General features: G+C 38.6%; 7 protein-coding genes across 12 annotated transcripts; 2 read left to right on the top strand and 5 right to left on the bottom strand.

Annotated features, from left to right (window-relative positions):
* Positions 1–31,288: 31,288 nt before the first annotated feature.
* Positions 31,289–42,687, bottom strand: rtn4a (reticulon 4a). 3 transcript variants are annotated; one of them, XM_056750391.1, is made up of 7 exons: positions 42,134–42,687; positions 37,707–37,914; positions 37,224–37,362; positions 33,496–33,565; positions 33,043–33,089; positions 32,811–32,869; positions 31,289–32,259 (listed from the first exon to the last, which is right to left on the bottom strand). In XM_056750391.1, exons 1-7 carry the CDS (start codon positions 42,510–42,512, stop codon positions 32,217–32,219), a joined length of 945 nt encoding a protein of 314 aa, XP_056606369.1. In that variant the 5' UTR covers positions 42,513–42,687; the 3' UTR covers positions 31,289–32,216. The 3 variants fall into 3 exon arrangements, with proteins under 3 accessions (XP_056606369.1, XP_056606370.1, XP_056606373.1); XM_056750392.1 differs by lacking the exon at positions 42,134–42,687 and adding an exon at positions 40,562–40,720; XM_056750395.1 differs by lacking the exon at positions 42,134–42,687 and adding an exon at positions 39,270–39,420.
* Positions 42,688–49,063: 6,376 nt separating this feature from the next.
* On the top strand, positions 49,064–50,906 carry rps27a (ribosomal protein S27a). Its single transcript, XM_056751125.1, has 6 exons — positions 49,064–49,131; positions 49,235–49,299; positions 50,071–50,125; positions 50,204–50,289; positions 50,443–50,574; positions 50,663–50,906. Exons 2-6 carry the CDS (start codon positions 49,252–49,254, stop codon positions 50,810–50,812), a joined length of 471 nt encoding a protein of 156 aa, XP_056607103.1. The 5' UTR covers positions 49,064–49,131; positions 49,235–49,251; the 3' UTR covers positions 50,813–50,906.
* A 754-nt stretch (positions 50,907–51,660) lies between these two features.
* mtif2 (mitochondrial translational initiation factor 2) lies at positions 51,661–56,832 on the bottom strand. Its single transcript, XM_056751124.1, has 14 exons — positions 56,675–56,832; positions 56,163–56,313; positions 55,936–56,065; positions 55,584–55,755; positions 55,160–55,320; positions 54,898–55,074; positions 54,606–54,745; positions 54,045–54,169; positions 53,520–53,724; positions 53,117–53,369; positions 52,886–53,026; positions 52,513–52,677; positions 52,149–52,289; positions 51,661–52,002 (listed from the first exon to the last, which is right to left on the bottom strand). Exons 2-14 carry the CDS (start codon positions 56,301–56,303, stop codon positions 51,830–51,832), a joined length of 2,124 nt encoding a protein of 707 aa, XP_056607102.1. The 5' UTR covers positions 56,304–56,313; positions 56,675–56,832; the 3' UTR covers positions 51,661–51,829.
* A 567-nt stretch (positions 56,833–57,399) lies between these two features.
* Positions 57,400–77,450, bottom strand: ccdc88aa (coiled-coil domain containing 88Aa). Of its 3 annotated transcripts, XM_056749644.1 has the most exons (28): positions 77,116–77,450; positions 76,312–76,412; positions 75,125–75,230; positions 71,732–71,801; positions 71,031–71,089; positions 70,230–70,313; positions 69,960–70,100; positions 69,701–69,867; positions 68,157–68,238; positions 67,496–67,654; positions 67,264–67,410; positions 67,040–67,190; positions 66,248–66,544; positions 65,829–66,154; positions 65,633–65,757; positions 65,412–65,553; positions 64,973–65,122; positions 64,719–64,880; positions 63,422–63,699; positions 63,201–63,344; positions 62,938–63,124; positions 62,500–62,645; positions 61,627–61,719; positions 61,300–61,523; positions 60,768–60,860; positions 60,359–60,523; positions 59,330–59,392; positions 57,400–59,150 (listed from the first exon to the last, which is right to left on the bottom strand). In XM_056749644.1, the coding sequence occupies exons 1-28, from the start codon at positions 77,173–77,175 to the stop codon at positions 58,477–58,479; spliced, it is 4,596 nt and encodes a 1,531-aa protein (XP_056605622.1). In that variant the 5' UTR covers positions 77,176–77,450; the 3' UTR covers positions 57,400–58,476. The 3 variants fall into 3 exon arrangements, with proteins under 3 accessions (XP_056605622.1, XP_056605619.1, XP_056605620.1); XM_056749641.1 differs by having other exon boundaries at positions 65,829–66,544; XM_056749642.1 differs by lacking the exon at positions 60,768–60,860 and having other exon boundaries at positions 65,829–66,544.
* Positions 77,451–78,636: 1,186 nt separating this feature from the next.
* Positions 78,637–104,393, bottom strand: pld5 (phospholipase D family, member 5). 2 transcript variants are annotated; one of them, XM_056749820.1, is made up of 11 exons: positions 104,254–104,393; positions 98,512–98,795; positions 85,645–85,781; positions 85,322–85,505; positions 84,802–84,910; positions 84,413–84,540; positions 82,700–82,897; positions 81,278–81,429; positions 80,585–80,750; positions 80,389–80,467; positions 78,637–79,891 (listed from the first exon to the last, which is right to left on the bottom strand). In XM_056749820.1, the coding sequence occupies exons 2-11, from the start codon at positions 98,677–98,679 to the stop codon at positions 79,638–79,640; spliced, it is 1,575 nt and encodes a 524-aa protein (XP_056605798.1). In that variant the 5' UTR covers positions 98,680–98,795; positions 104,254–104,393; the 3' UTR covers positions 78,637–79,637. The 2 variants fall into 2 exon arrangements, with proteins under 2 accessions (XP_056605798.1, XP_056605799.1); XM_056749821.1 differs by lacking the exons at positions 98,512–98,795; positions 104,254–104,393 and adding an exon at positions 89,897–90,112.
* On the bottom strand, positions 104,320–119,675 carry cep170ab (centrosomal protein 170Ab). Its single transcript, XM_056749818.1, has 18 exons — positions 118,365–119,675; positions 115,470–115,619; positions 114,528–114,617; positions 114,348–114,426; positions 114,097–114,155; positions 113,857–114,004; positions 113,647–113,784; positions 112,851–113,321; positions 112,282–112,667; positions 112,047–112,175; positions 110,398–111,916; positions 110,009–110,252; positions 108,987–109,092; positions 108,396–108,533; positions 106,274–106,362; positions 105,977–106,070; positions 104,696–104,747; positions 104,320–104,534 (listed from the first exon to the last, which is right to left on the bottom strand). Exons 2-18 carry the CDS (start codon positions 115,572–115,574, stop codon positions 104,320–104,322), a joined length of 4,062 nt encoding a protein of 1,353 aa, XP_056605796.1. The 5' UTR covers positions 115,575–115,619; positions 118,365–119,675.
* An 81-nt stretch (positions 119,676–119,756) lies between these two features.
* On the top strand, positions 119,757–139,849 carry bcl11ab (BCL11 transcription factor A b). The gene is made up of 3 exons (XM_056749819.1): positions 119,757–119,889; positions 121,780–122,103; positions 137,398–139,849. Exons 1-3 carry the CDS (start codon positions 119,835–119,837, stop codon positions 139,317–139,319), a joined length of 2,301 nt encoding a protein of 766 aa, XP_056605797.1. The 5' UTR covers positions 119,757–119,834; the 3' UTR covers positions 139,320–139,849.
* Positions 139,850–144,179: the final 4,330 nt, after the last annotated feature.

Here is a 144,179-nt window from a genome sequence, read left to right as displayed (position 1 = left end):
TGCATCACCACACACGCTCAATTCCAATTATGCTGAATGGTCAAAGTAACAAACTCGAATCAGCACTTTAACGAAGACAGACACGACTGCAATCTTTATGAGAAGTTTTCTTTTTCAAAGTAGAGTTCTAGTACAAAAAGTCAGTGTCAGTATGTGAGTTAATTGTGCCTTGTATGGATTTTCAAGCCAAGAAATGGCAGATTTTAAAAGCATGAGAAGTCATTCTTTTAAAAATTCAATTTCCCCTTGCAGTCAAGTCGTGACGTACGTGTTTTACGCACAAAGCAAACAGCCGCGTAATGTAACAGACGTTTCTCGAAGAAAAGATGATCGCTAACGGCCTTCGTCTCCAAGGTCACGGAGACCTTATGCAATTTAGAAAGAAACTCGCACATGATCATGATTATTTTTCCCCGCTCTCATTCTCTCTGAAGAAATTGTGCTGTTTTTGTCCGGCAATGAGGAAGGCTTCAACCTCACCCTGTTTCTCAAAGCGCACGGAGGTGATTGGAAAATGGACGATGTCGTCGACGCCACCCTTGTGCAATGAAAATCTTTCAGCTTCTCGCACAAAAATGGATTCTGGGCTTCACCGGGAAAGATACTGCCAAACATGTTACATCAATTTATGTACTCTCACAAAAAAAAGATTTTATTTAGGTCAATTGCATGCAGCAATTAAAAATATTTTTTACGTTAAATAATACATATTATTGACAAGTATTACAGGAACATTTATTAACATGATTTAATAAAGGTTGCATAAAAAGTAAGGTCAGTATTATATTATTTATTGGAGATTTGTATCGAGGTTCATGTTTGAATTTACTGTACGTTTCGAGCAATGTAAAATCTGTTGCTTTTCTGGGGAGACAAGACACAAACTGTTGAAAATAATAATTACATTTATACATTTACAGCCTGTGTTTCACATATATTAGAATTTGTTTACTATATTTACATGAAAATAACATTAAGGGACCAGCATATCAGAAAAAATAAAACAGATATTTAAATGCAATATTTGACTTGCTGGTCCGAGAAGCGTAGATTCTGAATGTCAAGGCACGGGGGTCACGGTTTCACCATGAGGTCAGATGGAAATGTATGGCTAGCATGAAATATTCATTTTAAAACGTGACCGAGACCGCCGTACGTTTCTGACCAAGGGTTTCTGTCGGTGTTAAATATGTTGCTTTTTTCAAACATGCCATATTCTCCACACACCTCCAAGCCACTTGCATTCTCCACAGCCATCTCTTTCTCATCTTCCTCTGGCCCTTCACCTTCATCCTATCCATTTGTAAAACCGCCTCAGGCCTTGCGAAAGACAGAACCTGCTAATGATTTTTCGCACGCTGTAGCGGCCCTAAGAGCATCTTTAGCAATTTCCTGGCTTTGATCAAATTCCCATTTCAAACATAAGTGAAGTGTTTGCACGAACTCATTTCACCTCTGGAAGCCTTAACTGACCGTGCGGCAGTATAGAAGGAGCCAAGGCAGGAGATAAACCAAGTTCCGGAAGCTCTAACGCTCAGAAAGATCAATTTTAGGAAAGGCAAAGCAAAACGGACCGCTTCATTCACCAAACGGCACACAAGGAAAGAGACTGAAAATGTAAAATCCTGGTGCTCTCTTTAGCAAGTCTATCCCAGCTCGAGGCTAAAAAGATCCTCCTTCAAGCCTAAAATGTCTAATCACATTCATACTTCAAATACAATGCAAAAGAAACTCACTTATTTAAATACAAAACAACAACGCTGGATTTCTGTAATGTAACAATATGTACTCACAGAAGGTCAGGAGCTCTCCTGAGGCCTTATTACAGAACAGCCTATTTCAGAATTCTGTCTTATCTGCTTGGAAACCAGCACTCATTTTAGTCACGATCTCATTTCAAACCTGATACATAAACTCGAGATGTGAAGGTTCTATATAAAATAACCACATATATTAATGCAGATCTTTGTTTTTTGGTATAACCGAAAAACAGATTATGGTCCTGCGAGGCCCTGAGCACCAGACTGATTGGAGGCCCACTTCTGTCGCTGTTGAATTTTGAAAAGAAAAGATTTCTAGATAATAAAAATATAAGATACAATATAATTACAGATAATAAAATATAACTTAAAGAAATAAAAATAGCATGAAACAAAGTTATCTTTATCTCGGAAGTAAACATCAAAAGGCTTTCTGTAGTCTCTAAGTGGCTTATGATTTCGTACAAAAGTTTGCTAGTCATTAAAACAAATATTTGTAAAAAAATATATATTTTCTAAGACACTGATTATTTTTAACACCTGGAGAAAAACAAAGATTATGTCTGTAAAAGAAAAGAAATCCAACCCTGTTGGCATCTCTTTCCATGGGCAGGGCTTTAGAGGGTTAACAGAGAGAGAGAGAGATGGATGGATGGATGGAACTCTTTGGAGGTTTGTTGGTTTGTGTTTCCCCACCACTCCACCAAAACACATGAATCTTTCATCAGTCAATTCTCTCTGCATCGAGATTAAACTCAACATCTCTGCAACTCCAGCAGGCTCATTTGAAAGGAAAAATTCACAGCCACTGTATAGAGTAATGAAGAGAGTCCAGGAAACGATATGTACACGCATGCTTCTATGTTTTCGCTATACACAAGGCTGGTGGAAACAAATTCCAGAGGGTCAGTTAGACATACACAATTCAACTGTACACCCCAATCTTTGTAAATCCACTACGCTCTACACTGTTAAAAACTATTTATTAGCAGTTTATTTTTTTCTTGTAAATTTGCATTCTTTCATTTTTGGTAAATTTTTACTTTTTCTTAAAGATATTTGACAAACCTGTTAAAAACCTGTTTGGTTTTGGACAGATACTTAGCAAGAGGTAAACTCTTGCAAACGTTTTTGCAAATATTGCAAAATACAGTTCTGTTCTTGGTCAATTAAATTCATTATGTCACCGCTTAGTTGTGGTTTGAAAAGCAGTTGGAACAGCATTGCACATCCCCCCAAAAACATATCAGAACACACTTTGTCATTGTTAACAGACATCTGTGCTTCTATAGTCTTGAAACGCACCATCTGCGACAGATCGGGTGTTACCAAATTATTAAAACTTCCATGCAGTCATCCATGTTTTTCTTAACATTGTAGTCTGACGATTGAATTTTCTCATTGCCAACAAAAACCGTGATGACAAAACAGCAGATTATATTGAACCTTGTGATGATCTTCAAGGTCAAGGACACGCACCAACAACATTTGCATTTATCCGTAAATGTCCGATTCCACTTGTACGTGCTTGTCAAATGGTATCCGAGGTTTAAGTCGGTGGAGTTTAATGCACGCTATTAATTATAAGCTCAGGGTGGGGTGACATTTAAAGACTGAGGAGGAGGCCGCCCCATTCATTCAGGCGTTACAGTAAGCTTATTAAAGATTTAACAGCGTTGTCGCCCGGCACGAGCCATTCCCTCCGAAAACCTCTGATAAACGATCGTCTTTCTTTCACAACATCAAAGAACAAAGATAACAGATGGAAACGGAATACTACATAGATACGTAAAGTTTTATTTCCCACCCGGAGTTATGATGATGAATATGGCTTAACGGCATCTGTTGGAAAGTGCATCGGATCGAGCGTTCCAAGCAACGTCACGATGAAGACGTACACATCTATGGAACTTTTTGAACACTTCTGGCAACTCCTCAGCACAATGTTGGGAAGGGATCTCTCTCTTATCTGTGGCACTGCAGAGAATTCTTTGGGCTTTTGACAGGTTCATTGTTGTGTTGTGTGAAAACGGCTCTTGATTAATGTTTGAAGTGAGCTGCGGCAAAGCTGCGGCCCTCTCAAAATGAGTCAAAGACTCTTCTGTCATTTCTAAATCTTTCTGTATCTTTTTTGCCCCGTCTTCCAATTATTGTCACGGCTGTGTCAGAGAAAAAGCTTTTTTCTGCTCACGCCATTTAGCTCTCGTTCTCTCTCTCTCTGCCTCTCTCCTCTTATCTGTCTCATTTTTGTCTCGCTGGCCGTCTGTTTTTCTGATTTACAGCTAATCTGTTCATCAGACCGTCCCTGTCGTGCCTTCCGAAGTAACCAGATAGTTTCTGTCCACGGGTCGTTTCTCTGGAGTGCTGATGTGAAGAGATATGAAACATGTTGTCTAAGTAAACACAGGCGTAGCGACCAATAAATCCGCTTTGAGACATTTTAAATCCACCTGTTCACCTTCAATGTCGACATTTACACAGCCTGTCGCTCCAAACACGTATGACTTTCTTTCTTCTGAGAAACACAAAAGGAGACAATTTAATGAATATACGGTTGGGTGAATGTGATACAATGGCAGTACGTTATGAGTCACTTTAACGCTTAATAAAGCACCCGAGAGAGTCGGCAAAAACGGCTCACTGATCATTCACTAAATACTCAGATACAAACCAATATTGAGCTATTTTTACAGGAAATCTGTGACAGCCGCAATGACGCATCTAATATTAGATTGTTATTTCATGCATTTAAAATGATTGGTGAGTCACGTTTCATATTTTATAAAGCATTCAAGTGATTCACATGAGGGTGAGTAAATGGTGACAGAAATGTCATTTGTAGGGGAACTGCTTCTTTCACGATTAGCGGTTACAACATGACAAGCGATATGCAACACCAGAACATGTGACCCAGTCTGTGAAAAGTCTTTTTTTTGGTTTGCTACACTATCATCCAACATAGTTTAATGAACATTCAGTGAAAATAGAACCTTGATGTGTTTAATATTGACTGAGTAACGCCGTGTCAGTGATTGAAATCTACTTTAGAAATTTTGCAAATTGCAAAACAAACGTCAATAAAATCATTCATTTCCGTATTAATAATATTATAAATGAAAACTTGACTACTCCATCTTTATTGTATAATATTATAATTTTTTCAGTTACAGCATAAAACTCACATTACCTATTTTTATAGAAAAAAAGACCGTAAATGATCGGAGCCCCATAGCTACAATAAACTTTATAACCAGTGAGTTGATGAAAATGTAATGTGATTCCCTGGAATATTATAAAACGCCTAATGTGCCTTAATGTACTGCGGCAAAAAAAGTGTTTTCTACGGAGGAAAATGCTTAATGTGAACACACCGCATTCGTATTCTGGGCTTATCTGCCTGCCTGTACATGGCATTCTTTATTGTTAAGATCTACTGAATTTTGCCTTTTCATTTTCCTGTCTTAAAGGTCCAGTGTATGTTAGTTGCATCTAGCGGTGAGTTTGCGAATTCCTCCCTTTTGAAGCACTACGGTGGCTGACACAGGACAAAGATGTCCTCAGGTTTCTGCTTCTTTTCCGAAGGACATAACGAATACAAGAAACGTGCTCTGTAGACCAGTTTGTTTAAAACCATGGCGTGTCATTAGGTCCTTATACACCTCTAAAGATATGGTTATGTATATTATATTGCATCTCGTCAACAGAACACTTTTTTGATGCACTTACTTGCTTCAGATGCAGCTGTTCTAATGATGAAAATGTCCAACTTGTGTACATGTCCAACACGCGCTGATCATTACCAAACCCATTTTAGTTGGCAAAATGATATAATTAAATGACACATGCAAATTTCTGACTGTTAAGCAAGTCACAACGTCTTTTACAACCTGCGTTTTTCCATTTACTGAAAGGTTGCGGTTTTGGAGATTAGAGGTTTCTTTCCGACATGTTTAATATGCAGCTATGTGGAGCTGGATTTCGAACCATGGGATTTCACACTGGGCGGGACCCTCCAAAGCACCACAGAAATAGAAGCATCAGTAAAATGCACTGATATTTGTCAAGGTTATGGCTGAGTTGGAATAAAAAAACGTGAAAAGTTTTTCAACCTGATCCGAACCTTAAATTTGTTGTTATTGTATTCAGGCCCATTCATTCTTATTAAATAACAATTCAATACCTTTACATATTAAATATAATAAATACAATCTATTTTTACTCGGATGTAACAACATTTTCTAGCCTACTGACCAGAATGTTTTACGCAATTCAAACCTTCACTTCACTTTAAATGGCTCATAAATCCTTACAGTGATGCTGTAATGAATACTCCTCAAACTAAAGAGTTGTGTTCTAACTGTAATAATGAAGCAGTCTGGGATTCCTGGACATTAAATAATTGCCCGTTTTTAATCTTCTCGGCCTTTGTGACAGGGTGTGAATTCATACTACTATAAGGCAGTCATTGAGTACCGCACTTATGTCTTTGACGCTTGCTTAAGAGAGCGAGGAATTGAGAGACAACAGCGAGTAAGATGAGAAAATGAATTACTTTCTCCACCTCCCTTTGTGAGCCTTATACAGGGGCACGGGACGCACTTTAACCCCACACGAAAAACTTTGCCGGTGATAATATGCAACAATTCTGGATCACATTAAAAGCATCTTTAATAGTCTGTAATTTACTAGTTTTAGCTCTTGACCTGAATTCAAACAGGTAAATGGCTTTTTACCTCAGACTATCAGACACATCTCTGTGTTTTATGCTGTTTATACACAAACTCATGTACTCTAACCTTTAAAATGGATAATTCACCAATAACAAAAATTCTGTCATCAATTTTTTTGTCATTCAAAACCTGCGAATGACTTGTCTGTGGAAAAATATATTTTGGGAAATGGTTTTGTTCAAGCAAAGTCAACGGGGTCCAATGTTGTTTGTTCTTCAAAATGTCATTCAGATTTAATTTTTTGGTGAACTTTATTTATAAATAATTAATGTACATACTAACCTAAATGATATTACCTTTAAACGAAATGGTACCTCCAGTCTGAAAGACGGCACAGACATTGCTTGGAGTACCACACTGTTTTGGCATTTTCCAAAACAATTCCTCTGCGCCTACCCCATACTTCATATCTACATGTGCTCTGAAAACTTTAATTGGCTTATAACCATTTAGCAGCATTAATATTCATTAAATTGGCATTTTGAACTAAATGCTAATTACAGTCAGATGGACAGATTTTTGGCAGATCATTTCGATTTTTGCTGTTGTTTTTATTTTTTTATCATTGGAAACACTTTTACCGCATAAAAAATCGGAGGCGGAAAGAAGAGAAACAAGTTTTTAGAGGTTGTGAGAGCAGAGATGGGTTTAGCATTATTGCGGCCCCGGGGAAAGTTTGGATTTGAGATTAGACTGTACACTGACAAGGGATTTTATGATTTTTTGTTCTGATTAGATAGCTGGATGTAATCCGTCAGAAATAATAATAAGGTTTACACTCAAACACTTGTGGCTGTAAGGGGGGAATAATACGATATCTGAGGCGTGCTTTTAAGTTATAAGGAGAAAAATGATCAGTGTGTAACAACTTAAATGTCAATCATTCCCAAACACAAGTATTCAATGCTTGAGTTGTTTAAATCTAGATTTTTACATCATATCTCAGACCAAAGAAACCCAAAGTGTCTCCAACCAGCCTATTACAGCATTTGATGATTCCATCAAAACCATCTCATTTTTCCTTTATGTTAAACAAACTCAGACAGTAACTGTGTAAAACACTATAATTTATTGGTTTGCTGTTTTGAAATATTATTATTTTATTTATCTATCATTACAAAAGCCTGTTTGTCTCATGAAACTGTATTTTTGTAAAGCAAATGACTAATTACTGTCATAAAACACATTCAAATTATTAGGTTGTCATGTATTTTTTGCACTGTATTGTTTGTGATTGCTAAAACGGATTTACAGTATTTCTAATAATCGTAGTACTGAGAATCTCTAATGAGAATAGCTTTTACATTTACATTTAGTCATTTGGCAGACGCTTTTATCCAAAGCGACTTACAGTGCACTTATTACAGGGACAATCCCCCTGGAGCAACATGGAGTAAAGTGTCTTGCTCAAGGACACACTGGTGGTGGCTTTTGAGAATCATTTTAACAGAATTTCAACAGTACGACATCTTTCTCATTATAGTAATAAGAATTTGGAGGGGGGCGTCTTCATAGGGTTCACTTGTGTGTCCCATTGTTTTCCTTTGTTGATTAATTGAGGGACAATCTAATGTTTACATATTCTGCATAACACACACACACAGACACGCACGCACGCACATATATATATATATATATATGTACTGTATATGCGTGCAGAATATTTCATTTGCCGATATGTTTTATTTTAAGCACAGAGTTTTAATAATTCCCAAGGGAGGAAATACGTTTTTTAGCAAAATTGCTTATAAAGAGCACTATCAACATTGTAAATTGTCTTTCTCCTCTTCAGCCAAAGGAACGCAGTCCTGAATTTCCCATTTCTGCTCTAATCTCCTCCTTTGCTTAAGAGGGTGTCATCAAGCTGCAATTGTGCACTTCCACTCGCTCATCAGCCTGTCATTTCAAGGGCCGTGTGACTAAATTATCCTCTGCGCACCCCAGTTCACTATTACAACAGTTACCGATGATTCACCTCCGCTTTCTATCACGGTAAATATCTGCCTTCGCACACGCTCCCCGCTGACTGCGGCCCGGCACCTCTGGAGGACAAATACCCATATCAGACAGACGAGATGCAGTCAGTCGCGACAATGCCACTGATGATAGCATCACGGCAAAAAACACTTCTTTATCTACAGCGTGATCACGGTGTGTACGAGCATCTCGTTGAAGATGTGACTCAAGATGTGACCTTGAGTTTGCATGGCGAGTGAGGGCAGATGAACTCGCTCAGAGTTGATGAAGTCAGACCGGAGACTGATGTGTCAATTTATTTACTCAGTCACATTTTGATATTTTTCTCCATCTGCTCTCTAAAGGTTCTCTTTGGTACCATGGCAAGATAAACACTTCAAGGTAAATATCATAATGCTTAATGTCAAGTGCTTAACCACATATTCAGCGACAGAGAGACCAAATGTAATAATATAAGTTGATTTCTATCTATAAAAGGTTTTCTATCTGTTTCTTCTTATTTTCTGCAGAAGACATTGAATTGATTGTAACATTCAATTCAAGTCTACCACAAGCCATCTGTAGAATAATGTCTGCCAGACTTACAAAGGACAATTAGGGGGAATCTGATATCGAATGCATCCATTTAAGGAAAGCCCAAAAATGTATGTGCTCCTGGGCTTCAGTGCATCAAACAAAACTCAGATTTATCTTTCAAGTTCTTCCTAGCAGGCATTTATCGTAGCATCTTTGGAACAAAAAATCAGGCTGGACCATGCTGTAACATATTCACTCTCTTTACAGTCGGCGCGGCTAACATATAGTCGCTTATAGATTCCATGGCTGGAACCATGAGGTCTCTTGAGATGGATTAGAGACAGATATACTTGAATGGGCAGTATGAAAGACAATACATCAACAGGGAGCCTCTATAGATGGTACCCCCTAGAGGATAAGGGCAAAATACAGCGAAAATGAATTGTTTCAATGTGTATTGCAAATAAAACAAGATCTTTTTGTACATTTTCTAAAGATTCTGTGAATGCGTGATCATTGCAAAACTCATCATGTGAGCCTGGAGCGATTGCCAAGGTGATGCTATGTGGTTGCAAACAGGTTTCTTAGTTGCTAAGAATACGACCTGGTTTTTATGATATTCTGGTGGCTTTGGGTTTGACTCCCTCCTGTTTTATCATCTGCATGACAAAAAGAAGCACAACTTTCTCCAGGGGCGGTCCGGGAGGCAAATTCAACCCTGGACTTTTCAGCCCGCATCATCCCCACATCATCGTTACTCCAATTTTTTCCGCCCCTGACTTTCTCCGTGATTAGCAAAAGGGTGGTTCGCATCCCCAACACATTAGTACCAAGCAGACAGTGTTGAGAATCAGAAAAGATACATTCTTACACATCCTTAACTTCCTTTATAAAGACCAACAATTTGTCTTTAGGCAGGCGATATAACAGTAGATGTTGATTTGTTTCCGCTGTTGTCTGTTGACAAAGTTAAAAGGGTCACAAATGTGGATAAGTAGAAGTTACAGAATGAGAATAGAACCAATTCAGGGACTTAATGTAATTTTAAGTTAAATAAATGAAAGGGATGGTTAAAAATTCTGTCATCATTTACTTAACCTCAAGTTGTTTCAAACCTGTATACATTTCTTTGTATGGCTGAACACAAAGAAATATATTTGGAAGAATGTTAGCAACTGACATTTCTGGGACATCATTGGTAGGAAAAAAATGATTGTATTAAACACAAATTGAGATATTTTGAAGAATTTAGGAAAACAAACCTTTGACTTACATTTTAATATGGCAGTCAATGGTGCATCAGAAAATCTTAGTTACTAACATTTTTCCTAATATCTTCGTGTTTAACAAAACAAACAAATGTATACAAGTGTGGTACAACTTGAGTTTAAGTAATTCATGACAGAATTTCATTTTTGGGTGAAGTATCCCTGTAAAGTAAAACCAAAAACACAGCACTAAATATAAGCACTATATGTTTGGATTCATTGAACAGTGTTTTCATTTTGTTAAACCATTTAAATTCATTTAATTCCTCTCCCTAAACCGCACACCTGATAAATGAGCCAAGGATATGTGATTACATTTACAATTCAATATATTAAATATTTTACAGTAGCTTTATGATTTACATGATTTGAGAAAAGTAATACATTCTATACTTCAGCCTAATTTAATTAAGTCGGTAATGATACAGACAGCAGCTGTACGATGATTCTTCCGCTCTCAAAAGGCATAATTTCATTTCCTACATTATTGACACAATCCTCTGCATACAGTGAATACACACATTCAGAGATCAGGGTTATAACGTGGGAGAGTTGAGTATTTAAGGCAACGGACCACACAAAGAGCGCATGGATGACCAGAGCGTGTTTGAAGATGTGTGGGTGGGCCGCACGAGGGTGATGGAGAAACACACTCCAGAGGAGAATAAGCGGTAATTTGACTGGAGAAGATCGGCGCAGTTGTGTACAGTTCAGAGTTAGGTCAGCGCGGTGAGGAGGTGAGGCGGAGTTTTGATGAGCGGTGAAAGGCGGGTGGTATTTTGGGCCGAGGTGGCATCTCTCTGTGGGGGCGTTTGGATGTGGCAGCTGGGAGTAAACACAACATGGAAATGAGACAAATTCACAAAACACTCAGAGGGGGGTCACTACTGCCAGCTCCACCCTGTAAAGCAAACGCCTGTGTTTAATGCCGTGAAGAGATGGTAACAACAGAATGAGAGAGAGAGAGAGCTAAAGTTAATTTCACTAAAACTTTCTTTACGATCTTTATATAAGCGTGCACACATAAGACAAGCACCTTCACACCTGCCAAACTCTTTTACCCCACAGACGTGCTTCACCAGACCACCACAAGCCATCCATAGCTCTCAATCTCTCTACCCCTGTCTGGCAGACCCTGTCGGCGGCGGGTAATAACCCAAGTCCCAGTCTTCGCCTTTCTCCATAAATCCTTCCCCTGTCTGACGGGTTGATTCTAACAGAAGTATTCTCAGGTCTGTTTTATTGCCCTATCCAGCACTGACCTTTGGTGCTACGTCTGGCTCTAGGTGCACCCCAGAGAGATGTTTGAAAAGGAATTGTTAAGAAGCGAGCAGAAGACCATCAACAGAGAAAGGATGGAAAATGTGTAAAAGTAGTTTAATTTTTTGAGGATGCGCCCCGTGTGAAGTGCTGAGGGGGGAAGACAGGGCACTGAGAGAGAGGGAGATAGAGCTTGGTTTGCTCCATTGAGGTGGAAATGTGTGGATGGACATCTCTATTTGGAGACGTGATGATGGTCATCCAGTTAGCACATGGTTACCATGGAGACTTGGGAATCCATGGCGATCTCAGTAGCATGATGGGATCTCATTTCAAGACAGGTGTATACAAAGCACATCTTTCAAAGCCTCAGCTGAATCTCTAGAGATTCAGATTTTATTACAATGAAAGTAAAGCATGTGCATTTTCACAAACCTTTTCATCTTATTGCAGTATTTATACCCATCACAATGTGATGAACTGGTCCTGTGTTTGAAAAATAACATTGACATTTCACTTTTTGACAGACAATTTCTTCTCAACGTAACTAAAAAATGTAAAAGTTCTATATAAAACTTATGATTTCAAGACTACCACTACTTTGGACAAATTACATAAAATAATACGAGTTATAGTTTTCACCTCCAACAGCGATCCGTAAACCCCCGGTGGCATTATTTTGTTGACATTTTGATATCCATTGTCTGATTAAATAATGTTGTCTGTTAGACTCAAATGTTTGAATCTACAGTAAGTGATACGAAATGTTTCATTCATGCTATCTATAATTAAAAAAGACAAAGTGTTCAAAGTGTTTTTAAAAAGTCTGCCCTTCACTGTAAATATACATTTTGTGGTACATGTGTATGTATTGATGTTGCTCTGACAGGAGTGTGTGTGTGTATACTGATGTTGTTCTGACCCTTACCCACTATATCCGCAAGAATATTGATATGAAACGAAATTTGACATCATTTGTACTCTATGTTGCACGCAGTCTATAAGCTAATAGGGGGGTCACGGGACCATAAACATGTCTTACATTACGATACTATACTAGCTGAAGTTTCTCGATACAAAGTAGTATTACCATGCTGCGCCATGTTCACAATTCCACTCTATACAAAGAACACACATTTAGATTAAACATTTTGTATTTACTATAGTAAACTGTTTGATACTTTCACTAGAATATGTTGTTGTAATTGGATAAATTGTAGTAAATATTTACTATGGTAAAACTCAAGAATGCTAGTGTCTATGAGTTTTAGTAGTTTACTGTAGTAAATAGGCCTACTAAAGTACACTAGATCATTTCATGTGAAAACTTATTCAAATGTGGGACAAATTTCATTGATACAGCAGTCTTTATAAAGGAAAATATTAGGCTTACTTTAAATGCAGAAGACGGCCAATAGGTGGCAGATAGTGAATCATTTAAGCAACTTGTTCAAAGCGCTAATTTGAATCATTATCTCGTCCCAGTCATTCAAAAAACACATTAATTTAGGAAAGAAACACAGCAAAAAGGCAGATTTAAGAGTTCAAATGAATATTAATTTGCACATGCAACATTAACTACGGTACTACGATGCTATCATTTCAAAAATAGAGAGGAATCAGGGGTATTTTGAAGCTTAAGCATCGAGATACTACCGTAGCACCGGTACAACGTGCATCCCTTTCAAGCTAGTGCTATTACAATGCTAATAAAAATTCCGATGCATGGTACTTGGGTGAAAAGTTAACCTAAAATTCAAATAAAATAAATTGCTGCTGTAGAATACGGTGCATTTCATGTTTGCATGTCGATATCACCCCTCAAAATATTCAGAAAAGTGGATGGTTTAAGACCCTGAACTTGGTTGAAAGCAGCACCTGGCCTGCACTACAAACATCAATCCATCGCTTTGCACGGACTCGATACGAGTATCTAACATCATGGCATACAGGACTATGTAAAGAGGTTTTTGAAGATGAATTTTTACTTCATTTTTATTGTGGTTTGAGCTTTACCCCTCTCATGGCCCGGAGGCTTTTGGAGAATCTTTTTTTGAGTATGTGATGAGATTTACAGGAAGCAAGAAACGCCTGGAGGAAGCTGAGGGGGAAAACCACTCACACATACCCATACACACACATCTAACATGGGGGCTCCTTTGCCAGCAGAGGAAATATCAGGTTGTCATTATCAAATTCTAATTCCCGTGCTGTCAGTTTCCATTACGGCAGCCGAACTCCGAGTCCTAAAGGTTATTGATTTAAGTCCTAATCTACAAACAAATATTTTACCTGCCCTTTTTTCTTGGCCGGCAGCAATGTTAAGCGAAGGGCAAAATCTAGTGTTGATGGATTTTGCTTTGGTTGGCACGGAGCGTGCGTGCGAGTGTAGGAGTGGGCATGCTTTGCCGTTATGAATTATTGCCATTTTCCAAAAAATACTGGACACCAGCAATGTTCACTGTCTACCCCAGGTGACCAAATCAAATATTGTAAGCCGTTTTATCCTCTATTCGTTGCAACAGGAGGTCAATTAATTCTGCAACCCTGCACCAACCTACAGGCAACGTTCAAATGGTCAGTGAACATCTCGATACTGGTTTTGATTCTTTCATTCGCCGGTACAGCTTTCCAAAACTTGAATACTGTCAGAATGAATAAGTTAAGCCAACCCATGTTCTTTTCTCGCTATAGCTGTGATTGAATAACACCTGGCTGTTACTATAGTGACAGTGACTAAAGGTCAAAGATGTCGCCATCATTATACTGGAAAGCTTATTCACAATTGACATGAACTTTATTTAATAAACCGTTTTAACTGAAGCAAGAGTTGTCTGTCAAATCTTAATGACTTGACAGCGGCTTTCAATGCATTCTGTAGACGCGATGTCTTAAAAGCGAGCTGCTTTTTATCCTGTTGATTTAATGTTACATTATTTCCATACAGAAGAAAAACATGAATTACACGTTTTTGCACGTCTTGCATTAGATTCATGTAAATATGTTTCAAAGCCATTTTTCACATGTGTAAATCTCACATGGCTTTACTATGTTCCCTGATAACACACATACATCTTGGAGATGTCTATTTAATGTCTGCATTTGCATCTGTAAGACGTCTCTTATACGTCTGCTACCAGATGTCAAATAGACATCTAGAAGATCTATGTAAGATTTTTATGAGTTACAATGTATGTAAAACTGACCATTCTTGGAGGTTTAGCAGATGCTGTTTTTACCCAGCAGATCTCCAAATCTTATGCTGCCATCTTACAAATTAACCTGTGCTATCAGTGTTGGTTTTCAACTTCTTATAACATCAAATGTACGCCTTTGCATAAAAAGCTACCCCATGCACCTGTAATAACTTTATAAACAAAACACACATCGCCTCAAAATCAAATCGTTCCTTATGACTGAATAGTTGCCCATAGATTAGATCGCAGACTGATTCGTGCAGTGCTGTTGGAGACGAGGTCATCGCAGACTTATGCATTCATGGCATCACGCAGCATCAATGTGTCACAGAGTAACGAAAGGAGATGAAAAGTGAACGAGAGGCTGCCTGATGAGGAAAGAGAGAGAACGGCAGTGGTTTGTTGCCACCGGTCAATTACAGCTCTGCTATAGAGCCATCTGTTAATCTTCCTCCTCTCCCTCTCTCTCTCTCTTTCCTGCTAACAGCCTTCACGCTGTCAAACCCTGGGCATATCTGAAAGATTGTGGAGAATGATCGCTGTCCGACACACGCCGCCTTTATCTTAAAGTAGTACAATAGAAGGGATCCAGAGTAGATAAGAGACAACTAGTGATAATACAGCATCACGGTCGGCTGGTGTAACTTTCAAAGTGTTTTTAAAGAGAGCAGTGCCACCCTGCGGTGATGGAGGGTACTGCAGAAGAAAAAAGCAAGACATGAGCTCCCAAGAGAACTTGTACTCTAATGCTCAGAGCTTGCTCTTTCAAAGCACAAGAGACAGAGAGAGTCTGTTTTTTTTCTCGTATCTTATAAAATAAAAATAAAAACAAATGGAGAACTTAGAGAACTCCAGTAGTTTGATCTATTAAAGTATGGAAGTATCCTTAGATCATGCAGGTTTGATTCCCAGGATACACTGTCTAGAGATAAAAGCACCATCAAGTTGGACAAGTGACTGTCAAATGAATAACTGTATATGAAGTGCATAGAGGCATAATATTTTGATTTTGATAGCGCATTTCAATTTTTTTATCACGAACTCTTAAGGGGACACATAAGACAACTTAAAACAGAAAGAAAATCTATGAAGCAAGGGACTTAAAGGAGACGTGCGTAATTTTTGCTCCACTAACATCACCAAACGTATACTCAACACACTCCCCATCTGTCATTGCTCAGACCAACAGATAGCCCCGCAACCAAACTCACACCAGAGCCAATGTTGCCATGTCAGTGATGCTACACATAACAAATAATATGGGGCTGGAATAAGCATTGCCAAAATAATCACCTCTCAGCAAAAGTCTCCATTTGTTCTCAGTTTGATACAGAATATTTAATAATTCATGTGTTTCCTTGGGTTGTACCTGCTTACGTACGCAAATGCGCACATGGGTACTTTCACCAGGCAGTCAAACCCACACATGTCCAAGCATGCACTGCTGACATCTAAACACACGCTCGCCCACGTGTGTTTCCGAAAGCCGCCTCGTAGAGGTACGTATAGACTGATATAATTTCTGTTTTGCACCCAAGCAATCGTGACTTCCAGCTGTGCGTTTCCCGTCTCAATAAATCAGCACTGACAGGTTGTTAAAGCAATACCCAAGGCCCACTGCAGCCCAGAGTGTATAACATACACTTCAGTGACTTCCAACAAAATGTGTATGTGTGGCACGGCCTCCCTGTTTGTGTGTGTGGTCCAGAGTGGTAGAAATCCAAGTGTGACCCTTTCTGGAGCCGCATCAGTGCCTCGTAAGTGAGACAGATTATGAGTGTTTAACACGCGCTATTACATCCCAGACCGAAATGACGATAGTACGCATTCAACACGCAGCCGTGCAGAGTGAGAGAGAGCGGGGAGTTTGCGATACGCGAGGGACTTGATGTGAATTAATATACGCAAAAATAAAAGACAGATATAATTGGACAGGTGGTTTCAGCAGCTGGAGAGATAGAAGCGAGTGTGACGGATAGATAGAGATAAAGGATACAGAAGGAGAGAGCGTAAATTAGCAAAGGCCAGAATTTTGTTGGGAATCAACAAAGCGGACAATTGCAAAACATGAGCACAAACAGTCGCATTCAACAGAAGACTGACGGAAAACAGAATATAGACTCGGAGAGTGCATGGCCAATTTTGTTGCTTTTCTGCAAAACATCATCTTCTCTAGTCAAGTCACAAAAGAAAATAAAGTGTTAACCTCAGACCGACTTAGCATTCAAGAGCTGAGCAGTGCGTTTAGACATTGACCTACAAAATCCCAGGACTAACAGTGTCAATAGTAATGAAGTTATCAAATTATTTCACCTCTTGAATAAGTCAGACTATTCTAGAAAAACTACATTTAGATTAAACAAAGCCACACTGCTATTGTACTTTGTATTGTATTGTACTCTACTACCCACCTATTGCTCTCTAGATCAATATACCGCATAGACAATCAAAACAAAATCTTGTCAACATTATATTTGTTTATAACGTAATATTCAATAAGTACTGCTTATTTAAACAAGTGGATGTGACTGACAGGTCCGCGGTTACTTCGGTGCCCATCAAACCCCAAAGGACAAAACTCAGCGGTCATTGCTCCACACAAACACACACAGTCAATATAAATGAGGTCTGGTGTTATAGCTCACGTGTCCATTTATGACTGCACTGCATTCAGTTCATTTGTATTGATTATATAAAGACAGAAAACAACAGATCACCAACCAGGTGAATGCTAAGGGCACGAGAGAAAGAGCTGTGTGCGACACGCCTTCCGCCGAGCGGCCGCGACCTTCCGAAGGTCAACGGCGATAGAGAAAAAGCACACGGGCTCGGTGACAGGCGTGCCGCGTACCCAGGGGACTGAAATGGCCCACTTGTCAGGTTCTGCTTGAGACGGACACACACATATATGGCCACACACGCAGACGCGCACACACTCGGCTGCTCTGTGGGTGTAACGGTGGTGATGGGTGATAAAGACAGCCAAGAGAAGCGAGGGGAGGAGATGGCTTTAGAGCTCATAACTCTTCCCATGGTTCCGCAGTTGATACATCAGGCTTTGCACACAGACACTAATGATTCTTACCTGTGAAAGACTGAGTTTGGGCACTCGCTCACACACACATACACACACACACACACACTCATTAGGAGCCATGGAGAGGCACTCAAAGGATGACAAAGTGTTTGTGGAGTGGATAAACCAATGCTATACAACAAAAATATGTACCATCATCCTACTAAGGGTATGTTGACATGACAACAAAGTACAAAAACTGGTGATGCATGATGTATTGTGGATTTTTCAGGGTTGCTCTGGAAGAACATCTACAATTTTTTTATAAAATAAAAAAATGTAACTAGTGTAAAATAGCCTTGTTAAAATTATTTTTTTGGTGGACATTACCTTGTTTTAAAATAAAAGCAGTTGTCCACTTTTTGCCTATTGTTTCAGGCTCAGAAAAAATTACATGAATATTTCAATACTATATATTGGCCTAAATATTGTTATCAACCAAAATATACATATCAGCAGTGTTGTCAACTTGCCGATTTTGTCCCTATGTTTAGAGACTTTTCAGACCCCTTTATCAACTTATTTTTCAAAAAGCGACTAGCGACAAATCCAGCTACATACTGAATAAGCCTTGGGACTATACGAAACATTCTGCATCACTTCTACTGCCCCGCCAGAGCGAGTTTTTGCCTTCCCAGAGCAGCACAGCCTCTCTGTCTACTCTGTACGGTGTGAGTGCCCACCGGAGAGAAGCAGCTGAAGACCGCACTGACGCGTGAATGAGATTTGCAGTTTGCATGTACAAACAGTGTTTCCAAGAACAAATGACTTGTTGACCTTGTTCTACCATTTCTGATTACGAAACGTGATGAAACGGCATGACTATGAATGTGTAAACACAAACACAGACGGATTTTAGCTGTTCAATGAAAAGTACTGCTGGTGTGTAGTTTAAAGGGGTCGAGTTCACTCACTATTACATAGTTTTTGTTATCTGCCAACAGAAACACAAAAATGATTTAGTATTAAAAAAATTATAGAACTTAAGTAGTTATGTATTTTGCATTTGGCTGTCTTAACATAATACTTTATATGACAGCTCAAAGATTAGAGATAAAGCAGACCTGAAGCTCTTGATGCTACGTGATGATGCCGCTGATATGCAAATTAGCGCGTGACGTCATCTGCAAACATTTAGCAGCTTTCGGGCAGGCTTTAGCTACATTCCATCGAAAAGAGTTGGCAACATTGCATATCGGTGCAATCCTTACAGTACCTGAAACAGTAGGTCTACCTCTTAACAATGATATGTGAAAATAAAAAATGCTGTAACATTTTCTTTGAAGCATTTAAGTATAATGCATTATAAAAGTAGTTTTAAAGCATTGTAATGCACCTTTTAATGCATTGGAATGTCTTATAAATAATTGTTATTACAGTTAATACATTATAACACTTTTTTTTTGTAGTGCAATTAACTGCTGCACTACACATAAAACTGGTTAAAATTCTTTACGACTAAATATAATGCATTACAACACACATTATGAAGAATTATAATGCATTTTACCCTTTAATAACTCTTTATAATGCATTATACATACATGCTTCAAGGAAAGTGTTACCAAAAATGCTCTATTATAATTCAGGCCAGTAGATGGTAATTTAAGAAAGAAAGAAATTCTACAAGCCTGCACACATAAGCATTCTTCTTTAGAAAGGTAAATACAAACAGTCAAGATAATGAAAATCTACACTCTGCTAGAGAAGCGCTACAGCACAAACAAAAGTCTCCACATCCGTCATTGTTGTTTGGGTTGTCAAGTAACTAGAAAGAAAGTGAACACATAAATACATATGAACATGAAGTCACCATTATGGCAAATTTGGGTTTTTGTACTCTATACTAAGACTTAATGTTATCTTTTTTTATTCAAACGTTTGTTTTTGTTGAACCAAAGCAAAGGAACACAATGGCCACAACGAAACACAAAAAAATATTTCATTTTTAGTTGAGAAGTTTGTCGTCCAAAAACTAGAATGCTCCTTGGACAACAAAGTTACATAATAACGTTCAAACCGTTTATGCTGCATTCAGTTTTGCATGCTTCTTTATTGAAAAATACTATGCGGTGCTTTGCAATAAGTAGTATGCTAATACTCTATTCAGCCTGCATGTAATTTTGGGGAAGTGTTCCTCAAAATATCACAATATAAGACAGATGTTATATTAATGGGTCCTCTCTTGACAGAGTATGTAACGCTGAAATGCCACAAGGCTAAATAAAGGCATCACTTCAGATGAAAGCAAACATGAAGCCAATACGAAAGGCCTCAAGCATTTTTCTCAGAAGTTGCAAGATTCATCGTATTTGAAGCTATGAAAGGGGGTTACAAGATATTTTGGGCAAGGTACTGAGGCTCAAGGCTATTCTCTTGTGCACTTCATGCAGAAATCCTTCAATGAAACGAGGCTTCTTATGACTTTAGTTGTCTGCTGTATAATACACAAACGCAGTAAATCATCTCTCTGGTGCTAAAGCAAAGGGGAGAAAGAGAGAGAGAGAGAGAGAGAGAGAGGCCAGGTCATTAGAGGAGGCTGCAGAGATGCAGGATGCATCTTAACGTGACACACACACACTGCTTGGTATGCTGCCCGCATGAGGGGACAGTGTTTTTTATTTCACACAAGCACACACACACACTTTCAGTGAGGGTCTGTGGTAATTTGATCAAAAGCGACCTTCAGCAGGCAATCCCAAAAGGTTAGGCCTCACACCAAATAAAGTCATATGATAATCACGCTCGGTGTATCTGTGTAAATCAAGCTCAGTTAATCTTCTGTGAAGCCATTTTCAAAGGTCATAAAATAAAGGCATCATTTCCCAGTGTATTATATATCTGAAAAGAAGTAGTTTTAGGTGTGATGCAGTAAATGGAAAGGGAATGACAGTTGCAAAAAATGGGACGATGGAAAGACAAGTAGAGACGAAGAAAATTCAGAGATGAGAAATTTGTTGAAACAAAACAAAGGGATGTTAGACGACAAAGAAGAGAGGATATGAGACAAAGAAGCGATGAGATATCAAAGAGGAAAAAAAGAGAAAAATGAATGAGCAGATTAAAAAGGAGAGAGGAGAGGAATAAAAGACGTAAAAATGTTAAAAAGAGAAAAAAGAAATTAGCAAAACTAAAAAGTTACAACACAAAGAAAAAGGAGAAGATATGAGTAAAAAGAGGAGACTTTGTAAAAGAGGTTTCGTATTCACACCGAGTTTCACACCATCAGCAGCAAACGAACCAAATCATCAAATCACGTCTTTCACCTGCAACAAAAGCTTGTTCAAACATACGGACACTCTATGACTTCCTACTCATTTCAGAAATTTGATTCATCATGTCTTTTTCACCTACTTGTGGGAAAAGCATATAAATCACCACTAAACGCGGCGGGAGGAGTTGGAAAAGACGTTCAAAAGAATTATGGAGAGAAAAGAAAGAGACAGAGCCTTGAATGGGTTAGTCTATTTGACAAAAGACGAGCAATGACCTTGTTTTGAGTCGCTGCGTTTTAATTTCAAGGTTTTAGAAGTATGGATTTTGTTTTATGCCTTTTTATTGAAAGCCTCGCCTCCTATTTTGGACGGTCGTGTTGACCTTTCTCCATCCTTCGTTCCCGTCCTCTATGATCTTCCTCCGGCACCCCCTCCCCTGACTTTGCTCTGTAATTTCAGATGGAGTTTGTGGAGGCAATAAATGTAATTAGTATCGTATTTCAAATGGACTGAACACAGTGAGGGAGGGAGTGAAAGATATTATGGGACGCTCCCTTTCTCAGTAGTCTCTCTCTCTCCATTGTTGTACCAGTGTCCTCTCTGTCCTATCCCCTTAGTGGTGTCACTGTAGTGGCTGGCTTGATTCTGTCTGTGTTCATTTATCTGCTCTCATCCACTCGCTCCGGACTGGATGGACTTAGAAAAGGTCATACAGACGAGAGTTGCTTATTTACCAGAGAGAGCCAAGACGGTCACTCCCCGGACTGCACGAGAGGCGAGCAGATACGCAGGGGCACATGACAGCATCGCTGTGAAAAAAACGTGTCTTACACAAACCCAGTCAGACACTGAGAGGCGCTGTGATAAGAATGCACGGAGACGCCATAAACGCACATACAGTATATGGAGTGTGTAGCCGCAGTTAAAGCATTAATAGGCCGCACTAAAAAAAGACATGTGTACAATAAATGGGCTTGTCAAATAAATATCCTTGCACATAAGGTTAAAGACGCACAGTATAGTTTAGCTCTCTCACTCACATCACAAAATATATATATATATATATATGTGTGTGACCAAAATGAAATGAGCTTTGGCATTGGTAATAATGTATAAGCAATATAGATGCACCGATATACCGCCGATAATAGATATCGGTAAATAAAAGCAATTTTTCACACGATCAGCTATCGGTTGACAGTTTAAAAACATAGAAATAATAATGTAAAACCAATAGAGATGCACAGATATATCGGCCAATAATCGGTGTCTGTCGATAAAAGCTATTTTTCACAATATCAGAAATCGATTGACAGTTTAGAAACATAGAAATATGTTATACAGAAAATGTTAAGAATTAACATTAAGTAAGTTAAAGAGTAAGTAACATTGGATTTTTAAGGTCCGACTTTGGTTTATGGAGTGTCCAATAACAAGTTTATGTACATAGAATGTGTAAAATCACTATTTTGTCGTAATAATAGGGAGTTATTCTTATCTTACTTCTTGACTGACTCTCAAATGATTCGTTCCACGATTCATCTGTCTAATCTCCTCCTATCCGCTAGCCTAGTGTCATGTGATTGGTCAAACCAATTCAGCATGTGCAGCAAACGGAACGCCTATCATCATTATGGGATTCTGCTCTGATTGGTCAAACACGTTCATCAGGTGTCGCAAATGGAAGGCCTACCATCATTTCTGGATTACGGTTTACAGGTGGTTGGATATTATACAAAGTGTATAGATAGAGATGGCGGGGATTTTACCTTACCAGTTTGAGCCCGAGTCTGATGAAGAAACATCCGAAGATGATAGTAGATAATAGATAGACAATATCAGATTGAACACTCAAATTAGCCGAGTTCATAGCTAGATAAACGAACTGTAATAGCCCAGAAATAACGGTACATGTTAACATTAGTGTTAAATGCATTAGCTAAACACAGACATAAGATACACAAATATTTCTTGAAGTTCAGACAAAAATACATAGTCACACTTACAGATTGTGATTCGGTGGAGCTAGAGGTCCAAATAACATTGGTATTGCCCCCTCTTTCAAGTCCTTTAACATATTCTGCAGTGAACGCGCCAAGATTATTGAAGCAGTCTTCTGTGAAATGACGCGCGTGCAGTAAAACCCTGTGGCTATAGTCCTTTGATGTCGTTTGAAAATGTATTGTAACCATTGTTTCCTCAGAAGTTTTTCCTTTGGTAGTTCAAGTAATACGGACTTAGTTTCACAACGTAGAACACAGGTTCTAGACATGATGCACACGCATCACGAACGAGCGACAGTGTTTGGGGGCGGAGAGTGAAGTTTTTGCGGCAGTCCCAGCAAAACGTAGGCAGGGACTATTTCTTGTGACGTAGATACGCGGCGGTTAGAGACTAGGACTAGGTCACGCCCCTTTTTTGTGATACAGAGTCGACAAAATTTTTACAAGCCACTGTAGTAGAGTAGGCGGGGCGAGACCGTGGTTCGAGTCCGGTGAGTAATTGTGAATTGGCGCCAGCTGTGCGCACACCGGGCTCGAATCACGTAGGAGATGGGAGCATAAAAGGAACGAGCGACCGGACCGTCGGAGAGAGAGGACCGGGCCCGAACTTATGTTATGTTTGTATTTATATTATGTTTTGTTCGCCGGCGGTCGTCCGTGAGGGGCCGCCGGCTGTTATATTACTTTATTAAATGTTTAAATGTTTGCCGGTTCCCGCCTCCTTCCTTCCATTTTATGGAGATGTGTTACATTGGTGCCGAAACCCGGGAGGAAGGAGAGACATGCTGTCGGAGAGTCCTCGCCGCCGAGTGGCCTCGCGGTGCCGGAGAGTTCGGGCAGCGCGGACGAAGGGCGTCCGCCAGTGGCTGCCCGAAGCGGTGGCTCTGGGGAAACGGAAGTGCACGGTGCGGCCACCGTCAAAACTTCGGTGGAACGGCGACCTTTGCTGCCGCGCCCCTGGGTCGAGGTGGGGTGGCTTTCGTCCAAGTGGGAGCGGGGGGGTTGCCGCCGTCCGCCAGAGGCCGGAGCCTGTGTCCGTCCCCCGAGGGGGAGGAGCAGGGGGCGGAAGTGCGGGTGAGCCACCGCCTGCCAGAGGCCGGAGCCTGCGTCCGTCCGCCCAAGGGGGAGGAACAGGGGACGGGGAACCCGCCCCGACTCCCGGATAAAGGAGGAGCCACCGCCGGCCGCCAGGGGGCGGACGGTCGAGCCGTCCACCGAAGCCCCAGGGCCACCGCAAGGCACCGCGAAGGAGAGTACTCCGGCTGGCTGAGGAACGAGCGGCAGCATGTCGGGGAACCGGATTTTTTTTTTTCCTCTCTCCCCTCTCTCTTTCCGGTCGCTCCGAGGGCTCCCGTCTCCGTTGTCTCGTCTCGTCGCTGCATACCCCCCCACCCCACCCCCCCCGAGGGAGGGGGAGGGAGCTTGCACAGTCGCGGGGGTACCCCCCGGCCTGTGAGGGGTGATGGGGGTATGTAGTAGAGTAGGCGGGGCGAGACCGTGGTTCGAGTCCGGTGAGTAATTGTGAATTGGCGCCAGCTGTGCGCACACCGGGCTCGAATCACGTAGGAGATGGGAGCATAAAAGGAACGAGCGACCGGACCGTCGGAGAGAGAGGACCGGGCCCGAACTTATGTTATGTTTGTATTTATATTATGTTTTGTTCGCCGGCGGTCGTCCGTGAGGGGCCGCCGGCTGTTATATTACTTTATTAAATGTTTAAATGTTTGCCGGTTCCCGCCTCCTTCCTTCCATTTTATGGAGATGTGTTACAGCCACCAACTTTGTTATTCATTCACCTTCGGACTTACTTGGCAGACTGCTTACTTTCAAACACAACAACACAGTGCATGAAATGTAATTTTCATGATCTAATGTTACTTGCTCTTTAAGAAATATCAATGTAATCTTCTGAATCGGTAGTGGTATCAGCTGAGATCACTCTGAATTAGCAGTTATCGTAAAGATGGAGAACGGTAGAGAAGTTTAGTATCGGCGCATCTCTAAAAAGCCAGAAACAAAAATAAGCAAAAACTATACATATAAAGTTACTTCAAAAAGTCAAGAAAAGATCATTCAGATGCAAAATTATTATATTCTGATCCAATTATAATATTTATATAATATAAAAGTGCACAGTGTGTTTGACCCTGTCTGTGAAAACCCAGCTTAAATATTGTTTTGTGATTTACTGTTTTCTAAATAAAATCATACAGAACGTAAAGAACATTGTGTAAAAATATAACCTAGATATCGTCGCTGTCCTTCTAAAATGTCCAAATTCACCATTTCACATGAAATGGACAAAAACACTGAACTATTTAAATGATTGCATACTGTGTTGTCCAATTTTTGTTGGTTGGATATTTGTACAACCCACTGACAAACATAGAGGTGACTGATAATAATGATTTAAAGCAAAAATCATGAAAAATGGAGAAACAAGGTTTCAGAAGGACAGCAGTGACATGTTAATATTGACTGAGTAAGGCCATTTCAAACCTTTTAGCCTGGTTTTCATTGACTGGGTCACACATATTAATGTTATTCATTAAACTTAAAGGCAATCTTGATTTCATGTGGACTTTGACTTTCAACTTGTCTGTACAAATCTCTATTGACTTCAGGGGCGCCATTCTTGCCTTTTAGCCCATTCGCTCTCTCTGTTTTCAGCAATCTCTACAACAGATCTTGACATAAATTGCCATCTGCCATCTTAATATCCTCTTTAGCAAAATCAAACATCCTCTAGTTAATTGGAGGCTATTTACAAGCATTATGAAATGCTCTTCAAGAGTACATTTAACCCCGTGCCACCCCTGAGATAGGCAAGGACTATCTCTCCTGATTAGAATCTGTGAAAGCGAGAGAGAAAGAGAGAATGCAAATGAATTTCCTTCTTGTTATTGCATTGCAGGATGGTATTAGTAACTTTACCCCAGAGGTGGTCTCCTAATGAACTCCTGCCAAGTGACACCTCCCCTAGATTGCACAGCCCACCTTTGATCCACATTTTCATTTCCCATGAAAGGAGAGGCTAACAAAAAACTGACTGGAGGGGGAAAACAACATGTCTGTTTTTAATAAATGAGAATGACTATGGCACTATGGGGATTAGCTATTTAGATGCAAATAAACATAAGGCAGGTTGGAAAATTAATGTTTAAAGAGTTTTTTTTTTAAAATGTCAACACAATATGGAGGTATTATCAAAGCCAGCACGTGAGGAAAATCCCCATAGATATCATAAAACCGTTGCCAGAAAGAGCACAAATTTATACATTTTCATTCTGTTGTGTACATTTTGTTTTGATAGCACTTTTGATTCGCAACCCTTAACCTTTGGTGCCAAGTCATTCACGGCAGATGTTGAGCTAAAGCAGTGGTTGTCAGATGGGGTACTGCAGGGGTACTGCAGGGGGTACGTGAGAGAATCTGACATCTAGGAATAAATAATGAAAATCAATAAATTATGATAATAGTATTTTTATATAAAAATTAAGACTACACTAAGATGCATAAAAAATAAATTAATAAGTTTAGATATAATAACGGTTTGACTCTCATTTCACTGTATTTTAAAGTAAAATGTTGTTGTCTGGTAAAGGGGTATTTGGCTTGAAAAATTCATAAAAAGGGGTACTTAAGCCAAAAAGTTTGAGAATCACTGAGCTAATGAATATGCGACAGGCAAATGATTTGAACCATTCACCTGTTTTTTTGAGTGGACTGTAAGTAAACAACGTATAGACGTTTTTAATATTCATCTAGTTACCTGTGTTGTAAAGCATACTGTTTATATTTCAGTAAAACCAATATTAAACGATTCTGTTTGTAAACTGTATGAACGATACACGTCTGAATAACGAACCGATTCGCTTCAAGCATCCGTTCATTCGATCGATTAATTTTAACCGACTCAAAAGAGTGACTCTTCCGAATCGGTTGTCGCTTTGCTCGGATTCTGCAGAAAATACGTTATACAAAAAATTGTTTCCTAAATATTATTTGCATTTCCTAAATCTGTATACGCTCAGCTTTCTCGTCAGCCGAAGATTTATTTAATTACATAAATTACCTGAGGCTTGTGCCACAGGACAAAGTGTTGACTCTCTGATGTTCATTTCGCAGAGAAGAAAGTAAGTATTTTACTTTTACTTTTACTTTTATTTAAAATCAAATAATTATTTCAGAATAAACTGTAAATATACCACACATTCGTATTTAACGAGGACCACTAAAGCCGTTCTCTTTATAATATTCTAGCACTGCGTATGTGGAGCAGCGTTTTATCACCCACGGTTAAAAACGTAATAATTCTTAGTTTAAATAGAAGTTAAATGCTACACAAAAAAACGGTACAAATGTAACACTCATCCTTCAGTGTACCCGGCTGTGTCTTCTCACGCATGCACCAATATGAAATGACAGAATGGACCAGAGCGATGAAGCAGCTTCCTTCTGTTGAGGTGCTCTCACCTGAGGTCCGGTCCTTGGAAGAATCAGACAGCCTACAGCACCACCCGCTGGATAGACATCTTTATCATTCCCAGATATATAAAAACATATAGGTTATGTACACACAAGAGTTAACACAAGATGCATGTTCTCAGCCAGAGATTATCCACCGGTGCATTTTGTTCCTACTCACACATTGAAGTAAAACGTGAATAAACGTCTTTCTTTCTTTGGTAAAGCACATCATTTGCTGAACCCTTAGCACAGTAATCTATGTTTAGTGTTGAGAAAAGGCTCTGCTGTCTGTCAGTGCAGGTGTTTTGAATTGCAGGATAGACAACACCAGGGCTGAGGTGGATACAAGTGTAAGTGAGAATGACATTACACCCCTGGGTCTAAAGACAGACACACACTAACAATCAGTCACATAGGCCATGTTCAGAAAGCAACACTGTGTAGTAAATAGCTTTCTAAAATAGTAAGTGAAAAAAAAAATTATGCAATGTTTAAAACGCTGCAGACACGTGACCTTATCACGCTGCAAAATGTATAATCAACGGAGTCGTTTAATTGTAATATAGCTAAATACCAGTGAGTGTTACGCTTTGTTTACAATATTTTATGCAAACGTACCGTGCTTACATAGTACACTATAGTCTATTATACAAGTATGCTTATAGTTCTTAGTTTACATTCTATATTTAATGCACGCTGTACTAAGTTTACGTACTATATTTTATACTGTACTTAGATTACATGCTATATTTTATTAATAATGTGCTTAGTTTACATACTATATTTTATGCAACTATTGCTACAATACTTTTTGCAACTATACTGTGCTTAGTTTACATACTGTTATGCAACTATGGATATAGTACTAAGTTTACATACTTTACTTTGAGATGTACTTATCTACATTATGCATACTGTTCTTGGTTTACATACTATATTTTAGCCAACCCTGCATACTGTGCTTAGTTTACATACTATATTTTAGCCAATCCTGCATACTGTGCTTAGTTTACATACTATCACATTTTAGCCAACTATGCATACTGTGCTTTGTTTACATGCTGTAACATTTTATGAATCTATTCATACTGTACGTAGTTTACATAACATAATATTTTATGCAACTATGGATAATCTGCTTAGATTACATACTATGTTTTATGCAACCATGCATACGGTGTTAAATTTTCAAACTATATTTTATTAAATTGTGAATACTACGGTTATTTTACATACTTTATTTTATATAACTATGAATACTGCACTTATTTGACATAGGCTACTATATTTTATGCAACCATACATACTGTTCTTAGTTTACACACTATATTCAGCTCAATTGTGAATATTGCGGTTATGTTACTATATTTTATCCAACAATGCACTGCAAGTATTCAAGAATACTAAGTATGCCATTCCAAGTGTATCCGTTCTGACACACACTATAGGGAGTTTAGGAGAAACCTGCCTCTCAAGTGTGGCATTACCATTTCCTGCAAGGGGAAATTCAATACAACACACCGTGTGTATGTGCGAGTCTATTACTTTAGCATCATTTTCAATTATCTGTCAGCATTGTCGCAGGGAAATTAAAAGAACCCAATTTCCGCTCCAAACACGCAGCCTTAATCTACTGCGCTCTATCTCTCCTGCACCCATCTGAAGCCAACGCATCCAGACAGCAGTAATGCAATGTTATAGCGCTCTATTTTCTCTCCTAGTACATGAAGGAACTTGATTTTGCAAGTGTGAGTCAAGGCTAAAAGAAAGTGTTAAAATCCAGGGTCCCAATTTCTGAAGGTTGTGACACAAATTCATTTAATTTATGGCTTCATGTTACAAGGTTTGGAAACACTTCAACAGACGGATTCTTATTACAAGAATTAACACTTAGTGGTGTGACACTAGCTTGAAGTCCTCTGCGACTGTGAAAACGACTTAAGTACTCAATGTGAGTGTGTTTGTGGGTTTTTAAGGGGGTGTGCGGTGGGATGGCTGCTGTCTGTATTCGTTTAGTCATATTTGTATGATGCTAACCACCTCTGACAGGGGCACGTACGAAGGGTCTGTGAGGTCAAAGCACTACGGGAAAATCATTCACCATCATTTTGACAATTCCCCTTCAAAATCACATTTGACAGCACATCACTTGTGTCCCCCTTTCAGCTTTCTTCTGGTTTATTTTAACGTTATTTTTTCTTGTTAATATTTTTCTACCCCAGGTCACATAAAAAACATCCCGGAATGCAAGATTTGGTCCCGTTTTTATGGAAAGTGCCACGTATACGTTCTCCTTCAGCCCCCCCTGTTATTTTTCAATTGATGTAACTTTCTAATTCATCCCTGAGTAAATAGCAATCGTAATGCGAAGGGAATAAAGAGCAGGTATGAGGCGTGTGCCAGGGATAGGAAAGCGACCCTCCATGCAGCAAATTATCTTCCCAGCACGGACGCATCTGTGCTCAGCTGAGACGAGGGGAAAACAAGGCCCACCTCGCTCCTAAAAAAGCCAATCAATAGAAAGTTCATTTCGGAAAACGTGCTCTGGTAATCTGTTTGGCTGCACACGCACCTGTCTCTAATGATCTTTCCAGCACATCAGGATGACCTAATATTCATTCAAATGAATCTCATAGCAACATGGGCGAGACTTCATTACTCACACAAACACAGGCGCACACACATTTGTAACAGTGAAGATCAGCAAAAGCAGATTTGAAGATCATTGTCCGTTCTTTGAGCTTTCTTAGAAAATTCTTTAAAACGGCATATAAAATACTTTCTAAGGGCAGCTGTCACAGGGCAGGGCTGTGGATAGGAAGGCACCTCAATACCTGTAGGATCAGACAATCATTCCCAAATTTCACTCCAATAGTGACTTAATTTATGGGCATGGGCCTTATGTCTTAAACTTTGCATGGATTTCTTCCTGTAAAGTGTGCATACTCAATCAAGAGCTTCTGTGATCAGTGCCTCATTAAGGCTACAAGGTGGTTTTGTATCCCTCCTGGCTAGACATTTGACCTTATGACATTGGACATCACCTGCTTCCTCCATCCACTCATTGTGGATTAAAGGGATATTTCACCCAAAAAATGAAAATCTGTGTTTGCCGAACACGAAAGATCATTTTCAAGTACGCTGGTAACCTAACATTCCTTTCTATTGCATGGACACAAAACCAATGCAAGTGAATGAGCACCGGCTAACAACATTCTTAAAAATATCTTCTATTGTGTTCTGCAGAAGTCAGTACGGGTTTGAGTAAATGACAGAATTGTCATTTTTGGGTGAACTGCCACTTTAAAGAAGTTTTTCTTTATAACAAATTGGAGAAATTAGACATTTGGGGGCTTTACCAAGAACGTTATTAAAATCTGCGACTACTTCCTAAAATATATGGAAAACCATTTTCGGATGATTTGGTGGTAAGAGTGGTCTTCAATGAACCGAAGAGAGCACACGTCAATCCTCTTCTTTAAGTTACAGTGGCTCCCTATACCTTTTGACATTCCATGCATAGTTCAGCATGCAACAAACCAATGGATGTTAAACTAGGCATTTATCCCCTGGCAAATATGAAATGCTGGCTTTAAATACTCAATACAACGAGTACTTTATTTTAATTCACAGAAATGAATATAATTTATTTTTCATTGTATTTTGTAGACCATATTTGATCATTATATTAAATTGTAGTTACTTTAATAATTTAAAAGTAATAAAAAACAACATGGATGTCATATCTGTATACTACCACTGGATGGCGTCAAATGCTTTTGACAGTTAAACCAGAAAAACACACAAAATCAAGCGCCTTATCTACAAGCTTTATTATTTTATTGGCTTATTTATTTCACAATGCATTCCACAGACAGCCCTCAGCATATTTTCATCAAAACTGAATTATTATTATCATTTACAATGACCTGCATGAAAAACAGCGCCTGAAGTTGGTGAGTTTTAAGAGCGTTTGCCGTTTCAGGTGCTCGGTCGATGATGGAAACGGCGAATTCTGCAAACGTGTCGACATGACAGGAAGGTGATGAGGCGATAGGCCAACTGAGCACACATCATTCTTTTTTTATCTATACTAAACTGCTAAAACTGTCAAAGAATTTACAGGTGCAATACGACGTGACGTCCCTTTGAAGTGCGAAATAAAAATGCTTTTCAACTCCGCTGCAAAACTCTAGAAGCCTCTTCACCTCGAACACGATTTCATTTAGTCAATTTCAACAGTAACACCACAACACCGCTGTGTTCTATCACGCCAAGTACAAACAAAAAAAGAAAAACAAAGCTAAAAACAAAGACTTGTTGTGAAGGAACTTCGGAACCCAAAGAATTCACTCCCTTTATCGTACAGAAATGTTTCAACACGTCCTTCAAACGGGTGAGCGAATCACTGACCGAACAAGTAAACGAAAAAAAAACTCAAATTCCAGCCTTCACCGACATCAGTTCCTCAGACAACATTCTGTAGTGATATTACGTAGCTGTTTAAACATAGCTCTACTTTGAAAGACAGTGACGATTCTGCTTGTAAGAGCAACTGATAAGAGGCTTAAAAGGTTTCGGGTTCTCTGTTATGCTAAGATTTCAAACACTGGGGTAAAGAAACAAAGTTTACATTGCATCGTCTAAGGCCTTGTTCTCAAAACAAACACGATTCTGTCCGTCATCTCTCGTTTCACCATTAATCCGATCTCACACATGGAAAACACACACAGTCCAACTTTCTTCACTCGGCCTTTGGTTTCGATCCGGGAATCTTGGCCTGGACCCTGTGGATTACAGATAAACCGAATAGAAAATATTTTAGAGAACAGTCCATTTTCAAGTTTATGCTAATTCTGTATGTTGCTACATTATCAAAATTTGTCTTTAAATAGTTTGAAGTTTATTTCACAAACCAAGAAACAACATAAAATGCCCTCTATATATCTTCTGCAAATAGAAAGAAACTAATTATAAAACACAAATGAACATGCCCTTAAGAAGCATGAAAATCTTTTAAAAAATTGCTCTTTTAGGAAAATGGAACAACGTATTAATGCATGCATATGCATCTACCTTCAAAATGACACAGTCACATGAATGGCTTCAAACATTGGCTAAAAGCCACGAAAAACACCATTTCCTTTTCATCCCAAAACAAAATAACACTTTCCCATTAAAAAAAAAAACTCCGCTCTACATTTGTTGTAAACAGCCTTTTTCTGTGTGCATAAGTCATAAGTATTGCATTCACCTTATTCACCATGAAACATTGATATTATGGACAATTTATTGAGAAAGGCACCAGTCGCGCATTTCAGAATGCAATTTGACTTACTTCGCCACAATATCTTTGATTTGCTTGTTCACCAGTCCGTAGTAATGGTCGATTTGTGCCTGTATTAGGAGTGATAAAGAAAGATTATGGCATTCAGGTAAACATTATAGATTTATTATGGTGTTTATTGTTAACGAGGTGCCCTATAAATACTTTATCAAGCGTGACAGCTGCAGGTGCCAGACGTTGTTGTTGCCTGTGCATAACAAATAGAAACGCACTGTAGACGTACCTGATGTTTTTCATAGATGATCGGCCAGCTGAACACACTTATGAGTCCTACAGAAAAAATAAATAACTGTAATATTTATATTCTTGCATTTAGATCAGGGGTTTTCAAACTAGGTTCTGGGGATCCCCAGGGGGTCTTCAGAATATTCTTAGGGGTCCCCATAAAATTTCGGAGAAAAAAAAAAGATGGCAAAAGTTGTCAAATTTCACCAAGGATCATTAGTGTTTCAATTTCAAAAGGAATATGTCATCTTTGTTAGATAAATATCATGTTTGATGCTATAGATTAAATGTTTCTTTATACCCAAAAAAGGGTCCCTTACAAAGGCTACATCAAATTCGGGGGTCCTTGACATAAAAAGTTTGTAAACACCTGATTTAGATATTTGAAGAATTGTGCAAAAAAGTGCATCAGTTTGATCCAAAGACTTTGTTTTATATAAATACAACATACCCAAAATAATGATGGTCAGACCATTGAAACAGGCACCCACATAGGTCAGGATCCACATGAGAACTGCAAACTGTAAAGAAAAACCAAGTCACGTAAACATACAATTTGACACATAAATGCACAACACTGTTCATGGTGTTGGTTCCTCTTGCTGACACATGAAAAATGTATTTGTTAAAAATGTTTGTTATATAATTTCTGACAATATGTAAAAGAAAAAAACCTCTTTCTTATAACTTAAAATTGTGCATAGTCAAAGTTTGAAGAAGCTAAGTTGAAGTATGAAAATAATTAAATTATTGCTAAACATTTACCAATAATATGCACATCTATGAAATGTAATTTTTTTATATATTTTTCAGTCTTATGAGAAATTCAAAGAGGGGGTATATATATACCCCCTCTTTGAATTTCTCATGGACATCTGCCAACGCATTATAAACATTTATTTCAGTAATCCAGACTGCGACCAAATCACATTTTCCGATAAGTCATCAAGACAGCGTGAGCATTTTTACGAGTACTCGTGCATATACAAGCTGAAAATTTCTCCCAGCTGCCTTGTCGTGTGGAAAGACGAGAAGACCATGAGCCCGCCAGTGTAGGCTGTGTCGGTTTAGTCAACTACACTGGTCACGCGGCACTAATGTTTCTCACTGCCATCACTGAAGCGCACAGTGCAGGTCATCATTGACAATCTTACACACTGGCACAACATGAGTGCATTAATACAATTCACGGTTTGCCTTCACTTTCTATGTCGGTCTCGTGCGCACATGCGTCGCGCAACTTTCAAATCATACTCAACCACGGGTTAGGCGCGAATGGACGAGCGGGACATGCTCAAAATGTCATACTGTGGTCTCGGCTGTCAACATTTTTCTTGGGAATGTGCTGTACCCGTACGCAGAAGACCCTCCTGGCTACGAAAATTGCATCATCGTCTATCGGCCCAACCCTAATACAATAACAAATTCCATTCCATGTTCACACCTTGCTGCTGGTTTTACCGGTTTACACAGTGCAGAAATTGTAGACTGCGCCTTTAAAAATTTTAAGAGCCACACCAAACTGCAATGAACCCTTTTTAAACAGGTTTCCACAAACATGTATTCCCACAAACCAAGCCTACCGGATTAACTAATGTTCTCATGCCTTGCTCCTAATACAGAGCAATGATCTGAAAGCACCACAGACTTCATTCTGTGTTTACACTTTACAGTTGTCTTCACACATGAACACACCAGAACGGCCCAGAATCTCTGTCTCGTAAAAATTCACAGAATACGATAACTTTGCAGCCAAAAACAACAAGCGGCCCTCTGGGAAAACTAAAATAAATATGACCCCTTTGAGGATCAAGAAACCGTTTCACTGGAATAATTTTCAATGCAAAACACATAATCTGCCCATTTTCATAAATTTACATTGCAAACGTCAAACACATTCCATGTCTACCCAAAATAGAAAGGCAGCCACAACACCGAGTGGACTCACAAATGGCACGACCTGTTCAAAAGCCACCGGGACTGTCGCTCGTAATTGGACACATTACTCAATATAGCCACCTTACGGCACATAGAGTGAATGCTGGGATGGAATCTATCCGTCCAGCTGTGGAAAACCTCCAGAGCTCCGAAAGGGCAGTGGGCTGCGGCTGTAACTTTATCTAAACCCCCATAACCAACCCCCCCCTCGCGGGACAGTAAATCTCCTTACACGGATGGTTCTGTACACCGGGACCCTGTCGCGCCCAGAAAAGCCACAAGGTGATGATTTACCATTAATGTTAGTGGTGCTTTTCCATTACAACATCAACTCCGATTAAAAGAGGGCGACTTGCAAAGCGTTGCATTTTGATAACTATCAAAGGAATAGTTTACAATAAAATAAAAATTATTTAAATAGTTACTTACCTTCATGTCATTCTAAATCTGTATGACTTTCACAACACAAATGATCTTTTAAAGAATGTTGGTAACCAAACAACTTTGGCCTCCATTGACTTCCATTTTATGGAAACTAAAACCACATTCTTTAAAATATCTTGTGTGTTACAGCGAATATATACGTTTTAATTGACAAGAAGGTATTAATGACACATAAATAATTAACATTTTCAATGCAACTTTTGCATTTGAAGTGTACCAGCCTGACAAAACCAAACACAGATCTTTGTGAATGGGCCGCTCATCCAAACAGAAACGTATTCTGCATGGCAACAAACTGGCCGAGTGAAAAGTGCCGTCCAACTATTCATACACGTACATTTATCACTACAGCGAGCTCAGTCACGTGACGAGAATCTAAAACTGTGCATCACATGACTTAAGTCCGGCATTCCGTAACGATATAGACAGCTGACAATGTAACCCCCGTCACCCCGGTAAAACCACCATTTAAACAGTTTATGGATCTGAAGAGAGAGGCCGTCTTTGGCAGCATTTCTATCCTGCAGACTCGGGCCAAATCCCTTTAGCATGATCAACAAAGACTGCCTTGTGGAGTTAGGTCGTAGCTGAACGTGACCGAACCCCCAAACTGGACCGCAAATCCTTCCTACCGAAAATAAATAGGTGGCCCCCAGAGAAATACAATTCTCATAGTACACAATGGAAGAGGACAAAATGAACAGTACAATATATGCATGTGCACAATGTTTGTTTTTACATATTAAACTCCAATATGTAACCCAAAACAGTGCAGCACACATTTAGTCAATTCTGTCATTATTTACTCACCCGCAAGTTATTCCAAAGCTTTATAAATGTCTTCGTTCTACTGGACACGAAAGAAGATATTTGGAAAAATGGCAGTAACCTAACAGATCTTATCCTCCATTTAGTACCATAGTATTTATTTTCTATATTATAGTAGTAAATGGGGGATGAGATCTGCTTGATTACTGCCATTCTTCCAAATATCTTCCTTTGGGTCTAGCAGAACAAAGAAATGTATACAGGTTTGGAATAACTTGAGGGTGATTAAATAATGACAAAATTTTCATTTTTGGTGAACTATCCCTTCAACATGTCAAGTCATATTATCGCGGATATCAAATTGACAAAAGTAAACCTGTAATGTCGGACTAACAGATGCAAATTCGTTATAGTAAAAAATGCCCTTTAGAAACACACTAGACTGTATTCCCACAAACCGCACAAAATCCCACTAAGAAATGATTGGATATGAATATTTCGTGAATTGGGATTACATGATTTTAAGACAGGGCTTAATAAGGGGTTAATGGTTTGAGATAGCATCTTACTAAACCCTAAAATCAAATATGGCAGGTAACACTGGATATCATTGGTTCTTGTGCGTCTCGCGACTAGTTTCATATTAACTCAAGAAACAATCACATTAGGCTGTCAATGTGTGTCCACATTCGAATTTGCGGCGCAAGTGTGAATGCTTTAGTATCAGTTGCAATAAATAAGCAAAACCTATCTATCGCATTTATTCCTTCAATGGAGGCATTTGGATTATTTTAATGATGTATGTTTTTTAAACCATTATAAGTTCAAGTGATGACATTTTAACTAAAGTGAGAATTATACATTTGGGATACCATGCGCCTTAATAAATTATTCCTTTAACATCTACCAGTGTTGGAAAACAAATCTTCACCCTAAGAGCAGCTCCCCTAAGCCCTTAATCAAATGAAACGATGAACTGAAGCAGCACAGTCAGGATTTAATTTCCTCTTCACTCCTATAAACACAAACCTTTAGCGAGTCCACCAGATCCTCCACCAGGAAAAGCCGTCTCAGCTCCTTGATGACAGTGTTGACGCGCATCAGACCCATATCACTGTACTTCTGGATCATCTCCGTAGGGATCGCGATATCCTTATCCAGGTACATCCTGCATGAAAAGAAAGGTTTACTGGGCTGTGTTCTAACAAACTACTGAACTTCCTACGCTTACAACCCAAAAGGCCGTTCCAAAACACAGCAACCATAGGAACAGCCCCAAGATGCTTTAGAACTTTAGCTTCAAATTCTGCTGCACCAAGTGTATTTTATAGCAGTGGCTTAAAATGTTGGCAGGGAGTATAAACTAACAGGGTTCAAGCATAAGCACCTCATGCAAGTCTAGAAGCTAAGCTCTAAAGATCTGCCTAACATGTGGAACACATACTGATCAAAGCAGGATTATCCTAACCCTTGAGCCAACGCAAAGTGAACAAAGCAAGTGTGTGTTCTCACTTGAAGGGGTGTCCATCCTCAGATTTCTGAACGGCTTGTAAAACGCCCTTGTATATTCTGAAGGAGATGGTGACGGACAGCAGGGCCAGGGCCACGTAGGACGCCACGCTGATAACACTGCATGCGCTGAGAGACAAGAGGAGGAGCAAACTGGCACCGAACACCACCCCCGTCCTCTGCACGTCTCGCCAATACAGCAGGTCCTCCACTGTCAGAGCAAAAAGTTGAACGATCAGCGATAAAACATTTACATCAGATAACAGATCAGATACTGATTTGCATTTATTGCACTTTGTAAATGAAAACGATTTAGTGTTTGAGAACGCCGCAGGGCCTAATTTGCAAAATGACTTGCAAAATGCTGGCAAACACAAAATACCCAATATAGCAAATATTGAAATAATTCAACTGAAAACAGAAAATGCTGAATTTACCCTTCCTTTATTCAACAGAATGAAAGCAATACCAAGATACTGATTTTGCATTAAATGAACAGTTTTCATGAGACCACCCTAAAAATGTGTCATTCATTCAGGTTTGGAATGACATCACTATCCTTAACTTTCATGGTTGTTTCTTTTGTCATAGTTCAATGAATCACAGTGAAAACATGACGGATGTAATATTTAAGGCATGTATGTATACCGCACCCACACATACCGTACAGATTATACTTAAAAAATTAAGTAGTTTTTACTTTATTCAGCGAGTACACAGTATATCGTTTTAAACGCAGGGTGACCGCTTCAACAAGTTCTCCACATATCCCCATCTCGTGTCATGTCAGCCCACAAGTGCAGATAAAATGTGCACCATCCAGACCAGGAAATCCCTAAAAAAAATCCTGATCTGGGTGGTGTCGTTTCAGATTACGTGAGGGATAAAATATTTAAATATTCAAACGACATCTGACCATAAGCATTCAAATCCCCTTGAAGGGATGAGGAAAAAATATAAGTGAATGCATTAAAACACAACGTTACTACCCATTGGGCGAACGTGTTTAATGGTGACAGTACAGCAAAATTGGTCTGTTAATACTTGAGGGAGGATAAAAATAGGACAGCAGCCTTGGTTATGGACCCTATGTAGAGATCAAATAATTAAACTTTAATGTATGTCAGCACCTGAACCGAGATCGAGGCGAACCATCATATGATGCTCAAGTTTAACACAGTCAAGACAAAAATAAATGAATTAATAAAAGAACTTGGGTCTGCTTCTCTTGTCCTCTTGCCAACAGACAGTTGCATAAGCTTATCAAACTAACCAGCTCACACATACTAGGGATGCGTCACATTTTTTCAAGATTAATGAGTGAAAGTTAGGTCATAAATATTCCATACCATAGTAGTAGAAGTGTTAACGTTAACTGCAACAGTGCACGAGTCAAGACGAGGTCGCGCGACCTCGTTATCAAGAACCTTGTTGTGATAAGATGACATTTCTCTACATGGCTTAAAATATTGGGCAAAAAGACAGTTTGCTATATACCTGTACGTAAGTTTACGGTGATCCATGAAGGAAGGACGCGATTAAAGAAGGCTTGAATGACTGACTAACCTTGTTTGGAATCCATGTCGCTCATCTCATCTAAGATCAGTTACTCTGAGCCAAGAGCACACGCGAAGCACGAAGGGCCAATGACATATTCTGCTTCCTGTCAAGTCGCGCGATTTCAGAATAAAAGTCTCACCGTAACGAGCTGAACGTAAGGGCCAGTCTACAATCACTACACTACAAATATCTCCCGATGTAACACAATGAAACGACACAACCTGGACACATGACTCACAAGGCATGTCCGTAGATACAGAAAACGCCTCGATTCTAAAACAAAAGTCTCTTTGAAACCCACATCGTTATGATAGGAGCGCATGGTTTGGCTTGGCACATAACGTTACACAACTATAAGAGCACATAGGAACACTTTAATTTTATTTTTTACCAAAAAAATTTAGATAAACGTCTGCACAATATGATCCTACGCAAAATATTCAAACATAATCAAGTCAGTAGTTTTAAAAGTCATCACTTCACATCTCGGATACAAAACATGTTCAAAAGATATCTTTCCAGTAACAATTTCTAGTAAAAATGACAGGGTTTAGACACAAATATTAATACAATTAAAACAAGTACTAATTCACTGAATTATAAGAAACTTGCACTAGGTTGAATTAAAAATCTCTTCGTATCAAAACCTGTATCGCGATCAAATGAGTCACCTTATTACACAAGCTCTAATGTACGGACGTCCGTCCAGGAAATGCATTTGTGAGCCAATGTTAGGGTTCACAAAAGTTTAGGACATGCAATATCGGTTTACGAGATGTCCAATCTTGATTTCAGTGGCACAATCTGTGCTCATACAAACATGGCCCTCAAGATCTTCCTGAATATCAGAAAACACATGCAAGACAAAGAAAGTCCCTTGCAGGTCATTAAAAGACTAAGAAAAAAGTTGCTCAAACTTTTGTTGAAATGAACTGATTAACTATGAGATGGTAAGATACTGCATATTTTTCACCAAAATATGTTGAAAATCTTCGGAGCATGCAGCCAGTACAACATTTTGCGCCACAGGCAGGCAGTCTGCCAAGATCGGTCTCTGGCAAGGAGTAAAATGCTTGCCGTTGCAATATGCTTTGTAATCAAGACACCTCGTACTATTTACCGAGCTAAACTAGAACCTTCTCTCCCCCCAAACACGTATCCAAGCAAGACCAGAAAAAGAAGCAAAGCTCACTAACAGGTTAATATAACACAAACGTTTAAAGGTAACTGGCAAGGCAAGTGACCGAACAGCTTTTCAGTCCATTTTCAGGCAAATTTAGGTTAAAGCAAGAATGTACCCCGTTCTTTCCAATATTTAATCTCCATCCCTGAGGTTGTCGTGTTATCTGAATTGGCGTACATCACTTTTACATTCCAGTCGAGGGTCTGCAGCAGAGGTGGTCGGGGGTGAGGAAGGAGGTACGAGTCTCTGGCTGGGACCGGACAGGACTGAAGGGGAGAGACTCTACAGATCTGCTAGCAGAGATCTGTCTGATCACGTTCTGCAGAGGCCAGCATTGCTGAGGTCAGCTGACCACATTCAAAGGTGTTGAACGCCGTGTACCGATGAGGCAGTAATATGAGGTTTTAGCACAACATAAACTGCAATTCAAGTACGAAGCAGGAGTTCATGAAAGCATTTACGGACTATAATACAAAGAAAGGCAGATTTGGTTAAATAAATGAACAGGCCATGAATTATGACTTCAGCAAATGTACTTTAGGAAGTTAAGAAATATATTTTGTTTGTTTTGCTCCATACAAAAGGGCTTAACAGGTTTATTTAATGAAAGAAAGAAAGAAAGAAAATGACCTTTTTGTCAGATATGGTGACCAATATCCGAAATGTGACCTCTGCATTTAACCCATCCAGTGTGTAGTGGGCAGGTTAAAGTGTTCCAACATAGTCAGAGTTCAGGGTCCAACATTGATCAGGGCTTTGTGTAAACGAGTCACACATTTTTGATATTTTATATTTGTTAGATAGGGGCCAGACTTTTATTTCTGGCAATAACTTACTGCACATTTCTTTAGAGTGGATTGTTTTCTAATCAAAAGCATTAAATATTACTTGTTAAAGCAACGGTCTACATCACTCATTAAATTCTTGATGTGCAAGGGCTGGTTCATAAAGGCACTTTATTCTATGGGTCATTGTGCTCTCCTGAAAACCGCAGTGAGCTTAGTCACTTTACTAAGCCTGACTGCTGCCCTTTGTCCTAGTGTTTTATTTGCAAAGTAAAGATAATCATTAAACGTCTGCAGCTCAGTTGCAAGAAGCATGCTGACTTGACCTTATGAAGGAGAAAAATCAACATGATGTAATTATTGGTCAACAGATAGCAGCATTGTGTCATTGACTCCCTTAACTTTATCACACGATGGGCTGCAACTACACAGACACTCCACGAGGTGGCGGTAAAGACAAAGACACCCGAATGACGTAACACTTTTGACAATTTCTTTAGTTTCAGGTTATAAATGCAATTCTCGAATTCAATAACTTTTAACTTTACCATACCACTACTATTCAGTATTTTTTTCTAAAAGTTTAACTTTCACCCAATTAATTCCTACTCGACTTCAGGTAACGTTATCGCAGCAAACTAAAACTGTACATGCACTTGATGCCAGCAGATCATTATTCATCAAAATGAAACAAACAAAATAAACATTAAAACAGCTCCAATAACCTAAAGAGACAAAGGCACTCGTGGTTAATAGATGTAAAAGTGAATTATTTAAGCGGATCTGACGTCATGTTAATTATTCATGGTTTGTGTTGTTCAGAACTTCTAAAAGCAGTTTATTTTTGAAAAGTTAAAACACTTTGAATGGTTTCGTTGCAAATCACACCATTTTATACTCACGTGAAGATTTCGTTTTGGCTGGTGTGACTGTTGTTTTCTCCTCTTTTTCCTCTGCTTTCGTCGGTTTTGTTGCGCCTCCGATCGGTGCTGGTTTGACAGCTTCAGGCTCTGGAAGATCAAAGGTTGACGATGGTTCTGGTTCTTGCTTAAAGTCCGGTCGTGGCTCCTCTTCGCGTGGCAGTGTCGATCTGTGCCTCTCGATCGCATCTTTCGCACCCCCGGCCAGATCCAAAATATCATCATCTGGTACATGAGCCACAGCCTCTCTGCTGAGAAAATCCGCTGCTTCATCCGTTTGTGAGTTCACGTGCTCTGCTCCATCTTCATCATGAATCCTGTATGAAGGTGTCGTGGAGCTGATTTCCATCTGGTCATCCATGGTTTACAAATAACTTCGCTATATAAAACTAACTCAAAACGTGTAAAAAAGTTAATTTGAGGGTTTGAATCAAGAAAATATCTTTTCAGAGCTCTGCATCAGCGCATCAAGTTCAACAAGGCCTAAAAGGCAGCAGGGAGCGAATGTTTGACTAGGCTCTTCGTTGAGGGAAGTGTATGTAAATTCGGGCAACTTTTTATTGGCCGAGCCGTTCATAAGGGCGGTATAACCACGCCCATAGACGTCTTTGACGTACCATGCCAAGAAAACGGGTTAAAACGTTTGCTAATATTTTATTGGTCGAGAGATAAAGAAAGGGCGGGATTACAACGTTTACGCTCCAAAGTCCCGGGGGGTAAAGTGTAGGGTGGAGTAGTTTATGTAGGTTTTTTGGAGATCGGGGATGATGCAGATTTATGGATCTCAACCTTGTTGACTTCTAGTGTGTGTTTTGTTATGTTTAACAATCTCAAAGGGATCATTCTCCTAAAGTAAAAGTATTTGATCATTTACTGACCCTCCTGTCATTCCACATCCAAACCTGCAAGACTTTCTTCCGAGAAACACAAAAGGAGATATTTTGAAAAATGCGGGTCACCAAAAAACGCTAAACCCCATTTACTGCTGGCTTCAATCATACTAGTTGTCAGAAGGGATAGTTCACCCAAAAAATGAAAATGACGTCATCATTTTCTTTCTTTTGCAGAACACAAAGGAAGATATTTTGAAGAATGTTGTTAAGTGAACCACAGTGGTACCCATTGCTTGCACTGGTTTTGTGTCCAGACAATAGAAGTCAATGTGTACCGCTGTGCTTCGGTTACCGACAACATATTTTGCTGAAGAAAGTCAGATTTGAAACAAGAAGTTGAGTACACTTAATTTTCATTTTTGGGTGTACTTTCTAAAAACAAATGGCAATACAATCTGCATATTATAAAATACACGTTATGTTCAGTTCAGTAAAATGTAAAATACTACAATACATTGTACCAGTGGGAAGGCCTATTTACCTGTCTAAAGGAACATGTTAGTGAATTTTCTACACAGTCAAGTCAATAATTATACTCTGTCATTTCATAAGTTTTTATACATTTACAAGCTATATAAATTGTGCATTCATTTGAATTAATGATACAAAGGATTTTTAATTTAAAACTCAATAGATTTAAATAGAGCACTTCATTAAAAATGTATAATGCATTAAGGTTAAATAACAAACCATTGACTGAGGCAATGAACAATATAGTGACATGCATGTTGAGTGTGAGTCTATATTCATATTTACCTGGTGTATGCCTTAGGTAATGTGTAATGAAGCACATGACTATATCTAATATGTAAATATCTGTTTCTTAACCTTGACAACAGCCTTATAAAATACAATAATAGCGATACTTGTTTTAAGAAAAGTTTATTTGAAAGAATTACTCATATGAAAATGTCTACAATAAATTGTAAGCTATAAATTCATCATCAGCAGATAAAAGCAACTTGTAAACTCTCGTCTATCTTCTTCTGGCAAGCTGGTGAATATCATTGTCCACACGTCTTTGTTGTGAATGAGACAAAGGCAGATGTGAGGGATAGTTTGTCTTTCCCAGATACTGCGGTCTCCATTGTCACACATACGCATTAGGAAAACAAAGTCCCAAAACCGGTTCTGTGCAGTCTTTGTGCTGCTCTGGACTCACGCCAGCGTGCGCAGACTGATAACCTCATCTTTGTTTTTCTGATCGATAATAGATGTGTTTTGGTGTGATAAAAATTAGATGAGGCTATAACCTTTTTAGCATTTAAAAAACTCTTTCTAAACTTAAAAATATTTTTTTTCTCACTCACTTCATTGATCTTGTCATAAGGATGGCGATTATCTTAAAATTCATTATGTTGATGAGTCAATTTTGTGCAATAGTGTTGTAACAGTCCTACTTCTGAGAACACAGACGTCTTCCGTCTTAGTCATGCTTGGTAAAGCGGAGTGTCCTAGACCTTTATCTAACATTTATAATCATCAACATAATCACGGATTATTAATCATTTGTCATAATTTTTAAAGGGATACTTCACCCAAAAATGAAAATTCTGTCATTGTTTACTCACTTTCGAGTTGTTCTGAATCTGTATAAAAAAATTTGTTCCGATGAACACAGAGATAGATATTTGGAAGAATGCTTACAACCAGACAGATTGTCTACCATAGTAGGAAAAAATACAATAGTCATAAGTGTCTCAGAGCTGTTAGCTGTCCTACATTCTTCAAAATGTCTTCTTTTCTCTTCAACAGATCGAAGTAAAGTTTTTCTTCCTATATGGGAGTTGAGATCTGTTTGGTTATAAGCATTCTTCAAAATATCTTTCTCTGTGTTCATCAGAACAATGAATTTTCAATTTTGGTTTAAGTATCCCTTTAAGGTCTCGTTTCATTGTTTATCAATAAGGTGGAAGAGGCTGTGCTAAATTCTTAATACAGTGAGAAAATTCACAATAAAATTTTTTTGCGCATCATTAGATCTAAGATCAGCATGATTGCATAACATAGATCAGTGAAAAATATAATCAATGTTGTCAAACCATCAGTTGTAAGTCTTGTCGGTTGGCTAGGAACTGCTGAGTCAACTGACTAGCCCTAAAAGGACTTTGACTGAATTTATCAGATGGCCTTTCTGGCTTCTGCAGTGATGTCATAGTTTTCTTTCAATGCTATCATTAAATTGTGTAGATAACAGAAAATAGAATTAAACAGACATGTACAATAACAGTCACAAGAGGTTATTCCTTGTGATGTTGTGTTTAATAGGTGTTAGGCAGAACTTTGAGTAGCTTGTTTATTTAAAAGGGTGGCATAAAAAATCAAATTAATACATCAATTAATCTTTATTTAAAAATGGGAGTTAGAATCAACATTATTCGTTGCCAAGTCAAATAGTTAATTAAAAAACGGTGTTAACAAGGATTCCATTCTCATGGATCTTCTCCTTCTTGAGCAGAAATGAGAGGTTCTTTAACAGTGAATGTTTGAGATCTTTAAACTCCCGGTGTCTGTCTGTCACAAACAGGGGAGTGGCTTCACTTGGCAATGAAATGCCATTTTAACACACCATACATTACTTCAGTATAAAATATATACTATAGTATAAGTGAAATTCCTAGATATCATTCTTTTAAAATATTCTACTTTTTAAAGACATACTGTAGTTTTATAGTCACCCATGTGACTTAATTTTTTTCCTATTTACTTATTTTCCGTATCATGACATATATCCGAGTGAAATAGAAAAAAAAGTAGGGCTGGGCTTTATTTTGCCCTTCCCTTTTTGATTGGTTTGTTTGTTCAGTGACTGACACTTGGCCGGAAGGGGACAGAGCCATTGAGAGAGAGAGAGTTCTGCCAACGGAAGTTCAAAACGTCACGTGGAAGTTATGTTTTCTCTTTAAATTGTTTATTTCTTTCATTTGTTTATTCATTAAATTGCTTCATTGGACAGTCAGTATAGTCCTACCCCTTTTTTTGTTGCTTACGTCATGAGGTGAAGGGTTGGGGGGTATTCCAGAAAGCAGGGTTAACTTGCCGTCAGCTAACGTTAACCCTTGAACTCTGGGTTGATTAACCCAAACATGCTTACTCTGGGTATGTCGGTTGTAGAACACGTTTGAAGAGTGAGTTTAATCCACCTCACGAAAGATACCCAGAGTTAACACGCGCTCATAGAAACATCTTGAAGACGTTGTCAATTGATCACAGAATTCACAAGTCACCATGCAAATGGACGCAAAGCTTAAAGTTTTTGACTGTGTATATAGAGTTTTTTTCCACAGAAGACTTAAATCTGCATCAGTGTATAATCGCTATAAATTAATTATTTTATTCAATATTTTAAATATATGCACTATTTTCATACTATAGTATTTAAAATATATACTCATCATGGCTATCTTTATTACATAAAGTGTAGATTTGTCGAGATGTTTATAACTAATATTTTAACGTGTCTACCATGGTATTTTACCAATATTGTATTGTGTAAATGTATTTGATCACATTGCTAATTTTGAAGGCAGTATTAAACCTCTTTTTTGTTCCTTCTCTGTATGTTCCTTAAAAATGTATCTTTAATTGGTTTTCTGAAAACTGACTTTGCATTGTATCAGCTTTTTTTGCAACAGTTGGTGCTGTAGTCATATTTATGGAGACTCTTTTAATTCTAGAAACTACTACATTGGGTATTATTTGGGAAAAAATTGTGTAATGCATTTTAGTACAGTAGACTATGAATGATTATGATTTGAGGCAAGGGATGAAGGTCTGCTGACAGAGGTAACGGTTTAAAATGTTAGGCCCAGTCACTTGTCCAATATGTCATGTAGCAAACATATACCCCTTTAAAATACACATAGATTTTGTTTTTTTGTTTTGACTTTGTTTGCTTAAAGTCCATGGCTTTCCAATTGTTAAAAGAGGTGGAAATGGCCTATTCTGGGAGGCTAATTGTAATTTGGAGAAAGGCCATTCAATACTAAACTGAAAGAGGAGCCTGAGGATCAGAAAGACATTTTTATGGAATACAGTCAGTATGAAAATTCATAAATCCAGGTTATTTTCGGAGAGTAAGTTGCTTTGGTTAGTTGCATTCCCTGAAAGTTATCTCCGTTTTTGGAACCGAAGATTGGTGTTAATCTAAGAAACCCTTAAATTTACCTTGGTATGTCACATAACCAGCTTTCTGGAATACCCCCTTGTTGTAGAGAGGGGAAAGGGATCTTAATGTTTTTGACTGCCATACAGTTTAAAACACTTCAAATTTTCCTCTTTCATTTCATGGTGAGTTTAAGTATACTAAAGAGTTTACCTATTACTATCACAATGCCATGTTTATGACTAGGTTAATTAATTCATAAAGGAATGGGATTTCTAATTTGTTTTTTGATTACAATTATAACATTAAAAACATTTTTTTACAGATGTTGCCAAGACATCACTGAATGTTCATCCTTTATTTCAATGTGTCGGCAATGTAAATACACAAACCATTCACCCTAAAATAAACTTGAATGATAAAAATGTGATTATTTACTTTCATGTTTTTTTTAAATATAAAGGTTTAATGCAATAGGCCTACAGGATGTCACCTGAAATAGTGTTCCCATCTAAATTAAGATTTTTCAGTTCTCTTTTTCTGTTTTAAAGTAAAAAACAGGATGGGCCTACTTTGTTAGAATGACATGAGCAGGAGAAATGAACGATTCCTTTTAAGGACTTACATTCTCAAATGAGAGTGAAGTTTTGTTATGTGATGATCTGGCTAAGAAACCTCATCAAACCATCTGACCCCATAAATGTGCATCAATTCTGCTTGATTGTTTGATTTGAATATTCCATCCACCCCAACTAAAAAGTATGAACACCATCTGGTACATTTTACCATTATCTTACATTTTCAGTTTGCTGAGGGTAATAACTCAACCAGACATCTGATCGCAGGAATGTTGTCATACTGCCAGACCTCTGCTCACTTTGATCTGATCTCTCTCTCTCTTTAAAGTGACTCCAGTTTAACACACTGACTCCACCCTTGCATAGCAACTGTGGTCTGTGTGTCTACTAAATACTTCTCGTGAACATTTATCACAGGCCGAGACAGCACTGTTTTTGGAACGCAACGTGCCCTGACACATAACCTTTAGGCTTCTGCTTCCCTTTTTAAGGAGAGAGTCTACGTCATCACGTAACATGAACAGTAGTAATGTGTCTTTATAGTTCATGAAAAGTAATGCATGTTAATGGAATTATCAACATGTGCATTTCTTAAACATTGTTATGAGTGTGGATGAATGTGGCTGATGTCTGTAGAGGAACATAGTTTCAATGTGTTTCCTCTTTCATAATCTATTTCTCCAGATCCACATTTGCCCATTGCTTTAATGGTATCCGGAGATGAAATAAGTGCAATGTTATGCTAAGTATTCAGTGTGTTGCTCTGTTACCCAGAGTCACAAGACCAAGATTACACAATATTCACACAAGAACTGACAGAACCGGGTAAAATGTCCAAAGACCAAGAGGACTGGAATTATGTAATACAACAAAGAGGAAGAAAAACTTTCACATGCTTGTCAGACCTGAAATAAAATGACTTCGTTTGCATGTGAAGGATTTTTGGGGAAACTTAATTTCTTCTCATCTCAAAATGTGTACCAGACAATTGTTATAGCGCCCCCTGCTGGTGTACATAACATCCCTCATAGGGATTCTAATGTGAACAAAATTTTATTTATGTTGATAAATAAAACAAAATAGGTAATAAAATAATTTGAATATTTTACAACCATTCAAGACATTTTTAAGGACAATACAAATTATAATAAATAAACATTATCTTCCTTACGGACGAATGTGTGTTTAGTCAGGACAGCACATAACAAAATACTTTATCTACACCGAAAAATTATCAAAAGCATTTAAGATATCAAATGAGAAATTTAATTAACCTTGTTTGAAAATCCGAGATAAAATTGCGCATTTTATTTCAGGCAGTACGTAGGGCAACTTTTGGGCGCTGAAGAGCACGTTGCGCCTACAGTAGGACCCTTTTCGGTTTCCGCCATCTAAGCGCTGGTGGTGAGTTACTGATACGAACAAATAATAACGAAATAAATCGATTGTTTGCACAAATACTCGTCTTAAATTCTCCCAGAAACGCTCACATTTCTTTTATACACAGGTGGATTGGACATCAAGATGCAGATCTTCGTGAAAACCCTTACGGGTAAAACCATCACCCTTGAGGTGAGACTGAAAGGATCGCGGCATGGCTCGATCTTACACAGAGATTGAGTTTATGTTAATATTTACTTATGTTGGAACAGATATTTTACAATATAAGTGTTTATAAATGCACTAAATTGAGTAGTTTGCGTTATTATGTGAACTAATGTGCTTAAATAAATCGCTGAATTATTCTGATGGCATGTCATGTGGTTAGCCAACAATTATGTAGCTTGAGAGATGGGAACAATTTAACCTTTCTTTAATAATATATATACAAATCGCCTTTTTTATTGACATTTAATGCATGTGTCAATACAAAGGTTGATTTTCATAGTAATTATGTAGTATTGCATCGTGGTAGCAATTTGTATTGACAAATTGCTACAATCTTTATTTTTGAAGTTGCATATACGTTTTCTCCTTTATGAACCTCAAAAGTAAGAACAATAATGTACATTTATATTAAGATCACAGGATGCGTTAATATCAATTAAATACTTAAACCAGATGAATTAAGAAGTCTTAAGCTAGATACTTTGAAAGTTAATCACATATAATAGATTCATATGTTTTACTTTACCCTAGACATTACAGACATAGATCTATGATTACTGTGAAATTTTAAACCAACACCATAAACGAGAGATGCAGCCTGTAAAATGTCCAAACTATTTCCTTTATTGTTCCCTAAATCATAATTATATAATAATAGGCCTTAGTAAAATAGTATGTCGATATGGATTAGAAGACATTGTGTTCATCTAAACTACATTCCATCTGATATTGTAGGTTGAGCCCTCTGATACTATTGAAAATGTCAAGGCCAAGATCCAGGACAAAGAAGGTGAGTTGCTAGGCTTTTGATAAGGATATTATAGGTCTGTCAAGAAAAAAAATTAACCGTTTAATGTTCTCATTGCAGGCATCCCTCCTGACCAACAGAGGTTGATCTTTGCTGGAAAACAGCTGGAAGATGGACGCACCCTGTCTGATTACAACATTCAGAAGGTCAGTCAAAAGAAACGATGATATCTGTCTTCTTAATGGACCATGTTTTACAAGCCCTTCAAATAACGGACGTTTATCATGTTTGTCCAATGTAGAGCGTCTTTTTTGGTCTCATCCCTTTCCGATCTCATCCCTTTCCATTTGTTCACCCAGGAATCCACTTTACATCTCGTGCTGAGACTGCGCGGTGGTGCTAAGAAGAGGAAGAAGAAGTCCTACACCACTCCCAAGAAGAACAAGCACAAGAGAAAGAAGGTCAAGCTCGCTGTGCTCAAATACTACAAGGTAAGTCACTCATAAATGATTTGTCTGTTACTGTTGGACTCTCGGCTGTCATTTGACATTTACATGGATTTGTCATTCTTAACTTAAGGTGGATGAGAACGGTAAGATCCACCGTCTGCGGCGCGAGTGTCCAGCAGATGAGTGTGGTGCCGGCGTGTTCATGGCCAGCCATTTCGATCGCCATTACTGCGGGAAGTGCTGCCTAACTTACTGCTTCAACAAACCAGAGGACAAGTGAAGTACATCCCTGACAGAATGTTCTGTTTAACTCAGCAGTTTGCTTCTGGAGTTTGTACTTTGTAAATAAACGTGCTCGGTCACATTCAAAAGTGTCTGTTTTTTTGTTTGTTTCTTGACTGCTTGGGAGTCTTGCAGTAAAAGTTATCAGATATATCTAATGGCTGGAATACACAGGACTTTTAAAACCTGAACATAATTTTTTTAACTAGACATACACTTGCAGACTTCTGAAAGTTTCAGATAGAAACACACTTACTGCTCAAATCTGCAGACCTGCACAGACTTTCTGTTACAAGTCAAGACCGAAAATCTGGGCAAAAGTCTTGTTTATTTTAGCCTCAACAAAGACTTGTCAAATTGTTCAATTATAAAAAAAAAGTCAAGCAACTGGAAACTAAATTACAACATTCATAACAGTAGAATAGAGAGACATAAGTTCAAATCCAAATAAGTTCATTCATCCAGAGAGTAGGGTGCAGAACTGAGAAAGTTTTTCTGCAATGTGTATTCTTTTCTCAAATCTAAATCTTGTATTCCTGTGCAGTTGTGTTTGAGCTCATTTGTGAAATGTTATGTTTGGAGATTTAGGCCCAGTTTCACAGACAAGGTTTAGCTAAACCAGGACTATGCTTCAGGAAAATAAACATTCTTTAAGTCGCTTTTAAATGCCTTTGATTAAAACATTACTGGTTTGCATCTTGAAACAAAACAATGAAATGTTTTATATATTTGGTTAATTTATTTTCAGTTAAGACTGCTCAAACATTTTAGTTTCAGCCTAATCTAGTAAATAAAGCTGGATTTTTTTATAAACCCCCAATAAATTAAATCCGGTTAATTCCAAGATCACCTTTTGTAATTCCACAATGAGCAATTTTCTCATTTATTTTAATTATACATATACATTTCTATAGACAGTCAGGTTGTGATGTCAAGTCAAAATAAAGACATTAATGTTAATTTATAAGTTGGTAGCAGCGATTGTGGGTTAAAGTACACTAGTGCTTCAAGTCCCTTAAAATCCTGGATCCCAAAATATATTTTGTTTTGTCTCAGATTCACTGTAACAAACAATTTCATCGCCGGGTCTGAATTCAAAGTCCTCATCATCAATACTGAGACCACATTCCATGCCTGTCTTCACTATCGGTACATCATCCTTCAGGTGTTTCATTGTGGTGACACAACCTGAGGAAACGGGAAAGTGGGTTAGAACTGGTACATGAAAAGCCAGTAAAATATTCAGAAATCCATACAAAAAAGTTAAAAGTATTACATCAAACACTGAGAAAAAAGGTTAATTAGTATTCTACAATGTCCTACGGCTGGCTTACCTTCCCAGAGAACATCTCTTCCTCGAACAAGCCTGAACTTCATCTTTTTGTCCAGCTGTCCCTTCTGAACTCTACAACCAGCCACTGGAACTTTCTTCTTTCCCACAGTCACATCGAACATGACCAGAACAGAAGCCTCACCTAAAGAACGACAAAACGCAATATTCAAGACTTTAATCTTTCAGTCAACCGTGACTCCTGATGGGTGCAGTTCAGCCACAGATGTACGTATTTACAGATGAGGCTTGGTCATTCTGAACAAACATTACCTACACAAATTCAATATGTGTGTGGCACTTTTGATTCCAAATATAAATGTATACAATTTTATCTGGATTAACTGATATTGTTGCAATATACTCACCGATGATATTTTCCTCCGTGACTGGGGTAAGCTTGCCGCTCAGCTCTTCTTTCAGTTCATCGATGAGTTTGTAGATGACTCGGTGTAATCGCAGGGGAATGCCCTTCTTAGCAGCCATCTGCTGAACCGCTTTATTTGCAGCTACGTTGAACCCGTATATAGTACCTGGAGATAAATTAATACTGGATCTCAGCCAAGACTACATTGTCAAGGTAAAGAAAATGCAGGTTTTAATAAAATCCAGGTTGGACGAGACAAATGTGTCCTTGTATGTGTGAAAATGTATTAAAAGTTATCTTAGTCAAAGTATCGCAAACACATAAATGTGACCTAGAAACAACGCCACAATCGTGCTGCCATCTATCTTTCCTACCTGAGAACGTCTCTGCCAGGTTTATGTCACTCTCTGAGATGTCGCCCACACCGAAATGCACCACGTCTAGCTGACATTGGTCATCGGCATCGTAACTTTCCAGAATGTTCAAAATGGCCTCCACTGAGCCGTCGACATCCCCTGCAAAATCGCACAAGCACAGGATATCAAAGTCTTTATCCATAATGACTTGAAGATGAATAAATACAGATGAACGATCCGGCGTTTCACCTTTGATGATGACGGGCAGCATGAGTTCCTCTGTCTCAGTCTTCTCGCTGACCCTGTGGGCAAGTTTGTGTTTGTTGGCCCGGTACATGGCAGCTCTTCTCTGTTTCCAGGTGAGATGGGCCGTGCTCTCTCTGTCCTTCTTATAGACGTCTTGGTGCTGCTTCTGCTTGGCTTCGATGGCCTGCTGGTCTTCTTTCAGCTTGCCCTGTTCCTCCACGTAGGTGCGCCATTCCACCACCTCACGAGCCCTTTGCTGGAAACACGAAAAGAGATTTTCTATATCAGATTCTCCAGGTCGATAGAGGATGGAGATGGTTATGTAAAGTTCGATTCAACTGGATTTGGTTTAAGAAAGATCATGTGCCTTTATATTTGGAGTTCAGGAAACTTGTTAAGTAGATACCTCCGATTCAACCTCCAGGATCTCCTCACCAGCAGAGGGAAGATCTTTCCATCCCACGATCTCAACAGGGATGCTGGGTCCGGCCTCAGTCAAGGACTGATTATATTCATCAAACATAAAGCGTACTTTAGCCCAACACGTCCCGGCAACTAGCGTACAGCCCTTCCTGAGAGTGCCACGCTGGATGATCGCCGTGGTAACGGGCCTGTCAAGGAGCAATTGGTGATGGGAAAGAGTAACAATACACTTAGTTCACGATTCGGTAAAGTACACAATACAACAGAATCATGGTATGTTAAACAAATTGTGAAAAATTTACGTGAAAGTAAAATATTTATAAACCTTATTTAAGTAGGAAAAGTAAAACTTGCTGAGAGCAAAAAAAATTGTCAACACATTATATATACAAATGTATGATTTTCATTTTGTACAGAGCCACAGATCCTCAGTAATCCTTGAAACCGCTAAGTAAAATCTAATTTCGACTAAGCCACAACGCAAGTCTCGTATTATAAGGATAGTCACCCTTTGCCTTTGTCGGTTCGGCTCTCAATGACCGTCCCCTCCACCAGACCTGTGGGGTCTCCCTTCAGCTCCAGGACCTCCGCTAGAGTCACTGTGGCTTCAGCCAGCTCCAATAAATGATCTCCCTGCAGAGAAAATCATTGAAATTGTAAAGTCCTATTTACTGTTAAAATTCATCTCTGAGTCGGAGCCGATGGTCGAGTGGCTTGTGCTCCGACGTGTGGTGCTGGTGCATCCCGAGTTTGAGTCCCGGCTCGTGGACTTTTGCCCGACCCCACCCCCTCTCTCTCATCCACTTCGCTTCCTGTCTTCACAAAAGTAACTGTCTGTCCAATAAAGGACAGAAACATCAAAAAAATATTTAAAAAAAAAATCTTTGATTGTCAAAACAACATATTTATGACAGTAAAAATGATTTATTCATGCCCAAACTGAACTACCTGATTCGCTCAGAAGAAAATATTTGTTTTGTCTTATTAGAAATACCACTTCTGAGTATATGACCTTATACCCATTACATTTTTGTATTTGCATTGTCCAAACACATTTGGGTCGCTGTACCTTTAACGCAGATACATGGATGGCCTGGATTTCCCCACCGAACTCCTCACAGACCACATCATGCGCCAACAGCTCCTCCTTCGCATGATGGGGGTCGGCCTTAGGTTTATCACATTTATTTACAGCCACGATGATGGGCACTGCAGGTAAAATCCCATTCACAGAGAATCAACACCATGGACACACAACTGTGAATCCAGCTGGATTACATCAGTCCGTTATGAATAAACATATAACCTGATGACATCATATTTTACTGTCATTTCATTATCATTTTTTAAACGAGTGATACCTTTGGCTTTTTTGGCATGCTGAATGGATTCGATCGTCTGATTCATCACTCCGTCGTCAGCGGCAACGACTAGGATGACTATATCCGTAACCATGGCTCCGCGTGCCCGCATGGCAGAAAACGCAGCGTGACCGGGAGTGTCGAGAAAGGTGATCTTCTCGCCTGAGGGAAGCTGAACTGAAGAAAGATGCAGACTTATGAATTGCCACAAAAGTAGTTTTGAATGTGGGTTCATTTGTAGATTTGTTGGGAGTTCCGTTACCCCGAAAAGCCCCGATGTGTTGCGTGATGCCCCCTGCCTCCTGAGCAGCGATCTGGCTCTTCCTCAGACTGTCCAACAGGGTGGTCTTACCGTGGTCAACGTGACCCATGATGGTTACCACCGGAGGTCGGTCAACCAAGTGAGCAGGATCAGGGGGGTGTCTGAAAACAGCAATTCAAATAAAGTTTATAGGCCAGAGGAATGGACGAAACTCAGAATGCATTATAGTATAAAATAAGACCACAAGCAAAAATGCCTACATTTTGTATTCTTTTAAAAACTAATTCCAAGTTGTCTAGAGAATGTCACATTTTCTTACATTTGAAATTGTGCAGATATTTCTGATTTTACCTTCACATTATTCTAAAATACTTAAATGTTTCGTTCCAATTTTGAAAAAAAATATAATTATAGTCCTCCTTACCGTCTCTGGACGTCTTTGTTTTCTCTGACTTTGGTTTCCACTAGTTTGGCCCACTTGTATTTCATTCCAGATCTCTTCACTGCCTCTTTTATCCATTTCTCCTCTAGCATTGTTTCAGGCTCCAGCTCATCTAAATCTACTTCAGTGTTGAGCAGAGCCTCGTATACATGATCTAAAGAGGGTGATTTCACAAATCAAGGACATGGCAAAAGATGTAAGAAAATAAAAAATAGGCAGCCACTAGTTTGGTATAATAATGTATGAGTTAATGTTTTTGCAAAGTAATGCATGCAATAAAATGTTTAATCTTAAACCTAGGGCATCCCTGGTTTATCTGGAAGAGACCACTCACCGATGTCTTTATTCATGGCTTTAGCGAGTTCATAGACTGTCATCCTCTGTTTGATCTCCACCTCCTGTTTCTGTTGTTTTTCTAGTTTCACTGGCTTTAAAATCTTCTTACCTTTGAAACTGCCTTTATTCTACAGCAGGAAAAACACAGACATTCAACTCAATACAGGAAGACAAGGTAATAAGGGCTGTAATATGATCAGGAATCTGTTGTGAAGTACATCTCACCTGTTTGGCGGCCAGGTGCCGGACTTGAGGACAGGTGTAGGGTGGTCCAGGGGACCAGATGGGCAATGAGGTAAGTTTTGGGCCTCCATGATGCCAACATGATGACGCGGTCCTGCTGATCAAGGCTGCAATCCGCTTCATTGCAATTTAACTGATAAAACACTTGAGTTTATTCGTTCACATGAAGACATGCAGGTGCATTACAGTACATACATTACATTGGATTTAAGAACAACAGACACTACAGTATTTACTAAATCTCTTACAAAAACGAAACATTTTAGATTGTAAAAAGAATCTTAGCAGTGTAGATGACAACTGAAATTGCTTATATTGCTTATAAACGTCTGTCAGCATAATTAAATGGTTTTGAGAACAACCAAATTAATAGCAAATGCTGAAAAACGAGACTTTTTCATCTACAGTTAAACAAATCTATAAACAATACATTGCATTGCAGTAACTCAGGCACATTAACGTTACAACTGATGCATGTAATATTTCCTACTTACTAAAAACAATGATAAAATCCGTTCAAAAAGACATTCACTTTGTTTGTTTCAACGCGGCATCGTGAAAGGCAAAATAACGAAGAGGAAGAAATCAATAGAAGGGAATAAAATCCTAAATCAGATGTCATTTCTGCTGTTAGGGCGCCGCCATGACAGCGTGTCCCATAATGCATTACGTATAAACCCGCAGGCTGCAGTTTAGAACACAAACACAAGGGGGCGACATGCATTCAAATTAAACCATACCGATGTGAAGCCGGAACTCTAAATAACAAATCTTCGAATTTAAATCTTCAAGGTGTGGTTTTGATTCAACGGCTTTTTAAAATCAAATTATTGTGTCCTTAGCGTAAAATTAATTTGTGAATTATTTTATAAACAGATTTTCGAAGCGGTATGACAGCATTGTCACGTGGTACCTGTTACGTTTCACAGCGATGTTTAGGATAAAGCAATCGTACTCTTTTCTCATAACACTGATTAATTAAAAAATATTTTATAGGTTGCTGGGTGTACAGCAGTCCTTTATAATGAAAATGTCTAAACATGAACACTCTTAAATTCGAGTATAAACTTATTTTAAAACACCATGAGATGTGAGTTAATCCATAGCAGATGTTTATTATTAGCTTAAAACATTTGAAGAATGTAAAGATAAATTGTATTGAATCAAAATTAAACATTATTTGTTTATATTCTTAAATACACATACTTAAAATGTAGAAAATAAAAACAACACAAAACAGAAAAAACTAACAGCATATGAAAACAGCATGAAAGCTGAGGATATTTACTGGTTTTAACAAATACAAGGTGCTTTTTACTTTTATTCTGCATTAGGAAATATGGTGTTAATATACATTGCAAAGGTAAAAATATAAATTGCATGAACAGAGGGGCTGAGACACTTTCCACTTGACTTTCTTCTTTCCTGTATATAATTAAAAAATAATATTTATTATTATTTTACGCTTGAATTCATACAAGAATAACACACAAAGAAAAAATACACCTTCACCCAAATAAATTGAACAGGAATATAAAGACAGATGAAGGAAACAGAATGGTACAAATGATAAATCTTTCATTTAAAGTTCCCATGGTTTTGTGTAACAGCCAAACCAAGACAATAACAAAACTATAGACTGTTTACTCTCAGAAGACAGTGCTAAATGTCCCCATGAAATCAAAATTACCCTAATTGTTGGCTCAATTTGGAAAAAGGCAGTATCAGTTCAAATCAAGATATCTGATAAACCACTTTTCAAAATTTATTTTATTGCAAAGCAGCTTCACAGAAAATGGGAGTTTAAAGGAATAGTTCACATTTGTCATTATTTGCTCATCCTCCAATTGTCACAAACCTGTATACATTTCTTTGTTGTGCTTAGAAATAAAGATTTTTCAAGGAAAATTTGTAACAAAGCCGCTTTGGGTCACCATTGACTCCCATAGTAGTGGATGGTGACCCAAACGCCTTAGTTACAAACTTTCATTAAAATATCTTCATTTGTGTTCAGCACAACAAATAAATGTTGTGTTTTGTGGCTACTCATAATCCATTTGCTGATTTCTTTAGCTGGGACCAAGTCCAACTGGTAATATCTGCTATTGATTTTTTTGGCAAAGGCTTACTTCCAAAGTGATTTATGAAGCATTAAAGGTACACATATTTATCATGCGTGTTCTCTGGGAATCCAAACCAAGATGTTCCTTGTGAGCAACATGACTTGATAAAGCCAGACTGGCAGGAAAAATCATCCTGGTCTGGGTGTCCAGATTCTGGTCTGACTGGTATTACCTTAACTAGCCTCACTGAAAATTGTGTTAGTGAAGACTGACTCTATAGTAAACTCAGAATCAAACTTTTTTTCAGTTTTTCTGTCCTCTGCTTTTAAGTCTGTGGTTTCTTTCAAACCCCCCTGGTCACACTGATTCAATTGAGATGCGTTTTTATTCGACAGAGATGCCACAGACCTCCCGGACGCGGTGCTGTGGACACTTGCGCGCCGACTGTTGCCCTCCGAGGTGGAGATGACGCAACTGGCGCGAGGTAAACCGGAAAGATCGTGGCCCGTTTTGGGGCTCCGCATTGGTGTTGCGAAGCAATTCAAACAACCGGATACAGAAGAAGACTTCCCTTGACTCTCGAGAGCAGATTTCAGATCGCCCTCTGTACTCTGAACACTTTGAGTTTTATATAAACCGATGCTGGCTTTGTCCAGCTTGTGGAATGAACGATCTCCAGTGGATCTTCCACTACTGGATCTCCGTACCCCGCTCCTGGAGGAAGAGCCCGGTTCGGACTCGTCATGACCGGGATGGGCTGGAGAAGGGGTGTCACTGGATCTTTGATGTCTGTAGAGGGGGTCTGGGTGGGGACTGCTGTCGCTGGACCAAGCAACATTCTCAAAGCTCACGTCGAACTCACCGCTGCTGCTGGCACTGTGGGCGCGACGTGATTTCCCATTCAAGCCTGTTTAAAATGACAATAAGAATGTTTCACCGTAATAAACAATTAATATATAGAATACATAATATACAGACATAACAAGTCAATTATCCTGACATTATAAGTTAAGTTACTGTAAAATACTCATGACAATAGGATTGTTCAGAAAGATATTTGTGGCAAAGATATTTTTAAACTCTTACTATGATTTTGGTCTTCAGGCCCATTTGCAACACTTGGTGGAATTGTATCTCGTAAATCTTTACCTGCAGGGTGAAACATAAAGGTGCAGTTAGAAAAACAGAGATTGTATTAAAGTTATTGCTTTACACAGAAATATCCAGGTCAGATGATAACTTATATGGTGTGTATTACAAAGCAATGGCAGAAGATTCAAATCATTTTAATGGAAGAATGAGCAAAACTAGCAGCTGATGTTCTGCAAGGTTGCTTAAAGGAATGGTTCACCAAAAATAATAATTTGTCATCTTTTATTCACCCTAATGGCATTCAAACCCTATATGTGAGTCTTTTGTCAGTGAAATGTCTCAATGGTTTTGTGTTCAAACAAAGGAAGTCAAGAGGGGGCAATCTTTAGTTCCAACGTTCTTCAAAATATCTTCTATCGTGTTCTGCAGAAGAAAGAAAATCATACAGGTTTGGAATGACTTGAGGATGAGAAAATGATTGGTCCCTTCTTTAGTATTTTCTAATTCTCTAGTCCATACACAACATGTTTTACTCCCAAATTTAGCACTTATGGATTTAAACCAGCCTCCAACCCTTAGCACGACCCTAATCTTTGGTAAATTCCTGTAATCCACTAAGGACAGCTGATTTCTATGTAGCATGCTCCGTTTCGACAGCCCAGCTAACAAATTTATGTTCTGAGAACGTTTTCCAAACGTTCTGTTTTTGTTGTTGTCTTTTATTTGTATTATTTTATGGTTAGCATAATGTTCCTACAACGTTCTTGCCACAAAAAAATGAATGGAAAATACAACGTTCTGAAAACGTTCATTTGAAACATTAGAAAAACGTTAAAAACTCAAGATTGCTTAACGTTGCTGGAACGTTAATTTATGCTTAGCATAACATTTCTACACCATTCTTTCCACTTAGATTTGTATAAAAATACAATCTTCTGAAAACATGTATTTGGAACAAAAAAAGTTAAGATTATTAGGTTATTAAAGATGAGCAGTGCTGCAACATTCTCTTTCATCATTTACCTTGATTGAGATTTTTTTTTTGACCGTCTATGGCACAGTAATGATGTATGGATGACCATGATGTGGAGTGGATTTTTGACATGACGTTGGAGTGCTGTAATATCTTCTCTGCTTGTTCAGAGTCTTCGTCTAGACCCGCCTCTGCCTGAAGCAGGTCATTCATGGCTGAGATGGAACAAGAGATGAAGATGACAAATGATCTCAAGATGAAGGAGGCCCTGCGGTGCAAGGCTACGACCAGTTCCATTCATTTTAAAGGGCCATACATGGCCATATTATATATAATTTTATGTCAAAAGATAAAATCTGACAGCAGCGACAGCGCTAAGGCTGAAACAAAAGAAATTCAAGACCGTTCTTTATGTAACAAATGAGGATGCTCAGCGGAAAAGCCGACGTCAGGTCTTACACAGAGATCGACGGAAGAGGGACTTGACTTTGTCGGTCCCTCTGTGATCCTTTGCTCGGTTACGCTTAACATGAAACATTTTCAGAGGGATGACTTGAGCACCACGATGGACGACATGAAGACAGGAAGAAAGGGGAAACATGAACATAGTTTACCATGTCTCTGCATATTAGTATTTTGACATGGCAAAAATACCACACATCACCTTTAAACAATGTGGAACACAGCATGCACACGTCAAACTTCACATGCACAGGAAACACATCATATCTTAAAACATGTTTATTCAGATTTATTGGGTTCCTCTTTTATTTCTCTGTAGCAGACGTTTCTGGCTTTGGGGAGCTGAAGTTGAAGATTTTTCTAAACAACAGATGTGAGTTCAGGTTTTTTTCCTTCACACAGCCGTCCCACGACAGTCGACGAATGTTTGCCTGACCACTGGATGCTGGAGCTGGGGCGAACGGATGGATTTTTTCTGGACGTTCCTGATTGGACGGTGAGCGTTTCAGGTAACTGAGATCATACTCACTGCTGCTCTTTCTAGGGGAGGGGCCATCGCCGTTGAGAGAGTTAGAGGCGGATTCCTCCGAGCCCTGAGAACCGGTTAAGGAACCGTTGTCACGGCAAGGCAAGTTATCCAGACCCTCACAGGACTCTGAGTGGAGAGGAGGAGCCGAGGAATGGACGTGTTGCTGGTCGCGACTTCGAGTCTTCATCAGCTTCTTCATCTTTAGCGAAATCCAGTTCTTCTGTCTGCAGTGATGAGAGAGTTCTTTAGAGCTCAAATCACAGAAGATAACACGACCGTGACCGCTCATCAAAACAAACATCTGAAACCGTGTCTGTAGAACATTACCTGCGTGGAGGTGACGGGTCATAAAACTTGTACTGATCCATGATTTTCTCCTCCAGCTTTTCTTTCTGCCTTCTGAGTTCATTTAGTTTGTCTCTGTTGAAACAAACATACAGTTAGAGTTTCTTCTAGAAAACTGTTCATTTTGGGTCACGTATCACCCCAGAATAAAAGAAAATAAATAAGATAATGTATACAAAAAATAAACCAGATAATTCCAACCCTGACTGTGATTAGATGAGCTGCGATCAAGAAGACATTTTTTCAAGTTATAAAAAGGCTTATTTTGACTAAATTATGCACAAGAGTTTATTTGCTATAACAGATAATTCTGTTTTTAAAACATTTCAAAAATCATGTTTTTTATTGTGCATTCCAAATTACATCAATCAAACTACAGTAGGGTTGTTTTAGCCAAGTAATAATATCTCAAACATACAGCAAATGAGCTAAAATTAAATATAGAACCTTGCATTTGATATATTAATAAAGCGCACAGAAGTCAATATAAAAAATAAAAACAATAAATAAAATAAATAAGTAAAATAAATTAGGGTTGTCAAACGATTAATCGCATCCAGAATATAAGTTTGTGTTCTGTGCATATTAATTTTGTATTTATAAACACATCCACGTATATCTATCTAGGAAACATTCATGTGTTTTTATTTATACTTACCAATAATTAAAATTCTATATAAATGTTTATACATTTTCCAATTTTCCATTTTTCTAAAATATATGCATGTGGTTACAAGTACAAAATTAATACGCACAGTACACAGTCATAAACTATGTAAACACAAACTTTAATTCTGGATGCGACAGCCCTAAAATAAATAAATAAAAACTATTTTGCCAAACAATTTCTCTCACATGTATTGTCTTTGTTCCACATAGAAAAGGTCTTTGCTCTCCATGGTCTGATCTAGTAGGGTCCGGTTCTGCAGCATCAGACTATGGATCTGGTCCAGCAAGTGGCGATTTTCTTCTTCCAAGTTTCCCTTCAGCTGGGTCAACAACTAAGACAGAGAACAGAGACGATGTATAAATACTTGTTCAAATATAAAAGATCAGACACTTTGTCACGGAAGTGTACAGGTATGATGTGTTTGAATAATCGACATCAAGCTTTACCGGCAAGATAATATCGGAGCATTTACTGGTGAACATCATGGTTATGCTGGTCCACCAGCTAAACCCAAAACAAACCAGCTTGGACCATGATACTCATGCTGGTCTAAAATAGCTTTTCTAGTAGACCGAAGGGAAAATGTCACAAAGGTTTCTGTCGTGCTTTGATTGATAGTGTACCTCACACTGGTTGCTCAGTTTAATGGTGGTGATGTCCAACTGTTGGTTCTGCTCTTTCAGTCTGGACAGATCGGACTCCATCTGTTTGTGCTCCTGTTTGCTGGAGTTCAGCTGACTCTTAATGTCGCTGTGCTCCATCTGAAGTCCCTCATTTTCCACTAACTGCTTCTGGTAGGTCTGATTCAACCTGAGTAGAGGATGAAGGACAGTGTTTTTATGCTTTTTATTGAGGCAGCAAACACACACATTTACACAACACTCACCAGTCCTTCTCATCTCGTAGTCTTCGGCATTCTGCTGTTGTGTTTCTCTGTGTTAATATCTCATCCTGCATCTTCTGCTGTTCTTCTCTCAGAGCTTTCTTGAATCCTTCCAGTTGAGCTCTCTGCTGAAGTAACGTGTCATACCTGCAGATAAACACACAAAAGGCATTTTGTGTACTTTAAAAAAACTGTCACTAAGAACTGAGCGTGCGTGTACTGACCTGTCCTCCAGTGATCTGTGTTCTATCTCCAGGGTTCGATGGTTACTCTCCAGTGTGGAGTACCTGTGGGAAAGCACCTCCAGCTCGGCCGCCTGTCTCTCGTGCAGGACGCTCAATCTCTCGTGATCTCGCAGGAGGAGTTCATTAACGGTGCGCAGATCTTCTCTCTCTCGTACAGCAGCCTCCCTCTCCGCCTCTGAACTCTGACGCTCCCGCTGCAGCTGGCCATTATGGCCTTTCAGAGAGGCATTCTGGGTAGATACAATGGACCTCTCAACCTGAGACAGACAAGAAGGGGTTAAAGAGAGGCAGACAATTGATCAGAGCTTCTTCAATTTTTTATACAACATTCCAGTATAATATTGTGCGATATTGCCATACATATAATATATAATAATGAAATGTAATATTATAATTAATTATATTTTATTATTTTAAAAGTAATTAGAAACCTAATATTGGCAAAAATATAATATAATAAAATATAATACAGTATTTAATATAATATAATATTTAATAATAATATTTCAAAAGTATTTAGAAACCAAATATTGCCATACATATAATATAATATAATATTATATTGTATTTTAAATTAATTATATTATATTATATCAAAAGTATTTAGAAACTTTATATTGCCTTACTTATAATATAATATTATTTAATATTATATAGTATAATTAATAATTATATTATATTATTAATTAGGTATTTAGAAACCTAATATTGCCATACATATAATGTAATATTATTTAATATTATATTGTATTATAATTAATTATATAATAGTATTTCAAAAGTATTTAGAAACCTAATATTGCCATACATATAATATAATAAAATATAATACAGTATTTAATATAATATTTAATGATATTATTTCAAAAGTATTTAGAAACCAAATATTGCCATACATATAATATAATATAATATAATATAATATAATATTGTATTTTAAATTAATTATATTATATTATTTCAAAAGTATTTAGAAACTTAATATTCCCATACTTATAATATAATATTTAATATTATATAGTATTATAACTAATTATATTATATTATTAATTAGGTATTTAGAAACCAAATATTGGCATACATATAATATAATATAATATTATATTATATTATAATTAATTATATTTTATTATTTCAAAGGTATTAAGAAACCTTCACATTCAGTTGGGCAGCAACATTGTATATGTACAGGTATTTTCCAAAATGCAATCAACTCAAAAAGTTAAAAAACAATAATCAAACTACATTACAAGATTGCACATTCAAGCCGACTCACTTGCAGTTGTGCATTGTGCGTCTGCATAGTTGTGTTGCTCTCCTGCAAGGAAGCTGTCTGCTGCTGCAATGCAACTATTTGTGCATGCAACTTGTCTGACTGCGTCTGCAAGCTCTGCAGCTGAGTCTGCAACGATTGCTTCTCTGCCAACAGCGTTGCGTTCTGAAAACCAAAGGTGAGAATTTGTTAAGAATTAAGTTTGAATTTGCTTTTAGTTGACTTTGGATCCCAAATTTGACGGTCGAAGGACTTACGTTTCTCTCCACCTCTATCAGTTGATCTTTAACCTTGAGCAACGCCCATGTGGCTTTCTGGCTCTCTATTTGCCACGCCCTCTCTGGTGGAGTGCTTTGACAGGACTTCTCCTCCTGCCTTTCAAGTAAAGCTTCATAGTTCTGTTTGACCTACAAAAATAGCTTACATTATTGATTCTCTCTGTAGTTGCAGCAGTTTAACATTACTATGCCAGAGGAGAACTGGCCCTCCTGTTTGAGTCTGGTTTCTCCCAGGGTCTTTTCTCCATACCTGAAAATGCACCTCTAGTTACTATCCATCTCAAACCGCTTCTCATTCGAAATTCTGTTTCACTCGAAAATGCGTCAGAATTTGTTTGAACAGAGACGGTATAAACTGACCACAAATAAAAATGAATTTTAAGAAACTGCAGTGCTAAACATAGAAGAGTTGACTCACAGTTTTCAGATCCTGCTGTAGCTGCTGGTTTATCTTGGACGACTCCTGCAGATGTGGTTCCACACTTGCCATTCTTTCCTTTTTAATCTTCAGAGACTTCATTAGAGAAGACTCCAGCTCTGACTTTAACTGCTGACACACGCTAAGAATAAAAAACAGAGAGACTGCTTTACAATTCTCCCAAATCTCCCTTCATGCTAAAGTATTAGTGTTTGAGTTACTGGTCGCCAGACTGCTGGTCTCCCATTCCCATCTCCTTCTTCAACCTCAACTTCTCCAGTTCGTCAGTAAGTTTCTCAAGATCGGTCTCCTTCTGTTGAGTTATTAATCTCTGGTCCAGCAGTTCCTGCAGAAACACAGATGTCCTTCGAGTATGCTGTATAAATATCAACTGTACAAAAGTGTAAAAATCGGAACCTCTCTCGATGATGTCAGCGACTTCTTGTCCGTCGCAGCCTGTTGAAGCAGCTCTTGGTTTTCCTTCTCTAGAGCTTTAATCTTGATACAGACTTCACTTAAACAGTTGACTTTTGTAACCATGGTATGGTTTTCTTTCTTAAGAATGGCCGACTTCATGCTAGTACTTTCCAAAGAAGCCTCTTGGATTTTCACTCTCTGTCGTTGTCGCCAATTCTCCTTCTCCAAATGTTCCTTTTCTACCTCTTGGTGGCCCAGTCCATGGTGCAGATTGTTCTGAAGGTTCTCAACCTCATGGAGTTCTGATTTGAGACAGTTACCATTTTCTAAGGATGCATGTAGATGTTGAAGGTCAGTGTCGCTGATCAGTGTGCTAATTTCGCCGTTTGTAAACACTAGAGACCCCTTGGGACTCTTACCATCTCCTTGGTCCATTTTACCATTTTCCACTACACATTCAGATTTCTCCTCTGTCATATCTTTTGTCTTCTCAGTAAAGCAGTCAATCATGTGAATCCTTTGATCTTCTTGTATGTTATCTTCCAGAGACGGGTGGTAAGTAGGACATTCTTGACTAATATAAGAGAGTGTGTCATCTGATGTGTGTCTGGTTCCTTGGAGTTCCTCAAGGGCCTTTAGCAACCTCTGGTTCTCTTTTTCCAATTTCAGCAACCTGCTACATGTGCTTTCTGTGACCTCCTGACCCAAGTTCAGCTCTGAAACCGTAAAGACGTAAAAAAAACCCGAAAATCATCGTGCAGCCATGGAAAAGAATTAAGAGAAATCTGTCAAACTGACAGATTTTCCCCCAAAGCATAAACAATTTTTAGTAACATTTGTTATTTTGTTAAAGAATTAACAATATTCAAGGTTTAATTCAACCATTTTTATGTAAACATAAAAATTTAATAGATCTGTCACTGACAAATAAAACTAAATAATTAATAAAAAAATATATTGCCATCTATGATATTAATGTTTTTGTAGTGGGATATACAATTCTTCAATATATTGTTACACCTTTAAAAAACACAGAGCATCTTTTCTGTTATTTTGACCTGCAAATACACGCAAATAAAATCTGTATTTCCTAATAGATCTGTGTACAGCACTCCAATCCAAAAGCATACACAAACTTTTATCAACTATTAAGTTTATGTATTTATATGTATAAATGTAATTGTACAAGTAAGTAAATGTGATGTATTTACCTGATCCTGAATTGTGTTGAGGGTTCTTGCCGAGCTGTTCCAGCTCCCATCCTAGATGTTGTGATTCCTCCATGGTCTGTTTGTGAGACAGCTCCAGCGTTACATTTCTCTCCATCAGCTCCTCTATGAGTCTCCTCTCTACAGTTCTCTCCTAAAGCAACAGCAGAAACATTGAAACCGTAAGAATGCTGTGGATAAGACAGGTATGATTTCCATTTTCTCACCTCCTCAACATCATGAAGTTTTGCCTCCAGCAGCAGGTTGTATTTCTCCAGGTGATGCAGTTTGTCAACTCGTGCTCTCGTGTTCTGTAGCTGTTCCTCCAGCATGACTTTGCTTTCCATCAACACCTGATTATCCTCTTTAAGCTCCTTTCAATCAAAAAAAGTAAACAGAAAGTCAAGATACAAGTTGTAAAAGTGATACAAGCTTTAAGTTAAGTTACTATAAGCTCACCTCTAGCTTGACTTTGTAAAAGTTCATGTTGTGAAGTTTTTCTCGGTAGCGAGCCACTTCACTCTCTAGTATGTCCGCTCTGATGGCTTTTTCTTTCACAGCGTCCAGCTCATCACGGTACATCCGGGCTGCTCGAGCATCTGTTAGAAGCTGCATGTTCTGCCACACACCAGTTGGTTTGTTTTGATTTAAGAATAAAAAAATATTTTTTAAATACAGCTAACTAACACAAACAAACACAATAAAAACTTGATAAAATAATAACAAATACGATTTTTGAAAATTAGTTATCTCATTTTGGAACCAAACTCTTCACATACACATGGGCAAAAAAACAGACTTGAATATTTTTTTACAGAATTTGACTGTATTTTTTAACATATAAAATCCAAAAACTGAAACTTTAAATAATTGTACAGTTATTTCCAGAGTTTTCACATATTTTTAAAATACTGTCAAAAGCCGTCAAATTACAGAAAGACCGCAAATTTACAAAAAAAAATTGTTTTACAGGACTTATGGGTCGATTATCAGAAATAATGCTAGAATTTTAAGTGTGCTGTTTGTAGTCTTTGTCTAAAACTTCAGAGGTCTGGCCTCCAATTAGATGCATTCATTTAAATAATAAAAAAATATATAAATAAAATGTATTTTTCAGCACCTCCTGCTGAAGCTTTTTAAGCTCCGCCTCCATACCGTCCAGGTCCTGCCTGCAGTCCAACAGCTGTTCAGTCTTCTCTTCTCTGTGAAACACAGTAAACAAACATCGACAGACATAAAAACCACACGTCTGGATCAAACTTCTCTGAGTATTTATTTCAAGTCGTGGCCCAGTTCTATTTGCTTTTATCAAACCTCAGAATCAACGCATGACGACCTGCCGACCATGTCGGTAGCACATGACTTAATGTTCCTGTGGCTAGTTGTTAGAGAATTGTGTAAGCAGTGTCTGGGTTTGTTTTTCCGGGAAGCACACATACTGACAAAATATACTGAATGGATTATAAATCGCTTTGGAGAAAAGATTCAGCCAAATGCAAAATAGTGAATGCAAACCACTGTAGCCAAAATATAAGAATGAAAACATAAATTTATACTTGCCAACAACATTGACTAAGTTGATTTGTCAGGACATTAGCATTGCTGCCTGAGGACATATTCCAGAACACACTCTGAGGACTGCAGCAGTGTGAGTACAGTGAGACTTGTAGATGGATGGAAAAATTTTGATGGACAGAAAGATGAATAAGTGAAAATAAAGGGTGGGGGTTAACTGCCTTTTGTATTGGAGGATTAAAGTGGTTCATCAGAATGAGGAAAGACCCTACACTCTGTCACTGTCTATTAAATCTAAAGCAGACTTAAACCCAGACCAAACACACCTGAGCTCAAACCAGTGGTCAGGATTAACACACCGAGAATTATAATCACGGAGATAAAGTTCTGGATTCCACACCATTGAAATCACTATAATGTCAGCATGAAACAAGTTTTATTCCCATATCATGACATATATCCAAGTTAAATGGCTTTGAAATGAGAAGTAAAATGAAGGCAGGATCTGATTTTGTCTGTCAGCCCTGTTGAAAAAGACCGCATATGCTGGTTAGGTAGGCTTTGAGCCATGATAGCAGGTTTGTGCTGGTTTAAGATGGTCCTAAACCAGCTCATGACAATATTAAACCTGCACAAACCAGCTACCATGCTTCAAAACTCCCTAACCAGCATATGTGGTCTTTTTCTTAACAGGGAGGAACTGATTTGTTATTTTTTGTTTATGTAAAAGAATAATGAAGTGCACTGATAAAGCGTTTATAAAAAACACCACAATATTCTATATATGTAAGAATAGTTCATATAGATTTCATGGTGACTTTAAGAGCCTTTTTTCAGTTGATGAATGATAAAACATTGACAGTTAATCTAAATCCATGCAGATTTAAAGGGCTCACACATTTTAAAGATAAAACTGCAGCACGCAAGTTATCTTTTGGTGTGGAGGCTTTAGTTCTCTATATAGTTATAATGTGTTGCCTCTGAATCGATCACATGACCTTGAACACATGATGATGAGCACCATGTACCAGTCGAGCTACAAACTCAGATGCCCTGGATTTGTTTGAGCTGGTCATTGATTATGTCTGTGCATGTCTAGGTCAGTGTGTGTGTGTGTGTGTGTGTGTGTGTGTGTGTGTGCGCGCTCACAGCTCCTGTTGTAGGCGTTTGATCTTGGCTTTAGCATCGGTCAGCTCCAGTGGCAGATGCTGTTGGGATAAAGGGAGCTGGCATCCGGAGGACTCCGTGAGGGAGGGGCTTTGAGTGTACACCGCAGACTGCACCATCTCATTCTCCTGCATCAGCTTTACTATAGTCTAACAGCAGAGAGAGAGAGAATGAGAGGAAGGGAAAAGTTATAATTATCCCTACACCCCCCTGAGGTTCTTATTAAGACTTCTGAAGGTACCTCAAACTGCCGGTCTCGCTGGTCAACTAGCACTTTCAGATCGATGATCATATTTCTGCAAACATTTTCCCATTCCTCCGGACACAAACCCTCCATCTCCAGCCAGTGCAGATCAAAGACGTTCTCCTGACAGTGGGTCACCTACAGCGACCATTTGCACAAAGCATTGCTTTAATAATACATACATCATCATACCACCTCGAAATGAAATAAGACTTATCCTTATTTTCTTAGACAAGCGGGTTTGGATAGATGGATGGATTCCAGAACCTCTTGGATATGAGCTGCGATGGCTGCTTGGGTGTCAAAATCAAGACTCTGGATCTTCTCAATGTACTCTTCTTTCTTTTCACACTGTAAAGCATAATTTTATTAAGGTCAGTGTGAAGTTAGAGAGCAACAAGAGTTTTGGCTCAGTAGCATCATCATGTTTGTGTGTTGTAACAGCGCTGTGGGTCATTTAAAGATATATTTTACAGCAAGAACTTATTTACAATCTTGATAAAGTAAAAACTGTTTTCTGTGTGAGTGACCCTTACTTAATCTAGTGTGTTCACATTGAAAATTCTCAAAAAATAAGTGCACTTTAAGTACCCGGACTCATTTGCACTCGTCTGGGAAACCAATATACTTCCGGTTAGTATACAACCGTTTACTATTCCATTTGGGACGATACTACCCTTCTAAAATCCATACACTACAGTGCATAGTTTATATGTCATTTGGGACACAACTCAAGTCAAACTTCAGATTCAGCAACCATGGATAGAAACAAAAGACCTTAGCTATCAAAACAAAAATCACGACACATTATATACATAAATAATAAAAACAAATGTAAAAAATAAATGTTTAAAGGGGTCATATGACACGGCTAAAATGAATATTATTGTTTGTTTTAGTTGTAATGCAATGTGTATACACACGATTTAAATGCTGTATTTTATATAGATTTTTCTAATTCATGCATGGGCAACTTATAACACACCAAAGATACAGAAAAACATGTATTCACACCATATGACCCCTCTTAAAATAAATAGTATATACATATTTGTGGTAAAATATTACCTGTACAGCACATCCAAGCAACAGTAAGAGTAACCTGTTGATTTCTTCCAGACCTTCCTCTAAAAAAAAACAATCAGATCTGAAAATGACCGTGTGCACATTTAATTCCAACCAAAAATTACTTAAACACACACATCATAATAACAACTTCCTGAACCATAAATGTGAACTTCCCATCTATAAGCCTTCCGTTAGCACTTTAGAATACTGTTTCTTACTTATTGTGTAACTAAGAAGGAATTCCTGCAGAACTAATAATTCCTCATTAATACTGACATCTGCTCTATTAACTATTAAAGGAAGATGTGTTAACTTAACAGTATGGAGTAGCATTTTATGATTTTGTTAAGTAACAGTTAACTAATCTATATCTTTCCAATTTACTCATTCCTGCTTAAGAACTACTATTAGTTATCAGTATTAGATGTCAGTATTAATGAGAAATTACCTATTAGTTCTGCAGGAATTCCTTCTTAGTTACATATTAGGTAAGAAACAGTATTCTAAAGTGTTACCAGCATTCCATATAGAGCTTTCTGTGCAAAAATAAGAGAGTATTTTAACATAAAAAAATAATTCACACCAGCTTTAACATACATTATAATACAGCAAAGTTTCTCTAAGAGCTCCTGACACATGTTCATGTCATTAGATTTAAGCCTCAGGAACAGTTCTGCACTGTTTCTCAAGAGCTGACGTACCACAGAGCGGGTTTCTGCCCAGCAGCATCACGTTGGGAGGTGAAACCATAACCAGCTGATGCAGGGTCTCCTAAAATAGAGACAAATTCAGAAACAAAAGGGATGAGATATACAGAATCTTCTCCCTAAAGACACCTATACTCCATTTAAATAAAAGCAAATACACAGCTTGCTTGCCATCACTTTCTTGCAAGCGTTTAAACTGTTTGGGTGGTATTAATTGTTCTGGAAGAGTAATTGTTCTAAAATATCCCAAATAGCTCAGGAAACTCGTGTGCAGACCCTCGGGGGGATGGTTTAAGTCAATTATTAAACCTTTTTGTGGGACTCAAGGGTTGAGGTCACCAGACATTGCAAAATTATTATTTTTTAAAAGCATGTGAAAGAGCCATTTCAGAGGTACTTCAAGAAGTTTTTACATTGGGATTATTTACCACAGATTCATTAGTGGTTAATAAATCAACACTAGGCACATAACCAGACAACCACAGCAGACAATTTCTTTACAGAGCATTTGAGCTGCAGACAGAAAGGCATTATTAATAATAAAATAAAATGTAATGTAATTTTATGTTTTCTTGTGTTCAGTGGCTGTCTGAGTTAATACAAATTGACAAAAATGTAAGTGGTCTTACTCCGACTGTCACGTTTGGACATAAGGGAATTCATTAAAGCAGATTCTTGCTTGTGTAAAAAAACGTTTTTATTTCTGCTGAATAAACTCGACCAGAGATTGATTCTTCTGAAACTCCTCAGACTACCACAACCCAAGAGAGGATGTCCATTTCAGAGTGATTTCTAATAATGAACTCCAAAATGCTCTATGTAATGTGTTTGATTAAATGAAACTAAAACTATATACATTCATTTTTCATGTTTGTGTAATTCAGCCAATGTTTTTGGATCTCTGTGTAAAATTACATAAAATACCATTTATAAGCAACATGGACAGCACATATATTTAATATTTGTGATTTAACTCTGTTAAATAACATTTATGAAAAAGGTGCTAGTTGTGAGAAAATATAATGAAAAAGAAAAACACGATATTGTGTGAAAAATATGTTTATTTAAAATATATATAAATAAAATACATACACTCACCTAAAGGATTATTGGAACACCAGTTCAATTTCTCATTAATGCAATTATGGTGGTGGTGTAATGGTGTGGGGGATGTTTTCTTGGCACACTTTAGGCCCCTTAGTGCCAATTGGGCATCTTTTAAATGCCACGGCCTAACTGAGCATTGTTTCTGACCATGTCCATCCCTTTATGACCACCATGTACCCATCCTCTGATGGCTACTTGTCTCCACCGTAATATCTCAAAGACTAAAGAACTGATTTTCTGTTCTTCGAATGGGACAGTGATCTGTTCTGATCACTGTTCCATTCTAGTATTGCTATAAATGGTGAAATATGTGAAAGGGTGGAACGTTTTAGGAACCTTGCCATTATATTGGATGACCATCTTCATTTTAATCAGTATGTTCAATGTATCTACAAGTGGGCAAGTCCAGCATTATGGAGGTGACATTTTGCGTAATGGCCGTGACATAAAAATGCTCAGCAAATAAATTTGTTACGATTATATTTAAGCATCTGTTTATATTTTACTGAACCCTTGTTGATAGAGTCTAAACACCAAAAAAAAGACAAAAAATATTCTATTTTAAAAAAGGGAAATAAACATGCGTTGTGGATGTGACAAAAAAAGGACACGTTTTTGGGAGACGATAAACTTTGTAGGATTTCTTTAAAATAAAATGCACAATCCTGAAGCAATAATACCCAATGAACGGAGAAGGGATGCCTCTTATAGAACATACAATAATTACTTAATATAAATTTTCATGTGTCCATTTATGAGGAATATGTAGCATTATGGATCTGACAATCCTGAAAATGGCACTTACCGGACTATGAAAAATCATGTCAAATGCTTTACAAATTTGAAGAGAGATCTCACATGGGTATTTGAACCATCTGTTACCATCTGTGCTGTTACCACAGTAAAAACCGCTAGTAAAAACATATTTTTTTTGTGGTATGATTAACATATTCCCGGAATTGCCCACGTGCTGTAAACAGAGACTTACGGTTCTTTGTAAACGTAAAGATTTGTCTGTGCAGCCCCATCTCCTTCTTCTCTTATATAGAAGTGTTATTTAGCCAGTTCTTATTTATGGTTCCATCTGTTTTTTCCATATGCTTACTGTCGCTAATAAGAACAAACTTCTAAAGATAACTTATCTGGCTGGGAAGATTATCGGTATTCCTAAATGATTAGATTCTGTTATTTTAGCTGTGATTCGGAAAGCACGTACAGTCCTGAATAACCCAGATCACCACTCTATCAGTATTTTATACCCCTTCCATCAGGCCGTAGGTATAGATGTGTAAGAAGACTAACTATAGTAAGAGTTTTTTTCCAACAAAATCTATCTATCTATCCCCTACCTATCCACCTACCTGTAAAAAGTGTCAACTCAAGTAAACACGGGCTTTCACAAAGCCCCACTTTTATACACCAGTTAAAAATCCTAGTCAACAGGATATAACTCCATCATTTGGCTTGTCTGTGTTCTAGGGTAACATCATAACTCTGACCAGTTTAGCCAACCGCATGAGAGAGTGAGAGAGAGAGAAAGGTCTCATGGGATGCGAATTGGGTCATTTTGCAGCTTTGCTGTGGGCCATTGCCGTTTCCTCGCTACTGATTAAACAGATGTTGGCTTAGTGGCCTCATATCTAGGCCAATCTCTTAAGAGGAGGTTGCGGGTCTGGTGGCGAGACTGTTTCCACAAGGACAGATGTGCAGGATGCAAAGTGGGTCCTCTATGGAGGGGCAGGGGTACTGGGAAATTTAGGCAATAACTTTAGACCCTGTTCTTTTATTCGGGGGTCCTCCAATTGTGAATGTACAGAACATACTGTTTTAGAGTAAATCTGAACTTGATATTGAACATGTGCAACTAGCAACAGTGCTTGTTAAATCAAATTTCAACTAGACTTAGTTTAGAAAAGTTAAGAAAAGTTTCCTACCCTTGTTTTCTTCAAAGTTTTAAAAATGAATTAAGCCTGAAACCAAACGAGCCTGCAGATAAATATGACTTATAGAACACAACAAAAAACACCATATATTTTAGGTTTACAGCACAATATTAAAACATATACAAATATATGATGTTTAAGAGCAAAGAACTTTTATGACCTTCTGTTGGTTTTTTATTGAAAAAGAGACTGATTTTGCTAAATTTAATCTCATAGTTCTGTTTTAAAGGGTCAATACATTATCACAAAAAAATCCTAAATCTTCTGAAATCCCTGTTCTTGCACACTTTTTAAAGAAATACTTCAAAAGGTTCCTGGGATTGTTTCAGTGCCTTACCTGGTAGTATGTTTTGATGTGGTAAATGAGAACGGACAGGTTTTGAGCTCTCTGACCGACATCATTATTCACTTTGTTTAAGCCTTGAACGGTCGCTTTGGGATTTCTGCGAAAACCAGAACGTAAAACATTAACTTATTAATGTAGCAAACAAATCACCTAAAACACTGTTCTCGGAACTGTTGAGTATATGATCCTGTGCTAAGGGCAAAAGTAAAAATAGCAATAAAACACAAATCATATTTTTTCCAAGACTTCATTCCTCATCCCAGACACAAGTGCATCATGGTTGTGCCGTGTATGAGGTCACTGTGTCAGGACCTGGACGTTGAGCCGCTATGATGGAGGACAGGCAGATTGAGGCTCAATTCTTTTGACAGTAACCGGCAGTGAGGCAGAAAAACTGTCGAAAGAAATGAGCCTCGATCTGCCTGTCCTCCATCATAGCAGCTCAACGTCCCAGTCCTGAGTCCTGACACGGTGACCTCATACACGGCTCTCCCATGATGCACTTGTCTCTGGGATGAAGTCCGTGCCACCCTCACAAACAAAATCTCAGGACAAACCCTAATCCAACAGCCTCCCCCAATCCATGGGATTACAGAGACCAGTTTCGTACTCTACTGTTTACCATCTCAGCATCTTTACAGATTAGTTTGCTTAGGAAAATACAGTGTAGTGTCTTTATACAGCAGACAAATATGGACAAAACATTCTGCTATGGAGAAAGCAAGACATTTTAGGACACACGTTTTCCCCCCATATGCACCCATCCAGAAATACAGCCCAAAAAATAGACTACAAAGTGTTCCTTCATTGCCATGACAAAGTGCTGTGTTTTGGGCGTTCTGTATGGAACGGGCCATTTAAAAGCTGAAACACATGTTGTGTGCAACAACTGCTGTGGAGGTAATTTTATTGTTAGATATCTAGACAGTTAGCATAATATTTGCATAACACATGGAGAGACAATCGGAGACAAAATTTAACTATGTTAAAGTGCATAGTTTATTTCGGATCAATCACCATTTGTAGAACCATAGTTTTACTAAGAATATCATGGTTAAACTATGGTTACTGTAGAAATAACCATAGTTCAATTTCAAAAAGAGTTGAACGTGTGCTAAAATGTGTTGTAAATACGTATCAAACATTCGTTACAAAAGGTACACGTCACACATACTCACATTTGATCCATGACCTTGTTTAAAAATATGCCGTCCACTAATTCAGTGTATTCAGAGAACATGTTGCTTTCCTGATCACCTAGTTGACCAAATGTCTTAACCTTAAACATAAACAGATATTGACGGTTAACATAACATATAGGATTTGACAGCCAAATTGCCTGTAAACACTTAATCTAAAGTAATTGTGTATGTATATGCGTAAATTGCGTGCCAAAAATGTATAAGCAATAATTATAGATTACATATTTGATGCTGTAACTGGTCCAAATCTCAAATTCATCACTGCAATACAATTTTACATAACTGTCATAGAATATCACACTTTAACTTTGATTTTATTATAGGAAAACTATAATATGGACAGATTGATTACCATTAATTTTGATTACAAAGTGTATTACAGCAAATACCATCTGTAGTTACTGTGATTTGTACTACAAACCTCTCCACAAAAGCATTGTATAGTTAAACCCACAAGGAAAAATACTTTAGCATACTTTGTATGTATAGTGAAGTTTACTCTAGTAAATTAGAGTGATATATACTACAGTGTTTCTGAGCCTTATTTTTGAATCTTAGTAAATTACTTACATATAGTTTAAACGTTCGCTATACAGCACATGAACAAAATGTAGTGATCACTATGATGTATCACAGTACACTATAGTAAATACTAAATAGTTTATTGATTTTTATGCGGAAATCATTGTTGTTTTTTATAAGGCGAGAGACCCGGTGATACAAACTGACACAATGAGCAATGACAAAATTGTAACGAAAAGAAAAAATACTGCAACTTACCCAAGTAACGAGAGGGCTGGTCATAAACTGCTCTAGTATGACTTGCATCTCACACTCCATATTAAATGATCACAGATTTAACAGTCAAAGAAAGTAAAACATTGGAAATAAACCGATCTGAGGAATAGAGCATCCACACAAACCCAGTGTTATTTTAGGCACAGCAGACCGAATACATGCAAACGCATCGTCGGAAGTAAAATATGCAATTCACGCAAAATATTCAAGTGGTTTGTTTTTGGGTCGTCAACACACTAGTTTGTTATTAGGTCGAAAATAAACGCAGATTGTTGCTGTTTAAATCTTCCGTCCTCGACTGCCGCATCCTTCAGACATCAAGCCCAAACTGCAGTGTGCGCGAGAGGTGTTGACTTTCCAGGGTCCATTACTCACTAACAAGTGTAAAGTTATAAAGACCCTCAGACAAAACAATATTGCGTTTCAGTTACTGTGAGTTTGGGGTGATTTCTTTATTTAGAAAAAGAAATAAAAAATAGTAAAATTTGTAAAAGAAAAATATTTTTCTTGACTCCTGAGCCAGACAGCAGTAATTCAATGGCGACTCTGATTTAGTCCATCGCTGACCTTAATCTGTTACAACCCCCCCCCCAAACCCCCTAAACAGCAGTCAAATATTATAACAAGATTATTCAGTTTAAGCTCTCATTTAAAAGAGTAAGATTGTGTTTAGTAATATTATATATATTTTTAGTTTAATGTTTATTAAAATTATAATAGTTTAATATATACATATGTTAAATGTTGGTCATTTTTGTTTGGTTTTGTGAATAGATTTGGACATTTTTTGAATATTAATACACTCGTTAGGTAAATTAAGTGGAAGAGGCTTCTGCTAGATTGTTAACTAATATTATGGCGCCATCTAGTGGATGAATTATAAATTGCAGCGTAGTCTTGATTACCAGCCCCACACAAACACAGGCACGACGACGCACGTACGCGCGTTTGTTTTTAGGATCGTTGTGGATGTTTTATATGGGGACTTTTCATAGACATATCGAGTTTATCTTGAACAAACTGTACCTTTCTATCTCCAACTTTCTGCATTTGACAAAAATAATAAAATGCTTAATTTCTCATATCTGGACAAAAAATATCCCCACAAGGTCAAAAATGACTGATCTGAGCTACTCTTTGGAATGTGGATGAAACAAAACAACATAACATCATCTGCAAACAAGTATAACAAAACCTTTTTCAATATTTTCATCAACATAACTCTTCTTTCTACTATTCTACTATATATTATTTTCAAGGTAACACGTGTTCTCCTAATGCATGTTTGGTGCTGTACTATTATGAAGTCAATGTTCTTCTTTACACCCGGCAAATAAACTGGTCCCTCAAGAGAGGCTGAATTGATTTGGCTTTGATAGACATTTTCTCACAACCCGTCACATCGATACAGTGACAAATCATTTGGAGAAACAGCTATTTACAACCTGCAGTCAACGTTTAATGAACGTTTTAATATTTAATTATAACAGTCAGTCAGGGTGCTACACTCGTATTCATTCCATGTAAGAAAACCATTATGCACATTGGAATATAACTTGGTCCAAATTATTACCCATGCAAGCAGTTTCATAATATATACGTACAGGGTATATACCAAGATACATTGTGTAATAGGAGGTAGTCATCCAGAAAGCGACAACAGATACGGTTCATAGCAGCATATATAAGGCAAAGACATGCTATTAGCCTCAGGCCACAAACAGCAGAGAAATCAAAGTCATGTGACCTGTAGCAGGGCAGCAAAAAGCAGTCGATAAAGATTTTTGAGATTAAAATGTCATAATAAATATAAAAAGCTATTCTTTAAAGCTATATTTAAAGGGTGTAAGCTTAGCTTGCATTCCACATGAAAGTTATTTTGTGCAAGTGATATTATAGTTCAAGCTTCAATACTGTGCATGCCTCTGTAAACAATTTATATATGTACACAGTATATAGGTGCTATAGTGTCTACTCAAACAGAAAAAAATGGTGCATAGTATAAAGTATGTAAAGGCTGTGTACTGCATACTACTGTAATAATCAAAATGTTTCTTGAGTTTTTAGTTTACAAAAAATATTAATTAAAAAAATTGTGGTAATGATCTCAGTGAAGCATTTCATGAAAAACAAATATAAACGTTTGGCAATGTCCTTTCTTGAAAATCCTCCTCGAGCAGCCTCAAGTTTGAATATTTTGGTCTTTGAAAATTGAGTTCATGAATGTTGACTATTTGCACAGTCAACAGTTACTAGAGTTTGCTTATCTAAATAAGCATGCATTATGTCCTGTAATACAGGAATATGTTTTATTGAAATTGTTGTAATGTAAAAATGTGAGTACACACTAAAAAATTGTTCCCTCCACAAAAGTCCTTTGAAGACTATAATTAAGTTCCATTGACAGGATTAAAAGAGTCAGTTGTTCAGTGTCATGGCACAGATGTTCGGAGGCACCACTGTGTGCTTTGCTTCTTGGTCCCGCTTTAGAAGATTCCCTGCGCTCAATAACTCTCTCTGCTCTCTGGTTTTGTCTTCAGAGCCTGTACTTTCTGCCACGTGTTTTGGCTTTCCTGCACGATGTTCTTGCCAGCCTGCAGGCTTATTGTGTAGGGTGAAAACCAGTCTCTTTCAAATACAGCAGTCATCTGCTCTACAATAGAGTTCTGACCGTCCTGCGGCTGGCTCTGCGATTCCTGAATCACCAGACCGGCTCCTGCATTGAACGCAAACTCACTGCCAACCCAGTCCAGATTCCCTTTATCAACAGAGAATTTCAATATTAATGTCTATAAACAATACGTTTGAATACGCTTAACTGTGCATTAATAAATAAGTTGCAGCTGTCAGTGTTTTTTTTATAAATGAAAAGTTGGAGCAATGTGTCATTGGGGCATGTTGTCACGTGTTTATTTTGTGCAGTTGATTATAAACGAGATATGTTGGACAAAACAAATCTTTCTGTTTTGTAGTTATTTTTATTGTGGCTGAAAAGCAATTTAATAATTCACAATATGCAATGTGATGGCAGATTCACAATGTGACAACTTGCCCCATGTACCGCAACAAGATTCACCATAGTTGCAAAAATCTTCAAAAACATGTGTTAAATGGATTAGATGTCCTCCTGGGCAAAAACAGAGGAAATATGCAATACGTTTGTTTGTTGTTTTTCATGCCAATAAGGCAAAATAAATTGAGCCTGACATTGGGAGTGAGTAACAGAGAGAGAGAGAGAGGGAGTGATAGTCTTACCTATGTATACCGCTTTGTCTGTCACCATGAATTTATTCTCATTTATCCCTCCCGTCTGTTCCTTGCCTCTGTAAAATCTCTAAATCAAAACAAACACGTGCACCCAAATATCGTAATACTGTATATTTAAAGATGTGTCTGGATGGATGTTTATGTAATTATATGAAGGGATCAACCCGTCAGATTCTTTCCTCACCACCTCGACAGAGCAGCCGGGGAGCCCTGTGCACAGCGCCTGCATTGATGTCATAAAGTTAAAGGTCAGCGGGTGTGTGTGTGCCCACAGGCTTATCAGGAGACGAACTTTGACCTTTCTCAGAACTGCGGCCTCTCGGAGCATCTCGTCTAATGGTGACCAATATCTGGTGCGAAAACAAAACGCAAATCACACGGCTGACAAAACTCCACAATACACAGTGTTTTTAATATAAAAGCAATGTCACACATCTAAGATGTTATGTGTTATGGCTGTATATCAGCTGTGATTTATTCATAGACACAAGGCCATGGGATATATAAGTGTTTGGATACGCAGCCATAACCACAAGATGATGTGATGATGCTCTTGGGATGCCTGATGTGTTCTTATGGCTCAACTGGTTGTAATATCGCGAAGGTCATGATTTGATCCCCAGGCAACACACATAGAGTGAAAATGTATGCCTTCGATGGACTGTAAATCGATTGCAAAAAAACATCTGGCAGATGCACATTAATGTGTTAGTAGCAATCAGCCCAATGCATTAAAGCATAAGTAGCAATCCGACTCAAAGACCGGAACTAACTGATAATTTTAAAGATATGAACAGCAAGAATACAAAAATATTAAATACAAGTACTTACACTCTAAAAGGCAAATAGTAAAGGATTCTGTGAAAAGCCGCCTTACCTTATAATTACAGATCCTCGCAAGCTGCGGTTCACCAAGGGCAGGTAATCTGTTACAGAGATGTAGACTAATCTCCTCGCTTCTCGGATAAGGTGCCGGATGGCATCTATATCACGGCTTCGACCCTTTGGGCAAAAGAGCTCCGGCGACGTCTGGCGAATGATAAAAATGCACTTTTTGAAACCTGCTCGCTTTCATTTTGTGGAGTCAGAAAACCAGCATCGACATAGCAGTACGTGCATACATCACTGTCAGAGAAGAAACCTTATCAGCGAGCTGGAAATGATTCCCTACAGCCTGTAACATTTTACAGCCCGATTCATTAGAAGGGATGATGGATGTTTCAGATGTGTTTGGGAAAATATTATTTGGCTAGAAGAGAGTCTGGATTCATTACGCTCCAATTAGAGTCAGATGTCATGTGTGTGGTGCAGCCGGCCGTGGAATAGAAGACTCGATGGGATAAATGACCTGCGCAGGGAATGATCTTTCCTTTAATTATATTATATCTGCTGTAACCAATCGCTTGCATGCAAATATTTGTATGAAGAATGACTATAGCCGGTGAAGCATATTTCACATTGTAGCATTAAAGCTCTCTACATGTGCAGTAATATGTCAAAAAAAATGTTGTGATAAATTCATCATTTTATATGCAGTATTGATACAGTAATGTATGCAAACTGAAATAAAGTGGTGTATGCATTTAAATTAATATTAATCTGAAGTTTATATTTCATTATGCAGGATAAATGGATTAAGCTGTACTGAGAATGAATTTAGTGTAAGCCATAAAGATTTTAAAGGTATACTTCACCCAAAAATGTTCATGTTGGTTAAAACCTGTATATGGTTTTTTTTCTAGTGCAAAACTTAATTGAAGATATTTTGAGAAATGTCTTAGTGGTTTTGTGCCCATACAGTGGTCGTCTATGAGAGCCAATGTCATTTGGTTACCAAGCAACTTCCTTTAAAAGGATACTTCACCCAAAAACGAAAATTCTGTCATGAATAACTCGCCCAAACTTGTATAAATGTCTCAGTTTGGTTGAACAGAAGAAGGTTAAACTCAAATTTCTGGTGCGCATTGACAACCATAGAAACAACTAAAACTGTAGTCAAAGGTGCCCCAGGACCTACATTTCTCAGAATATCTTTTTCTGTGTTCAACAGAACAAACAAAATATACAATCACTTTCCTACTATGGTAGTCAATAGTGTCCAGAACTGTCAGTTCCTGACATTCTTCCAAATATCTTTCTTTGTGTTCAAACGAACAAGGAGATTAATGCAGGTTTGGAACAACTTGAGGGTGGAGTATCACTTTAAAATGTATTTTTTTTGTGTGACAACCATCCCCAGTCTAACACTGAGAGATCACCAAAGGCACACAAAGATGGAACATGTGAAGGAGGATCTTACCGACACGTATGCGTAAGCGTCTGTATTGTTGAGTTTGAGCTCAAGCGGTTCATCTTTGCTGAACACGGCTGTGACTCTCTTGGACCAGATTGAAGGGATGTAGTCTCTGTACTGCAGCTGCCAATAGAGAGCAAAGATCCTGTGCAGGTCCATAGCCAGACAACTGCAGTCGTACACTATAACTCCAAGCTCCTTCAGCTGAAAAACATGCGTGAGATTTAAAAAAACAACAACCAAATGAGAGAATCACAATACAAAGGATTTGAGATGATGCAGTGATGTTTGTACAACCATCATTGCACAAAAAATGCTTAAAATTGCATAAAAAATTCATAAAGCACTATAGAAATCTAAAAGTGTACAGGATATGTGCTCTATTTTTAAAGCCTTTTAAAGCTGTACAGAAACGTTGTGTGATGAAAAGGCCAATATTTTCCCTCAGGGTAACTTTCAGATGATACATAGCAGGGGGGATTAGGTTTGACAAGTTGTTTAAATCTCAGTCTGACTCTGTTCTTCACAACAGAGCTATTTTATGGATATATGAGCCTTATGAGTCATACTGACTCATAAGTCATTTCTCACATAACTTCATTGACGTGTCCCATTGATATTGTGGTGTTTTTTTAATAAGTGACTTATCTGTGCACTTCTGTTTTTTTAATTCATGTGCCCTCAAACGTTGACCTCCTCTCCCCCTAAAAACGACTTCCCATCACTTCCTGTCACAAGGAATGGCACGAGGGCGGAGCTTTTTTCAGAAGAGGGTGCCGATGGTGAGTACAGTGAGGAATAATCTTCCACAATGGAGTACCTCAGAGATGACGTTTTTGGTAAATAGCCTGAAATATAAGGTCTGTGGTTAACAAACCTCTAAATAGTTCCACGTTTTAATCTATGACATAAAACACACCAGTTATAACCCACTTGTGATTTTTTTCATCCGGGTGGGCCTACAAATATACGTCATCTCTGAGAAACTCAATTGACTGCAAACTTGCGCCTCCATTTTATTAGCAATGCTCCAATCTTCCAACGATCCAATCAGCTCTCAATATGGGAAATCAGTCCCGCCTACATCTTCTCTCAGACCCAGTTTTACGAGAATATGCTTGCTACATCCGTTGCATGCCCACTTTAAAAATAAAATCGTAATTTTCTCTATTAAAATAAAATAATAGGTTGGCACGATTAAACATATTTAAAACAGTTAACTATACACGTTAACATTAAAAATGTTCATAGATCATGAGAAACATTTGAGTTAAATTACCCTAAACATTTGATTGGTAGTGTATGTCTGGTTCACAAGATCACAAGCCATATAGGAGGTTCCGGATAAATTGATTTAAGAGCTTAACTCTTGGCGGAAGGAGTAAACTCAATTTGAGCTCTCGTTTAACCCCCATGGGACTATATAATGAACGGAGAAGAACATAAAAGCCAAGATATGTAAGGTGAGGAGGTGAAGTTAGTGAGACATTGAGATGTCGGAAAAGAGCATAGCAAGAAGTGGCGTACATTGTCTGGATATAATTGATCAATGTACATGTTATTGCCAAAGCCTTTCATTTCACACATATATGAAAGGTTTAATTCAAGGGTTTGCTCATGCTAGTACTTTATTAAAGTGGTTTTATATTTCTTAGCCAAAGCAATGACCATTTTTGAGTATAAGGTGTATCCAAATGATGGTCGTCGGAAATCAGGTACCTTGGACAGCGCTTTCCAACTCATGCCGCCACTGCCGATGTAAATGTGCTTCCTGTCCACCACCCAAAAAGAGGACAGGAGTCTTCCTCTGGTGAAGGCGGTCATGTTGACGTAGCGCACTTCTGCATCTGAGTGGGAAACAGACACGGCGTGTGGGCAACCATCAAGCTCTCAACCTCAGCTAACCGTCATTCATTGCACGTTCAGTGTATTTGACCTTGTGGGTGTAGAGCTGGGAAAGTCTAAGGAGTTATGTTTGACAGATGGATTTACTGTATGTGCGATCTCACAGCTTTTGCTTTAGCGTTGTATTCATTCCACGGCAGACAGAAATCAATGCACAACAAAACATATCGTGAAGAGATGCAAGTTCAGCTGAGTTCACTTACAGCGGTCGGTCAAGCCTTTCAGCTCAGTGGAGTTGGGCTGGTCACTGGCGATCTTTAATCTGACACCTCGAGATTTCAGACTTAGCAGTCTCTGAAACAAAAACTGACCCTATGGAAAACACAACATGGTAGAAGAATGGATATACAGTTTGCAATGCAAATCGATAAAGTACATCATAATAATCATTATAAATTGTTACAATTATATAGCGCTTTTCTGGGCACTCAAAGCGCTTTACATGGAAGCGGGAATCTCCTCAACCACCACCAATGTGCAGCATCCACCTGGATGATGCGACGGCAGCCATATTGCGCCAGACATCCACCACACACCAGCTTATTGGTGGAGAGGAGACAGAGTTGCGAAGCCAATAGTACATATTGGGAGGATTGGAAGGCCATGGTGTATGGGCGAATTTGGCCAGGATGCCGGGGTTACACCCCTACTCTTATTCAAAGGACATCCTGTGATTTTTTTATAACCATAGAGAGTCAGGACATAAGCTGTTGAGTAACTAACCTGATATGCAGGATAAAGCCGAGACCCCTCATCGCTGGATGTCAGGGCCCATTGTGGTGACACTATCTCGACGGACAGCTTGGCTTTGTCCAATAGTTGGTTGAGACCCAAAGTGAGAGAGAGATGAGTTGTGCTATTGGAGTTGAAGGACAGCTCTCCTGGGATGTTCTCAACAAGGACGATACTAAGAGTACATAAATCATCCCAGGTAGACTTTAAAAGGCAAGTAGTTTCACTCTTAAGTCATATTAAATAAATTGCTGTTTTACGATAAGATGAAGGTAACATCACTCAGTGATCTATGAGGATTGTTTCGTTCTTACCGACAATTTTTGCTGCAGTTTTCCTCAGTGACTCCGTCCTCTTCCTCTCCCCAGACGTCCACAGCAGAGAAGATCAGAGCCACCAAGATGGCGAAACAGCAGACCAGCGCGAACACAGCGATGCACTTCTGCTGGGACTGCATTACACACAAATATAACAGGGTTTTGAGATTTCTTATTAATCAGAGGAAAAGTCCGGCCCAAACTTTGTTACGTGAAAATTGGTTGTTTAGTTTATTTTTCATGTATTTAGTCGGCATTTGGATTGAGGTGTTAAAGGAAAGTAAAAACGCCATTTATGTATCACATTAAAGGGATAGTTCACCCAAAAAGGAAAATTGTTTCATGAATTACTTCATGAGAACAAAAATTCTTTGTTCAGTTGAACATCAAGAAAAGATATTTGACAATATGTTACCAACTGACAACTCGGAGTCACCATTGACTACTATAGTAGGAACATTTATTGTGTAATTATTTTTGTTCTGTTGAACACAAAAGAAGAAATTTTGAAGAATGTAGGAAAGCCAAAAATTGGGTGGCACTTTTGACTACCATTTCAATTTTTCCTATATGGTAGTCAAAAATGCCTCAGACCTGAAAAATTGCTAACTAGAAATGTATACAGGCTTGGAACAAATAGAGGTTGATTAATGACAGAATCAGTTTCATTTTTGGGTGAACCCTATGATTTAAATACTATATTTCCAATTTTCGGAGTCACAAGATAGATCCGGTCAACAGAGTCTGATTTTTTTATGAATTGTTGAGACCAATTCATTGAAAAGATTATGTTCAAAAGACCAATAAGTTTATTTTTGGACGTCACTCTCAGAGATATTTGAACAGGAACTAATGTAATTATCGGCTCATGTTTTAACTGCTAGGCATAATACATTGCATTTTACAGTCTGATGCGTTATTTCATTAACAAAATGGGCGCAGTCATTAAGCACAAGAAGTTACATTAAATTGCAGTATTACAACACTATAAATCACTTTAGAGAAAGCTATTGAAAACTATATATTTATAAAACTCAAATTTTCAAGACTTTTATTTAAACAAAACACCACTGATGCTGTGTAATAATGTGTTGGTAAATGAAGCAGTTTATAAAACGGTCAGTTCTGGTCCTTGATACTGATTGGCTGAGCCGAGATCAAAACCGTTATAAAATACCCCAATTTATAACAGCTAATAAGCAACTAGTTAAAAGTGAGAATTGGTCCCTGAACTAAAGTGTTATCATTAATTGTATTAGAATGAACTTAAATCCACTCAACAGTTACAGATTCTTTGCGGAGGTCACCCGGAACACATAACGTTTGTTTATGTTGTTGCTGCTGAAACTGTCTATAAAATAGCTTTTGAGTGAACGCTTTTGTTTTGGTGGTGTCTTTCCGTAACGTGAATGTACAGTATTTCCAATAAAACGGCTTCTGGAATGAGAATTTTTTTTTACATGGAAACGTGGTTTTGAGGGAATGTTAATATTTTTGATTAAAGATTAAAAGGGCACATGGATTAATAAAAAACAATGACCACCTGGACAAAGCACTTATTATAGACACTGCAATACAGCATAATAATAAAAACAGTCAGTTTTTATATGGTGATTTTAAAGTCTTAAAAGAACCCTGAAATCATCGATCATTGTTATCGCATAAAGAAAAACAACATCTACAATTCTACAATTAGTACTTTACTGGAGAAAGAAAGTACAGACTGTGCAGGGATGGAACAAAGTGAGGCTGAGTAAATAATAACAGGTTTCCATATTGGGTGAATTAATAATTTATGAGGTTTATTAACTAATGCATGTTAAAGTCACATTCCTTTAAGGCCCCCAGTTTTTTTCTTCCTAGTACGACTCTTATCAGGAATATACAAAAATATCAGAAATTTTCTGTTAAGATAACATTCAGTCGCACAATTTTAATAAAATAGATTATGTTTAAAAATTGTCTTCTGTTCCAGATAACTCAGATAGTACTAAAAAAAGATAAACAGGCATTGCCACTAGCAAAAGGCTCTTTAAACTGAATCTTCCATATGGAGAGTGATGATTTTCCCCCATTCTCATCCTCCATTTCTGTTGTGGTTTATTGACAGGTTACATTTGCCAGGTAAAGTTTTATGGCATTCCAGATATCTTAGCCTGCCTGTGCTTTTGCATTTCTGCTCTGGAATAATTTCCCCTTCTGTAATTACATTCAGAGACTTAGAGAATGATAGAACATAGCTGTCAGATTTCATCATATGCTCTGCGCCTGTGTTTTTTTTCAGATAAACTGTTGTTTGGAGTGTGTGTGTGCTCAGCATCCATAACCAAACCTCTGTAAACAGACAGCAACATAAAACCTAGACAAATGTGAAAATGTTGAAATGCCGTGAGTTGTGGGAGTTTTAATTTTCCCTCCCAAAAAGTGCACACTTGCAACTTGTTTTTGGCAAGCACTGCAGCTTTTCTGAGCGTTATCTTTCCCGAGAGTCTCTAATTCCATCTGTCGGCCCTCTGAACGGAGTGCACAGCTGTCTGCTGAGTGACATGTACATCTTTTCATTCAAAAGGAGACGAGCAAAGTGAAGTTTAATTAAAGAGCGGGGTGTGCGGATCGAAAGGCTGCAGACTGATGCACCTTCTAAAAGGTGTTACCCTTTTAGTGTGAAATTGGTTAATCTTCTGTTCTTTTTTTGAAATCCACGCTTTACTCTATTTTCCATCAATACTTTGTACCGGGGTCACATTTGAAAATTTGACTAGCAAATTTATATTTTAAATTTTAATATATTTTTACGTGACACATTCAAGTTTTGCTGAATATTGCTTTTATTCGTGTCAACTCTCAGATGATTCTCCTGAAATTGTTCAGGAGAGGTAAAAACAGAAACAAATGAGACAATTGTTTTGTTAACTATGGAGGTGTAAAATGAATGTAGATTGTAGAGGTAAAATAATCTGAATTTGATCATATTCGATGAGAAATGTTTGAGTTCGTATTGAGATCTTCAATAATATTGCCCCTTTATTGCAGACGTGACAAATCTGAGATTAGTTTGAGACATTGTTGAGATCTCTTCTGAAACTCAAATGGAGACATTTGTGAGATTTCTTTCACAAGAAAAATATCCGAGACACCAAAATCAAAAGTTTCCATTTGCTCTCCATTTAATCTCATAGATGTCTAAGAGTAATAATTGAGATATCAAAGAAATCTTTGGTTCCCGTTACAGACAGGATATAGTGATAAAATAGGCAGAGATTTTTCTGATATCCTCATACCTTGTTTTTAATCAAAAGATACGTCTATCTTTGATTTCTTGCACTGTAAATTGTTTTCCGGTGATGATAAGGGGATTAGAGTAGTCAGAAAACACCAAAAGTCTAACGCTTTCCTGGCCTGAAGGGAAATATTGTCAAATTAATGCTGTGTTTGCACCGAGGTGCCCGAGCGGACACGTTTGATTGACAGGTCAACACGCTGTTCCTTCCAACCTTATCTGCTGCTTTTTAAAGTACATTCTTGCAGAGTACATCGTTCTGACACACAATCAAAATCTCCTGACATACAGCTTAGTCAGATTTGTACTGTATACCTGCCTGTACTTGAGACGATAAATCTTTGTTCCAAAACATTTCCCCATTAGCTTCAAAACAAGATGAAAAAAAGACAAAATTGCATTTTTACATTTCCAGATGTCCACGTCCTTCATTTTGTCATGTAGCTGCCTATATCAAGGACCATGAGATGATTTGCTTTGTGATATGTTTATGCCAATTACGCACACTTTTCTTTCATTAATTTCGTTAAAAAATACCTATTGAAACAAAGCATTGCATCTTATTGGTAATACGCACAACAAATGACAACTTGCTTTTAGGTATTTGCACATTAATAAGACAATGTTTTGTTCACGCCTGGTAAAATTATATAGGACAACCATGATACCGACGGTATGGACCAATCAATGAAGATATTCAATTAAAAGGGGCAGGCAACTAAACCAATCAGTGACCATACCCCTTATTAAATCATATAAATAAACTATATATTAAAGAAAGCACCATTGTCTTTACACAAAACATAATTTCTACATTTCATCATTGATCAAACTGAAATAAGACGTTCTTTGACATTTTTTGTGAGATTCACACAATTTCCATATGAATCTTTTACCCAGCCACCACCACGATGGCAGCGCACGATTTGTGTTGGATTGTTGATGGTCAAAAGATGAAGTTCTTCTCACCTTCATAGTGTTCTCCTGAGTGGCAGAGCCAGGCATTACGCTTCAAGTTCTTTCAGACTTCAGGAAATCGAGTAGCCAGTACAAGCCATCGTTTCAGTCTCCTTGGTAACGTGTCCCACTCAGCCTCTCCCTTAAGCTCATCGCCGTGATGGGTGTGCACGTCTCCGCGATGAGATCGTGGCTAACAGATAGCGTGCTTTTCGTTTCAGCTCATGCATCCTCCTGCTGGCTGCGTGAATGTGTGTGTGCTTTTCTCTCCTTAACTCCATAGTGATTCAGAGAGAGAGAGAGAACGATACGGTCCCCACCCTCTCTCGAAACATCCAATGCTGGGCTAAGACAAAACTAGCCCCCTCCCATCTGCATCCTCCACACCTGCCCTGTGAAGCAAAAACTCTCCCAGCACATTGAAATTGATTTGGCTTCAGCGGGAGAGCACGAAAAAAAACATGTTATAAAACATAAATCTTTGGCTCCGAGCATCTCTAAGATGTTCTCTCTCTTTCTTCCGGCACGGTGGAGGGAGAGTCCGGGACAAACCCCAATGAGCTTGACACGTCCATGGTATAAATAATTCAGCATCCTTACAACTGTCTGGCAAGCTTGTGAACTAATCTATCAAGCGAGACAGTCAGAGCGACTCGGGCAACCTCGGATTCAGAGGACCCTCCCATAGGATAGACAAATCGCAAGACATCTTAAAGGGGTCATATGTGTATATGTGTGTCTTTGGCGTGTTAAAAGTTGCCCATGCATGTATTAGACACGTTAAATTGCAAAATGTAAGTGTTGGAACAAAAGATGCATTCTATCTTAAAGCCAATGCTCACCCAGACCTGCCTGAAAGCCTCGTGTAACCACACCCCCACAAATCTACGTCAGTTGATTTGACTAAGACTGCCCAAATGTGTATGCAAGTAAGATGTACCTGTCAGTACAGATGCTTTGGAACCTGATGTTCCAAATATTGTAAGAGGCGTTACATTTCTGTCACACGCTTGCATTCGACCAATCACTACGCATTGGTTAACTGGCCATAATAGCACACCTTGCTTTTCAGATAAAAAATTTCAGCCATTTAACACCATTAACATCCATTGTATAGACACAAGACCACAGAGACATTTTTCAAAATATTGTCGTTTGTGTTCTACAGAGTAAAGAGTCACATACAGGTTTTAAACAACAGTAGGGTGAATAAAATGAGAATTTTTACATCTCTAAATCTATAGGTTCAATCTATAGACATTCATGGTACAGGATATAGGCAGAAATAAAACACACAGCGACTACAGCAGGAGGCTGAATCTCATCTCACGTATGCACTGTAATTACTGTCTATACTCATGAGATACGGCTGACCTGCCTCACTGGGACTTTTATCATTGCTTATACTTCAGCCCTTATGTACTTCTGCTTTCATCCTTTGTGATTATGACTATATACACAGCACAATTTGAATAAGCTCGCACTCTTGTGTTTCCCTTGAACAACTTTACAGTCAAAATGGAACAAGGTATGACCCCGGACACATAACAGTAAGTTGGAAGAGAGGTCAAAGTCAGCACGATGTCCATTAGATGGAGCTGAGCTTCTCATCTCAAAACTCCGACCACTCCATCACTGCACAGCTGCTACATTTACACACAACTGCAAGTCACTGTGCATCATCGCTGAACGTACAGTAGAGCAGAGGAGAAGAATGTTTCTTGGGTTACAAAAGGGAATTTTAATAAACACATGCATTATGCAATATGGATGCCTTTGCAGACAAAATATATTGAAAAATGAGTGAGCCAGTAAAAAAATCTCAACAGGTTATGCTGGTCTTTATGCTGGTTTGTTCCAGATAACTGCAGCTAAGACTATCTACACTTGAACTTAACACTTTACAATAAACACCCAAAACAATTTAGCAACCAACTCTGGCATTTAGGTTCTGAGTTTTTACATGTGTTGTTTATAATTGAAGGATCTATTGATAGAAATGCAATCAAATCTATATAACTATGTGTTCAGAGATGTATAAAGACCTTAAATAATGAAGCATTATGTTTTTATAAGCCTACAATGAGCTGGGTCTATCTCCATACACCGCGGGTCCCCTTACATGGAATTCACCAAGTTCTTTCTACAGTAGTCCTAAACAGACACAAACTGCAAAGAGCATTTCATAAATACGTTATCTCCTATTTTATCATTTAAGGCAAGCATCGCTTACACTTTGTTCAGATAATGAGATGTAGTTTATTTTTATTTTCAGTCCATTTTGAGTACTGTACTGATTTAACACATTTTGTGAAATAAAGGCAATTACGCAGAAAAATCATAATAGGTGCATTTTTAATAGCTCAATTATCTCTCCTATACATTAATTAGAATTAATGGAGTGCAAATGGAATATTTTGCTTTTCAGGTATCTCACTTGACAAAATTTTTCACACAAATATCTACACTGTAAAAAAATCTGTAAAATCATTGGCAACATATAGCCAGCAAATTTAGGTATTTTGAAACACAGGAATATTACCGTAAAGTTAACAATAATAACAAAAACATACTGTGTAATAATTTACAGTAAATATACATATAATGTAATAGTAAATACAGAACTTTTTTGCTGTATTTTATCAGAAGAGATCTCAACCATGTCTCAAACTGAGCTCAAATTCATCAAGCCTGCATTAAAAAACGTAATCTTCTGGAAGATCTCAAACACGTTTTATTAAATTTACCCACATCCAGATTATTACCCTTTCATTTTACACCTTCATACTCTTCATGTAATTTAACAGCAGTCTCATTTCTCAGTTTTCAACCATTTCTATTTTTAAACAATTTTAGAGCAAACATCTATAAGACTAAACACAACTATAAGGACTCTCTCCGTCAAATCTACAGAGCAACGAAAGATTTTCCTCTGGGAAACAACTGAATTTTAAACTGAGAGAGAGACAAAGGTGGCCTGTTGGTCCAGACAACAGTAGGTGAGTCATGTCTCCTGGGACAGATGCAGCAGGCTGGTGTAATATATAATAGAACCGAGTGTGTCCTTCTTTCACAGAGGACCATTACAGCCAGAAGCAAAACTTATTTTGGGCCTTGGCATTTATAAGTGCTGAAAAACTGCTAACACAAAACCAATCTTCGTTTCTCAAATAGTTTCCAAGTTCAGATATTTTGGAATTTAGCAGTGGACACTAGTTTACTGAACCCTTCTAGTACAAAGTCAAATTATATATGATTGTTGTGAAGAATGATTTCTGAAAGTTTAAGAATTACAAAATTGCAAATGCACTCTTTTTAAAACTTTCAAAGGGACAGTTTAGCCAAAAAATGATTCAGCCTCATGTCATTAAAAGCCTGTACATGACTCTTCCTTCTGTGTACCACAAATTAAGATATTTAGAAAAATGTCCGAGTCGTTTTGTGATCATACAATGGAAGTCAATGGGGGCCAATGTTGTTTGCATTTTTCAAAATATCCTATTTTGTGTTCTACAGAAGAAAGAAACCTATACAGGTTTGAAATGGAAGTGCGTGAGAAAATAATGAAAGTATTTTCAGTCATAATAACAAAATGTCATTTTCCCTTTATAGCTCATATATGTTTCACATAAAAATGTGTGAAATTTACTCTATGACTTTATTTGCCATTTAAATAAACACAAACTCTTAATAATTAGAGAGTTCACCTGAAGTTTATCTAAATCAAGGTCATGCATTGGACTCGATGTGTTCCTTGAGGACATGAAACTGACAACGTTTCACCGTTGAGACAATTAGATTATGGTAACCAGTAACCATAATTAGACTTTACAATGGCTAAATCTGTCTTTCCCAGTAAAAGCGACTGCCAAAATTCAGGCGGTTAGCATTCTAAGCGTCCTTATAAAAATCATCCATCACAGGACCTCAACAGCCACATCATCCGATTCGACAGCAACATCTCCACCACATCATTAAGGGACCGTTTGGCTCCCGTAAGACTCATTAGGAACCCTCTACCTGCTCCAGCGTCTGCCTTCGATGTCCACTGTGAAATAAGATCGCACACCACACAGAAACCCACAACGACACTCTTCCGTGGGTTATTAATTCATATAAAGATCGGCTTGGATTTTCACAAGTGTCTGAAGGAAGCCCGTTTCACGTTCCTGACTCATCGCCACCCGCTGTGTGCGAGCGTGTACCCGTGTGCGGTTTAAGGTCAGTGTTTGTGTGTGGGCGTCAATCACACACGAGTGTTCAGTGTGGGTCATGCCCCTGTCTGCAGGATATCACACCTTAAACTCCTGGAAAGATCACACAGTCAGGCTGACTTTGATGAAAGGGCAGAAATGGGGCAGCGGGTTACACGGGAAGATCAGGAATTGATATAAATGGGCGGGTTTTCACACCAGTGACTCACACAAGGACTGTACTGGTATTGAAAACACATTATTAGAAAGAATGAAAAATTGATGAAGAAAGTATTAAAGGCTGGAACATTCTTGAGGGATTTATATTAGTTCCATCTTCTAAGCCTGAAAATGCCTTGCAGTGTTTTGAATACAATCTTTCTTACTGGATCATGAAATTAGATTCAAAGATTTGTGGAAAGGAAATATTGGAATCACTAGTGTCAAGGTGGAACGGACTAACTGTAATTACCACCAAAAAGAAGACATAATATTGACTAAAATCTGATCGGAGGAGGCCCAGTTAGAGCTGAACAGTACATTGATTTATATGCTGTTACGTTTGACGTTACAAAATCACCATATCACAACTTCATTTCACATCATTGACTGCTATAGATTTTTCTTGGTTCTGTTGAACATAAAATTAGATATTTTGAAGAATTTAAGAAAGGAAACCGTTCTAGGGCACCTTTGACTACCAGCGACTACTAGCATTCTTCTAAATATCTTCCTTTGTGTTCAGCAGAACAACGAAATTTATAAAGTTTTGAAACAACGTGAGGGTGAGCTAATGATGAAAGAATCTTCATATTTGGGTGAACTGTCCCTTTAACAAGCATCTTTTACAGTTAATATGGCATCAAATTGCTATGTTGCTTGTCAACTGTAATCATTTTAGAACTAAGCTAATGTTTAACTACAATTCATTTTTATATTAGACTAATATCATTAATAAAAAAATGAACCTTTGAGTCATATCATATTAATATTGACTCCATTTTATAAAATTATCAAATTTCATTATAAACGTTAAAGCTTTACTCAGAGCTCTACTGTCCTTGAACTCAGACATAATTATCTTCTGTCTTTATTGATCTTAATAACAGCTAAATTGATCTATGTACAACTTAACTGATGACAGCATAAAATTAAATCACCACATTAATCTAATAATTCACCTCTATATGTTCTTGAAGAAAGCACACCAGGTAACGCTGACTACAATAAAATATTAAACAGAACCACATGTTCTACCAAATTGCTTTTTGTTTAAGTGACAGTTCTCCCAAAAATACAATTCCGTCAAAACGTATTCACCCTCAGGTTATTAGAAACTTGTATGTGATTTTTTTTCTGTGGATCACAAAACAAGATATTTTGAGAAATGTCTCACAGTGGAAGTAAATGGGGACCAATGTTGTTTGGTTACCAAAACTCTTCAAAATATCTCGTTTTGTGTTCTGCAACAAATGATGCAGGTTTGGAATGACATGTAGATGACTATATCAGTCCTTTTTACAACAGAATTTTAATAAAGCAAGAATTACAATAGAATGCAGAGACCTAAACATGTATTTACAGTAATACATGATTATGAAAATAAATGCTGCATAATTGCATAAAAGCACACGTTTGCGTGAGACGTGTTAAGAACTTTTAACTTTGAGCTTAATGAGTATGAATCAATTTAAGTATTTGCTTTTGTATTTCACAAGATTTTGCTAAACAGGTCAAGTATAGCAGAAGATAACCCAAGATTATGTTTACTCAGGGTTGATAACGGCCTAACAATAGATGTGTGTGATCAGACTATCTAAGGATGAGTCTCTCTCAGCCAGATACCTTAAACACCCACCAGCATCTCGTGTGATAAAAGATTTAAGCCCCACGGTTAAACAGATCTCATTTAAACAGCAGGACTCAAGTTAAAAGGGAAGAAAGAAAGAAACATTGGCTTTGATCAAATGCTTCTTTAAACCACTATGCCAACTATATTCTCAGGTATAGAGGTCTGCTTTTGTAATTGGGAAAAGGCTCCAAGGTTTAGGCAGCGAGATTTATATTTTTATCAAAGAAACACAGGGAGAGTGTCAGAGAGAGGAAAATAATCAATTCTTATGGGCGAGAGCAGAGCAGAGCACACTTTCCTCTATCTAACTCCCATGTGGCTCGTTTCACTAAGAGAGAAAGAGCCAGCGAGACAAATGTGACTGCATGCTACAGTACACAGTGCACAGGGATGAAGAAATCCCTGCTTCATGCATTCTTTAAGTATGGATGATGACACGTTGGGCTTTCAACAGTAAATTGAACATTCGTGTAAAGCTCGCGGGACGGTTGAAATGCATTGTACGCATAGATCACAATGCTTTTGCATTTTGCATTATTGTTATTACATTATCTCATTCTCTAATGTAACATTTGTTCAAGTCCTTTACAATGGATATATAATATCATCATATTTTTTTTTTATTGAATGGGATTCATATTTTGGGCTACACAAATAGGGAAAGAGGTATTGGTTTTTATTTGTGTTGCAAAGTTCATGTTTGGTGAAGCTTTGAATTTCAATCAATAAAAGTCTAATTTTCAGAAAATCAAACGCTGAAATACTGCTAATAGCGATATTACACAATCAAAGAAAAATCCTGCTGGGGTTCCGTAGAAATGTTGCTTGACTAAAAGTCTAGCTTGGTTGAACAAGAATATGCTATTGTAATGAAATATTTCCACAATATTGTGCTAATCGGTATCGGGCAATAAAAGCAATTTATCATGCTATCGCCGGATGTTTTAAAAATAGCCGATGATCAGGCCCGATATATCCTGTCAATCAAAAGAGGACAGAAAAAGGCAATGAATTTGTGCTCTGTGTATGGTAAATGATAAGAAACATTACCAGTTTAATGTTCAATGTTAATAGTCATATGAATTAATAGCATTCAGAAATTTAAGAAATATTAATTTATCAGCAGATATTATTTGGAATAACTGGTTATCATATCGGTGGTATCGGTGCATCTCTAGACATTTGACTTTGTCTGTATTCAAATATTTTATTATCCTAATTTATCCCTATCTGTGACAATACAGCTATTTTTTGTGATTTCATGTTTCCCATCTAAAATGCATGCTAGATAATGTAGACTATATTCTGTGAAAATATAACCTTTATATCTTTGGGATAAACTGATTAAGCCATGTCAAAGATAGAAATGAAAGTTTTGGGTAACAATTTTTGTGCAAAATAATAAAACGTAGTGTCAACAGAATCATTCATTTCAGTTTTTATCATAATATTTATATCAATTTGAGTACTTTATTTAAAAATCTATCATATAAGCTATTTTGTGTTGCTAGTGAAGCAGAATTTACAGATTCACAGACTTAAAGGAACAGTTCACCCAAAAAATGTAAATGCTGTCTCCGTTTATGCACTGTCAAGTTGTTTCAAACCTGTATACATTTCTTTGTTCGGTTGAACACAAAGAAAGATATTTGGAACAATGCAAGTTATTTTTTGTTCTGGGACACCATTCACCATCATATGTAAAACATTGTATCATTTTGTTCTGTTGAACACAAAATTTGATATTTTGAAGAATTTAACTAAGTGAAACGGTTCTGGGGCACATTTGAGTATACCATTTAAATTTTTCCTTCTATAGTATGTCCCAGAACTGAAAATTGCTAACATTATTCAAAATATCATCCTTTGCGTTCAGCAGATCAAAGTAATTTATGCAGTTTTGGAACAACTGAGCAAGTAAATGATGACAGAATTTTCATTTTTGGGTGACCTATCACTTTATGCCAGGACTATATCTCTGTAGGATATTTCGGGTGCTTTTATAAAGATGCTTTAGAAATATATAACCTAACGTATTAATATTAATTAATATGCAAATATGAATTAAATATTCCCAAATTTTAAGATATGTCAAGAAAAGTAATTTTCATTTAAGACAGCTCAAACTTTTAGTCTGAAAAATTATACTTCATACCGCGCTGTAAGTCACATTGAATAAAAGCATATGCTAAATGCATAAATGTTAAACATGACCTAACAAGAAGCTTTCAGGGAGTTTAATGATATTGATTTCTGAGCAACAGACTTCATTATAAATCTGTGCTGACATTGATGTAACAAGATGCATCATCGCAGCTTGAACATCTGACTCAATTACTTCTGCGACATGTTTCTTCAAAAATAAATGTAATATTGCCTCAAACATGTCATCTTAAATATTAACTAAAACATTCGCTCATGACTGACAATGAACGACGTGCAATTCATACCCCAATCTAGACAACTGAACGTTCAGGAGCGTGTGTGTGTTGTGCATTTAGTGTTACAGGTGGATGTCGTCTCTGCTGAGGGGAAAAGGGCAACAGACAGCAGTTACTGTCAATATCTGCGCTCAGGCTTACCCGTTCCATTTGATCTCTTCTTTTCAGCCAGATCATGGCGGAGTAATCCTGCTGTTTGACGGTGCTGATGATGGTGTTACCCGTCCGGGTGTGTGGAGAGGAGAAGACACCCATTTCGGGCTGAACCCTTAGCCCCCGACTCTCAGATACAAATCTCTTATCCTGCATTTTCCCAACTATCAAAATGCTTCTCGCCCTTGATCTCCAAGGAACATTCTGGGTGTACGCCCATCCGCCTCATTGTATCTGTCCATACAGTTCAGATCCAGACAGAGAAGTTGACCCTGGGGAGAAACGACAAGCCAGTCTGAGCTCTGCAGGAGTCTGTGCTAGAATGTGCCGTGTGTCTCAGGGAGACTTGTTTGGATTTCTACACATTGGCTGAAAGGGGTCTCCCTGCTTGGTGGGAGGGACAGGAAAATTCTGAGTGGGCACGCTGCCTAAGAGAAGTGTGGGACGGTGGGTGCAAACACCCTAAGATGTGCACCTGTGTGTGTGTTTGTGTGCGAACCTCTGATGCATGACTGCCAAAGTCTCCAGGCACACTCTCACACCCATTAGTGCATATTAAGTCCCGCTGCAGGGAAATTCAATGAAGTATTCATTTGACGCAACCCAGACGCTCAGCGCCCTTTGCCTGCACACTCATTCAAAAACAAATATGCATCCATATTATCGGATAATGAGATGCAATGATTTTGTAATAAAACTTTACACTGGAGGAAGCGCTTGTGTTCTTGTTTTATTGCTTTATATTTTCTCTTTTGCTTAGCACCTCATTTCTCCTCAGTGATCTGCGAAGCATATCAATCTATTATGATCTTAGAAATACGCAAAATGTCAGCACAATTTTGATGGGACTCGTGATATATTTAGGGGACGAATGTCAAGCAACATTTTTATTAACTAGAGATCAGTCAATCTAAACAGAATAGTAACCAAGATGTCTGGGTTGCTTTTTATTGAGTAGCTTTAAAGGGATAGTTTACAAAAATGAACATTTATCGATCATTTCATCACCCTCATGTCATTACCAACCTGATTGACTTTTTTCTCGGCAGAACCCGAAAGAAGATATTTTGAAGAATGTCGCTCAGCAGTCATTACTGGCCACCATTTACGTACATTGTATGGACAAATAAACACACTTCTAAAAAATATATTTTTTGTGTTTCACAGAAGAAAGAAACTCACACAGGTCTTGAACAACACAAGGATGAAAAAATAATGCCAGAATGTTTGTTTTTGTGTAAACTATCCCTTAGAAAATAGAAAAATTTAATAGAACATTAAAGATCAATATCAATAAAAAATGGAAAATTGGTTAAAATTAACCAGTTACCTCCCTACTAACTATTGATAACTAAAATAAACAAAAAGCTATAATAATACAAACAGTATAATTCAATCTGCCAAATTACACAGCACATACTTTTACTATAATAAAAACATGGTAAATGTTCATAAGGGGCGATCTAATAATCTAATATTGCCTAAAACATACCATTTTAAATAGAATCCAAAAACATTTGCTCATGACATGAATGACTTTCATTTTTGTGGTGATCATAACACAATACAATAAAAACATGTTAATTCTACGAGGTGAACTATACGAGATTACATTTTATTTGGTATCAGGACTGATAAATTGTACACCGAAGTTCACGTACATGTTTTAACAATGCAAACAGAGTCTTGCTGAATTTAAGATAACCAAAGTTCATACCAGAGTCTATTTTATATTCCCCGTCTCAGCTACATACGTCTGTTTAACTAATTTCTTCAGACTGTGCTCTTCCCTACACACCGCTCTGCACCATGAATACTAATTCACTCGCTCAGACTGTTAGCAGAATGAATCCACTGACTCAGCATTTTATATCATTCTCTCTCTCGTCTTCCTTAACACGGCCTGACCCTTAGCAGTGACTGGCCATCGACCAAATGAACAGAATATGTAAATGTGCTGTCCGGTGCCACCCAAATCCTCCGGGAAGCCTCCTGATGCTTCTTATCAAACACTGCGGAGAACTCTTATTTTCCTGGCACTGTGCACATATTTGGGATATTTCTATATCATCATTATAAAACGAAACTAAGTTTTGTATTAAATTTGTTATAAAAAGCTGTCAGATCAGTTAACGCAAATTCATTTCGCCCCAAGGCCTTCCTGTTAAAGCAGAGCCGGTATAGAACAATGGAGAGGATTAAGGAGTGCCATATTTCAGGACTAGATTACCGGAACTAAAACCTCTTGGGATTCAAAACTTAATTTATTTTATAGTCTTCATAGTGCAGCAGGAGCAAATCAGTCTTGCGAGCGTGAAGCGTACGTGCAGGTTTATGTGTGCCTGCTTTCGAGGGTGAAGGCTAGGAAGTTGAGGGCACGATAAAGAAGGCAAGCGAGTTATTCAGTTGTTAACTTGTCTAAACAACATTAACAAATACAAGTAGTAAATATTGGATTGTATTGCTATGGTTTGACTAATTTGTAAACCATTGAGGTGTGCCAGGCTTAAAAGTATGTGCTTAATTATGCATGTTTATTAATATAAATAATAAATCTGGGAAAATTAATGATGACATCATGCGTCCAGGGATATGAAAGTTCTTTATTCAATCTGTATTAGTATAACATTCATGTGTAAACACCACTGGTATGAGGCAGACGGAGTCTGAATATTTACCATGCTACCTACGGTGTCTAATTTGATACCCCGCAGCAACGCTTTCCACAAAATGAGCCTTTTCAAACAATCCCAATCCATTGCCAGCACTCAGAACAGATCTGAATGCGCAAAATGAGATTGTTTTCGACATCTACATTATTCGATAATGATCTCGGTAATGGGCACTTTGTAATGTAACAAGCCTTATAAATGGGACATTTTGATAAATCAACACCCTCTTATTGGCTATCACATGACAAAGAGCATTTGTATGTTCCTAATTGATTATAATCATACAGGAACATTACATGGAAGGGCATTAGTAAAATATTGCAAAGTTTAGAGAATTAGAGGTTTGTGGAGATCAAAGTATCAGGTAATGCAAGATGATGGAGCTCAGATGAGAAATTTTACTTTTCAACTTTAGGCTGTTTCAAGTTTTGAATGCAAAACAGGAGACATTCATGAAGGGTGGACTTACACAGTTTAGCCTTGTCTTGACATTCTCATAAATCACAAATTTACTGCAGCAACAACATCTGCGATCATATCATTTTAGATATTCACTTCTGGTTTGTCAACCTCAATATCTTAAGGTTTGGTTATACACACAGTTCTGTGTATAAGTGTAAATAAGCGAGTTTAAAATTGGTCAGAAATTGGCTTGCATAAAACAGTCGCCGTTTTATGTGAAATTTGAAAACTGGTTTATTGACACGTAAACAGAGTCCAAAATGAACATTATGCCACACCTGTAATATATTTAGTACAATAAAAAGGTTATACTGGCCATGATCATTTTTCTAAATCTTTACTAAGATGTATTTTTGTTCCTATGACAATGAGGTTACTCTGTTTAAATAATTATAGATATTACATACCACAGTGGTATTGAGATAAAAGCAGCCTCTCTAATAACACCAAAGACTAATTGCATCCAAAAAAAGAGTTCATAAATGTATCTGTACTGTTCATCTTGATTTTGTATTTATAAGAAGATACACATAAATGTATATATTTAAGAATAAAAATCGATAAATGTTTATATACATAATTTTAATTATTGGTAAATATAAATACATTAATATATATACAGTACATGTATGTTTATGAATACAAAATGAATATGCACAGAACACAGACACAAACAGTATTATGCAAAAAAAAAATCTTTTTTCATTTGAAAGCCCCAGTTTAAAAAAAAAAAATTCAGAACAATTTATCGAACAGTAGATATCACATTTAAAGGAATCTTTCACCCAAAAATTTAAATTTACTCACCGCCTAGTTGTTCCAAATGGGTCTATAATTTGTTCTGCTGAAAACAAAATAAATATTTAGAAGACTGTTTGTATCCAACAGTTCTGGGGCACCATTGACTTCCATAGTAGGATAATAACTCCTTTGGTAGTCAATGGTGCCCGGAGCAGTTTAGTTTCCCAAATTCTTCAACACATATTTTGTGTTCAACAGAACAAAGAATTGTATATAGTTTTAGAACAACTTGAAGGTGAGTAAATGGTGACGGAATTTTCATTTTTGAGTGAACGGTCCCTTTAAAGGTTTGCGGTAAACATCAATTCTGTCCTTCTGAAACCTATGATCTCCATATTTTCGGATTTTTTTTGCAATATATCAACATTATTATTAGTCACCCTTTATGTTTGTCACTGGGTTTCGTTTAAAAAGTGCAGTGCTTTTTACATTTCCTAAAAAACAGCGAATTTGGACATTTATTGTGAGCCAGCTAATTTTTACTTTATCTGTCCTCAGTCTTCAAGTAGATAGGACTTGTTCTTGTATAACTATAAATAGCTGTGTTGCAAATATAGCCACCAAATGGGATGACGTCCCTTTAATAACATCACAGGAAATTGTGTCACTCACAACCTCGCCGGTCTTTACGAAAGTATGGATGTTATGGAAATTTGGATTGCTATCCTAGCTAGAGGGGCTTGATCCCAGAGTTTACGCCTTCAGACTACAAAATTGGATAAAATGAGAAATTGAGGTCAATTAGACCAGATGAGGAGGAAGGATGCCGGAAGAATTGTCACAGAGGAAGGCAGCTGCTTACATGCACTTGAATTAATGACAGAGAGGAAACTTCAGCTAAAACTAATCTTTGTTGGAAAAATAAGATACCTGTTTTAAATGTTCCATAAATCAGTATTTTTAGATCTGTTGTGGCCGTTCCTGTCCAGTGTCTGCTGAATTGAACAAAATCATGCCTCAGTGACATAAAGTCATCCAACAGCAATGTGAAAGACTGACAGCATCACAAGACTGTGAATTGTTATCACATAAAAAACATTTTTGAATGTTTCGTAGAAATACGTTGTCTTCAGGTCTGAAAACATACAGAACATCTTTTCTGTTCATTTGACCCGTTTCTCCAGTTTTCATTTTCTACAAATAAATGAAATTCACAGAATGAAACAAAAATTATAATTTTACCTAAACGCATACCTGTAAAAAGTACAGTCAAAAAAACAGAAAATTAAGAAAACGGTCTCTTAATTTTTGTCCACGATTGTTTTTAAGCTTTGGTGGTTAAATTCATGGAATATAACACAATTCTGGATTTTTTACACATCAGATTAACATAACATACATTTTCCACTAAGGCAAAAGTTGGTAGAAACATTTTTTAGTCTGTGGTTTGATATGAACCATGTGTTCAGTGTCTAACCAATTATGATCAGCCAACTGGGAGGTAAAATCAATCTTTACATGCACCTGGCAGTCTGGCAAGTGTTATTTTGGACCCTGTTTTTAAAGTAGAACCTGTCATGAAAAATTTGTCTCAACACTTGATAAAACCGAGAATGAACGCACATCACATTTCTTTTCATCGACCGTGTGCTCAACATCTTACTGTGCACATGTACAGTACTGGCGATTATAGCTGCGGACACTCACAATTTCTTTTGATTATTCTGGATACAGGGTAGTATAGTTGCTTGATATTTCAAAATATTTCTTTATTTAAAATACGTCCATGGATATATATATAATTTACGAAGCAAACTCTTGAATGCAGCGTCATAGAGGAAGTTTTACAGCATACCTCACAATATTCACATAATAGTCCAGATGACGTTTTCATCCGGCGCAGGATCTCTGTGCAAAACGGTTAGTTTCGATTGGCAGTGTGCTGCTCTTTTCTCTTCTCCTGCGGGCCGAGATCTCGTTCTGCGACCTCTGAATAAGCAGATCCCTCCCCGGCCTGGCTGATGGATGGATCCTGTGTGCCAGGACTAATTCTGTTCTCAGCCAACAGAGGGCTGGTCAAACCCAGACTGCTCAGAGCATCCAAAGTACCATCAGGGTCTACCATGACATCGATCACTAGAGATGAAAAGGTCAACAAAGAAATGAGTAATTGATCTTAATCTAAATCATTCTATACATCCATCTATACTGTTTTGTGAGGTGACATCAAGACAAATAAACACGATAAAGCAATAGCAGGGAGTAAAAACAGAGTAAACCTCCTCGGTTCTGTTTACCTAGCAAGTGTCGCTCCACTCTCTTCAGGTTCTGAAGTATGGAGGAGATCTCCTGAGGGGGATTAAATGATGAAGATAATATAGACAAGCTTTCTTTGCCGACATAAGCGAACAGAACTTTGATGTAAAGTAAATCTTTTATGTCTAAGTGGAATCTAAAACATTCTTTTTTCACGTTAGAAAATTTTTTGAACTCTTTGGACGTCACATTTTACAATATAATAAACTCATCAAAATGATAGAATAATACAAAATGTAACTTTAGCAACTATACTGTGACTAAAAAATTATAATGCTATATTTTAGCATCTTTAGAAAGCCTTAAATTGTCATGTTCTCTTAGCATTTTATCAAGCAGATTCTTGAGGTGTCACAGATGCGGTGCTTTAAAACAGTTTTCAAGTTCCTATCTATTTTGGGCTGGTATTTGGCTGATTGTCTTCATTAACTGATCAAAGTCGTCCATTTCAAAAAGATTTTTGTAATAAAACGTTTGTTTCTAATCAAAGGAATGAATAAATTAGCATGATTCAATTTGTATCCTCATAACAAACTTCGAACATTCAGACATATGCCTTCAGATCAAAAGTTTCAGTCAGGTGGCACCAAACTTTAAGAAAGAAACATGCATTTTGTATGTTTGGTTAAAATGTACGACATGAAAACATTTACCATTATACGTCTACCGTGCAACGTCTCCATTTGCTAAAATCAGCATACCTGAATGTTTTATAATCTGTAATCTTGAGGGTTTCATGTGAACAAGGCTGTTCATTTCTTTACCTCCCGTCTCTCAAGTGGGCCGTGTGTGCTTATTCACCGCTCAACAACTTTCTTAGAAGTTCTCAGAGTTCATGTGAGGCCAGCATGAGGTACGGAGCTAGATTTACAGCTCTGTCACTGAACAGAGGTGCTGCGTCTCGGGCCTAATCTATGCGGTGGCACACCACGAGTCAAAAACTCAATCTAATAAAATAAGGTGTTCAGTTGAAGGGTCTGTGATGTATGAACTCCAATATCTACCAAAAGCAGAAGAAGAACTTCACAGCCATAGAAGAGAAAGAAGTGATATTATCTTTTAATAAGGCTGCTTTTATTAAGTGATGATCAGATAGTTTGCCTTCAGATCAGAAAAAAATCTTAAAATAAAGTCATCTGCGATGGCATGGCTATTCCTTTAAGAATCCTTTTAAACTTGTTTTTTAACATTAAACTTACACTGAAAACTGATTTCAGGAGAAAGTTGTTCACTAAGAGCAGAATCAAACATTTCTTTCTAACCTGGTTGGAAGTCGTGAGGAGAGGCACCACATTCTCCGCCTGCAGTTTTCTCTCAATCTCTTCCCACTTTCGGTTTTTGTCCTTGAATAAAATCCTGCAGGAATGAGCCAAACTCTAACAAAATTTGCCAATGCCCTTCCAGAACTAAGACTGTAAACATGTTGCACTGTAAAAAGTAAGGCATGCACTAATCGCAATGCCTGTCAATCACACAAACTGCAGCAAATTCCACAAAAAATAAAGCAATGAGCAAAATTAAGTTTCATTATTAACATAATGTAATATAATATAATGTACCTTATTTTGTTGCCTGTCTTTTCCACAGCTTGTCTGATTTTTGCTGAGAGCTGTGAAACCGATGCCAGCAACAAACTGTCCAGCACGCCCTGTGGATGCAGAATAAGCAAAGGGTGGCACTTTTTGTTATGCTTTTAGTCTAAAAGTTTCCGTTCAGAGAACAATGCAACCCATGCCGGACAAAAGTAAATACAGTGCCCCCTGGTTAAACAAAAGTGGCTATAAAAGTCCAAAATTCCAACAGTAGCAGCGATGGAGAAACACAATGGCGACACCTTCTGGTCACCTTCTGTATATGCAACAAATACTCAAATTTTCAAAACAATTTTACAGTCGTTTTAAATATGATGTAGGCTTATTACACTTAATGTTATCTGTAAAATGTTGAGATCTATATAATATTTGAATCATGTGTAGAATTTATTTAAGAAACCAACCCAATTAAATAAATACTGTAATCGTTCAAATAATGAAAATGATCAAGATTAATGAAAAAGACAAACAATATTCTATACTATAAAAGGCCATTTTAGCGTAACATTACCCGTTTGCTCAAATCACGTGACCTGTTCAGTTTAGGTTTGTTCGACTTGATACGGCGCCGCAAGATCGAACAGGCGGATGACGTCGAAGTACCGCGAGAGCGATTCGAAAAACGATAAAAGGTTTGGTGATGTCATACAAATCTTTTGATACGACAGTCTAGCGCAGTGTTTCTCAACTCTGGCCCGCGACACACAATTTCCTGCAGAGTTTAGCCCCAATTCTGATAAAACACCTGAAGAGGCTCATCAGTGACTTCAGGAACAGACGCGTTCAATTTATTGTTGGGTTGCGAAGATTGTTTGGCATAATCGCATTAAAGTACCGCGAGAGCAATTCAAATGCGTAGCAAGCAATATGCACATGAATCGCTCTCGCGGTACTTGAACGCATCTATTCTTAAAGATGCTGTTTAGCTCGTTCAGGTGTTTTACGTCACATTTCTTGCTAAACTCGGCAGGAAAATGGACCTCGCGGGCCAGAGTTGAGAAAGTGGTCCGGATAGGAAGTGTGAGTGAAGCAAGACTCAATTTTCTGTTTGTTTTCTCTCGACATTTTGTGTTGATTGCAGACTTTTAGGATTTACATTTTTTATTATATTTGGAATATAGGACAGTGATCACATTGATTACTTTTATTATGTTTTACAAATTAGAAGTCATGCAGGCTAATGAGGGTGAGTAACGTTAAATGATGATAGTTTTGTGGTTTCATGTCACAAATTTAAAGTAGATTACATGAAACATTGAAAACAACACACGCAGTTTAAAATATTGTATATAATGCTCAAATTTAAAATTATGTTAAAGGTAATGTTAGATGTCAGTCAAATTCTTATTTCTACTGTTAATATCTATATAAATTATATGTTTTATACATAACTGTATCAGCTATAAATGGGCAATTCTGTGAAAATGTCAACCTTAGCTTTTACTATCCTTAAAGCACATATATCAAAATTTTGTGGTTCAAATACCAATTTGAGCTTTCTCCTTAAGATTATAGCAATTGTTTTATTTTAAGTGCATGAACTTTTATAGTCCGGTCAGGTGAAAGCCATTTTTCAGGTTTGTCAAATCCATAACGGTACATATTCCTCGCAAATGAACACATTAAAATGAAAACAAAGTAACTATTATATGATCTATAAGAGGCATCCTTTCTCCATGCATTGGGTATTATTGCTTCAGGTTCATGCATTTTAATTCACAGAAATCCTACAAAGGTGTCGTCACTCAAAAACGGTGTCCTTTTTTGTCACATCCATAACCCATGTTTATTTGCCTTTTTTAAAGTAGAAAATGTTTTATAGACTGACTTTTTTGATGTATTGTCTCTATCAACAAGGCTATAGTAAAATATACACGAGATGGTTCAATATACTTGTAACAAATACATTCTCTGATCATTTTTATGTCACGTCCATAACGCTGGAGTTGCCCAAATACAAAATAATTTGCTTTACTAAATTAATTATTTTACTAGTCAGTATTTTTGAGGTAGTGTGTTATCTGATCATACTAATCTCTAGCCTTTGAAAACATTGTCTGTAGGACGCCCCAAACTAAAGATATCTTACCTCATCTCTGCTCCAGGTTTGACGGCGGATGGATCTTGGATCCTGACTGCAGATATTCCCACGAGGTCTTAATTCTACACCTCTGCAACTGATTTCTGGAGCACTGCCAAGAACGTTCTCGAGGACACGGTCATCAACCTGAGAGAGGCACATTTAAAAAAAAAAAAATTTAAGAAACCTTGCCCATATACTAACATGTGACTGCCACTTCTACTTTGAAGCTGTAGCCAGCTACTCATAATTTAAAGGTTAATGTTAAATTAAAATTAAAGAATAATTGTTACCATTGTTGTGAAATCAAGTAATGGCTTCGCAACAATCTAGTAACAGAAAGTGGCTATATTAAACTATATTAAAATTCTTAAAGAGCCAGTATCTTTCTGTTCTGTTATCCTCTATTCTCAAAACAACAGCATTAAATTACTCCTGTTAACTGTAAGGTCCAGCACGCTTTTGATTAAGTATGTTATTTAACAGGCTTCGTTATAGGAAATTAATCTCTACGCTGTAGCCTGTTAGACTTTTCAGGCAGAGAAAAATGAATTGCTCCATAGATGCGGTAATGATGTAAATGTCAGGCTGTTTTCTTACTGAAGCTTGGGGAGCGGAGGAAGGACTAACGGAGTCAATCTCACCGGCAACATCGTGAATCTCGCGCGCCAACATGGCCAGATCCTTTGCCAGGTCTTGGCTGATTCTGAAACAAAGATTTTGGGCTTATGTGCTGAAGATAAACGTTCAGATAGTTCTGTGACTGTCAACTGTATAAACCCAGGTTCACACTGTCAGGAACAAAGTGACCTGAACTTATTTGACATGTATATCAAAATGATGCATTGAAAATCATATGTGGTTATGTTATGAGGTTGAGCCTATTAATATTGTGTGTCTGGGAGCTCAAATGGCTTTTATGCTCTCAACGCAGATAGATTACTGCATGGGTAAAGAGCATTTGTTCACATCCTTCTTTCATATGATGCATTGTGCCCTTGTGCTTTATATACAACCTTTTATATTTAAATGGCACAAAACTAATGTTAACATGAAATGACGTCGGACAACATTGTAACAGATATGATGTTTGTTGTGGGTAATACAGCAACCTCAAGCAAACCTACAAGCAATCCAGCTATATAAGTGATGGTACTGTATATTGCCATGTTGAATTTATCTGAAAACATTTTTTTAAAACATTAACACTTGTTGTTTTAGTTAGAGAAGCACCGATATATCGGCCAATAATCAGTATCAGTCCGTAAGCAATTTTTCACTCTAGTGCTCGAGAACAGACGATGATAAGGGCAGATATATCCTGTCATTTAAAAGAGGACAGAAAAATACAATGAATTTGTGCTACTGTATAAAGAAAATGTTAAGAAACATCACCAGTTTGATGTTCAATATTAAAAGTCATTATATGAATTAATAACATTCAGAAAGTTAAGAAATATTCATTTAATCTTCATAATCTGTATGTGTCTCCGCATCGGTTCACTCTGAATTATCGGTGCGTCTCTAATTTTAGTAGGTTATCTATTTAATCATATTCAATAATTCGATTTTTTTATGATTATGTTGATGATGCTGATGGGACTTCAGGTCTCAGGTGTTACCTGGCGATCTCTTCGCTGTGAGCGGTCCAGTCTCTCATGTAATCATCCTGTTCTCTGCAAGACTGGGGTTGAAGCATAGAGAAACCTCCCGGGCTGGGTGTTGCAGGGGCCGAACCGCCAAGCTGAGTCACCCGTGGAGCCAATGGACGTAGTAGGTTGTTCTGACTGGGGTGACGGTTCGAGCCATACTCATCTTCAGAGGTAGAAGCATATTCAATAGGTACACGGCGCCACCTTCCACCTGCTACAAGGAAGACGTACAGTAACACATGGTTTATCTAATTTGTCTGGTTTAAGTCATAAAAGTAAAGCAGTGCCATGACATAATTTTCATTTTTGGATGAAATGCTTTTCTGAAATCCTAAACCATCTCTCCCCAAAGGTCTCACCTGCTGGTGTACTTTGAACATGGGGAGCACCAGCACATTTATCAGGTAGTTTGGAAGCACTATTTGCCCTGGCTCTGGGGACCACCACAGAAGAGGAGGTTGCTGTTGATCTGAGGCCCAGGCGCAGTCCGCTCTCAGGAGCCGGACGTGGGGTGAAGCTCCTTACCCTGCCTGATGTAGCCTCCGAATCACTCCGAGCTGAAGGAGAACACACTCTCGGCCTTCGTGGTTGCGCAAGGGCTTCAATCCGAGAGAGTGTCCTGCGGCCAGCTGAAGGTCTCGATGCAGAACTCGCCGTAGATGCCTCAGATGCCACAGACATACGGTCAGCATCGGTATGATCGGTGTCAGGAGCGTCGCCCAGTCGTGCACGGCGAAGGAGGGAAGCCCTTGTGGGTCTGGGCCGGGGAAGGGTGGTTGGTTTAGAGGTTGCCGGTGTAGGAGCTGCTGGTGTCTTTGCTCCTCTAGTTTTACTGCCTGTGGGCTCTGCTCTAGTGCTGATGTTTTGACCGCGGCCATGCGTCCGCGTGGTAGATGCTGTGTCATGCGGGAGAGAGGAGCTCAAGTCATCATCTGTGAGGTCGAGAGAGGTCCAAGCCTTGGAGCCGGAGGGCTGCATTTTGCCTTTCTTTTCTGTTGTGCTGGTGTTCTTATTGTTTGTGTCACGGCCTTGACCTCCAGATGAACGTTTCTTCTGTGCTGTCTTTCGTCCACCCTCTCCCCCAGCTTGGCTGACAGTGCTTGTCGTATCAATGTCCGATTCAGGTGAGACTGAGCCCTCCAGGGAGTAGCTGAGGGGATCTGCCAGGTCTGATAAAGTGGTTTCTAAAAACGAAGCAACAGCCTCTGAGTCTTTCAGCATGGTGGCAACGTCGATTCCCTCAGCGATGACTCCCATTTCTCTTGGTTGCGTTTTGGTGCCAGGCCCATCAATGCAGGGTATGAGCTCCAGAGGAACATTAGCGCTTGGTCTTTCGACTGTAAAGCTCTCCTGTCTCAATAGCGGCTTCCCTGTCTTTTCCCTGTCCTCCACACCTTTTTTCTGTTTACCATCATCTTGTTTTCTCTCACCAGCTCCAGTCTGCCTAGGTTGTGCTCCTTGTTGACCAGCTTTACGTCCCGGCTCATGAGTTTTGGTTGAAGCCTCCTTGCTCGCTTTAGAGCGATTGACGTCTGTGCTACCTAAAGTTGTTCCTAATACTTTGCGTCTACTTTTGGATGTTCTATTAAGCTGGTCTGCTTTCTCTTGAGGTTCTAGGTCCTGTTTCTCAGATGCAGAGACCGTCTGCCTGAATTGGCTTTTCGAGCCCTCAGGTGCCACTAGACCCGTAGAGTCTTCTGTAGGAAGCTGTGGAAGGGTCCTACGTTTACGTTCTGAGTGTCCTGATGTGTCATCTACGTAAGTAACAGGTTCTGACCCGGATCCTTCGGGATCTGTCCTTATATGACTTGCAGCTAGACTAGCCCACTGTGAGATCCACCTTGGACCGCCAACCACAACTAAGTCGTCTGGTAACACCTATAAAAAAGATACAGACAAATACATAAATAAATCAAAATTGTTTTGTTTATGAAAGTTTTGACAGTTTTGTATTAAATGCTGATGCTGACCGTCTTAAATGGCTTCAGAATAGTGAGATAAATTATACCTCTGCACCACCATAACCAGCTTGTGTTGTTTCCATGGCTCCGGATCTTGGACAGATGGTGCCTCTTTCTCGCTGATGCTTTGGGAAACGCAGTTGTGTCAGGGCTTGATTATCCTCAACCCCAAACACCTAAAACCGAACACGGTCAACACTATATGTCATCAGCTGGTTCCATCTATATGTCATATTTAACCATTAACGCAAACTTGTTATTTTTGTATGACTGCACGTCTACCTTATCAATCATTCGTCTGGCCTCTTCCTCTTCTGCATTGCCATTTTCAAGCTCAATGGTGTAAGTCCCTCTGTCGCTTTGGTCATCTGTCTGTCCTCTGTTAGAAGTCTCCTGAGACTCTGAGCTTTGCTCTCTGGCCATTTTGGTTTTCTGCGGCGATGAACTGTTTGCTATTTTGCCAGCCTCGCCCCCTACCGGTGCCATCTTTCTAGTTGCAGAAGATGGTTTGTGCTGGAGGAGATCTTCCCTCCCATAGAAAAGCCCTTCTGTCCACGGAACACCCTGCCTTCCTCTGTACCGCTCCTGCAGGAACGCCCTTCGACTGGTGAGCTGTTCTCCCAAGGCGTTCTCTGAGTCGCTCTGAGTGCCATCTTCATGCTTACTGCCTGAGTGAGAGAGAGAGAGAGAGAGAGAGAGAGAGAGAGAGAGTGAGTGAAGACCGTGGCAAAGCACATGACTGTTGACTTGTGATTACAGCTAATGTTTTCCAGAAGGCATTACATCATGTCTCTATAAGCAACATTACACAAATCCACCCAACAGCACATATTATTCATACTTCATGCTACCTCTTAGGCTTTTCAGCTGAACCGGCACGTCACTTTTCGCGCTGTCTCCGTCCTCCGCTACGGATTCGGAGCGAGCCAGTGGCAGCTCGTTCTGCGCCAGCCAGTCAGCCACCTTCACCTCCGCTGCCACCATGGCCGCCTGCAAGGCACACAGCTCCTCCCCAGCCCCTCTTTTCGGAAGCTGCCGATTGTCCTGGAAACCCTTCGCAGCCTTGTCTTTACCTTTCCCTGAAGTGCCCATGTCAAACTCGATAGTAAAGGAGGCGTGTCCATGTGCTCCGCCCTCTGATGGTGGGATTGCGGAAGCTGATGCCGCTGCCTCTGTGTTGCTAATTAGGTTTTCTTCAGTGCCACAATCCACTGGTGGAGTCTCCTTACTCGGGATCTCAAAGTAGCTGGGCTCTTGGGGTCCAAAAATCTGAGGTGGGTTTCCCGGAACCATCTGCTGCTTTGATGCATTGTCTTTACGGCCTGTGGGTTTATGAACATACATTTGGCTTTAAACCCAACCCATACTTAAAATGTTTTAATTTCTTCAAAATATCAAACCAAGTGCTATCTGCAAACACGTGGTTCTAGAAATGTTCTCAGAACTACATGGTTTGGAGTCAATGCCATTACATTTGATAATTCCAAGGTCATTTTTAGTAAGTGAATACATTTTTTTTCTATTATGCTCTGACAGGTGCCTCAGTTAAGGTGTGGTTGAACATTTACAGTTAATGTTATGCATTGACATTCATTGTTTACTTTTAAAGGACACTTTTTAATTATAATTGGGTAATAAGTATCTAACCTGCTTCACACTTGGCTTGTTTTTGGTCAGGAACTCTTGTACCCTGCTTTACAGAGTTCTCATCATCTGCATCACCATCACCCCACCAAGATGGCTGTCCATACAATGGGGTTCCTCTTTGGAGCATGGCTATGTCTGCTGCTAAAAGATGTACATTGTGTTTATTCTGTCTGTTTGTTATTTTGTAAACACAAACTGTCCTCTACCCACTTGGCAGTTTCTCTTCTGCATTCAGGGATGGTTCAGAAGGTTTGGTTTCTTTTCCTCCCTCTGCTCCTTTAAATTCCGGACTCTTGGTGGCTTCTCGTGAATGCTCAAGCTTCTGCATCAACTGAAGCTGACTGGTGAACTTTTCGTGCTGTCGGGTAAATATGTAAAAAAAATACAGATATGATTATTACTGATCGAATTAATTGTTCTGACTTTGACACAGGATCGCACTTGTATTACCTTCAGCGCCTCCTCTGGAACATGTAGCTCTCCACGCACCACTGTAAATAGGTTGGTATGTAGGTTGGGTTAAGGAGTAAACAAATATATGTATAACAAATGATTGCATGCCTTTTATTAGCATATAGTAACTGATCTAAATATCACAGTATATGTAATGCCTGTAATTTGTTATTTTAAACAAAAATGAAAGTTACTTTTTGATTGCATAGAAATGAACTGGCACACTTTTTTTGCATCTGAAAGGATATCATAGCCAAACCTCAGCTTGTCACCCATTTTCAAAGTAATATACTGCTGTTCCTGTATACGAACATCATTCACAAATGTCTGCAGTGGAGAAAATAGGTCAGCTTATTGTTTATTACACCAGTGGACACTTCATGTAACATTTTATGGTTAAAAGAATATGTGTTGTAGACATTTCTTACCCCGTTCAGACTGCCCAGGTCTTTAACTTTATGCTCATCTGTCGATACTTCATAATTAATGACAGCATGTTGTTTGTCTACACTGCGAGACTGTAAATATAAAGAGAGTTACGGCGTGTTATTGTGAGCATTAATAACATAGTGCATGATGGATTAATTGTTGATGGGGTCTAGATGAAGGTGGGCCGTGGACATAACCAGGGAATTTTCTGAAAAAATAAACCTGCATGTCTCTTTCCAAAAATAGGACACAAAATGTGCTTCTTAGGCAATTGGTCAGTGAGTGGAGGTCAAGCTTACTGCACTATTTCAAGGTAAAATTTCTATGCTGCCTAAATAGGTTTAAGAATATTTATTTGTCTTCTCTTACAATGTAACAAGGGTCTGAATGTTTTTATTTTGTGAAGGAATATTCTGTTTTTGTTATAGGTGGGAAATGCTTTAACAGAGCGGGTTAACAAAGCACAGGTAATTTCATGAGACATTTATTGCAGCAACACATTTTTTTATCTTTGTGCCTCTTATGGAATAACATGTACCCTAGATAACTTGTGTGTGTGTATATGTGTATAGACCTGTGTTTGACTTCTTACACTCTTAAAATCAAGGAGCTTTAAAGGTTTTTCACCGCAATGTCATATAAGAACCATTTTTGGTCCCACAAAGAACCATTCACTCAACGGTTCTTTAAAGAACCATCTCTTTTTTACCTTTTTTCTCCTTAAAGAACCTTCTGTTCTTTGGATCTTAAAGTTTATTAATGGCACAATTTAGACAAAAAAAAATCTTACTAGTTGTATGATAAATTGATATGAAATGTGAAATGATGATGAAATGTTATAAGTTGTATAGTTCCAGGGCATCATGGAGCATTGAGTGTAGACTTGGGGACAGATGTATGCTCTTGACTGTGCATGAGTACTTTAACAGTGATGGAATCACCTGTAGCATAAGCTCACAGTCATCCCGTCCCACGAAGATCATTTCCTGGGGAAGGCGATGCCTTGTTCCCCCGCCACCCACTAAGAACCAGGATGTCAAACTCATCTTGACTTGACCAATCCTCTTCTTTTCTCCGATACTTAGGTCCTTCTGTTCAGAGATCAGAATAGATTTTTACAAACATAAAAAACTTCCAACCCCTGTTAGTGATGAAAAATCTAGTAATGAATCTCAAACATGATTGACTATTAACAACAATCGAATACATACAGCCGTAGTAACACATATAAAAGACGACGGTGGTAAACTGGGAAAAGATGTGCTTGATTGTTATGAAAATAAAAACGTAATTATAAAAAAAGCATTTTTGTTGTAGGCCTAAACTATAAATACATATTTTTTTCTTTTTAGGAGACTCGGACATGTTTTTACAGTTGAAAAAAAAAGTATGTGAAGTATCCTTACTTGGATTTCTTCATAAATTGGTCATAAAATGTGTTCTGATCTTCATCTAAGTCACAACAATAGAGAAACACAGTCTGCTTAAACTAATACTGCACAAACATTATACGTTTTCATGTTTTTATTGAACACAACATGTAAACATTCATAGTGCAGGGTGGAAAAAGTATGTGAACCTTTGGGTTTAATAACTGGTTGACCCTCCTTTGGCAGCAATAACCTCAACCAAACGTTTCCTATAGTTACAGATCAGACCTGCACAACGGTCAGGAGAAATTTTGGACCATTCCTCTTTACAAAAGTGTTTCAGTTCAGCAATATTCTTGGGATGTCTGGTGTGAATCGCTCTCTTGAGGTCATGCCACAGCATCTCAATCGGGTTGAGGTCAGGACTCTGGGCCACTCCAGAAGGCGTATTTTCTTCTGTTGAAGCCATTCTGTTGTTGATTTACTTCTATGCTTTGGGTCGTTGTCCTGTTGCATCGTCCATCCTCTGTTAAGCTTCAGTTGGCGGACAGATGGTCTTAAGTTTTCCTGCAAAATGTCTTGATAAACTTTGGAATTCATTTTTCCATCGATGACAGTAATCCGTCCAGGGCCTGAGGCAGCAAAGCAGCCCAAAACCATGATGCCCCCTCCACCATATTTCACAGTTGGGATGAGGTTTTGATGTTGGTGTGCTGTGCCTTTTGTTCTCCACACATGGCGTTGTGTGTTCATTCCAAACAACTCAATTTTGGTTTCATCTGTCCACAGAATGTTTTGCCAGTAGTGCTGTGGAACATCCAGGTGCTCTTTTGCAAACTTCAAACGTGCTGCAATGTTTTTTTTGGACAGCAGTGGCTTCCTCCGTGGTGTCCTCCCATGAAGTCCATTCTTGTTTAATGTTTCCGTTATTGTAGATTTGTCAACAAAAATGTTAGCATGTGCCAGAGATTTCTGTAAGTGTTTAGCTGACACTCTAGGATTCTTCTTCACCTCATTGAGCATTCTGCGCTGTGCTCTTGCAGTCATCTTTACAGGACGACCACGCCTAGGGAGTGTAGCAACAGTGCTGAACTTTCTCCATTTGTAGACAATCTGTCTTACCGTGGACACATGGACATCAAGGCTTTTAGATATACTTTTGTAGCCCTTTCCAGCTTTATGTAAGTCAACAATTCTTGATCGTAGGTCTTCTGAGAGCTCTTTTGTGCGAGGCCTGGTTCACATCAGACAACGCTTCTTCAGAACAGCAAACTCAAAACTGGTGTGTGTTTTTTATTGGACAGGCCAGCTTTAATCAACACATCCAATCTCATCACATTGATTGGACCCCAGGTTGGCTGACTCCTGGCTCCAATTAGCTCTTGGAGAAGTCATTAGCCTAGGGTTTCACATACTTTTTCCACCCTGCACTATGAATGTTTACATGTTGTGTTCAATAAAAACATGAAAACGTATAATGTTTGTGCGGTATTAGTTTAAGCAGACTGTGTTTCTCTATTGTCGTGACTTAGATGAAGATCAGAACACATTTTATGACCAATTTATGAAGAAATCCAAGTAAGCCCAAAGGGTTCACATACTTTTTCTTTCAACTGTATGTGATTCACTGTAGTGTATTTAAGGGATAGTTCACCCAAAAAAAAATTGATTCCGTCATCATTTACTCACCTCGAGTTGTTCAAAATCTGTATACATTTCTTTGTTCTGATGAACACATAGAGAAAGATATTTGGAAGAATGCTTATAACCAAACCGATCTTGCCCCCATTGACTTCCATAGGATATTTTAATGGGGAGCAAGCTCTGTTTGGTTATAAGCATTCTTCCTAATACCTTTCTCTGTGTTCATTACAAAAAAATATTTATACAGATTTGGAACGTCTCGAAGGTGAGCAAATAATAACAGAACTTTCATTTTTGGGTGAACTATCCCTTTAAATCCGATGAGAAAATGGCTTTATATGCATATGTGCATCATCATTCACAAGCATCATGAGAGATGCGCTCTTGTTTAAGCATCTGTCTCCACCGCTACCTTCAATAAATGGCCTTGTTATGCGTTGTGCACCAGTAATAACAGGTCTAATGTTTATTCTAGCAGACATCCCGGTCACTATACACCCATCGCATGTTTTATTACCGGAATCTTATATATAGCGTAATCGATAAACGTGAGGTGCGGAGGCTATTTATATACACAAATACGACACTTTGACTGTGATGTACAAACAGACTCACGTATAATTATAAATTTTGTAAAATAAGTATGCTACTGTTTTGTTACGCATCAGACGGCGTTCGTGGCATCCAGTAGATAAAAGGCCGATCACTCCCGTGTTTAGGGTTCATATGATGGGTAATTACTCAGTCTCTGCCCTTACAATTAATAACCTGTATGGTCATCCGTAGTAAGATCAATGTGTACAAATATACGGCGTGACTTACCCTGTAAATCCCAGTGTATTTATTTCATAAATTACATCCGTCTGTTCTTCTCGGAGAACGGAGCACTGCTTCTCTGCCCATCCCTGTCTGACGTGCAGTACCGTTTCTTGACGCACGATGGCGCTGCAGCGTCAAGAAAACAATGAAAGACGCTACTTGTGGTCAGCAGATAATGATTATCTTATGTTGTTGCTGTTTTAATGTATAGCTCGTCGCAACAGATATAAGAAAATAATTTAAAATTGCTGGGAAATATGAGCAGCACATTTGTTTATTTAACTTTTTTTAAATACCATCGGTGCATTGAGACATACGCTTCTCCGTTACAGTAACCTAAAAACAACTAAATCAAAACAAAATTAAAAAGTGATCATTATTATAATACAATGGTAATTTTATGGTATAGTAAAAAAATAAGCTTTCCAGTAAGAACTAATAGTGAATGCCTGGGTATTTAAACGTTTTATAAACTTATATTTTAAAATATCATATGTATTTTTACCTTTTCCCTTTTGATTTTTAATAGTTCCTCAAGAATGTATATTCAGATGTTAAAATTTGACATACATTATTATGCAATTAGAGATTAATTCAAATAAACATTAATGTTTTCACCTTTCTTTCATTTCAATTTTTTACTAAGATTTCAATCAGACTGAAGTATCAATTACAGTGAAGTGTGCTGTATATAAGTACACAATTAAATGATCAATCTTTAAGTCATTAAACACTAGAGAGCGCAATTGTGCACAGCAAAATTTGCACCTCACAGCCGCTTTCGTTTAGAAGAACTTTTAAGCTTTCATTTGGTTTGACACAAAAAATTGATTATGAAAGAAATACTTTTCCCATTATAGTTTGCGTAAAACGTAACCTAAAAAGTCCACTCCTTTCTCTAGTTTCCACTAAAAACATATTATATATTTGACTATGTTATGATCATATTTTATAATATTTCTTCAGTGTTGCGCTCAAATTTTGTAATTTGAGGAAGTCCCAATGAGTCGTAGATTCTCGCCGTCTCTCTCTCTCTCTCTCTCTCTCTCTCTCTCTCTCTCTCTCTCTTTGTCAGCCCATTGGCTGCTTGGGTCTGTGGTTCACATGCAACCCATCATTGGTTTTTATCACTCTCACCCCCCTCCCACTCAGACTTCCTCGAATCCTCCTCCTGCGAGTGTTTTGTAGGTCCATGTCCATCATCTACCTCTGGACGGTCAAGTTCGCTGGCACGTCACGTCCGCACTTGAACCTACAGCAGCGCAGGGGGCTTCTCTTACTTTCTCTTCCACTCTTCCCTCGAAGAGGCAATGAAGCCCAGCAGCACACGCGTCCTGCCACTACACGGCTCTCTCCTGTACTGTTATCTCTAATTAATTTGGGATACCCGATGCATCGCCGAAGATCTTTTCCTTTGGAATCTCCACGACTCTGGATCTTCCTAATGTGAAGCCAACTGAGACCGTGTCCAACATGTCTCGCCGCAAGCAGGGCAGACCTCAGCACTTAAGCAAACGGGACTTTTCTCGTAAGTTTAAACGAGTTTTATTCTTTTACTATCTTTATCACTTTAAACGTTTTTTGCGTGAATCAGTTTTATTGTGTTTAGAAAGACGCGTTTCTTGGTTGATGGAACGAAGAGCGCATTGAAAGAGCGCAAAGCTTCTTTACGCATGAAGGCTGGATGCGTGCATGTGTGGAAGAATTATATCTAGCCTGTTTGTTTGTGTGCATAAATGTTTAAGTGTAGTTTGTGGACATATATAAACATTAAATGTATTGAAAATGCACGTATATATATATAAATAGTTCTCATTGAGGCTCTTGAGATCGTCTAACTGGGACTTTATTATTATTTATTATTATAGATATGGATTTCCCAAGGTATTTCCCCCAACTTTCTGAAGAAATCGATTTTTCTGTTGTTATTGTTTATAAGTGCATCGTTGTTGTTTTATTGATAGTGGATATTGACAGGTCCGATTAGCTTTAACTTGTTTTTTCTTTGGCTGTTTAAATCTCCGTGCGTGTTTTTCCCACGGCTCAAGTCCTGTCAAAACCTAAAAAACGTAAGGTCCGTCACAGAAGATAACATCAACATCGATGACGTATGAAAATGTTTGCTTTAAAGTTGACTCTAGATATCCAAGGGTTTTAAAAAGATCTTTAAATCCTCGTTGGAAGCGATCTCACGGCGAAGTGAGATTCAACGTTTAGCCGCTAGGGGGCAGAAAATGAACAATCGAGGGGCTATTCAACTGTGAACTTGAACTTGGTCTCGTTCGGCCCCACCTTTTCTCATTTTATTATCTACCCACACATCTGTTTACTTACATGTCCATTTATGTAAACTTCATGTCACTTTGATTTTTGCGTATAAGCTGTGTTGGCATAGATTACAAGTAGCCCACACAAAGGTGCAGTCACTTAAAGCTCAGTATTTGTGTTGTTCATTCATAATGTATATGTAAAATAGTAGAATTAAACAAGCCCCTCGACTTTAAAGGTTTAACTTTGGTGTTGATGACTGTGATCTTTTCACCCTCAAGAGGTTTTAATTACACCTGTTTGTCTAACACATGTTCTGAGGCTTTGTTCCAGTTCATTAACGCTGTCTTGAGCATTGCCTTCAAAGCCTTAAAATCAAAACTGATTAAAATATGTAATCATATTTTTTACTGAAACTCATGTCTTGTCACCCCACCTTCATCCCACACGACCTGACACACAATTAGGGTTAACCCGCCAGCTAGGACAACCGTCTCCCTCATCTCGGGACGGGCGCTTGATGTAGTTTCGATTGCTCTTTCAGACGTCCCGGCTGCCCATCTGGGAACTACCCCACATACTCCCCTCAATAGCTCACCTCGGTTCAGAGCGTTCGAGCACTTTTAACAAAATGAGTTCCAATCATCTTGAAGTCAAATTAGAATCTATTTTTTGATTCTCAGAGGTGTTGGTTTCATTAAGACGTGAGATTGGCAGGCTAATGAACAGGGTCATGCAACTATAGTGAACAACCCCCTCCTCTTTACCATTTCTGGTTAACCAATGTCATCTTTTGTTTCTCATATTCTCTACGTCTTAATTCGATGAGCTGTTTTTTTTGTTCCAGACAGAACTTTTGATTCATGTCTATATTGTCTTCTATCTAAAACATAATGTTGTTATGCTGCATTGTAGCTTGAGAAAGAGATAAAATTATTGGATATAATTTTACTCTCTGTATAAAATCTTGTAATCCATCCATATGAGACCTACCCCCATGAGACATTTAACACCTCTAGATCTGCAAATTTCAGCGCCACTTTTTATATGGAAATGAATATAATTATCAAAGTAAATATCAACTTTCCATATGGACGTTAAAGCTGGTTATTTTATCAATCTCACACATTTTTATGTTTCCCCGCTATAGCCGAGCCTCTTACGGCAGATTTCCCCGTGGACGAGGAAAGCCATTCCGGATCGGAACCATCCACCCCCAAAGGCGATCAGGACCTTCTCACATGTGGCCAGTGTCACACCAGGTTTCCTTTGGCTGACATTCTGCTGTTCATCGAGCACAAACGCAGGCAGTGTCAGGGCAGCCTATACATGGACAAATGTTCGGACGAGCCGCCGTCGCCCCCGCGGCAGGCCTGCATCCCAGTGGAGGTGGCGGTTCAGGTCTCGCCCCGCGAAGGGGAGCGTTTCGCCTCCACGCCGCATGGATTACGACCCAAGCAGGAGACTGTGACAGGTAGAGTAACTGATGTTTATGTTGGCGCACACAAACTTTGGAGTTCTGGAAACTTCTGATTGAATGCACGTATATCACATTTCTCCTGTGCTCCCTTTCCTGCGCCTGAAAGCTCAGGGTTTTCAGCCAACAGATTTGGGGTTAGCAGATGTTACTACGTTCAGTGTGGTTTTCACAATGTTGTATCTCATTTTGGTCAACGCGTTTTGCTTTAACTGGTAAAGCATGGCACTAGCAATGCCAGCGTCGTGGCTTCAACATACTAATAACTGTTGACCAGCCACATGCAGACCTATCAAAATCTCTCCCCTTACTTAAAAATGTTTACCCTGTTGCAGTTATACATTTACAGTTCATTACTTCAGTGTTTTAGGACTTTCACTTGTTCACTTTTATATATATATTCAGTTTAGCTGGTGTTGAACCAAGCAAAGTCTTTCGCGTGGATGCACATATTTTGGAAGTTGGCATGTGTCTTTATTTAGCCGATAATGTATACCAAGCATTGTCATAAAGGGATTGTTCACCCAAAAAAAATTTGGTCATCATTTACTCACCCTGAAGTTTTTCCAAAACTATAGAAATGTCTTTATTCTGTTGAACACAAAAGAAGAGATTTTTAAGAATGCAGGAAACCAATCAGTTTTGGGGAACCAATGACTACCACAGTATAGTAGATTGGTAGTCAAAGGTGCCCCAGAACTGGAACAGTCCTCCAAATTTGTTCAGAACAACAAGAACATATATTTAGGTTTAAAGGTTTGGAACAACTGCGCGAGTAAATAATGACAGAATTAAAATTTTCAGCTAAACTGTTTTCAAGGTGACATCTCTGCTTTCTATATGTGCACATATTGGGATGAAAATATGTATTTGTTTCCATCTATGTAGTCCACTTACATCACGTCTGTGTTCTGAGGATGTTATGTGTTTGCCCGTGGCTCCAGACAGGTCACACGCCTTCACTGTAACATGTAAAGTCCAATCGTGCAAGCAGATGTCCGTCAGAACAGATGGAATTCTGTATCGGCTGTAAATGGTGAATCCGTTAAAGGTTCACGCTCAAGGAAATTTGCATGATAAACAATGTAAGATATGCATGTGGACACAGCCGCTTTTAATACCCCCCCTCCAAACAACACCCCATCAGACCCCTATTTCATTCAAGTCTGAATGCCCCCGAGCAGACCAGACGATCAGCCTGGGCAATAACCCTTTTATAAACCCCCCCACCCCCTTATCTGCTATCTCTGTCTCTCTCTCTGGGGTTATTTTCTTAAGTACATCCATGTGAAGCCATTTTCTCAGAGGCTGATATTTTTGCGATTGTGCGTCTGTTTTGTAAGCATCTGTCCGTCTCCTGATCCCAGAGTTTTTAAAAGCAGCCCTTCGTTTTATAAACACGAGAAGCCGAGCTTTGAAGATGTCAGACAGTTAACGGTTATATTTCGTCGTACAGATCATATTTACATTAAACGTTAACTATGTGTAAGTACTTCACGTGATGAATTGTGTCTCTTGCTGTTGTGCTGTCCAGTGGCGGATGGTGTTCTTGGCTTGCTTTAGTTTTGACGTCTTTGGCGCTGGTCCACTTTTCTCTACGAGGGGAGAGTTATGGATCATTAGCATGGGTAGAGCAAATGGGACAGGGAGAGACGGGAAGTTTGGGGATCCCCTCATAGTGCATTGTCACAGAGAACCTTTACAAGCGTGTACATTTATTTAAGAAACATTGGGAACTGATCTGCATCAGGCCTTACTCGCACGATGTTCAAAAAAAGATTTTAATCGCTCGCTTGTTTCTCTTATTTCTCACAGAGATTTTCGGTTTTGTCTTGTGCATCTCATTTTTCTTCTGTGAGCAGATCAAATTCATCTGTGAAATAAAAAGTAACTTAGATGTACAGTTTGGTGATATTTTCAATCTGGTTTGTGTAATGTTTATGATGTGATGGTGGTTTACTGCCTCATTGCAACACGACGGTTTGACCTGGCAGACGCTGCCAAAGGTCTCCCTTTCAGTGGGCATATGGTAGGACATTGGCACAGAGCAAGCCAGAAAGTGTGTATGTGGTAAAGATCCTCTTTGTGCTTGACACAAGTATCCTACAGTGTAACATACTATACTTTTGAAATAATTGAACGGTATTGTTACATCTTCAAAACACTTTTTTTTACAATTATTATATTGGCGGTTATATAGGCCCGAAGTGAACCTCCGGTCTGTGCTTAGTTCTGTCAGGTTCACTAACGTAAACAATGATTGACTATTAGCATAAAGTTTACATTGGTGGTAAAAGATTCTCGACCCATCCAAGCAGCCAGCATGAATAGCAGGGAGCGCAGAGATAACCCCCTGGAGGGTAAACAGAACCGGACAACAGATGTCATTAGTTTGACATTTAAGTGTAACACATTATGTAAAGTAATTGAGACTTAAGAAAAGAAATAACAGAAGTCGAGTCCTGATTGTAAATGTGCGGTGGAGCTGGGGATGGAGGAGGGTAATTTGCTCTTGAGCAACGCAATAAGCTGTGATCGCGTCATATTTCTATAGGTAGATAAGCTGATTCGGACTGGACAAACGTGACCTGCCAGAACTAAGACCATACGCTTGATTTATAATATATCCATTTATTTTTTTATTTAATTTCTATTCATGTTATTTTAAATATTTGATTATATAATAATTGTATTAAATGAAACTAAAACCACTCAACAGTTATTGATTCTTCGCAGAGTTCTACCAGATGTTAAGTTTGGCCCACACAATGTTTGTTTATGTTGTTGCTGCAGTTTTGACCTCCTATAAATTGAGAGACTGCATGTTAAATCTGTATCGTTGAAAACAGATGTAATTCTGAGCAGTTATATAAGTGAAGTTTTAGAAGCTAAAATTCACATTTTCCCTATAAATAGTCACAGACATTGAAACCTTTAATTGTATTATCAGGAAAAAGGTTACACTCTAGGCACACGTATGTGGTAACACACATGACCGAAGTACAAATGTGTTATATAGTCACTGTGTTATGGCAGAAACCTCTTTCAGCGTCGACCTGTACAATAATCGGATCTGTCAGTAGCATATGATATTGTGTCCGTTTGTGTATGAACGTGTTTGTACGGCCAGCCAGTTGGGCTGTCGACACATTTTCCCTAGCGAGGCTCTTCTATGTTTATCGTTTACCTGGGAAATACAAAGCTGCCTGCAGTCTGATGTATTGTTGTGAGGTATATAAAAACTATACCATTTATCGTTGAATTGGATTGTAAGAAAGGACTTTACCATTGTGGTTGTTTTGATTGTCGATTTGATGCTCCGAGCATCATTTATAAAGCAGAACCTTCCTTGCTGACCCTTGTAAGGTCACCTGTGCTGATTCTGGGCATTTCCAAGACAAAAGTCTTCTTATAATATGTTGAACTGTTTGTATGATGTATGTTCGTGCGTGGGGTCCGCAGCTGGTATGTCTTATCTGTCCTCTGTAGACTGAGATAAAGACTCGGGAGGCCCCTCACGGTCATGGATCCTCGAAAGTATCTTTCTTCCTGTCTTTGCTTCACTCCTACATTTTATTTCTGACCGAGTTTATATTTATATTTTTTATACGGAAGCTCTTTGGGTCAGTCATGTACACTTGGGTTGATGTAGAATTGAACACAATTGGAGAATTGATTACTCTGAAATAAACCTTACAATCAATAAAAAGCATCTGTCAGTATACTTAAGACGCTATGCTTTTCTTTCAGCCTGACTCTGAGTGCTTTAAATGCCTATTAATAACAAATGGAAGAAAATATGCATTTTGTAAATGTAACGGCATGAAGAACTATAGGAATTGTTCAGTGAAGTGGCAGATTAATTCATTCAGTTCTTTGAACCAGAGTATTTAATTTTGCTCTTTTTTTTATTGTACTAGATGCGCTGAAGTGGAATCTAACAAAATGTTTATGCTTTTATCTTCAGTGATGTACCTCTCTCTCTCTCTCTCTCTCTCTCTCTCTCTCTCTCGCTCTCTCTCTCTCTCTCTCTCTCTCTCTCTGAATCTGGCTGATAATATTCTGTGGCTCATTTGAATTTGAAACACTTCTTTAATCTTTAAAGCCTTGATTGCTTTATGAATATGCATGCTACATGCAGACTTTAGTTCATTACCGTGTTGTAAATTCTAATGACCATTAGTCCCTCTAGGTAATTGCCAATTATTTTGCATATTTGATTAGCCCATTATGAGTTCATTGAGTGTATATACGGCAAGCGAAGAAGGCCCGAATCACTAAAGAAATAAATAGAATTGAGCTATGCCTCTATAACATATTTTGAGAGTATTTTTCGACATACACTTTCATATATTGTGTCATTTTTATATAGCAATAAACATTTTAAATGTCTGGTGTTTGAAAGTTAGTGACATCTAGTGGTGCAGTTGTGAATTGCAATCACTCTACCCCACCCTTTCGAGGCACTACGATGGGTGACACAGGACAAAGATGTCGTCATGTTTTCGCTTCTTCGCCTAAGGAGATAACTTATTTACAAAATCTGTCTGTAGAGCAGTTTGTCCGTGTAGGGCTACTGTAGAAACAACATGGCGTATTCCATGTAAGGGGACCCGCTGTGTATGTAGATCTAAATAGCTCTTTCTAAGGTAATAAAAACATAACTCTTCATTATTTAAGGTTGTTATACACCTGAAGACATATTCAATAACAGAGTTCCTTCCCAAAATGATACATAGCACCTATAAAACCTTGTTTGATCCTGTTTGTAGTTGAATGTTGAAGGGAGGTTGTGAGATAAGGACCGATGTGTTGCAAATGTACATTTCTGTTGTTGATGTGTAGTTCTGTGTGTGCGGTTTAGATTAGCAGACAGGTTTGCTCTTGATCCAACACAGCCACAATAGTACTGATTTTGTTTCGTATGAAAACTACATTTTAATTTCCTATAAAAACAAACTGTAACTCAAAACTTCCTCTCCAGTATAGAGAACATTATTGGAGCTAGGTTGCAAAAACAACACGTTCTGTACTTCCTTAACTTTGTGATGTCAAATTATATTGGACTCGACAGCGAAATCAATACGATCCCTTTGATGTACAGGCATTGGAAGGTTACGCTATTATGTACTGAGAATGCGCGTTATGTTTAATGAGACCAAGCATCCACATTTTGTATCCTGCATACTTTTTTGCATTTCTGTCTGAAGATGATAGCAAAAACAGGTGATGTGACGTCCATTCCTTCACTCTTAATCCCGTTGGATTGTCGTCCTGCGGCGTGCCGAGGGTCTTTACACACACCCGGTCCATTTCAAAATCATCGCCTGCGTTTTTTTTATTTACGCAAGATGCAATGCAGCTGGCGGTACCTTTATCTGGCCCGTCACAGGTGCTGGCCCTCCTCCGGAGTCTGACTTAACCCTGTGTCTATGTCATGGGGTGTGAGAAGAGGCCTGCGGGGAGGCCGACGGGGACACAATGGGAGGATTGTGCTCAGGGCGGGGGGCTCGGAGGCTGAGGCGGCCCTGACTGTGGCCAAACAGGTCGGGCCAGACAGCATGATAGATGGCTTTGTTTAAGGGTCCCGGGGTGGGGCTTGAACTTGAGGCACTTTGTTTATCCTGAATAGAGCAGGGGGGAAGACGCCGGAATGATCTATGTCTCGATCGCCGAGGAGCTTTAGAGGGATGGAGAGAAGAACAGGCACGAGAGAAAGCAACCAAAACTGGGAAGGAAACCGGAGAGATGAAAGGAGGGATTTGGTGAAAATTAGTTTGATATGAAGTTGAGGGAAAGTTGTTCACCCTAAAAGAAACTTCTCATTTGCTCGCCCGTCATGGACTTCAAAATCCATATGACTTTCTTTCTCATGTTAAAGACAAAAAAGAGATTCAGTTGATGTTTCGCTTATTTAGGCTGCTCTCTTCGAAATAATGATATTAGTGACCCAAGAAATGCTACTAATTTCCTTAAAAGTTGTCTGTTTTCCTTATCAACTACATTCCAAGTCTTGTAAAGCCATACAACACCATCAGACCAAAACCAAAGTTGTTTGACAACCCATGCCTGCCATTCACCTTCATTGTATGTTTTCATGTGAGTGCCTTAAAAAAACCTTTCAAAAGACATGAGGGTGAGTAAATGTTGACATAAAATGTTCTTACAATCGATCTTTAGATAGGAAGGACTGAGCGAGAGCAATGCTGGCCGGCCATGTGTTATAAAAAGGTCGGGCGGAAAACACTGGCGGAGGGGCCGAGGGGGAGGGCCGTCCTCGCACCCTGACAGCGGCTTTCCATTTCAAGATCAACTTGGCTGAGCTCCAGGTCTTTTATATCTGACTAGACACACACACGTACACACATACCTGTCGCCTATATATCAAATGGCACTGCGTTTGTTTGGGTTTTTGTTTTTTTGGCCTGAAGGCAGAAAGAGGCGCTCGCTGATGGGCTAGTTCAAACCGGTTAGCTGGCCTTGTCTTCACTTGCGTGCATGTGTGGAACGCACAAAACATGCAAGATTATGAAAAAGATTGTTGATATACATAAAATCTGGTCGAATATGATAGAAATCGGTCCATTTTGTTTGGAACTGATAAACCGAATGATGTGAAAAAGGACCAGTACGTATCAGTGTGTGAACATAAAACACGTTTGGGAAAATATCTAATATATTCGTTTGCATACTTTACACTTGTCTATCAATTGACCCTCGCATTTGCATATGTATTTATGCAGATTTCCGAGGGGGCTCTCACGCACAGCAGGGGTCTCTGTGTGTCGCGGTTTCTCAGTGCGCGTTTGTGCGTCTTTGTGTTTAATTCTGTTGTGTATGCCTGTGCGTACGCGTAAGCAAGTGTTTGTCTGTTTTCGGCTCATGATATTTCCTGCTTGCATCCTGTTGCACTATATGTGCAAATACGTGTCTGCGACCCTGCAAAGTGGGCCACCTCTTCCAGATGGTGCGCTTTACGCTGGAGCCGTAAGCTGCCTATCAACATCTGAACGTCTATAAGATATACATTCACCACCTTCCTCCATGAACGGTTTTAGTTCTTCCACATCTCTGTTTACTTCAGACTTGATTTATTTTGTGCGAAGGCGAGGGTTCAACTGGCCGAACGGTCAATGTGAAGATGGAGGTCTCTTGAATGTGCTCTCCTTGTCCATTGAGGTTTTTTGCCCCGTTTCTAAAGAGCTCAGGAAATAACAACTCCGTCCGGGAAATAGTTTGACCTTTACTTGTTATTACTTCTCTGTGACAGAAATAAAGAAATATAATTACTTTTGTCGAATCGAAGAGGCAAAAACCATACCGTATGCACAAAGCCTTAAAAGGAATAGGTCACGCAAAAATGAAAAAGCTGTTAGAACTGATTCAATCTAAAGTCATCAACGGAAACAGAAAAGACAATGGGCTCCAGTGTTGTCCGGTTGCCGACGTTCTTCAAAATATCTTCTTTTGTGTTTTGCAGAAGAAAGAAAGTCATACAGGTTTAGAATGACACGAGGGAAGGATTTTTTTGTAATTATGAATTTAGATATTTTTGCATATATTATTTCTTTAAGAAGTCTTGTAATACTTTTTAGCTTGACTTTCCAACATCTTTAAAAAATAATTTCTTTCACAGATAAACATAAGACATGGTACAGGAGTGTCTAGCCAAAGAGCAGATGTCCCATCACGGGCCTCTAGCTTGTCACCCCGTCAGCTGTCAGCGATGCTGAACAATCCTTACGTTCAGAAAACGCAGCGGTCCAATTAAACGAGGTTAATTTGCTTCAGCACTTATCTACCCGTCTTATTTCTCCCTCTACCATCAGCTCTTCTGCGGCAGTATCCCCATCTCCTCGTCAGATTGTTTGTTTGCTCTTCTCATTCGTTCTTTACCTACACCTCGCGTATAATCTGGTCTCAGACCCCGTTGTCTCCTTTTCTTTTCCTCTCATCCCTCTGTCTGTAGTTTGTTTGCCTCTCTTGCATTTGAGCAAAACAGCGTGGTGACATTGCGGCTGTAACAAATTGAGCACTTGTAGAATGCGGGCATGAAACCTCCACAAAGCTTCCATTCAACGTCTTACCGACCGGACATAAAGACCCGTGACAGTTTAAGTGGCATGTTGAGTTTGCATCTGAAAGCGCGTCTACCAACGTTTATGGCGAGGAAGAGGATTTGATGAGAAGGTTGAAACAATGAGGCAGGCGGAGATGTGTGCTTTCGGTGAGAGGAAAATCTGTCAGACAATTTTACGGCATCTATAAATGTGTTTATTATGTGCTTGACATGCTGATAGGTGTATTTTACTTGGCATGTCATGTTTGTCTTACGTTTCCGTATTTGGATAGGTTTAGTTTAAAGTTTTCCTCAAGTTGCGTCACACCAGCCAATCAGATTGAAGCTGTATGGTGACAAGAGCGGATAAATTTAGTAACCAAAATCTAAACTCTGATCCCCCTCGCCTCTCTTTGCTCTTGTCATGGCATTATCGTCTGGATGAGAATGGGTCATCTCCTGCGTCCCCTGCCCCGCTCGGTGAACCCCTGCCCTCCTCGCCTGTCAGAGTGAACTATGGTAGACAGACACACACTGAGACACTGTCACATAAACAAAGACACGTATAAACCCAGAGGCCCGTCACACTGAGAGGACAGATGCCCTCAGTGTGGAATAGAGCCTCCACAGGATTTGTCAATCGTATATACAGAGGCAGAAGTCTTCACATGTATGGGACAGAGGGGCTTCAAAAATCACATTTGGGGTGTTCATTTTGAGAATCAAGGGTGTAAACAAATATTTGAGAATGGAGGGTTGAGGGGGTCTTGTTGTATTTTTGTCTCTGATATGCACTCAGATATGCGCTCCAATAACATAATGTCATAAGCTGATTTTTTTTTGTGCTTTTAAGACGTGGTTTGCACCGGGTCTACATGTGAAATAAAAAATTGATTTGCATGCATGCTGAAGATCAAGTTTCTAAACACTGCATAGGTGTCAAAGATGTGTAAACATTGGCAGTCACTTTTTTGTGCATCCTGAGGATTTAGGGGAGAAAGTTTTTGCAAAAAATGGTCTTGTTGAACTTGAAAGTTCAAAGGACTTAAATCATGGAAACTAAAATGGACTCTTTCTGAATTCTTCTGTTATTCCATATGAACAAACCCATGTTTTGTTGTATTAAACAAATGCATGCTAACAGCTACTCAGGAAACATTAGCACCTGCATAGCAACCCCCTGATATATCCACTTAAAAAACCCTCCTAGCAGAAATCCCTTTTGAAGCACTACGGTGGCTCTCACAGGACTAAGATGTTGTCATGTTTTGCATTTTTTGCCGAAGGAGATAACATATTTACAAAAACGCTATGTAGATCATTTTGTCCGTTTAGTGAGACCCGTGGCATATGTAGTTAGAAATAGCTCATTCTAACACCGTGTCTACACCTGACGCAACAAAATACATAAGAAACGCATTAGAAGCCATAATAATTTCAATTTTTTTCCAGACTGGATGAGGCGCGCCGCAAAAGCTGCATCGTGCCTGTCGCGTCCGGTGTAGACACGGTGTTAGGTAATAAAAGCATAACGCGTTTTTATGTAAAGGTATTTGTACACCTCTAAACACATAGTTATGTATATTATATTGCATTTCTGTCAAAAGATCCTCCAAACTACAGACCTTTAAAACTACAGTGTGTATTTCCCCTCTCTATCGCCATCTCAGTTTAAAACATAAAATTACAGGTTACTTTTCTGTGTTGATGTCAAATGTGTCAAACTACGGCCTGGTCTCACAAACAAGGCTTAATGCTAGTGGCAGATGTCCTGATTTAAGATAAGCCATGTCTGTGAAACCGGGCCTATAATTTCTTGCAAAATCATACTCACAAGCTCAATTTACAAGCTAACCATTGTGAATCATGCTAATTTTGTATGTACTTCAAGCACACTGATTTTCTCACATCAGCTAAGTTCTGAAGTACAGTAGAGTCTGTTCCTGCTTGCAATTTTTCCATTAAAAATACTTCAAGGAGGCTCTGATTGTGAGGAGTGGCCAACAGGCTGATGCATGTCTCCTGTGCCGTTCTGTCAAATACTCTTCCGCTCGGCTCCAGCACTCAGCGAGTCGTGACCCTTGACCTCAGCGGGGCCATGCATGTGCACGGTCTTGCCAGCACCTCCCTGGAATGTCTGAACCCCTCTAGCGTGGAGCCAAAGATGGCTTACAAGTCTCTGTGCTGTTCTACTGCTTACGGAGGATAAATCCTGCTGTCACCAGAGGGCTCGAGCTCTCCACCTCATGCTTGTTGTTTCTTTCTGTCAGCCTCTTTTTCACCCAGTCACACGTCTTAAGTTAAGAGCACAAGTGTCTTAAAACTGAAATATGTGCCTCCTGCTTTGTGGTGAATAAGGAAGCTTTTGTGCTATTGAGGCGGAATCTTCATAGCTCATTCAGGGACGTCAAAGGACTTGTATTTGAACTTAAAGCTATCCATAAGAAAGCTCCGTCTTAAAGGAACAGTTCACCCTAAAATGAAAATTCTGGTTGAGTTTATTATTCATTTAATTTGAAGTGTTCCTTCAAGTGGGTGCACAAGTGCACATGTAAAAAACAGCGTGGTAGCTTGGTGGTGTGGTGAAAATAACTCTCTCTCTGACCTCTGACCTACAGTATCTTGAAAGTATGTACAGTATGAGGGTTGTGAGGCCTCAAGACAGATTTTTGGCAAGAGCTCACAGGTAAAATTCCAGCTCTGTTCGTAATTCCAGAAATTTCAGTTTAAATTGGTGATCTATCTGTTGTTAGAAAAGCTGTTGCGGTCAAGTATGTATAAAATATATAGTATTGTGCATATATATATATATATATATATATATATATATATATATATATATATATATATATATATATAATTCTGTATATTTTGTATTAACGTATAAAACCATGGAAGAGAGATTGTGCAACAATTTTTGTTTAAGGACAGCACCATGAGCAGTTATAAGTAATAATTTTTGATTTTCATATAAAGCAGATTTGTAAAAGATTAATGCGTATTGAATTCACTCTTAGCGCAATTCTGATTAATTTGAAAGGCAAATAATATATGAGATATTTTGGGTTAAAAAAGATACTATTCATATATCAAATGAGAAATATATGCTTGTGTTAATTTGAGGTAATGTCCTAACTAGCCGTAATGGGACATTGTTGCTTGCTTAGTTTCACCGCTCACAATGCAATCCCATTGGTCCATATTTCATCTCCCCGTGTACCACAGCTTCTTATTAAACACTAAACATTTGGTTATGGGCTGCATTGTGTTTTTTGCGTATACTCTAACTCCATGCCTGGTTATTATAAGGAGTTTGACTAATATTCTTTTCATACTTCACTGGCTGTATTTCTCCTCATTGATGGTAAAACAGAGGCGGCTTGCAGAACTCTCCCATCTGCTAACATGCCGTGATGCAGATTAGAACATATGTATCCAATTAAGTAGCAAAGCAGAGTGCTTGAATCTGGCCTGATGTCACCCAAATGAAGAATTGGGGTGAGTGTGGGCCGTCTCAGCCAAGTGATCGTCGCATCCATCTTATAGAAGCTTCTGATGGTAACTGTTCTGTTTGGGTTTCTTTCTGTGTCACCTTGTATCGTGAGCTATAGTGTGGTTATGTTGGCCGGTTACTGGCACAAAATCCTTTTTTAATTTTGCAAACAGCTGTTCCAGGGTTTGTTTTTCAAAAACATCTCCCAACGTGGCTCACGTCAAATTTGGTAATACAAACATGACAACTCTCTATCGTCATCTCTGATGAATCATTAAATTGCAGATTACTTGTCATACTTATCTTTACCTAGGTTGACCTCAATGATAATTAATGTTAACGCATAGGCCCTTAACCGTACGGCCCTTAAGTTGTATGAGTTTATTCTGCAAAGGCCGTCAGACAGTCACATAGATAACGTTCTTTCTGTCTTGATTTACTGCATCACTCGTGGCCAGGACGCGGCAGATGGGAAGCCTTAAATATTGAGACCGTGGCTGTTAAGTGAATTGGGAACACTGGTCTTTTTGTACTGGTCCCAGTACCAGAACTCTGCCTGAGGGGGCTTCCTGAATGAGTCCTCTCACTAGTCTGACTATCACATGCCCGTTTAAGCCTGTAGTCCTCTCATGAAGCGGGACACGGAGAAAGAAAGAAATATAGACACGGCGACTTGAAATAATCTTTGTTGAGCTGTGTTGAAATGTTGGCCGGGCGGTCAGCTTTAGATACTCGTGCCCTCATTGTAGACTATGAATGAATAGTTGATGCAGTTTCAGGAAGTCTTTTGAGGGTCTAACTGTTCCAAGTAATAAAGACCTGAATTACAGAGTTAAAGAGATTTTGAAGGATGTTGGTAACCCCAGCCATTGACTTCCAATGTATGAACAAAAAAACACTGTAAGATTTCTCAAAATATCTTCCACAGTATTTTACTTTTTAAAGACATGCTGTTAAATAACTCATTTTTGGGTGAAGTGTCCCTTAAGGGTGTTGACATTAAAGTTAATTATATTAATATTGTATTGTACAATATTAAAATTATAAACATTATTATTGCCTGTTAACAGTTGTAGTGTCGTTCTCTTAATGCAAAAGATTCGAAAAAAATAAATTTAAAGTAATATATAAATATATTATAAATATTAATAATATAATATTTTAACAAAACAAAACCTAAAAGTTTGTTTTGAAAACTTTTGCTGTCACATCGTAGGACATATGTACGATAAATTTGAAAATGTTCTTAATTGTCATAAAAGTTATGACAAGTAACAACGCAAAAAAATCATAATAGACTTAATTTACTTATATTTTTAAATCAGTATGTATGTTTCTTGGGTATCAAAGCCATGACATTTGCACTGCTAACACAATCATCTACCAATTGATCTACACAATTTACTCCTTGATGATGTCACAAATGTGTTGAACATGGCTCCTCCAGAATTGGTTGAATTTGGTTGTAGAATGATTGTTTTGCTAGTGATTTTTACGTAGTCCGAGTCAAACAAGCACAACCTCACCCTCCCCTCTTCTTTGCTTTTCTATGTTAGATGTTTGCTCTGTCTGTGGGACAGTGTTCTGTGCTAACAGAGCTTCCACATCGGCCCTGAGCAAGGGCATCTAGTTCATGTTTCCCATTGGCCACCTCTGTCTCCCATCAGACTGTCACCACCCCCATCCCCCCCGTCTCTAACCATCACCCCTTCACCTCACTGTCTGGTGAACTCCTTTTGTCTCCTCCTTCTTTAATGTGCGTTGCTAAGGTGACTGCTGACCCATTGGTTGGCACTTTGCAAGAGGCCCCAATCCAAGATGTCTGCCCTCCTCACCCCTCTCAGATGCTTTCAATGTGTGGTGGGGGTAGGTTGTGGGTCCAGCGTTTGTCTACATTGGACTTTGGGCCAACACTTAACTTGGAAAGTCAGCAAAACCAGATCTTTCTCAGGACTGAATATGATATTTTCATAATTTGTCCCTAGAGTATCAACTTTTGGCATTTCATCACATTGATTTAAATATGACAATAATTTTGTGTCTAGATTAAAATTGATTCAGGCGTAAAGGCATGGATGCTTGAGTGAAATGCAATTATTTTGGGGAATTTCTTCCTGGTCTCCTCAAACGGCAAATCACAAATGTGTCAGAAATTCTGCCTTGGGCCCTTTAAGTACAAAGTTCAAGTTTTTGGTTTCGCTTTGACTCTTATCTAAGTGTGTGTTTAGGTTAAGGACTATATATTAACATGCTCCAATGGATGTGCGGTGACTTGTGCACAATGCTTTTGAGATTCGGGTATAACCTACAGTAACCCAACAGAGCAGAGTTTGCCATTATAAAGTGCCCGTGTTCTTATCTGTGGTTTGAAAGACAAAGCTCAAGGATAATTCTTCACACATGACAGATCTTATTGTTTCAGGTACTTACTTTATTATGGTCAATGAGTGCCACACAGGAGTCAAAGCTTTAAAAAGAAATCAACATAAGCCAAAGAGTTTATTGCATTACAGTCCACTGGGAGTTAGCAAGTAACAAGTCTTGAACCTTAGATAGAGAAGAAAGAATTTAAAATAGTACATTTGAAAGTGTGCAAGACTTGTAGAGCAATAAAATGTCCGATACACTGCTTTATGCTTTATGTTTAGGTTAAACAACAGTGTTCACTTCAACACAATGGGACTTAGAAGAGTAAATAGGGAAAGAATGCATGTTTTGGGTATGTATGTCATAACAATATTGAAATAAAACAACATGCACATCCAAAAAGGGTTAGATGCCTCCAAGGAATGGATATGCTGCCCATGTTTCAAGTGGAGAAAATGTTTTCCCCCATTCCTTCCGTAGAATGTGAACGCATTGTTCTGCCTTAGCTCCCTTCAGCATTTCACTAAAGACTGTGTGGTTGTGGCCTTGTTCCTCTTAAAGCAACTGACAATCAATAAGTTGCCCTCTGAGACAAGGCCACCACGTAATGACTGCTGTCGGGGAGGTGGGAGTTTTAAATGTCATCAACGTAGGACGATTGTGATTGTGAGGTTGTGAAAAATAATAGTTGTACACTAATGGTGTAGTTTCAATTTCTACTGTCTCAACTTGATAAGAGTAATAAAGACACATTTGTCTGTAATAATTGACGATATATCTGAAAGTGTGTGCATATTTTTAACACCACAAAAAGCATATACGCGCACTCGCATTGTTCATACGGAAGTGGTATGGGATATAATTGGAGTAAGAATGAGAATAGGCAGGCTTTTTATGGCGGAAAAATCTCCCGCGGAGGTCAAACCCCACACAGGTGGTAGCAATTAACTGTAATTTTTGCAGATTGTAATGATCCATAATTTACCAGCTTTCCCCCTCGAATCTCTTGTGCAGTAAAAGTGTTTTGATTGGGTACAGGTTTTTTGTTCGCTTCAGACTTTGTGTCAGACACCTCTGAGACAGGCAAGGCCGTTTCCATATGAACCTGGAATGCAGGACTGTTTAACTGCTGTTCATGTTGGACTCGGACACACTCACTTATAGGTTTAGCAAGTAGAGTTGTGACTTATTAGGTGAAAATGTGAACCCAAGAAACGACAGTTCAAAAAGACAGTTTTGAATAAATGATGCGTTGAACTGCGGAGTTAAATTAAGTGAAAAGCAGCAAAATGGCCTTTAATGGCCTTGTGTAGTGTTTCAACATGTAGTGGATGAACGCTGAATTTTTTCTCTTTCTGCTTTTGTCTTTTAGAAAAAGATGAGCCCAGCAGCTACACTTGCACAACTTGTAAGCAGCCCTTCATCACCGCCTGGTTCCTGCTGCAGCATGCCCAAAATACACATGGTTTCCGAATATACCTAGAGAGTGAACCCGGAAGCCCGTTAACCCCTCGTGTGGCCTCAGCTCCAGGCATGGGTGGAGGATGTGCCTCACAACCACCTTTACATGCAGCCCACCTGGCAGACAGTAGTCCCTATAGCTTGATGAGGATAGCCAACAGGGATGGCTCATCAGTTCCTAGAGAGGGCCGATATCCCAGGACGCCCCCGCTTTTTAGTCCCCCGCCACGGCATCACATGAGCCCAGATGATCTGGCTTTGGCCCCCCACCACCCAAGCGCCTTTGACAGGGTACTGCGTCTCAATTCGGTGCCCTTGGACTCCCCATCTATGGACTTCTCAAGACGTCTACGGGAACTTGCGGGGAACTCTGCCGGATCCTCTCCGCCCATGTCACCCAACCGTCCCAGCCCTATGCAACGGCTGCTACAACCATTCCAACCAGAGGCTGCCCATTCTCCATCCGGACCCCATTCAACGCCCACCCAACAGACGCCAACCGTGCCAGCTGCGAAGTCAAAGTCTTGCGAGTTCTGCGGGAAGTCCTTCAAGTTCCAGAGCAACTTAATCGTTCACAGGCGCAGTCATACCGGCGAGAAACCCTACAAGTGCCACCTCTGCAACCACGCTTGCACGCAGGCCAGCAAGTTGAAGCGTCACATGAAGACTCATCGACACAAGTCATCCTCCACTACCTCCAGATCCGATGATGGCCTTTCGACCGCCAGCTCACCCGAACCAGGCACAAGTGATTCACTGAGCAGTGCCACCGATGCTTTGAAATCTGTGGTGGCTAAATTCAAAAGTGAGAATAATGGCATTCCTGAAGATGGAGAGGAGATGGAAGAAGATGAGGAGGAAGAGGAAGAGGAAGAAGAGGAGGAAGAGGAGGAGGAGGAAGAAGAAGAGGAGAATGAGAGTGAGACAGGAGAAAAGAATAATATCAACTTCAGCTTGAGTCTGGAAGGTGCACATCATCATGAGAACAATCGAGAGCGGTACAGCATAGGTGAAGGGGAGGGCGTTCAGGTTTACCGGGCTCCCCTAAACCTATACAAACGTGGTGACCACCGATCGACTGCTGAGACAGGTGCCGACGACTTCTCAAAAGAGTCTGACCAAACCAATGGGCCGTACGTACCCACCGTGAACGGAACGGCCTCCTACCCAAACAATGACCTGTCAATAAAACTTCTGGGTCGAAGTCCTGTTTCCGACAGGCCTCTCTCCAAACGCATCAAGGTGGAAAAAGACCTTGATATACCTACCCCTACACTCCCCAATTCTGAAAACGTGTACTCTCAATGGCTGGCGGGATATGCCGCGTCGCGCCAGCTCAAGGATCCCCTCCTCAACCTCGGGGACTCAAGACAATCGCCTTTCGCTACCTCTTCAGAGCATTCCTCGGAGAATGGCAGTCTCAGGTTCTCCACTCCTCCCGGTGAGCTGGACGGAGGGACGGCCTCGGGACGCAGCGGCACTGGGAGCAGGGCCAGTACGCCCCATCTTTCCAGCAGTCGCTCTAGCTCCAAGGACGGCCGCCGTAGTGACACTTGTGAGTTTTGTGGCAAGGTCTTCAAGAACTGCAGCAACTTAACAGTGCATCGGCGCAGCCACACGGGTGAGAGACCATACAAGTGTGAGCTTTGCAGCTACGCCTGCGCTCAGAGCAGCAAGCTAACGCGGCACATGAAAACGCACGGACAGACGGGCAAAGACGTTTATAATTGCGAGATTTGCCACATGCCTTTTAGCGTGTACAGCACTCTGGAGAAGCACATGAAAAAATGGCACAACGACCGTCCCTTGAGCATCGAAATTAAGACGGAGTAAAATTACTACAGGATTATTTAAGGCACAGTGTCCGCTAAATACGCCGGGCACAGAAATTGTTAAAATATGACGCAAGACTCTGAGCCTCTCTAATGTGCAATAACTTAACGTTTTGTACTTTTTCTTACTGGTTGGCATGTATTAGTGTGTTCGCTTGATAAGCGTTAGCTGTGTTGGTACTGTCTTTTGTCAAACAAGACATTTCATGCTGCAAACAATTATTTTTACATATCATACTTAGTTTTATTTGTCATTTAAGCTTGTATTATTACGACTACCTATACATTCACACTGGGGTTTACACTGTTCATTAGGGGACTAAATGAACTTTAGGGTTACCAGCGAAAGTTTGAACAGTGACATTTTACTAAAATACTAAAAACGTGAATTTTAACGTTGCTTGTGAAAAAGAGTGCCTTGGGTGCATTTGTGTTTTTTTGTTGCCATAAGCCTGGGGATATTGTTCAATGCAAAATTAGGTTCTTGCATCAAGTACCTATTCACTAAATGCAGGAATTCAGTATGCTGTACGTTCTTGTGTATATCTTTACTAGTATAACCTATTGCGTTCCTTTAAGTACGTTCTTTTGTTGGCATCTTCATGCCGTTTTGCTTAATGAGATTTTCTCCTGTGTTTTGGTATCATTACCGAAAGGTACATTTGTTTTTCTTTTGAATTGGGGTTTTAACGTTTCTATGGGTTTTCTATGAAGGTTTTTAGAAAGTATCCCTAAAATCGCGTCTTACTCTGTAGATAAAAAACACTATATTGTAAACTGATATACTGATACATTTCTATTTGGTGCATGGAACTAAATGCGTATTAATGTTGTAAATATGTCTATTTCTTGACAGGGTCATTCACGAACGTCTAACAAGTCTTATAGTCCCTGAATAAGCTTTTAAAGAGTTATCAGGATTGAAAATCCTTTGAATTTCATATGAAGCTAGAATAGAAATAGTTTAGCGAGGCCCGTTTTGATGGAGGATTGGATTTCAGGACATTCACACATTCTTGAATAAGAGTCTGAACACTTTACCGTTAACTTGCTTGAAAAATGTGGTTCATGTCCACGACTCGTTCTTTTAGACACCGCTCTTCAGTTTCTAAAGCTGTGTACTGTATATACCCCTGTCTGTTAGTAAAGCACTTAGCCACGTTCATACATTTCGTGCCCGTCGAGTTGACATTCACACTTTTTACTCTCTACGTTGCCCCATAGTGTAGTTTTTGAATAGCACTTGCCACTCAGCCTAAAACTCTGTATCTGTCCTGCTAATCTACGGGCAGGTGGTTGAGTATAAAACTAAACCGCTCTCCAACGGCACACACAAAATAACATGCACTGTTTGATTTTTGTCCTCTTTACAAGTGGAACCTCTCGCTTTAACAGCTTGCTGAGGTGTCAACACGTAAATATACAGAAATAGAGTTAGATTAGCAAAAAAATGAAATAAAAAGAATACTAATATTAGGACTGTTCATTTAGGAGCTAGATTTTAAATCGAGACGTGATGTTTATTTCTCAGTGAAAACACTCGGAACTCGCTGCTTAAACAGCCATGAGGTTCATGTGTAATTTCTTTTTTTAAAGAATGAATAATTCACAGTTTTGGGCTTCTTTTTGTAATACTTTGGTGTTTTTAACAGGAAATTTATTTAAAGTTCTTTTTTTACTCGCCTTTCTTTCTTGGTGGATTACAATGTTCTATGTAAATACTGAATGTTATGTGAACTTTTTGTTTTATCTTCCTTCTTGCCATAAACACGTGTGCAAGACGCATTATGATGAGATTGTAGAAATACATTAGACATTTTATTGGCCTGACACGAAAAGCTATCGTGACACGCTTTAGTTTGCCACGTCAGTGTTTAGAGAAAATCCGGCTTGTTCATCAAAAGTAGTCCAGATAGTATTTATATAGAGGCTAGAATTCCAGACTGTTCACTTTAAAGGTACAAAAATACCTGTAGTTGAGCCTGACATGCTGCCACCGTTTTTTCTCCTTAATTTGGCAGGATAATAAAGTGTGAATCATTTTAATGTATGGATCTTGAAAATAAGTTTCTAAGAAAAAGCTATGCGGGGGTCTCATGGATAAAAGGCTAGACAATGGTCTGCTGTCGCGATCCTGTCACGGTGATGAGAAACAGGTGCTTTTATGATGTCTGGCCTGTGGATATGCAGTAACGTTTCATAGTTGGGTTTCTCTGTTCCAGCTGTCAGCCCCCCAACACAACCTGAAACATTCCAGTCGTCTTTGAAAGAATGGATGTCATATGCAATGAATCAAGAGTCAATAAATACAATTAAAATGCATTTTTAAATACACCTGCAGAGTTTGTCTTGCTTTGGTTTGTTTATGAGGTAGAACCCACCCCCTGCGTGTTTAATAGATATTTTGTCTAAATTAATTTTGCTTTTGGAAAATGACCCACTGTTGTACCTCAGTAAAGTATAGTTACTCTATTAATAAAATGTATAGTAATAATTTTGCTGATTACCTTATTATTATTATTTTTTAGTAGTAGTAGTAGTTACATAATATTAATAATAACACTAATAATAAAGCTTATTATTTATATTATTAATAACGATTATAATATTTCTGAAGGTTGATCATAATATTTTTTTATAAATATATAATTACTATTATTATTATCAATATAATCATTATTATGAATAATTATAATGACAATAATCAGTTTAAGTACAATATTTCCATTGTACAACATATTTGAATTAATTCTGCAAATCTTTCTATAAAATAAGTAGGAAATGCAACAAATAAATCAAATAAAAAGTCATGCTTTAGTCGTTATATTTATGACCTATTGTACACAAAGCAAAGACTGATATATAGATTTCATCTTTTCCGTTTTACTATCAAATTAGCCATCCATTTTTGTTATAATGTTCAATTTGTCAAATAAATGGACCAACATTTCCGAGCACTGATCTATCGAAATATGCTTTCGATAGTTTGAATAAACACTACATAACTCTTCCAGTTATTTGTGGGTACTTTGTAGAGCACATACTGTATTTAACAGAGTTTCGTTTTACATTGAAAAATCCCCAGAGTCTGTTTCTCCCGCTGGCCACATGTGTGTCTGTATGTGTACACATAAAGGTTTAACACCAGGTGTGTTTGCTTTGTAGAATCCAGACAAAGACGACGGAAGTCAACCGCTTTATCTGTTGTCTCTGGCTTTGTCTGGTCATTTGGGTGTCTGTGTTATAACTTTAACAGTCTTTTTTCTTCTCTCATTTTTGCACTCTTTGCCTTTTGCTTTGTAGACTGACACCAACGTGACAAAGTAATTGCTCTCTCTGTCTCTCTTTCTCTCGCTCTCTCTGCTCAAGCTTTTGCTCTGTGTGTTTACTGACCTGGAGGAGATTAAAGTCCAGCTTTAGAAAAAGGATCCAGCTTTTTAAACTGTTGACAGTTGAGCTAAAAGCCCTTAAGACTCTGGGATGGGCACTAGATAGGTTGTGGCTAGTTTGTGTGTGTTTTATGGGGCTTAAGAACTGCGTTTGCTTTCTGTTCCCCTCTTCCAAGTTCAATGTCAAAGGGTGAACAATGGCGGGTCACAGGGATCCTGCGCCCAAACAGACCATGCGGAGTGTGCATACTTTTCCCATAGCAGACCCTGACCTCTGCTCTCCGTCTCGCTCTCGCTCCCTCCCTAAAGAATATATTCTCATGCTTTCAGACAGAATCTGTCCATTTCCCTCACAAAAGAATCGCTCTCATTTGAGACACCTTCAACAAACCTGACAAGTTTTGTAATGCATAAAGGGTCCATTTTCAGATCTAATCCTTTTACTTTTTGTTCAAATAGTATTCTGCTGAATTATGCTGAGATGCTTCTTTTTGGAAATATTCAAAGAACCATTTTCAGTCCCTCAAGAAACTTTTAAATTTAAGTTTTCTAATGGAGCAGTTTACACAAAAATTAAAATATGCTTCATTGTTCTGCAGAGCACAAAAAAAGATTTGATAACCAAACAACATTGAACACCATTGACTTTCATTATATGAACACAAAGCCACATTTTTCAAAATATCATCTTTTGTGATTCAAAGAAGAAAAAGTCACACACACCATTTTTACCTTTAAAAGTAGATTTTCAAAACCTTCAAATAATCTTTGGACGTTTTCTATAATTTCCACACACAATTATATCTTGGCCGAGGTGCATCTAGATTTGCCCGGACACGGCTCGAGAGCCGCTGGATTAGACTGGGGTCTGTGTTTTGTCTAGGGCGGAAAAAAAAGATTGTTGAAAGCGGCAGTCCTACTCTCTCACAAACACCAGACACACACATATGTCCGCACACGTGTGCCCGGGGAGAGTCTTGGGGGACGTGACCTCTCCCCAATGCCTCCGATTCTGGCCCCTTCTCCTTGGGCGAAGGCAGTGAAAGGTCAAAGGTGATTTTTTGGGGGGGGGCTCAAGATTAAGTTTCACATGACTGAGCACCTTTGTTGAGGCCGTCCAGCAGAAAGGAAACATCCAGGAGGCCCTCATGACTGTCTGAGAAGGGCCCCGACCATACCCTTCCCCCTTTGGCCTGGTCTCTTTTTCAACTCACCTCATATTTGTCTCGTAACTTCTCTTCTTCATCTCTTCTCTTATTGGTCTCGTATCATTAGTTTTTTTTTCTCGTCTCTTATCTTTGGCAAATAAAGACTGAAGCCGTGCCCTCACTACAAGATTGTTTACCGGCATTCGATTTATAAATCAATATTTTTACAGGCATGTTTCATATTGTGATAAGACCATGTCGAGGCTTAAAATAATTCTGTGTTTTTAAGTGAATAAATTATTTTTATTCAGGAAGGACTCCTGA

This window comes from Triplophysa dalaica, chromosome 6 (genome assembly GCF_015846415.1).
Source record: "Triplophysa dalaica isolate WHDGS20190420 chromosome 6, ASM1584641v1, whole genome shotgun sequence".
NCBI classification, from domain to species: Eukaryota; Metazoa; Chordata; class Actinopteri; order Cypriniformes; family Nemacheilidae; genus Triplophysa; species Triplophysa dalaica.
This window is presented reverse-complemented; position numbering and strand designations above follow the sequence as displayed.

Bases quoted from the DNA above. Each gene is read 5' to 3' on its own strand.
- rtn4a (XM_056750391.1), bottom strand. From the start codon at position 42,512: ATGGATGACCAGATGGAAATCAGCTCCACGACACCTTCATACAGGATT. The intron at 32,870-33,042 runs GTACGTCTACAG...CTCCTAATACAG, and splicing joins TCATCTATGAAAAACATCAG to GCACAAATCGACCATTACTA. The intron at 32,260-32,810 runs GTAAGTCAAATT...TGTAATCCACAG, and splicing joins ATCAAAGATATTGTGGCGAA to GGTCCAGGCCAAGATTCCCG.
- rps27a (XM_056751125.1), top strand. From the start codon at position 49,252: ATGCAGATCTTCGTGAAAACCCTTACGGGTAAAACCATCACCCTTGAG. The intron at 50,126-50,203 runs GTGAGTTGCTAG...TTCTCATTGCAG, and splicing joins CAAGATCCAGGACAAAGAAG to GCATCCCTCCTGACCAACAG. The intron at 50,575-50,662 runs GTAAGTCACTCA...TCTTAACTTAAG, and splicing joins CTGTGCTCAAATACTACAAG to GTGGATGAGAACGGTAAGAT.
- mtif2 (XM_056751124.1), bottom strand. From the start codon at position 56,303: ATGAAGCGGATTGCAGCCTTGATCAGCAGGACCGCGTCATCATGTTGG. The intron at 54,170-54,605 runs GTACAGCGACCC...TTTTCTCTGCAG, and splicing joins TCCATGTATCTGCGTTAAAG to GGAGATCATTTATTGGAGCT. The intron at 53,370-53,519 runs GTATCTACTTAA...TCGTGTTTCCAG, and splicing joins TCCTGGAGGTTGAATCGGAG to CAAAGGGCTCGTGAGGTGGT.
- ccdc88aa (XM_056749641.1), bottom strand. From the start codon at position 77,175: ATGGAGTGTGAGATGCAAGTCATACTAGAGCAGTTTATGACCAGCCCT. The intron at 63,700-64,718 runs GTGAGTCGGCTT...TGTCTGTCTCAG, and splicing joins CGCACAATGCACAACTGCAA to GTTGAGAGGTCCATTGTATC. The intron at 61,720-62,499 runs GTGAGAGAAATT...TTGTTTCAACAG, and splicing joins GTGGAACAAAGACAATACAT to AGACAAACTAAATGAACTCA.
- pld5 (XM_056749820.1), bottom strand. From the start codon at position 98,679: ATGCAGGATAAGAGATTTGTATCTGAGAGTCGGGGGCTAAGGGTTCAG. The intron at 84,911-85,321 runs GTTAGTTACTCA...TGTTTTCCATAG, and splicing joins GGCTTTATCCTGCATATCAG to GGTCAGTTTTTGTTTCAGAG. The intron at 80,468-80,584 runs GTGAGGAAAGAA...GTTTTGATTTAG, and splicing joins CCGGCTGCTCTGTCGAGGTG to AGATTTTACAGAGGCAAGGA.
- cep170ab (XM_056749818.1), bottom strand. From the start codon at position 115,574: ATGAGTTTGACATCCTGGTTCTTAGTGGGTGGCGGGGGAACAAGGCAT. The intron at 113,322-113,646 runs GTTAGATACTTA...ATAAACCCACAG, and splicing joins ACAAGCCAAGTGTGAAGCAG to GCCGTAAAGACAATGCATCA. The intron at 112,668-112,850 runs GTAGCATGAAGT...TCTCTCACTCAG, and splicing joins TCAGCTGAAAAGCCTAAGAG to GCAGTAAGCATGAAGATGGC.
- bcl11ab (XM_056749819.1), top strand. From the start codon at position 119,835: ATGTCTCGCCGCAAGCAGGGCAGACCTCAGCACTTAAGCAAACGGGAC. The intron at 119,890-121,779 runs GTAAGTTTAAAC...TCCCCGCTATAG, and splicing joins AAGCAAACGGGACTTTTCTC to CCGAGCCTCTTACGGCAGAT. The intron at 122,104-137,397 runs GTAGAGTAACTG...TTTGTCTTTTAG, and splicing joins CAAGCAGGAGACTGTGACAG to AAAAAGATGAGCCCAGCAGC.